Source organism: Raphanus sativus, chromosome 8 (assembly GCF_000801105.2).
Source record: "Raphanus sativus cultivar WK10039 chromosome 8, ASM80110v3, whole genome shotgun sequence".
In the NCBI taxonomy this organism is placed as follows: domain Eukaryota; kingdom Viridiplantae; phylum Streptophyta; class Magnoliopsida; order Brassicales; family Brassicaceae; genus Raphanus; species Raphanus sativus.
In genome coordinates, this window is record NC_079518.1 from 7,359,608 (window position 1) to 7,495,822 (window position 136,215).

Genomic DNA, 136,215 nt, shown 5'->3' on the forward strand with positions numbered 1-136,215 from the left:
TTCTTTGTTCGATAAGAAACCAATGTTTTCCTTTTCTCTTCATGTTTTTACTTTTCTTTAAGTTTCATTTTCCTAGTTAAGTTTAATTTCCTATTTCTTAGATTTTGCTTTCCTATAAATAGTGCTCTAAGGTTTGTAAGAGAGACACGATTGATTGAATGAACAAAGAGTTTTCTTTGCAACCGAGCTTTTGTTAAGAAGTGCATTCTTACAAATCTCAAAACTCTGTTTTACGTGCAGCAAAACAGAGCATCTCTTCTGATCTTCGTGGAGAAGATTAGAAACCAAACTTGTTTCTCTAGCTTCTCGGGAACTTGAGACTCAAGCTTTCTATCCATTACTTCCGCTCCATCACTTTTGGTATCAGAGCCTCGACGTTCCTACCGTTATCATGCCACCGAAACAAAACAAAGACAAAGACGTTCAACATGATGACTGGGGTGAACTACGAAGGACACTACAGGAGATGCAGGTTAACATGCATACCTCGATTCAGCAGTCTCATGAGTCTTTACAACAGACTCTACGAGAGGTTATGGCAGCAATAGGTCAACAGCAACCACACCACCAACCACGCCAGCAACAACACCAACGCCATCAACGCGACGAGCATGTTATTGGAGACGATGATGATATGATCGACGAGAATCCGTTCGCTCCTCTGCAAGCACAGATCAACCGGTATCAAAACTGGAATCATGGGCCAATTGTAGACAACCGACGTTGGGAAAACGGATTCAAATCCGACTTACCGGAATTTACGGGGAGTATACGTGGAGAAGAGCTGATCGACTGGATTGTGACAGTAGAAGAAATCATTGAATTTAAACAGGTGCCTGCTAATAGACAAGTTGCCCTTGTTGCAACAAAGTTTCGAGGCCAAGCAGCTTCATGGTGGTTACAATTGAAATCAACTCGTGCTCGTGAAGGGAAACCAAAGATCGCAACATGGGAAAAATTGAAGAAAAAGCTGCGTAAAACTTTTCTGCCATATAATTTTGATCGGACTATGTTTACAAGACTACAAAATTTACGACAAGGATCTCGCACGGTGGACGAATACGCCGAAGAATTCTATCTGCTAATGACACGCAATGAAATTCATGACAGTGAAATTCAGCTTGTGTCACGTTTTATTGGTGGTTTACGGTTTCAACTTCAGAATGCTTTGGAACAATTTGATCCAAACACAGTTGCAGAAGCCCATCGTCGTGCAGTTTCTTTTGAAAGACAAAGTAAATCATCATCTACTAACTGGAACTCATCTGCCAGATTACGTAACACTGCATCTCAAGATCAAACAACAAGTCAAGGATTGAACAATACAAATCCAGAAGCAGCGCGCACATCAGTTTCTAACCGTGCATCAACATCGACTGAAGAACAACCACTCCGCCGTTCTTCACGACCCAACGCATTACGCTGTTTTGGATGTGGTGAACTAGGTCATATACAAACAGCCTGTCCGAAGCAGTCAAAACGAGGTCTTTTAATTGAAGAGGTTGATCCCACTTATGATGAATATCATGATGATAATGAAGACGAGTTAGGTGACAACACAGAGCTGGAAGGCGACTCGGGTCCTCTGCTAGTAGCAAGACGAATCTGCCTCGCACCTCAAGTTTTAGAGGAACCATGGTTGCGTACCAATATTTTTCAGTCTACATGTACGGTTAAGGGAAAAATCTGCAGATTCATTATCGACTCGGGAAGTTGCCACAATATAGTTTCTGATTATGCAGTTCGCAAACTGGGTCTTGATAAAGAAGCTCATCCCCAACCATACAAGCTCACTTGGTTAAAAGAAGGAACAGAAGTACGAGTTACTCATCGTACACTGGTCTCATTCTCAATTGGAGCAATTTACAAAGACAAAATTTACTGTGATATTGTTCCAATGGATGTTGGTCATTTGATCTTTGGGAGACCATGGCAGTATGATCGAGAGACGACTCATGACGGCAAACGTAACTGTTACCGTTTTGTCTTTGATAATCGTACGATTACACTCTTGCCTAGAGACCCATCGATTCCAACATCAGTGACTCAAACTACTACGCCGGTTCCAACTCTACGTACTGAAGCTTTATCAAAACCATCTTTGATTTGCTCAGTTAGTACATTTGAAGAAGAGCTACGGCAAACAGGATTCGCATTGGCTTTGCTCTCAGTTTCAGACATGACCGCAAGTTCTAAGCCACATAACATGGCCTTTTGTCCACTCCTCGACGAATATAACGATGTGTTTCCAGATGACTTGCCAAAGGAGCTACCTCCATTAAGAGATATTCAACATCATATTGACTTGGTTCCAGGGGCATCACTTCCTAATAGACCACATTATAGGATGAGCCCACAAGAACACGACGAGTTACGACGACAAGTCGAGAGTTTATTGTCAAAAGGACATATTCGTGAGAGTCTCAGCCCTTGTGCAGTACCAGCTCTATTAATTCCAAAGAAGGATGGATCTTGGCGTATGTGTGTTGATAGTCGTGCTATCAATAAGATAACAGTGCGTTACCGTTTTCCTATTCCACGCCTCGATGATCTACTAGATCAAATTGGCGCAGCGACAATCTTCTCCAAAATTGTCTCAAGAGCGGCTACCACCAGATTCGAATTCGTCCTGGAGATGAATGGAAGACAGCTTTCAAAACTCGGGAAGGATTATTTGAATGGCTCGTTATGCCTTTTGGATTATCTAATGCACCAAGCACATTTATGCGGGTTATGAATCAAGCACTTCGTCCTTTCATTGGGAAATTTGTGGTGGTCTATTTTGATGATATTCTCATATTCAGCTCTTCCTTGGACGACCATCTTGATCATCTTCGACAAGTGTTAAGTGTCCTCCGGAAAGAAAAACTATTCGCCGCCAAACAGAAGTGTCAATTTGGTACAGACCATGTATTGTTCTTAGGATATGTGATCTCTAAAGATGGCTTGTCCGTGGATAGTTCGAAAGTAGAATCCATAAAGTCATGGCCGATTCCGCGTACACTTTCAGATGTTCGTAGTTTCCATGGGTTGGCATCGTTCTACAGACGGTTTGTTGCGAATTTTAGTACCATTATGGCGCCAATAACAGATTGTATGCGTGACGGGAAGTTTGATTGGACGTCTGCTGCGAATCAGGCTTTTGAGATCATTAAGGCAAAATTGACTACATCCCCAGTACTTGTCTTACCAGATTTCTCCTTAACTTTTGAGCTACATTGTGATGCTTCAAAGCTAGGCATCGGAGCTGTTTTGAGCCAACAGAACCGACCGGTAGCATATTTTAGTGAGAAGCTAACGGGAGCACGAAGTCGTTACAGCACTTATGATATGGAGTTTTATGCAATCATACAAGCTATTAAGCATTGGAAACATTACCTTTGCCATCGAGATTTTGTGTTATTCACCGATCATGATGCTCTTCGCCATCTTGATAGTCAAGCTAAAGTTTCTGCTCGACATGCAACATGGATTGCGTTTTTACAACAGTTCACATTCAGCATTAAGCATCAGTCAGGGAAGTTAAATCGTGTAGCTGATGCCTTAAGCCGTCGTCAATGCCTTCTCACAACCATGTTCAATTCGGTTCCAGGTTTTGGGTCTTTCAGTGACTTATATGAAACTGATCCATATTTTGCTCGTATCTGGCTAGACGCACAGAATGGTCTTCATAGAGACTTCATGCTCCAAGATGGGTTCTTGTTCAAGGGGAACCAGTTATGCATCCCAGACTGTAGCCTTCGTATACGCATCCTCGACGAGTTGCACTCTGAAGGACATGTGGGACGCGACAGGACTCTTCAGCTCGTTACGGACCGCTATTTTTGGCCTTCTCTTCGCCGAGATGTTGAGAGATATATTGAACGCTGCCGTGCTTGTCAACAAGCTAAAGGAAAGGCATCTAACGCAGGTTTATACCTCCCGTTACCAACGCCTACTCAGCCTTGGACCGACATTAGTATGGATTTTGTGTTAGGACTTCCGCGTACTCAAAGAGGCAATGATTCTATTTTTGTGGTAGTAGATCGGTTCTCCAAGATGTCTCATTTTATTCCATGCAAACGAACAACTGATGCGGTCTTGGTCGCACAAATGTTCTTTCGAGAAATCTACCGCCTTCATGGCCTTCCTACCTCCATCGTATCAGATCGAGACACACGTTTCTTAAGCCATTTTTGGCGATCTTTATGGAAGATGCTCAAAACAAGCTTAGATATGAGTTCTGCCTACCACCCTCAAACTGACGGTCAAACTGAAGTCACAAACCGAGCCTTAGGGAACATGCTACGAAGCCTGGTGGGTGATAACATTAAGTCATGGGAAACAAATTTGCCACATGCTGAGTTTGCTCATAATCATGCTAATAACAGAAGCTTGGGCTATAGTCCATTCTATGTGGTTTATGGCATTGTCCCTCGAGGTCCATTGGATTTGACGACCATGCCTGACAAATCTCGATTACATGGGCAAGCAATTGACTTTGTGGACAACTTACAACTTGTTCATCAGCAAGCTCAATCACATTTAGAGGCTACCAAAAGTTCTTACAAGAAAGCTGCAGATGAGCATCGTCGCGAGGTTAATTTTCAAGCTGGTGATCTCGTGTGGGTGGTTCTCACTAAAGAGAGATTTCCAGCACATGAGTATAATAAATTAAAGTCTCGTAAGATTGGGCCTGTGGAAGTCATTCACCGCATCAACGCAAATGCCTATAAGCTTCGTCTTCCTGATCACATTCGTACTTCAGATGTCTTCAATGTCAAGCACTTATTTCCATACCATGGTGAAAACAAGGTTCCAGATTCAGGGACGAATCTTTCTCTACCCGGGGAGACCTGATGCAGCGTATAATAACTTATCGAACACGTCTTCCTTTTCTTTGTTCGATAAGAAACCAATGTTTTCCTTTTCTCTTCATGTTTTTACTTTTCTTTAAGTTTCCTTTTCCTAGTTAAGTTTAATTTCCTATTTCTTAGATTTTGCTTTCCTATAAATAGTGCTCTGAGGTTTGTAAGAGAGACACGATTGATTGAATGAATAAAGAGTTTTCTTTGCAACCGAGCTTTTGTTAAGAAGTGCATTCTTACAAATCTCAAAACTCTGTTTTACGTGCAGCAAAACAGAGCATCTCTTCTGATCTTCGTGGAGAAGATTAGGAACCAAACTTGTTTCTCTAGCTTCTCGGGAACTTGAGACTCAAGCTTTCTATCCATTACTTCCGCTCCATCACAGAGGAATTACCCATTATCGACTTTGATTTCTTAGAAAGGTTATGAATGTGAAGAAAGAACTGATCCATTTCATGGGTTCAAGCATACGTTTTATAGTATAAGATTTCATGGGTTCAAGCCTAAACGTTTCTGGTTTATTGCAATCAGGAAGATGAACAGAGTAGGGTTTCGATAAATTAATAGTTCAGTTATGGAAGCCCAAATAGCAGCCGAAAGGAAACGATTGTAAATTGTTAATATCAGGACACGCGTCAAGCTTAGACTCTCTTAATTAGTGACGTGGCAACACCAGAGAAGAGAGTAGCTCTTCTTTATAGTATTAGATTATCTCTATATCTTCGAAATCTGCATTAACTGCCATTTGAAATGCTTCCTTGAGTGCCAAAGTTACAGCTATCAAGACTGAGCCTACAAAGGTTCCACTCGCAAAACCTTTACAATTGTTTGATTATCCAAACGAAGTAGTGTACCCAACCCAAACCACCACTCTTAGTAGAATCATTCCAAGCACCATCAACCAAAAGATCGGTTACTTAACACATCCCTTTCTACAGCATAATTTCAAGTTCACCTTACAACAATATATGGAAGATTAATATGATTTGTGATTTGGTACATACAACGTAGTTAAAAGAATTAGATACATATCAACAGTAAAGTAGACATGATAATATAAACTGTAAACTTGTATTTTATTGAATCTTTGTACAACAATATATATACTTGACCAATGACCGCTTCCTATATCTCTAGAGTTTATCTATAAGACAAGTATATCAACAATAGAATAGGGACTTCTCAATAGGTAATCCTAACTACACTAGGATTCCCTAATATCAACAGATTTACATTAATCGGACTTCAAATCCAAAGTTTAATATTAACCTAATACATAATTACTTCAAATTATGGAAAATAAGGAAAAACTGTTAACCAACAAAGCTTAAAGCTCTTTGAAAAACATAGCGTCATGTCCTCCAAGTTCAAACATCAAAACATATACTATTCCAGGAAGAGATAACAATGCCATTAGTCTCCAACACAAAAATGTGACTATGAAATTTGTTGTCTGTCTTATGTTCTTTACTACACAAGGTACTTAGATTTCGGTTCTAGGCATAACACTCAACCTACTGAAAAGCTTATCAAAAATACGCGAGTTAATCAAGAACAGATCATACTGCTATTACTTACTACCATCAATAAACCAAATGCGCAGTCTTATTGCTATAGTGATTGTATTTGATAATACTACATAATAACATATAGCTAGTGAATAGTGATTAACCGATCTATAAGAAGATTTAACATTTATATTGATAAAAAATGTAAAATTCAAATACAGCTGATGTTTTTTCGTTTTCTTTTAATATACTTTAAGGTTGAAGACATGGAACACGTTAGACCCGTGGAGCAATGGTCATGTGGTCCCCGGATGAGTCGATCAACACAAACATAACATATCAACACCAATAGAAATATACAAATACAAGGTTGGTCGAAAATATATAGTATACGGTGGAATATTTGTGGAAGCGACCAAGCAGAAAAATTAGCAGATGTTCTCTGTTTTCTTTTGCCATGTGAATCCCACATGCACATTGACATTTGCAACTATCCCCAAGACATCCATCCTTGTTAATTTCTTTTCATTTCGCATCTTTGCATTATTTACCGGTTAGTACTCCATCATGATTCGAATATATATAAAAAAAAACTCGCAATGTAAAAATTTCAATTTATGTCCTACTTTAGATTACTTCCAATTCCAAGTAATACTCTCTACATTGTATTTTAATAGTCTATGGAACAATTGGTCCTTTCTTACTTTTTAAAAATCAACAACCTGCTACTGAAATCGATCACTTCTAAACCAATTAAAGCGATTAGAGAACTGAATATTGAATGAAATAATATATCTTATAGTCAACTAGTAGAGTAATGAATAAATTCTCCTAGCTGTTCAAAAGGATAATAATGATTAACAATGTGAACATAGTCTACTACTATAGTGCTAAGAAGTAGGTTCAAATTAATTACATAATAATTAATGAGCGGATTTATTGGCCGGACCCAGATTACGGCTTCTCAACCAGAAATGTCGCCGGCAAATATTTAACACGTGACATTTTAACGTAATACTGAAGCAATTTTTGGCAATTTTTTTCTTTTCAAATCTCACTACAATGAGAAAATAAATTATACAAAAAGCCACACTGCATGAACTGTTCTCTATGAACTTTACAAAAGTATAGAATTCTGATTAAAAAAAATACATCTGACGAACAAATCACCAAAAAGAATGGAAAACAATCATATTTATTACATTTTTTATATTAAAAAAAAACAGACTATCGTTCCTCGGGTTCTCGGTCCTGAAATGATAGCCGGAAAACCCAATTAGAGACTTTCATCTTTCTTAAAGTCTTTAGTCTTTGATGTTCACTTTGACTTCTTGTAGTAGATGACGGTCCATCAACAAACATCTTCAATCTATTCAAAGCAACCTTTAGTGTTTCCTCGTTCATATTCGCGAAACAAACCCTAAACCAACCCGGTTCGTTGCAATGGCACGAAGAACCGGGAGAGATATTCAGCTTAACATCGTAAATGATATTTTTCCATAGCTCAATCTCGGCTTCAAACGTGTTAGATCTCAATAGGTGTCTCATGTCGACCCAGCAGAAGAGTCCAGCATTGCTCTTGAGGCACTCGATGCCTACAGCCTCTAGACCCGACACAAGCTTATCGTGTCGATTTTTGAGTCTGATTTGATTCTCTTTGAGGTAGTTCTTAGTGAAGTTTTTGTCGGATAACAATGCTGATAAGAGGTACTGCGTTTGAGAAGATATTAGACCGAAACTGGACATTTTTGTCGCTGCAGCCACAACAATATCATCGTTGGAGTAAATAACTCCAACACGAAAACCAGGTAGGCCTAGATCTTTAGACAAACTGTAAACGATGTGGACACGTTTAGAAACATCGGTGTTTTCGAATTTTTTTTCTTTGAGGACTTCCATCACGCTGATGAAACCAGGAGAAGTGAAAACGGTACCCGAGTAGATCTCGTCGCTTATCAAATGTATATTCTTACGTGACACGAAATCTAAGAGACGGTTTAGTTCGGTTCGGGTTGTTGTAGTACCCAACGGGTTAGATGGGTTGGTTATAAGAACTCCTTTAACTTTTAGGTTAAGCTTTTGAGCTTGCTTGTAGGCTTCTTCGAGTGCGGATTTGGTGATGCGGAATCCGTTTGCACTTGTGCATTGGATTGGTACAATCTCAACTCCGGTTCGCCATTTCAAATCCCTATCAAATCTGCAAATGATAAATGTAAATAGAAAAATGTTTTAGTTAGCGTAAGCTTTTATGTTACTTGTGAATGAAGCAATAATTTGACCCCCAGAAAAGGTAACTAACCCTGGATAATATGGAGTAGGGAGCAAGAAAGCCTCTCCAGGATCAGCGAGGCAGAACATTAGAGTTTCGTTAGCCGAAGTAGCACCCGCGGTGAGGACAAGTTTTTTGGGATCAAAAGAAACTCGGTTTCCTCTATTTTCCGACATGAAATCCGCCATAGCCTGAAACATTGTTATGAAAAAGACAAACCGATTTAGAAAATTGTGGTTTAATAGGATTGTAGTTAGTATTTATCCGATCATTTTAAATACTTATATAATCTTACATTTTTGAAGGAAGGAAGGCCGTGGTAATCTTGGAAGAGAGCTAGTTCCCGGAAAATAGATTGGCCTTCTCTTTCGAAATTTGCTGCTTCAGGGTTCTTGGCAAGCCATGACTCAGTAAGATCGAAAGATAACTACAAGAGCCAAACAAGATCATAAGATACATGCATACACGTACATAACATTTTGCTATTACATTAATTGTCAAATCTATTTTACGATAGTGTTAACTAGTTACCTGATTTTCTGCGAGGCCCATTTGGATAATGCCATCAGGGTTCTTGACCTCGTCGTAAGGGTTCTTCTCGTACTCTTCCCAACCCAGAAAATACGAAGAATCTTGGCCATGAGTGTTGCAAGTAGCTTTTCTTGATAATATACCCATTTTCTTTAGCTCTAGAGAGAGAGGGTAGGAGAATAAAGTGGAGAGAGAAACTAGATATGGAAATGAAGATTTGAGAGAGAATGAAAAGAGGTGTTTTGATTGGATTGTGAGAGATGTAGGTAAGCTACGATGGAGAGGGTCACTAGGCATGTGTGGATGTTTATATACAGTTTTCATGCTGCACCACGAAATTTGACCAATCAGATATTTAGATTTTTCAACAATTCGTATTAATTAATTAAGAGAATTATATGATTAATATTAATCAATTCACGCGTTTCCATCACCGTCCCTAATTACTCAAATTAGCTCAGCTTAAACTTAAAGAGTTATTATCACGCTTACCACAACGGTTTATACCTTTCTCTTGTAAAGGCGTTTTGGATTGTGTTTGTTTTAAGTTATTTACTGTCGGAGTAGAATTATTTTGGTTACTAAATAAAAAAGTTATGTAGAACAAAGAGAGAAACAGCAATGAGATGCCCATAACCACAGGAAATCAACATGTAAAATGGGATATATCATATATGCGACCCACATAGAAAGAAAACATATTCAAATCTATATAAAATATATTGGAAACAAATAATAATTTAAAAAAAGGAATGTGAAATTGTCATTGTTGCATTTAGGAACTCTTTGGACCATGTTAATGTAATGTTGGCCGTTGGCCTGGCCCACGCTGCTTCGTAATCTAATATATACATGCATGTTGTGAACGGTGTCGGCTGTATTTTTTATATATCCTTCAACAAATAGTTTATTTATTTATCTAAGAAGTATATTCATTTATGTAAACCTAAATTATATTTTCAAATATATATGTATATATATAAAAAATTTCACAATATTACAAGTGGAGGGCTTCAAAAATACGGGAATGATAATAAACATTCACGTTTAAGGTTCTAAAACTCATTAAAGGTGCTACTTAAGAACAAAAAGAAATCCTTACGTATAAAAAGAAACCTTACATCTTTAAATCCATATATATAATTAATTTATTTCCAAATTTGAGAATATAACAAAAGTATTAAAACACTAACTATATAGAAAACTATATAATTCTTTAATTTCTAAATCAAGTACTCAATTAACACAAACGGAATTTTAGAATATACTATATTTTTTAATATATAGAAAGAACTTGTGGATATTCTCTACACATCGGATAGAGAGTTTCCACGCATGAGATTGTGTTTTCTATTTAGTTAGTGTTTTTTTTAGTTTACAAAAAAAAGATTATGTTTATTGCATTACATAGTCTTACTTATTTTTAAACTTGATAAAACCGGAATAATATTGTATAGCCAAATCAGAATATGCTTGATGACGTATACAAACGAAATTAAAATATTTCAAAACCAATGAGAACACGATGAAATCTTTGAACGAATGATATAGTTAGTTCTCTCGCCGGAAGTGTGTCGGAACATACCAAGTTTAATTCGCGTTTTTCTTCTTCTTTTTGCATAATGATGACCACTAAATTAAATTAACAAATTAGTATATTGTTAATAATAAATGTATGTCTGTTTTCCGAAACTATTATCGTTGGATATCGAACCAGTAATTAATTAAGTACTCCCTATATTTCATACTAATTGTTGTTTTATACTTTTGCACATGGATTAAAAAATCATTTGATTTTATATATTTTCAATATAGAAACATGTTATCTACATACTTACTCATATTTTAATCAATAGAAAAATAAACAGAATAATAAAATTAATAACTTTTGTATTGAAATACTAAAAAAATTCTTATTTTGCAACAAAAATGTTTTTTACAACGACACTTAATATGAAACAGAAAAAGTAACTTTTTGAGGTGTGTAAAATTGTTGTACTTGTTTTTTAATTTCATATGTCATTCTCGATGTGTATTTCGGAAACTGAAAATTTAATCCATCATGTGATGCATAATCATATTATCTAAGGGTATTTTTAACCCAATTCTATATTTTTAGGATGGAGTAAAAGTGAAGGAAAGGAAAAATGTTCGCTCTATTATATTTTTTATTTTATAAAAGAATTTACTTCATAAATGGAATAATTTATTTTTATTTGTTTATTATTCTATTATGCTGTAAAAAAATTGAGTAGAATTAGAAAATTTTTATTCTATGATCATTTTTATTCTATTTTAAAAAAAATTACGTTGGAAATGCTCTAACAACGTGTTTATCAGTTCTAATAAACACGCTCTAATATAAAACCCATTATCCTAAGAACCTCGATAAATATGCTCTAATACAATAAAAATCAACTTGTTGGCCCATTTTTGCTTTAACTAGAATCAAAAACTAGTTTGGTCACGACTTGACCAATAGATCAACTTCATTGGTAAGTTTCTCAAACAGAGGTTTTTATCTAAAAAATATCATTATTTTAATTCTTAATTAAAAATTAATTACTTTTAATAAACTAAACCAATTAAAAAGAGACATGTGGTATCATAAACTTTTAAGGTTTAGCAAAAAAAAGAGAGACGTGTTTATCAGTTTAAAGTTTAAACAGATGTCGGCTAAAGGATCGCTTTTGCTTCTTTCTATTCAAAATATTATTACTTTAATTTGTTTTTTTTACAACCAACTACACTATTACGTTAGTTTTACTTTGTGTGTGTATGTTGTTTCAGCTGGTAAAAGGCTGAAAACGATAGTGAAATATTAATATAAATAAAAATGGGACAACAATAGTTATTTTTGTTCAACAACTTACTATACTGGTTGGTTGTTACCAAAAAGAAAAAGTTACTATACTGGCACAGTAAACGCGCTCATAGTTAATACTCCCTGATTAATCAGTGTCCTGTTGTAAAAGCGTAGATCACGACATCTTATAAACGGATCCCATATATTTTCGGTTCCGAAAGAAAGATTTTATGGAGTATTTATCTTTATTAAAATATAATGAATGCTAACAACTAAATTTATTATATATTTTAATAAGTATAAACCAATGATATTTAATCAATTCAAATAATTTCAACCATTTTTTAAAATTACACAAAATATAAAAAAAAAATTTTTTGTAGAACAAAAAAATATAAAATTTCACTTTCAAGAACAGAACGAGTACTAACATACCAATCACTTTTATTTTATAGCTTTTTGATCTATTACCCTTTTGTGATTCTATCTTAATAAAAACAATCGTACAAAAAGCTCATATGACTTGTACTCTATTTTCATCGGTATTAGTAGAAATACAATCTTTTCTTTTTTGTAAGGAGTAGAAAACTAGAAATACAATCTTTCTCACACATTTTTGACTTTCAGAGTTTACAGAGCATAAGTTATGTATCTCGCGAAAACTTTTGACTATTTGAACAATGCTCTTGGTACGATTTGCTCTTTTGAACGATCAGAATTGCCAAATATATGTATGTTTAGTTTGATAGTTCATCGTTGCATTGATTATAGGTCGATTTAGTCAAACCGTGTTCAAAATCAAAACATTTAATACATTGCCATTTAATTTATTCAGCTAGAGGTACACATGTATCATTTGTCAAAACACATTAATGTATTTTGCCAAATACATTAATGTATCATTTTGTCAAAATACATTAATGTAATACTGTATTTTTTTGTCATATGTTATATTATACTCCATATATATCATTTTTAAGTGGACTTTAAAGTTTTATTACAAAGATTAATAAAATGCAAAATTTTATGTAATTTATCTTCGTTATATAAAAATAGCACTAAATAAAACTAGTTTAACCATCAAAAAAATAGTTCATATAAGGATAAAACATATCCAAAATTAGCAAAAAGATCAAAAACCCTAATAAAACAAATAAAAGTTTTTAAGCAAACAAAAAAAAGTTGAGAGTGTTCCATTTTGCTAGGTCTCCTTGTTTTCCCTTCTTGACTATTTTAAAATATCTACTTTAAAATTAGCACCTTCTAACATGATGTCAAGCTATGCTATTTAGAATCAGAAACATGTACACAGAAACTAAATCATATATAGATGTAGTAGCGAGATTTTTACAAAAATTAGGAAATGGTTATGTGTTGAAAGTGTATATTCAAATATATATATATATATAATTTTATATAACTTATGAGTCAAAAATATGATCCAGATATGAAAATCAATTATCAATGTTTGGTAATTTTATTCTTTCTAGTTGATTTCATATTTTAATTATAAAAATACTAACAAATAAAATTTATGAAAAGTATTCTCAAATTAAAAAAAATATTTTTAATAACTTACAAATATTTGTCACAATATATATATATGAATATACAAGATCTCTTATAAAACATCATTGTGGACAAAAGAAATTATAGTATTTATTTTAATATCTGCATCTCTCTCTCTCTCTCTCTCTATTTTAATACTGTTAATTTAGGTTTTATATAAAATAAAAGCATATACAAAATAATATATTTTTATTTATTCATAACATTGAGTTTTTAAAATAGAAACGTAAGTTTCCAATATATTATGAAATAGATGTTTTTGAAAACGTTTTGAAAATAAAATTTCGAAATTATTACAAATTTTCGATTCCGATTCTGTAGTTTCCACGAGCTTTGGGAAGCTTTTGTGCTACCTAGCTGCCAAATTACAGTCAGGTTAAATATAAATTGTACTCTTAGCCGACTGAAATCTAGTATAACATAATGATTTAATTACATGTTTGTAAATATCTTAATTATCTACTTTTTTGTAATCACGACTAAAGAAGTACAATCTTATTAAATAGATAAAATGGTAATAATAATAATAATAACAATAATAATATAATAATAATAATAATAATAATAAATGAGAAACAAATAATAATCATATTTGAAATGTTTTATTACTCTTCCATATAGTAGTGCTATTTAGTTTTATAATATTTTTAAATGTATGGTAGATACTAATCAAGAGATGACTAAAGGATTAAATCATGATATGTAATATATTGGTTTTTATTAGTGTTGTTTTTTATTCTTTTACTTAAATACGGTTGAAACGTATGTTGTCGAAAGAACAAAAAAATACTAAGACCACTTTCAATGGTTTGATCTATTTTTTACTCTAAAATAAAGTGACTCTATAATAAAATTAGAGTTTGTTTCAATGGTATTCTATTTTAGTGTAAAAAATAGAATAATGAACAAAAAAACAATTTATTCTATATTTGGAGTAAACTTATTTTTTACTCTATTATAGAGCGAGAAATAAAATATTATTGGACTATTTTTACTCTAAATTCTATTTTATAATGAAAAATAAAATGGAGTTAAAGATGTCCTAAACAAACAAGGGACTAATGAAAATCTGACCAGGCTTAACAGGGTCCTCATATAATATTGAGATGCAGCAAAAATGGGTCCATATGTATTTCTTCCGACAAGGTCTTTGATAGTTTGATAGTTTGATGCGCTTCCGACAAGGTCGCTGATCCGATTCTTTGATAGTTTGATGCGCTTTGTGACCAAGTTGAACAACATTAAGTGGAGACAGGAGACATATTGTTGTATAATATCCAAAAGGAGTGCAAATCCCAAAATAAATTAATACTCTTCCTGATATAAATTTTAAAAAGTTTAGATATATTAATAAAATATAATAAATTTTAATTAAAAATTTATACCTTGTGAATAATTATTTTCCATAATTTATACCAATAAAAATTCAGTAAATACAATTAACTTTTAAGTTTATAATTAATAATTATTTCTACTTGATAAAAATGTATTAAAAATACAAAAATACATATTTTTAAACATGCATTTTAATAAAACAGAAGAGTATACTACTTAATTAATTGATCTCACAATATGTTTTATTGGTGCGTATAATTAACTTAAAAGTTTATACTAAAATAAATAAGCATGAAAATCTTTTTATTAAGATAAGAATATTTCGAACATAAGAATAATCAATATTAATTTTCGATGAATCTTCTCTCTAAAATATGAATTTATATCCGCGTGGTTGCATAGCATAGCACGGAGACATGACTTCCAAAAATAGCATATCAGTTTAATCTAAGGAAATGAGAAAATCAAACAAGTCAAGATACAATTGAACTGGGTTAGGTGACTCTGGGCAAACCATTTGAAAGCATTAGGTAACGGTAAATTCTAGATTTATGAAGAATTGTTTTACTTTTGTGCATGAATATTACTCAAACTAGAGTTTACTGCATTAATTTATTATTTTGTTGTATAAACGCTTTTTTTTTATAAAACAAAGGCATCCGTGTTGAACAATAATCCAAATTTATGAAATAATCATTTTGTTTCTAAAAGATAACTGGTTTCTTAAAAAAATTCTAAAAGATACTTATTTTAAGTTTTTAGATATTTTTATTAGTTAGTAATGATAAATTACAAACTTTTAAAAAGTTAGTTGTATTTAATAAAATACTATTGATATAAAATTATTGAAAATTGATACAAAATAAACATGTATTATCAAAATTATTAGGTTACTTAGGGCAACATTATTGGTAAAAATGTTCTTGGAATTTTTTTTTTAAAAAAATATTTTCTGATTTAAAAATAAAAATAAAAATAAAAATGAACTAATCGTGGACCACCACGCGTCAGTAGAATCCGCAAACAGTTTAAAAATGCAGTGGTGACATTTTTTATTTTGGGACATTTTGGCACAGTATTTGAGAAAATGTGGTGGGTCCACGCCTAAGAACCCTCCCCCACCACTGATAATGTTGCCACCGACGGTCTTTTTCTTCCTTTTAATCTCTTGTCTTCCTTTGCTTCTTTCCTCTTCCTTGGTCTCCCTCTGATATATCAAAATCCTAAATGTTTGTCGGTGGATCAAAGTTTCCAAATATGGGCCCAGATCTGTTTCTTCTTGAAGCCTCTTGTGTCCGGTTTCTAGATGAGGTGTGGAGAAGGACAGGTGGTTGGAGGTCGGCTTTTTGGGTGGTAAGAAGTGGGTCAAGATTTTCAGATCTAATTTTTGACTCTCCTCGATCTCGAACTGGCGGTGCATGGGTGTCTCTTGGCCTCTCCCGATGTGGCTTTGCTTGTCAGATCTCGCCAGTGTGGTGCGGTGGGTGCTGGCGGGTCTCCATCTGCCTTGGTTTCTTGGTGTTGGAGATGCTAGCCTCTTCTCACAAATCGGACCTCGGTGGTGTCTTTCTACCAGGACGTGCGACGGTTTCAAAAATTATGGCGGTGTCAAGAGGAGTTTTTTGGTGGCACGTGAAGCTCGAAGTCTCTGGTTTGGCATGTGGAGAAATCTGGTTCTCAGGCGCCGACTTCTCCGTTCCTTTGGTTACTAGCTTCCTTGGTTTCTCTTGGTGGTGGCTTTTTGTTGGATTTTTCCACTTTGGGATGGCTGGAGTTCAATTCATTATTGTTGTTGTCGACGAGCGCATGTTGACACTTTTTTATGTGAAAGAAATCTTTCTCTAGATCTTAGGGATAGTCTTGTGTGGAGCTCTTGGAGTTTTCATGAGTCATGGCAGCTCTGGGTCTTCGTTGTGATCGCGTGGTTGGAATTGATCATCCCAGCGTCGAGGATGGTCTCTCGGTCTCTTTGACGGATTGTTCCTTTTCTCTTCTTGTAGGTATCCTCAACACAACGAGTGGAACAGCTCCTTTTTCAGTCCGCTTTGTGTCAAGGTCTCGTGTACTCAGGTTGGTCAAGTCAGGGAGTACGGAGGCTACGACCCTTTTCTTCTCAGAACAACATCATGCACAGGTCGTCTCCAGACTTTAATAAATGCTCAGTTTGGTTAACGCGGGTATGCTTGGCCTCTTCCATTGCTTTCGGGAAGTTGCTATGAACCTCTGAACGAGCTGTTCTCAGACGGGCTTATTTTTAAGAACGGATTATCGGGAAAGTCAGAATTACCGGGTTCCGTCTCTTGTTTAAATTTGGCTCATTCTTTTGCGGCAAGTTGTTGATGCCGACTTGGTTAAGCTTTGGGATTGTGATTTTGGTTTGTAGTGTCTGTCCCTGTTAAGATCAGATTGAGTTTTTGTTTAGGATTCTTATTTTAGTTTATCTGTTTCTTGTTATCCTCTGTAGTTTTATCAAAAACAAAACAAAACTTGGTAATAATATCTTTACATTTTTACCAAATATATATATAATATAAACATATATATTTTTAGAATATCTACAACAGTCCATTATCCTCTCTTTTTGGGTTTTATATTCCAACCATCTTTTATCCTTTTAAATTTTAAAGAGATGAACAGTGCTTCTCAAATATAAATAAACACTGTTGTTGATCCCTCAAAATACTATTTTTTTACTTTAATCTCTATAACTATTTGTGTCTGACAAATGTATGAAAACTTTTTATATATCATATTTAATATTTATCGCTATATTTTTAAAAAATATCGATTTAAAATATTTTGTTAACACTTTTTATACTATTTATAGTTATATTTAAGTATATATTATTATATTTTTTAAAAAATAATTTATTTAATATTTTTAAATAGTATTTTATTAATTTTAAATACATTTAGTAACTATAATTAATTATTAATAATATTAAAGAATAAGATATAATATGCAAAAGTTTCCTAAAAAATATTTGAGGGCCAAAAAACAACCTCGTTGTCTTCTTATTTTTATGGGTGTTTATTGTTGGAGAACATGAAGTTCTGATCCCACTTTGTGTGGAGTTCGATGCTCGAGTCCCCTGTTCTTGAAACTATACAATGATTTATTCATGTTCATGACAAAAAAAAATCACAGTCTACTTTCGTACATCTACATCTGAGATGGATCCGGAATTTACGAAGTATCAGAAAACATCTCCGATATATTTTACAAGATCATTTATTCTTTCTCTCCCGATTAAAAAAGCATAGAGAATATACAAAATAATACAAGAGAAATATATGGATAAGAGATAAGCATAGAATTACAGATGCCATAAAAGTACTTTCCATTGAGATATCTGCCTCTCGGAAGGTTAACTTGGAAGTATTTGTCGTGATCTCTTGTTCTTTATATGTCAGCATTTAATCTAATTAGTTTCGTCCAATGTTTTAAAAATCTCTAGGCGGTGATTAGCCGTTTTATAGATGATTATTGTTTATGCGAGTATTTAGGCTGATTTTTCAGATACCTAGATCGATTTTTAAATAAATCGTTTTAAAAAATCGTTTTGCTCATATCCGATTTGCCGACTAGGCAGCCGATTTTTAAAACACTGGTTTCGTCAATTAGACCAGTAGATTGTCCGCGCATATATAAATCGGTCCAATCGTTAAAAATTCAATGGGCTTGACCAAAATTTCACATTTAAAATAAGTGGGATTTTGAAAATACTCTTAAGAATAGAAAAGATATGATAAGATATACAAGGGAGTAATGATCACGAGAAAGCTCAAACGCATATATGTCCCATAGTGAAAATGTCACATACTATCCGTGAATGAAGAATATATTTATACAAGAATACAAGATTAACCCTCTTTATAAATAAGAGAATACAAAATTAATAGTAACGATATAAATTTCCATGGAGTAGATTTTATTACTTTATAGTATTGCCAATGTACAAATAACTATCGTTATTTTTCAACTAATAGATTTGGATCCAATTCAAATTTGAGTGATGCAACTAACGCGACGTAACCAACGCAAGTTGGCCTAATGATTTTGAAGAAGTCAAAGGTTCAATTACGGATCCGGGTTCGATATGTGCTGGCCACGAAATGATTTAGGTCTCTTGAAGGTATAGATGCAGCCGGATCACCTGCTGATTATCAAAAAAAAAAAAAAAAACGCTACGTCCACGTTGATCCGATACTCAAGAGTTTCCTAGGAGAGACACTCTTCCACAACGTAGGACCCTTCTTCAACCCCTCCATATCGTCAATTTTACATCTCTTCTTTTGTCTCTTCTTCCTTTCTAAATAAAAACAAAAACAGCTCGATATTCTTTTCGTTTTGACAAGGAAAACATGTTTATCCAATTTTTTTGTCGTTCTTTTGACTCGGATGGCCATAGTGTTTGGTAGCGAGCAAAAAAAAAACCGACAATGTTATTCACTACCGTTGAATGAACTCGATCTTCTATTCACTGGTCCTTGTTTTGGTTGAAGTCAAATTGATTTCTATTATTTTACTTTCGTTAAACATGAGTACTATAAATGTATTCAATTCTACATAAGCATAACAATATTTGATTGCAGAGTACTTCGTAAAGATGATTCTAAACTTATATATATGGTGGTTAATCGTAGTTAGGTCCATAAAATCGATTATGTTGCACGAGCAGATTGATTAATACTTGTTACATCCATTCTTGAAATTGAGTGATTCTCATAACAAACATTAGGTCTCGAGATTTCTTTAAGATTGGGTTTACTGGATCTTATTACCCAAGAAAATGTGAAGATTCTTTTCAGTTGAATTAATTAATGTCCGTGCAAGTTGGAGGAAATTAAAAACACGCAACATGTACACGAAGTTATTCCAATTACTAAACGTGATTTCTTGGAAGCTTATATTTATGTAGCGTTTAGGATTTGATGTGTCCCTCTTGTGTGTCGTTAACAAGTTGCAGACTTGGTGGATATGTACTTACATTGTCCAAGTCAACGAAAACTATTAGACTTCGAGTCAAAATTGATATAAATCTGAATGATATTATCCATTTTGCTTATTACTATATTTTTTTGGGCAAACACTTACTATTATTATCTTTAACATTAAAATCTGTAAATATTAGCCCAAACTTAAAGAAAACAATCTAACTCGCACATAGGAAGGTTGAAAATGAAGGTTATAAAGTTACACAACCAACATATCTGACCAAAAAAAAAAATCAGTATCATAATGAATGGTAGGCTTAAATTGACAAAAAAAAAAGAGAAGATTGGTAGGTTTTAAGATGTGGCGTTTTGATTTGGGCTACTTCAACCCATTTTTCACTCCTTTCAATTGTTTCCATGTCATTCCACGCCATCCCCTCTTGTTTCTTAACTGAAGGTGATTGACACTTTATTCATCATTTGATTGTGCAGAAGTTTTTTTGTTAAAAATCAGAAATATAAAGAAGCAAAAAGAAAACTGAAATAATGGGAGAGTCCTGAAGACTACATGGCAATCTAAACCCATACTACAAGTTAAATGGCCCATTAAACTGTATACAGTATACACAATATAGCCCATTTTATGTGTTTTTGTGTTCTATATTTATGTCGACCGCAAATCAAACACACATGAAAAGTTTTCAAAGCGAGGCTTCTGATTCATTATGAAGGAGAAGGAGAAGGAGTAGGAGGAGCTTTGTAAATGGCAGGAATCGTTTGAGGGAAGAACATTTTCCTGATTGCCTCACACCTTCGGCTTTTATAATTGAAAATATAATCCTCAATCAAGAAATGAAGAACAATCTGTTTCAAATCAAGAAAACGATTCAAAATCCTTTTACCTTACCACAATATCAAAATTAGTAATTTCAAGAATATAAACCAAGAAAAGAGAATATTAAAATGAGTGCTTATTATTTAATGCTAAATAAGTTTTATAAGATTTCACGCAATTAATTCTCCAATGTGTATTTTTATTTATGGGTTAAATGTACTTTTAATTATTTTAAAGTTCCCTAAATATTATGGATGAGGGAATGTATTAATATTTTGGTGAAACATTAGGGAAAAGAGACAAAAGAGATCAAAGGAGGGATTTAGAAATGGGAGTGGTGAGGTATGTTGGATTGCTGTGGGACGATATGGTCAACAAAGCAAATCGCATTATTGGAGCCATTAGATATTTTACTCGCTTTCATGATTTCATCTTATTATTTCTGTGAACTAAAAAGAACAATATATCAACAACAACAAATTAAAGTGAGAAGAAACCTAATTATTAGATATGGGTCATTTCATCTCCATGCACATTCTCATATCATATTTACTTACCATATCTTTACATGAAACTTAACATCCTAATCAGTTACTAATCTTGTAGCGCTTCTGAATACTCAGTCATAATACTATTAATTAGAACAAAACTTAGGTTTACCCTTTAGGTTTTGTTCTATTAATAACCTGTTCGGGTTGATTGTATCGGCCATTTTCTATGATTTTACCAAATCCATTAACTATGTGAATCCAGTCCTCGGGTTTTCATCTCGTTAAACAAACCTCTAGCCTCGCTGAGCTTTCCTACTTTCAGCTGTCCCATGATCAAGCTGTTATAACTCGTCTTATCCAAATCGATTCCCTTCTCCATCATCTGGCTCTGTATTTTCAAAGCCTTATCCATTTCACATGACCACTATGGATAGGGATCAAGTACTCTTACATACATGTAACTTAGAGGGAAGTATTACTCTATTAAAAATGCGTTAAAACCATATGTTATAGAGAGATTCATTCTGTTTCACATGAATATTAATCAAAAGAAACATATACCGCTCCTAACCAAAATCTTTTTATAACCGAATCTTAATTCAAACCGGATAAAACCGTTGATAAACTGAAACACTTAAACCATGAAAACCATAGTCAGCCATTAGATTGGATTAAGAATCAGCCCAAGCTGCGAAAACCGGCATGTGAGGCAATGTAAGAGAAACGGCCTTGAGCTCAGCATTAGGGTTTGTAGTCCAAGAACTCATGTTTCCGACCACATTCGCTCCAAACATCTTCGGACCAACTTGAGGCAACGAGAAAATCGCAGGAAAACTCAAAACCCTCTCCGGACCACTCACTTCTTTATTCGAACCGCCGTCCACGACGGCGTTTAAAGTGGTTTCCTCGCCATTATTGTTGCGGACCACGATGCTGTTGTTGTTTCTTCGAGCCAACTCTCCAGACAAGAGTGTGTTACTAGACATTATTCGATCCACATCGTACCTTGTAATGTCAAAGTTAGTCACAGCGTTGGTGCCACGGAACTTGATAGCTGCTACATCATAGGCTTCTCCAGCTTCTTCTTGAGTTCCTAGTGGGGTTTAATATATTCCGTAAGGTACAAGCAAACCTAAAAGAGCTTTTAATAGATGACAATTTATCACTGGAAATTACCAAAAGTTCCGAGGTAGAGATCTTTGTTTCCAGCGACTCTACCAATCCGAGCTTGCCACCTTCCATGCTGGTGATGTCTATTACAAGAGAACCACAAAGTCAATATTCACATTTTCTTTGAAATGAAAACTATATACTATAAAGCTATATGCATGCACGTAAAAGGACCTTGTGACTCCTCTATAGATAGAAGCACCCCTAGAGAAACCACTGCTTTTCCTTCTTAAATGAGCAACATATTCTTGTCGAGTCATGTTCTTCATGTCCTCAATCTCTTTCTGATAAATCTCCACCTTTAAACCCACAAAGAAAACTCCATTAGCGTAATATAAAACATCAAAGGTCAAAGAGATATAAGGTTCAAAATAAAAATATAACGAAGGAAGAGAAAAATGGTTTACTGAGAAATTAGTGTGAGTAGAGGGACCCCAGTACTTGAGTGCAGCAAGATCATATGCACGGGCAGCTTTCTCCTCCATATCATAACCTCCTGTAAAAATTTAATCAAACAAAAAGCAGTCAAAACCCATCATTATTTTCCCTAGAAAGTATAGGGGGAAATCATGAATCCATGAAGATTGAAGTGTGTACTTACCCAGATAAACTGAGAAGAAGATCATCAAATCATAATCACACAGAGAAAAAAATAAACCCACAGTGTCAGTAAATGTCAAAAAAAAATATTTATCCTAATGAAAAGTAAATTATAAAACATAAAAATAAAAGCTTAAGACCTTGTCTTCCTTTTCTGCTATGACCTTCCTTCTTGAAACTATTGTCCCATAGATGAGCTTCATATCTACCAGTCCATCTATGTCTGTTTCAAATGATTAAACCAATAGAATAAGTACAAGAAACTTTAATAATCAAAGTCTTTTTTTTTTAACAGCACTAATCAAAGTCTAATAATATTTAAAAATATATATTTTTAAAACATAAAACCTTGTAACGCCTCGGTATTGGGAAGTTCGTTGTCCAAAAGTATCAATGGATTTTCTATGAGCAATCTGTTTCTGTCCAACAACCACCACGTCCTCTTTCCCACTCTTCTTCTTCTTAGCATCAGCCATTGTTGTCTCAAACCCAACACTTGTCTCAACCAAAGCTTCAGAGATCTGATGGTGGTTTTGAGTTTGGTGGTGGTGAGGGCCAGTGATGCAGCTAGATTGTGACCCAGGGCTCATGGATAAGCTCAGTGAGTGTTGAAATTCCCCATATACCCCTACATTTAAAGGGACTCCTTCATGTGTCAGACCAGGGACATTTTCGTAATTTCCTGATACTTCCTCATGGTGGTTTCTGGTTTGAGGGAAGCTAAAGAACTCTTGAAAGTTTGTGTTGTTGTTTGGCTCATGAGTGGTATTGTAGAATAAACTATCTAAGCTAAGATCCATGGCTTCTTTGTGATTTGTGTTGTTGTGATGGGTCCCAAAGAAGTCCTCCATCTTTGGAGATGAAACTAAAACAACCAAAAAACCAGAAAAAAACTTAATAATAAAAAAAATAAACAAAAATTCTTGAAAAGCAAATATGTTCTCACTAAACAAAACACAACGATAACAAGAAAAATATAAAGATTGCCAACCTTAAATTAATAAACATTGCTACTAACCTTGTGTATGGTGATGATGGTTTGAGTGAGAAGATCTGTTGAGAGCTTCCATTAAGCAAAGAGAACCATCAGATCTGAGTGGCATCACAGACATTTGAGAATAGATATCCCCAGCTGCCGAGTTTGATCCATAGCAAACTCCATAGTTGCTACTGTTGTCACTAACAACAAGTTGTGGTGGAACAGAAGAAGTTGCAACTGAAGAGGACGAAGATGAGTATAGAGCTTCTCCTTCACTTCCTCCCATTTTCATCATATTTGAAGACAACGAGAACCCTAACAAGTTAGTCGTGTTGGCATGATCATTATCATCATTATCACAGAAAGACTTCATTTTCTTTTCTTCTGCTTCTCGTCTTTCTATAATGTATCTTTTTTTTTTTTGATCTCTCGAAATGGTATTATTCTAAGAGGGAAGCACAAAGCACACACATTTGCTGTTTGAAGCCGTTGGGATCTGTGTTCTTATCGAGAAAGACGTTTCTTTATTTAATCACTTTTTCCAAAAAAAATACAGTATTTATTTTTATTTTGATTTTTAGCCCTACAAATACCCACCTTCCACGTTATTATATAGTAAAGCATTTATATACATTTCAAAGTTAATACATTGTTATGGGTTACGGCTTCGCTATGGGAACAAAACACACGGAACACTCGTAGGGTGTCTAATATTAGAGTTTTTCAAAATATATCAAAATACATTTTAAAGTTTACAACTATTTTTTTTTTAGGAACTCAAACGCACTCTCGAAACATTTCATAAGTTGTATTCCATTTGATTTTAACATTTTTATAACTCATTTCTTATTAAGATATTATATTCCACATCAAAAAATTTAAGAGACATTAAATAATACATAAAGGATTATGATCAATCTACTAATTTCCAATTGATTTTAAGTTAGAAGTTCATAATAAATTCAAGTCTAAAATGCTATCAGAATTCATATCCTAAATACTCTAAATTCTTAATTAATATAACTCTACCGACCGGATTTAAAGGTTATATTTAACTCTTCTCGACTCGTTCAACCAAATATAGCTATTCTAAAGTTCCAAAATTTCTGGATAATAAAAATCATCATCTCGAATATATATATTAGAAATATTACATTCTATATCGGGAATTTTAATAGATATTAAATAATAGAATTATAGGCTAAACCACTAATCACTAACTGGTTTTATGTTAGAAGCCATAATAAATCCAAATATAACATTTCTAAACACACAAAATGTTTTTTTTAACACACAAAATGTTAAAAAGTGAAATGAATCGTTTTACTTATCGTGAACATACGTATCATATTATTTTACAAACATACGAATACAGTCCTATAAACGGACAAAAGGGTGAAGAAAAGTCCATGTGCGACCGTAGAAAAAAATACGACGAACTTTTGGTCACGGCTCTAAATGACCCGACATATATAACTCTGCATCATTTGAGCTTCATCTTTTTATTTCGTTATCTTCCAAAATCCTCAACCAAGTGGGTCGCTACTAGTATTTATATTTGATTTTGCAATACATCAGACAATAATATGCGTACACAATGCTGTCTCTATATATGTGACATGTTTGTACCTTCAGCAACAGACTATATTAAGAGTTATTTAGTAAAAAAAAAACTATATTAAGAGTTTAATAACAAGTTCAGTTAAGGAGTTTTTTTTTTGGAAAAGGTCGAACTAGATCCCAATGCACGAAACGAATAAAGTGATTTCGAATAATATGTAATTAGAAAGAAATCAGTTGTTTGTAACATTTTTCGTAGATTAAATTTTTGGAAAACTAAATATACGTATTGTGCATGTGTGTGTATGTATATACACGTTACAAATTAGATTTTTCTGTGTACAGTGAGAACTAACTAGATATCTATAAAGTCTTACGTACAGTAAAGCTCAAACATACGTAGGCCCTATGATGTCTGCCACGACCAGCTGTAATGTAGGATAAGACATCTATACGGCGCCGTTTTGCTGAAGAACTGAACCACCCATCCATCTTTAATCACTTTGACTTATTATGTAACAGAGCTTTCAAATGAGAATATATGCAGTAAATATTATTTCTCGACTTAGAACCGTCCTTTTTAAAGACATAACAATCTCGATAGACTAACAAGATTTTTTTTTATTAAGATAAAATATTTGGTTAGCTGATAATCTGATATAGTAGCCCTCTCAGATTTTTTATTTATTTAAATGTTCGCAGTTTCTTTTGCGTAAAAAAGCTTTCTTTGAATAAAGACTTTTGATCAAAGTTGATATTCGCCTAATGATGGATTAAGCGGTGGTAACCTTTAAAAGAAAAGATGATTAAAGCGTTAAAATTAATTATCTTATTGAGTATATTAGGCTTTAGTTGATGTACATGATGATTAAAGGATTAGTTTCACCACACATATAGCGTCAAGGGACAAATACACTTTATATTACATACGATCAACTACAAATATGAATCAACTAAAAATATTGAATCAACATAACCATAAAATAAATTAAGAAATATCAGGTAAAGTTAAGGAAGAATATATTGATAAGATGTTTACCAGATAATAGTATCATCACCTGATAGACCGGAAAAGCAATAATTTTGAGATTACAAAAGAAATTACCTAAGATAATTATATTCTTTTGCATGAAAGTGATCACAAGAGACAGATTTTCTAGCGTGAATGATTTTGTTGGAAGGAAAAAAGGTAGTGGGAGCAGTTGTTTTGGAGGGAAATCGCATGCACGTAGAGGTCCCTCATTCATTCCTTTGATTTTGGTAATGATTAACAATTCCACCAAACATCAAAATTAATAGTGGCTTTGTACCCCAATTAGTTTTATTGGGTCTGATTGGTTTTTATGTCTTTTCCATGATACTTGTGTTTATTTCTCCTCAAACTGAATTTTGAAAGTTTTAATCAAGCCACGGATAGCTGACCAAAGAGAATCAAACCACGAGATAAACAAAATGGCAATAAACGCCTAAATCACGACTGCAAACACAAACGGAAAACGCCACATGAGATCTCTAATCATTCCATTATTTATGTTCACAAGCGAAGCAGCTCTAGTCATTGCAGATTTATGAAGACTCAATGAAATCTAATGAAATATTGAAGTATATTTAGATAGATACTAAGACCTACAGTTAGGCTAGAACTTAAAATTCGGAAGAACCTAACGAAGTATACAGTTAGATATATGCTTTTATGTCACTCGTGAAATTCTCGTGTTGTACCTTTTCTAAAAAAAGCAGAAAATATGTACTTTTATTTTATTTTATCAATCTTAGTAGAGAAGAAAAAAAAATATAAACTTTGTAACATACTAGTATACTTTGTAACAGTTGGATTAATTTTTACCTTTATATAGTTACAAATTTTAATAAATTTTTAAACTGAATTAAGGATAAAATAGATAAATTAATGTAAAATTTGCAACAATACTAATTTTGTAAAAAAGTTTTATCATACAATGAATTTAGTTATATATATATATATATATATATATATATATATATAACTGAATGTTTCATTAGATTCTTCAAATATCTTAACTTATAGTTACGCTGAGATTTTCACCTTATGATCAAGTAAGAAATACACCAGAATATAGGTGTGATTGGTAACATTTTATTCTATTTGAATAATTGTAATCAATTCATTTATTGTTTTGATTTAAATGTTTGATTACATATTTTACATTTTTTACTCTTCAAACTACTTCATTAATTATATTTACTATAATAATTTGATGACATTTATTTTACGTATTAATCATAATAATTTCACGTGTTTAAACGAAATTGTTCCACTAGTGACAAGAATTCAAACTGGTTAACAAAATTATTTTATTTTTATTTGTTTACATAATCGGTTAGACATAGCAATTTTTGAACTTTACCGGTATCGAGTTTTTGGACTTTAAAATTAAACTATATTTGAGTATTGAAAAAATTAGGACAGTATTCTATCTGAATTCTTCCAAATACGGATAAATTTACATAAACCTAAAAATATATAAACAATCTATATGTTTAAAAATGTTACTAAATAATTTTAAAAATGTCAAAACTAAATTCGCACGGATGTGCGTGTCAAGTTTTAGTTTCATGATTAAAAGTTGAATGTAAAAACTGAAACTAGGAGGAAAAAAAAAAGAGAAAAAGAAAAATATGGTGGTACTTTCATCAAATCTAGAATAATAATGAAAGTGTACTTTTTCAATTTAAACAATAATCAGAGACTGAGAGATATATCATTCCACTTGATTGAGAATTTTATAGAGTTAGTGATAGAAATAATTTTTCACCATAACTCACTTAAATGTTCCAATTCGAAATATATATCGTATCTCATATGAACACATGTACATAAAAATTGCTCGCACGGATCAATGTTTAAGCTTTTAGAAATTAGGACCGCTGTTTTTTGGGCAACAAAATTAGGACCACTGTTATTTACATAATTACCCGAGCAAGACAGAAATGCAGGAGATTTTGCATGTATGGTGAGAGAGAAAGGAAAAACACAATAATGGACAAATCATTAAAATCACGATATCTAATTAAATATTACACACACATATGTATGCAAATGTCTGTGTGAGAGAGAATAAAGAAATACTGTATTTATTAATGTTGACGTTTGATGGCAGGGGTAAATTGGAAAATATAATAAGGTATAGAGAATCCAACACGAAATCTAAAATTAGATTTTGCATGCAGAGAAATTCATCTGCCAAATACAGAGGATTAAGAGAGTGAAGACAGTGACCACTTAGCAGAGCATGACTTCTCATTTTTGATAGTTTTATTAAGCTTCGCATGCTTACAAGAAATAAATAGCCCATTGGGCCTTTTCCATTATGTAATTTAATTACTTATTACAGACAATACTACTGATGTTCTGGAAGGGACTGACTTAACTCTTTCTTATTTTTCTTTTTTTTTTTCTTGTTTTTGTTTCATGTATGCCATGTCTGATATAGCTTTAGGCCACTAACGACACTTTTTACTTAATTCAACTACAGTAAATCTACAGCTTTTGGTACAGCTCTAGTCTCAAAACCTGCAAGCTTGGTAGACTTTTACTTTTAACTTTAAAGTGCTAATAACTGGTGAAACCACTATAAAGAATTACAAAAATTGAGGTTATATAGGTTATTGTTTTTTTCTGCGCGTATATAGGTTGTTGTTACTATAAGAGTATTTAGAAGGTGTAAAATTGTTTTTATAGGTCTGAAATGTCACAGTCCAATATGTCACGTCACATCTGAATCCTTATGTCATTCTCTCTTTATTCTGCATAACCATGGATTGGATCCATCCTTTGGCGTCACCTTGACTGGTATAGCGAAACTATTCAATAAGTAATTAGATTCATTCACATTTACTATTAACGAAGACAAAATTGGAGTATTTTCTCGATACAGCCCACCTACGTGGTATACTAGTATACACTATACATGCAAGCAGGTCAAAGCTATATTACACTCCGTTGAAAAGATAAACTCTTTTTACTTTTTGTTTCGTTGAAAAGAAACTCTGTAATCAAAATTCTAATTTTGTTTTAAAAAATTACTGGTTAGATATTCTTTCGCAAAAATTGACAAAAAGACACTCAGGGTATGTAAAGCTAACTAAGTTGCACTCCTTTGTCCAAAGGGTAACAAAATTGTGATTTTTTTTTTTATCGCAAATCAAAGAATAGTATGTGGATAGTGATTTTCATATGTTTTCTGATGTTCATATCTCGCGCTTATCGTGATTGGTGATTATAACAACAAAATTAGTTCTAAAAAATATTCATTTTTTTTTGTAAACTAAAGAATATTCATATATCAAAGAAAACTCCAAAACCCTAATAAACTAGGAAGGTGCCTCTTTCACACTTATACATACATCTCATGAGCTCTGCAAGATCCCTTTTGAATTGTCTTCAAAATAATTTTGTATTCTTATATTTTATTGGGAAAATTGTAAATATGGAACAAAAGAATAAGTACATTGTCCCTATGCCATATATTGAACACAAAATTGTTCCTTTACCATAATTTTTTCTGTAATTCCCATTAAATCCCTAATATAAACACAATCCTATATTTTATTTAATTTGTTTCATAATTTTTTTAAATAAATAAAATAATTAAAAAACATATGAACCCTAAGCCGCAGCCATCGTCATCCCCAAGTCTGCACCACTGTCTCCAAGCCGCAACCATCGTCATCGCCAGCCGCGACCACAAACTCCAACGCAAAGCTTCTTCATCGCGTCTGTCATCGGCTTCTCTGACGCGGGATCTCTAGTCCAAGTCATCTCGAGCTCAAGCCTTCCTCTTCACGGATTCAAATCCAACTCGTGGTCTCCGCCATCACCATCGTCAGAATCAAGGCGCTTCAGTCGCAAGAGAAAGCTTCGATTCACTCCAATGGTGGAGTTCTAAATATTTGCAAGACAGGTCCTTGGACTTCTGGGACTTTACAAATGGCCTAAGACTTTGTGAATTGCAGAAATAACTTAGCGATTTGACCTAGAACTTTCAATTGTGCACTCCAACCCCTATGATATGCAAATGAGTATGCAAATGCAATATAATGACCTAAATGCTACCTAGAATGATCAAAATAAGCTAAAATATGAATCTAAAGCTCATTAAATCAAGACACATCAAAAATATATATTTCGACGTTGGTAGAAGATATATTCTACCTCAGTAGAATATGGATAAGATGGTAGATTATGCAACCTCACTATCGTAGGAAAAAGTATTTTTGGTAGATTTTTTAATTTCGTAGTCGTAGATATATTAGAAAATAGTAGTTAATGAAATCTATCATAATTCAGAGATTAAGTAAATGGCAGCTGGTTCATTCTACTAAGGTAGAATTATAACCACTCGTAGGTTATACGTTCTGCCAGCGGTAGATATTAATATAGTTAACCAAATATAGAATCTACAAGCTCGTAGACAGTAGATCATGTTTTCTGCCACCCTAGATCAAAATATGAAATTGTGTTTTACTAATATTTAGTCAAGATAAATATTTTTCATATGATGGTCTCTTGTTTTTTTACATTTTGTATATTTTTACATATTTTCTGATTCTTAAAATAATTGATATGTATTTTTAAAGTTAATCAGGGGTACCTAATTCCAAATCTGACCAAAATAATATTTATGGCAAAGGGATAACGTAGTTGAGTTTTTACTCCGTTTGGCAATTTTTTCTATTTTTTTTATTTACTCTGTTTATAGGCTTTGGCTTTTCATGAAAAATGCAATAAGAATGAGACCAAAGAGAGGGCTTTGTGTCTGGTTTTACCCTTTTTGTTTAGAACAATACTTAGATTCACTCTTGAGGTGAACTTATGAATTCACCTCTTTCCTTATTTCAATCAAATTGCCATAAATATTAATGTCACATAAATAAATAAATTATAAATTACAAAAAAGTAAACTTTAAATTCAAACTCTAAATCCAAATCTTAGATCTTAAATTTTAATCTAAACCTTAAATCCTAAACTCAAACCTATACCCTAAACCCAAACTATATACCCTAACTCCTAAACCCTAAACCCAAACTCTAAACCTAAACTCAAACTCTAAACCCTAAATCCTAAACCTTAAACCCAAACTGTAAACCATAAATCTGAACTCTATACTCTAAAATGTATTTGAAAATATATTTGATGATCATTAACCCAAAGGTATTTGAAAATCACGGGTTTATGATTTACAGTTTGGGTTTAAAGTTTAGGATTTAGGGTTTAGAGTTTGGTTTAAGGTTTAGAGTTTAGGTTTAGGGTTTAGGATTTATGGTTTGAGTTTAGGGTTTATGATTTATGGTATATAGTTTGGGTTTAGGGTATAAGTTTGGGTTTAGGGTATAGGTTTAGGGTTTGGTTTAAAATTTAAGATCTAAAATTTGGGTTTAGGGTTCAAATTTAGAATTTATGATTTAAAGTTTACTTCTTTTGTAATTTTATGATTTATTTATTTATATGACATTAATATTTATGGTAATATGATTGCAATAAGGAAAGAGGTGAATTCATAAGTTCACCCCAGGGATCATAATAAAAATAGCCAAGAGTTAGAATATAGAATGTACTGAATATGACAGCCATTCATTTTTTCTTTATTCCTTATCCTGCGTTATTGATATTTATAAAATTTTCAATCAATGTTTTAATTTATGGTGGACAGGTTGGGTCATTTGTTCAAATCTATCCACAAACGGACCTGGTCTTCAAATTCTGCAGTCCATATTTATAGTTCGTATATATAGAAAGTTTTGTTGCGTGTGGAGTTAAATAAATTAATTACAAAGATGAATATCCTTGAGAATTGTAATCTTACTAACTAAAATTACGGTAAGACACAGTCAATACTTGTTTTCATATCCATTTTGTTGTGTCATCTTTTCCGAACTGAATACAAGTTTGATAATATTATCTAATTGTTGTTCATATAGCCTTTTCTTCTGTGCACCGTTGTTGTTTAACGATGGTTTGTAAAATTTTTAATGAAATTTTGTTTTGAGGAAACGTCAAAAGATGTAATAGGTAGTGCTCGCTGTTTATATATGGTTGCTTAGCTCATTGTGGAACTTGGTTGTGAAAGATTCATCACCCTTTTAATTTATTGGATCTTGTCTCTCCTTTAACCGTTTAACGGGCTGTTTCTAATATCGAGAGGTATGCTTAAAAGGCCTTTAGTGGATCACTCTTGTATTTGTGAGTGTAATAATAAAAAACGAAAATAAAATTATAATATATGCATCTGTAATCTTTTCTATTTTTCATTTTGGTGTTCGGATATCCGGCGGCAGACCGAGACCGGCCAACAGACTAATATCTAAGTGTCTGGCCACTGCTTGTAAGGAGAGTTAGATACTCATGTTACCTGACCACATGTTAGAGTAATCTGAGGATAACAGATTCGAATCCACCATCCTTATAATCACTACGAGACGTTATGTACTATCCCACTATCCGACTACTAATTCGTGGTTTATGTAATATTTTCTTTTAAGTAGTACATTTTATAGTTTTTTTTTTTAAAGTTGTTTACTTCCAAATTTTCATTATTTTTTTTTGTAACTGATAAATTTTCATTACTTTCATTGTGTGAAGTTTGTTTTTCTAATATATAATATTTGATTTAGCCGTTCAAAAAGAAAAAAATATTTGATTTTTTATTTAAGCCTTTTTATTCGTTTATTGGTGCATTGCTCTTCTATTTGTTCTGTTGTGTTTCACTGGTCAGATCTAACTTAGATTTTCTTGGCTCTGTAATTGTGACTACAACTTAAATCAACGTGAGCTTTTCTTTTACATCAAGAAACCATATTTTTTGCTTAAATCATCAAGAAACCATTTAAAACCCTTAAACCTTCAAATAAGGTTAATCAAAGAGAATTTTAGCGCTTAGGTGCTCTTCAAACATGAAACATATATACTTGAGGATGGATCTAAGTTTTATCGGGCTTACAGGATTCACAAAGTTTTCTATGGGCTGAGAAGTGATGAACTAATTAACGATGGTTCGCAGATTTGATTTGCATGCATGCATGCAGTGTATAAAGTTAATATTGCGATAGCTTCTTTTTTTCTGAGAAGGGGCGTGCGATAGCTTGTTTTAGTTCAGTAAAAAGAAAAAGATAGCTTGTTTTTATTATTCGTTTTTCTTTTACCTCAGTGCCTCACGTAACATTTTTGATATTCCTTTTATACATGCTGGTAACAAAAAAAATAAGATAAGAAAGAAGAAGATATATATATATATATATATATATATATATATATATATAACGTGTTTGGGAGAAAGATAAGAACATTGAGAAGATAAGAATTCTTAACATTTTACCAAAAAAAAAAAAGATAAGAACAAACAGTCCATTTTTGTTCTTAAGATAAAGACTAGCTTCGACCACAAAAAAAAAGATAAAGACTAGCTAGATTAAAGAAACAGTTGACCAAGATTGACTCTAGTCTATATATAAAGGTATTTGGTGATTAATGTGTCAATATCCAACAATTAATTACAAAATGGAAAATATCTCTACTTTGCTCATAATAGCTCTGCTCCTTTGCACCGCCTCGTTAACGTGCATGGCCCGCCCTGAACCGGCCGACTTCGCCTCCATCACTATCTCTCCGGCCGACATACGTAGCCTGGTTAGTCATAAGTACCCATGCTATTAGTAGATTTTATACGCAATCATATAATTCTTCTTCAATTATAATTTATTTTGATTACATTCAGGAAATGATAGAATTAAAACTACATGAAGTGACCGATGAGAGCTGCGAGAAAGACGACAACGAAGATTGCTTGATGAAAAGGACATTGACGGCTCATCTTGATTATATCTATACACAGAAGAATAATAACCCTTAGGTTAGTTATCCTAGCTGTTGTTAATTTCGAACATGTTATATGTGTATCGTTAAATAATTCAATTAATTTTTCTAACGGAAGAGCTAGTTTATTGCTACATGTTATGTACAGGGTAAAGTCCCTATTTCAACATGTATTTTACTCTTTGTGCTTATTCATTCCCGAATAGTGTGTATTCTATACCGTACTATATAAAAGCTCTAAAATACTACATGAAATTTAAGCGTTATACATTTTTCATTCCAAACTAATTATAATAGTGCATATTCATACTGAACTAAGCAAAAAATTAAGAATACTACATGAATTCTTAAAATTGTATTTGTATATATTGACCGTAAAAGATATTAGTCATCTAATTTATCAAATGACATCATTTTGGATAATTTTTCTAAATTAATAATTACTTTTTGGAAAGATCGAACTCTCGTACTAATGGACAAGTAAGAGCATATTAACTGCTAGACTAAAGTATTTTTTTGTATAAATTTGTCAACATTAACTGATATTAAATCTTATTGTTAATCAAATAAATGTTACGCGGAATAGTATTTTAAAAATTAAAATACTGTTTTTGTACTTCTGATGGTCAATATATATATATACACACGATTCTGAGAATTATATAGTATTTTTAATTTTTAAATTTGAAATTTTATAGAATTTATCAAAGTAGCTTTGATCTAAAGGCAAAACAACACAAAAGTCTTAATTTTTACAATAAATTTCAGTTTTTAGTAATAGTATAAAGTAAATATTCAAATTAATAATAATTAGTTTAAATTCAAAAAATAATGATTTTTAAAGTTAATTTAAAAATAAATAATGATATATTTATTTGATAAAACTAAAACGATAAAGAATTGATATCATTTATTTGATTAACAATAAGACTTAAACAGACAAATTTATACAAAAAATACTTCAGTATAGCAATTAATATGCTCTTACTTTTCTATCAGTATGAGAGTTCGATCCTTCCAAAAATAATTATTAATTTTACAAAAATTATCCAAAATGATATCATTTGATAAATTAACATATGACTAACATTTTTTAAGGTGAATATATAAATATATAAATACGATTTTGAGAGTTTATTTAATATGTTTAAATTTTAGAAAATTTATCAAAGCAATGCTATTTGATAAATTAATGCTTAAATAACACATTTGACGATCAATATATATAAGCATAATTTTGAAAGTTCATGTAATATTTTTAAATTTTTACTTAATTCAGTATGAAATATGCATTATTATAAAGTTTGGGAAAAAATGTACAACACTTAAGTTCATGTTGTATTTTTGTAGTTCAGTATAGAAGTTGCACAAAAAAAAAAAAAGTAGTTCAGTATAGAAATATGGACGATGGATAAAGTACAGGTTGAAATAGGCATTTTACCTGTTATGTACACATATATTACTTATTAATATATGTATTACTAACTAGCAATTCAGGTGTGAACCAAGTTGAATCCAACGCTATGATCAGTTATGGTTTCACGGTTGGTTCCCTGCCTATTCGCTATCTTGGTCTCCCAGTCATGTCTAGGAAGCTGAAAATATCAGAATATGAACCCTTTATTGCTAGCTTGAAACAGCGCTTCACTTCGTGGGGTACTGAATTCCTTACTTTTGCTGGAAGAACTCAGTTGCTGGCCACTGTTATTGCAGGAAAAATAAAGTTCTGGTCATCTACCTTCTTTCTGCTCAAAGGTTGCATAAGACAAATTGAATCTCTTTGCTCTAGATTTTTGTGGTCCGGAAACATCACTCAAAGATGCTATGCGAAGGTTGCATGGTCATCTGTTTGTCTCCCTGAGGCGGAAGGGGGATTGGGTCTGAGGAGTATATTGATATGGAATAAAACTCTTTGCTTAGGATATATCTGGAATATTTTCTCTGACAGTGCTTCCATGTGGGCTAAATGAAAGCATCATCACAAACTGAGAAGACTAAGCTTATGGGCCGTTGAACCATTTCTAACTGATTCATGGGTCTGGAAATCGCTACTTAAGATCAGACCGTCGGGTTGCAGATTCATTATCACTGAGATATCTAATGTAAGGAGTACAAGCTTTTGGCATGATACATGGACTCCCCTTGGCCCATTGATAAACGCTCTGGGTAACGACGGTTGTCGAAGGCTGCGAGTTAATGAAACGCTTCTGTCGCCGATGCTTGCACAATGGTGGGATGGTCCCTGCCTCCTCCACGCTTTGACAACGAGGTAGCTCTCCACACTCACCTCACCTTAATACCTTTTGCCTTCCCTGAGTCATCTCGAAGACCGGAATCACTGGGTGGTTAACAATGATCCAAACAACCACTTCTCTTCAGCGAAAACATGGGATGCGTTGAGACTTTCTATCGCATCTTGGCACGATCTAATTTGGTTCAAGGGTAATGTCCCTAACTATGCTTTTAACATGTAGGTTGCTTACTTTGATAGGCTTCCCACTAGAACTAAGATCGCATATTGGGATTGCAAACAACAACTGCATGTACAACGTGCTTGTTTGGAGTTGAGACTAGAGAGCATCTATTGCTGTCTTTTGGATTTAGCGCAGAGATTTGGAGCTATGTCATGGAAAGACTAAGTCCTACACAGCCAGCTTTCATCAGCCAGTAGCACAAGTCACCATCTTTCACATTTTGCGGCAAAGAAACAACCTTCTAAATAATAACCACTTCTTTCTAGCATCTTCTATTTTCAGACTGATTGATCGAGACACACGTTGTATCATCCTCGGACGAAGGAATAAGAGGCTCTTCAAAAACCTCTTAGCTCTTTGGCTTCCCTAATCAGAAGATTCAACTCTATTTTGTAATCTCATAATGCTTCTTTGTTTTATTTATTTTCCCTGGATGCATTGACTTAGGATAACTATGTTGTAAAATCCTTTTTCATTTCCAATGATATTAACGTACTTAGCCAAAAAAAACTAAAAGACTATAATGATAACTTATATTTATTTTTTTACTTGAATTTTTTTACTTATTATAAATTTTAAAGCTTTTTGTATACTATATGCATCATTTGTAAATAAATCTTAGAAATCCCTCAATGTTATCTTTTCAATTAAATAAAATTAATAATTTTAGCTGATTACAGTTTAGTTATGTGTTTCTGTTTCCAATTTTTATTTTTTATTAAATATATTTTTGGATAAAACACTATATATATATATATATATATATGAATTATCTTTTTATTTTAAAATGTATTATTAGATTTTGGATAATTCTTATTATTATTAACTTTAATCACTTATATTATCAAAAAAAAAATTTGTTTTTCCTTTAGATCATTTATATATTTTATTCATTAAGAGCATAAATGAAATTAACCACTCTACTTTTAAAGTAAGAATTTAAATGCAAAAAATCACTTCGAAATAATAGGATATATATCGATTCGGTTCTATTTTCTTTAATAAGAAAGTTTAAAATTATTCCCACATATTTTTTTTTTATAAATACAGAAACTCTGATCAATATAAATGGAAGATGTCTTCTGAACATTAAAATGGTAGATATTTTAAATTCATTTCACCATTCTTCTACAAGTTGTTTGTTTTTTTGATAATTCAGAAGTAGATCACATGTTCAAACGGACCTAGATCAATTTTCTGAGGGTGCATGATCTATGGATAGGCTGGCTCACAAGGGCGTAACTAGCTATAAGACCTTGTAATCTTTTAAGTTTTAATTTGAAAACTCTTAGTAAAAAGAAAAACATATATTTTCTTTATTGATATTTTTTTGAACGATCATTTTTATTAATAATTTATAATTTTTCTATGTTGTTACATTACAATCAAAGGAAGCATCTGCAAGAGTAAAAAAATGTTTTTTTCTTCAGAGAAAAGAAAAAGAAATATAAGCTACCATCTGGAGATATTTGCAGGATTCCGAAGTGATAAATCTCCCCAAGATGACGATGATAGATCAAACGCGAATGATGGAGAACTCTCCTTTGCAGCAGCATCCAAACTCTTGAACGGGTTAGCCAAAGGCTCGTGCTCAGGTGCACCGGTCAGCCGTTGAACCAACTCTTTGAAGTTTACTGGCTCGACTCTGTAAACGTGTGGATGCATGGGATTCAAAGGCGATGATATAGGTCTCTTCAATGGCTTTGAAGGTTGCTTTCTGGTCGAATGAAGTGAAGCTAGATAATCTTTTGTTGTCTGTGCAGTGGTTTCTTGAGGATTAAGGTAACTCTGAGACATAAACGCCTGTGATGTATCTTCCATATAAGTGTGATTATTGTTTTTAAAAGCTTAGGAGATTAAGCAAAATTTCTGGATGTGAAGTTTGAGTGTTCTGGACACCATATATATCATGATTCATGTGCAACATTTTCAATGCGGGGTCAAGCCTTTGGTTTTTGACTCTTATTAACGTTTGACTTTTGAGAACATTGTTTTTTCGTGAGTTTTGTTTATTTCTAGTCATAAGCGAATAAAGTGGAAATTTTCAACGTATGTGTTCTCAATATTTAATTGATTTAGAGTTCTTAATGCGTTAAACAGAAATATTCTAGAATCAACTTGATCAATTTTATGCAGTATAACAAACAAGCCGTCCACGTGAAATATATTGTTATTTATGTGATATGAGATATCATTACTTACCAACCAATAGCAATTTCGGATTTGACTATGTGGAAAAAAATGCAACCATATTTAGATTAAAAAATTGCCTAGACCCTACAATTCTTCTTTTTCTTTGGTCAAAAACTTACAAATTAAAAATCTCAGTTACAAAAAAAACTTACCATATTTACAAATCTCAGTTACAAAAAAAAAAAAACTTACAAACTTAAAAAAACACTTTTATGTAACACAAAAATATACCTTGCCTCTAGTTTTGTCACGACGTTAGATTCTATACTAGAAGAGGAAAGGTGTATCATGTTTGAGTTGCAGGACGCGAGGCTGCATAGATGGGGCGTTAAAGAGTTAACGTATGCATCGTTTTTGCAGGCTTCTGGAGCTAGATCAGTGATTCTTGAGGTCAAAACATCTCCTGGACCTTCCGGTTTCAGTATCCGTAGGCATGGTGATGGTAGTCGCCTACATGATTGATGTAGGTGTAACTTCTTTGCCGCCAAAGTGAGGTTTACTTCTCCTAACGGGAGAACAGCATTTTGGGGAAACAGAAACCACACACTGATCTTTCAGATGGTGTCGGATTTGACATTGGATGTGGATTGTGGTCTGGTGAGCAAGGTTTTACTATTGGTGGTGAGGAAAGACTAAGCCGTTTAAACCGTTATCTTTCTTAACTGGCTGCTGCTGGGTCTGGAAACATTGGTCTTGATCCTGTTTATCACCATTTTAACTGACACTGTTTGTTTTGCTTTCCTTGAAGGCTTGAAGGTTAGAGTCAAAAGAGTTCACTTGTTGGTGAGACCTGTCTTCACAACAACAGGAGCTTTCTCAATAATCTTCTCAGCATCTTTCTTGATGAGACCTGTCTTCACAACAACAGGAGCTTTCTCAACAAGTTCCTTGGCTTTTTCCAAACCCAGCTGCGTGAACGCTCTGATCTCCGGTGTTACAGTTTTTTTTGTCCTTAAATTGAGTGGGCTGCTTGTGGCCCATTTAATGAGACCCATGGAGACGACAAAATCTGTCAAATAGAAAAAAAGAGCAGTAACGGAGCCAGCAAACCGAAACAATTTGAAAAGGCTGAAGAAAACTCTTGCAATTTGCAAACCTGAGAAGAAGAAGAAATAAAACTTCTTGTATGTTTTGCGCCATATATGAAGTCATATTGTGATAATTATTAATAATCAAAATGCTTTTCTTTTCTTTTTTGCTCAAAGTATATAATCAATATGTTTAACATGAAATTAATAATATATAATCAATATGTTTTACCAAAAAATGGTTTGACATGAAATTAATACGTGATGCATATGCATAGACAAGGACCCTTGATTTCAAACTTTCTTCTATAAGGGACAATGAGGTAACTAATCCTCACCTTATTATTTTATGGTGTGATTTAATTAGGCGTCAATATCAATATTGTTTATGCCATGTTGTTGTTACATCAAAATATGTTGTAGTCAAATTTAAAAGCTAATTATAACTTAACTTACAAACTGTTTTGTTGACGTATTTAACTGCATGTAATATATACTTTTTCTTATGGTTGTTTGATAATGTGTTATAGAACCACCAAAATTACATGCGACTGAAAATGACAGTAATTAAAACCATGTTGTCCCACAAACATGAAAGCTTAGAGGCTACTTATTTCTATCATGTTATCATAACACATTTCTCCCTTCGTTAACATTAAATTTCTATTTTTTACAAGACTCGACGTATCAGAGACTCATATAATACAAAAAGAAAAATGAAATACATTAAAATGACCTTCAAAATTAACCTTTACATAATGAGATTAATTATTGGGATATTCCCTATAACTTTAGATGTGTCATGTGTATGTGTCTAAGAGCAACTCCATCAATTGATACTCATTGAGTATCTTAACAATAAAAAAAATTAAGAGAAAGACAATGAAAAGTATTTTAAAAGTGATACTAGATGCCCTTAAAAATTTGTGATACCACATGTCTCTTTTCAATTGGTTTATTTTATTAAAAATAATTAAGTTAATGTTAAATAATGATATTTTTTAGTTAAAACTTCTATTTGAGAAACTTACCAATAAAGTGCATCTAATGGTCAAGTCGTGGAACAAAGGGACCCAACAAGTTTTTGATTCTAGTTAAAGCAAAAATGGCCCAACAAGTAGATTTTTATTGTATTAGTCTGCTTTTGCATGACTTTTTAAACACGAAAACAAACCAAAAGATGCTAGATTTTTAAAAGATTAGCTTAGAAAGCGAATCTAAAGAAATCGTACCAGACTACCAGTACTAACATGGGGGAGGCAAAAGCCTCATCAAAAGATGCAGGGGAGAGTTGTAGTAAAACTAGCCACATATCTCAAAAGCAGTACCCACACTACTTTTTCATATTTTTATTTTGTTCTCAAATTCAAAAGGCTATTAGGTAAAGGATTGGTATCAATGGATTAACTATTATTTCAATTATTTACTCTTTATGAGCTGTTTTCTAAATAAAAACATGATGGTAAGGGGTGCCACAGTCTTAGGTATATGCATGTGTAATCCATTGAAGACATAATATTAAATATTTTATATGAAATCAAATAAAAGACTGTTCCCTTTATCACTTCTACAAAGCAAGTCGAATGATGCATTATTAAAAAGCCAATGTAAATAAATGCTATACACTTCACAAGAACGACAAATGAATAACTTTGTGAGTAACTAATTGTCGTGTATAAGACGTTGATATTTTTATTTTGATCAATACACACCACGCATCAGAAATGTGAACCACTAGAACTGTAATATACCACTTTAACCATTAAGATACGCTCTAGTGTTTCCTAAACATAAACTTGTGCAAAAATATATTAGCCGGTTGCCACCAGTCTCAAAAACTTGTATTGCATGTAAACATATTAGCCGGTTACCACTAGTATCATAAAGTGATTGTTATTAAAATTCAAATGTTCTAAGTTTATCTATGTTTATGAATGTTCAAATATATGTTAAATGCATTTCAAGAAGGTGTGCAGACCACTAGAGCTGCATTCACGAAATTCAAAACGAGGAGATTCCTCAACCAGAGTAGCTGTCTCATGAAGTGAAGTGCTGAACCATCTCTCTTAATCAGCAAAGATTATGTATTAGAAACATTGAATAATGATATACCTCAATTCGTAATAATGTACTCTTGTATTGAATATGAAGAGATTAGTATACACCATTATGAGCTCGATCTGGTTAATCAATCTTTCAATGTAATAGTACTTAATTCATATCAAATGCTCACTTATCACAAATTTTAAACTCAGAAAGACAAGAAAAAGCATTAATAATCACGAATTTATAAACTCTCGACACCCTCCTCTCCAATGTTCACAATTTAATCAGTCCTATTCCAAAAAAGCAAAATTAAAATTATGAACGCATTATCACCGTACAGTAACTCTTAATCTCAAAACCCATCATCAATCATCACCACACGTGCCAATATATATAAAAAGAATCAATCATTTACGTTGGCCTCCACGCACTAGCCCAAACCACCGGCTGATCTCTCCAACAAAGAAATATTCCGGCAGCATCAGAACACTGTACCATCGACCAAACTCCTTCCTTATACCTCCTCAACAAAGCTCTGACGTCATCAGCCACCTCATCACTATACCCCACTGCATCAAACCCTCCATTCCTCATCCTCATCGACCACTTCTTCGCCGTCTCTCTCCTCTCCATGGAACCCGACGGCTCACAAGCCACCAAGTCCACTATCGCACGTCCCGTCGCACGCTCTAGCACCAACCTCCCAGTGCTCGTCCTCGGAAAACTCTCTTCCAACGACTCAAAGCAAACCCTAAACCAACGCAAACTTTCTCCAAACAATCTCAAGAACTCATCATCAAAGACTTCTTGTTCTCCGACAAGATCAGCTTCTTCTTCAACTACGGTCACAATCCTCGGCCTTAACCGTCGGAAGTTAGATATTACAGCGTCTCTAGGGTTTCCTCCAGGCGCAATCCCACGCATGGCACCTACACAGTTGACGGCCAAGACCTCGTCCGGTTTAATCTCGAGCCCGTTGAGATCAAACTTTGATAAATCTCCAATGTGATGAATAGTTTTGAATGTAAAAGGAACTCCCATGAGCCTAGCGAATTTCTCCATTCGGTTTCCTATCTCTTTCATCATCCGATGCGACGCCGTTTGATCGTTGACGTATTTGTTACCGACCACTATTGTGGTTAGTCTTAGGTGTGGGGTGTCGTCTGATCTTGTGGCTAAGGCTTCTAGAAGTGTCGGCCATTGAGTGCAAAACGTTGAGCTTATGTCAACGATGTGGATCTTTGCCTCTCCGTCTACTGCTTCCAAGATCGCTCCGTTTGCCGCCACGTGTCCAAACGTGGCCCACGGGCTAACTTCTTGGAACTTGAGCACGGTCTTGCGCATTGATTCGAAGGAGCATGTCTTCTCGGTGGCCGCGGCGGTTACCATGGTGCGGTAGCATAGTTCGCCTGAACTGGTCATGCGGTTGAAGAGAGCTTTGAGGAAGTAAGAAGCGAGTTTCTGCTCGGTGTCTCCGTATGGCGAAGAGAGCTCGTTGAGTGTCCAGAGGATTTGTTGCGCACGTGCGGTGTCTTTGTCGGAAAAGGCACGTGCGGCTTCGAGGAGGATCGAGTCTGCCCACTTGGCATTGGCTGAGAAGTCGAAGGAAGGAGTTGTTTGAGGGATGGAGAAATCAGAAGGATCAAGATGGTTGCCGGAGGAGTACGGTGAGGCTAAGGAGGCGGAAGCTGCTACGGCGGCCGTGTAGGAAGGAGTTGGTGATGTGGCGTGATGGTATTGGGTGGGAGTAGTGAAGGGAGAGTAGTAGCTACTAGGATTGTTGTTGAGGTGATGGTTGTGATGAGAGGAAGAAGAGGAGAGGTCTTCTTCATCCATGAAAGAGTTGAAGCATTCTTCGACGACGTCGCTTTGTGGGAACTTGTAGTGATAAGCCGTTTGTGGAGAGCCGGTAGTGGTGGAAGATTTATTTGTAATGATACTATCGGATTGTTGTTGTTGGAGACTGACCAATGTAAAGAGAGTGTCCATTTTTTTAAATATGAAATAACAAAATGAAGAGTACAGAGAAGAGGGATGGGAGACCCACAATATCTAAGATTAATACTTTGGTATGTATATTGCACCAGCATCGTGTGTTGTTGTGTATATATATATATATATATTTTTTTTTTCTTTCTCAGTGGGAGTGAGTGAATCTTCGATGAAGCTGAGTTGTGGGAACGGGTTCGGTGGTTTATGTGAGTTTTATAATTAGTATTAAAGAAATAATGGAGCATGAAAAGAGGATTTTTCTTGCATCAAATTTTTGTCTCATGTTTATCTTTTGGACTTAATATATTGTTTGAGTCTAAATTGGGTTTAGCAGAAACATAATTAGAGAGAGAAGAGACCGTTTTTTTTAACAACAATATGTTTTTTCTCTTTTTGGCTAATAAAAAATGTTTTTGTTTTTACTATAGCCCTAAGCCCTAAGAGCAGCTCCAAAACAAAATGTAAAAAGGTTCTTAAGAAAGAAGTGTAATAAAAATAAATGAAAAATAAAAATAAAGTAAGATCAATGCTTATAGAAAAGAGGTTTAGAACTCACTTAGAACTTAATGAAGATGACACATTTTATTTTATAATTTGCCAATATTAGTATTAACAAAATAAAAATACATACACTTTAAACTTCAATTATATACTTTTAAAAATATTTTTACAATCTCGTAACATTGTGTATCTCTTTCTTTTCATTATGGATATCTATTATTAGAGTTAACAAATTTAGTATAGTTTCCTAAATTTATGTAAATTAATAATATAATATTAATAAGATATTTAATGAGTATCCTATCATTAATATTATATTGCTCTAGAGTATCTCCAACCTAAACCTATTTTTTTCTTTATAATTCCCACTAAAATAAAGTAACTATAAATAAAGTGAAAAAATGAAATCTCTCTATTTTCTTATCTATAATAGAATTACTATATTTTAGAGGGAATTGTAAAGAAAAAGATTTAGGTCGGAGATAGTCCAATTGATGATCATTAAAATGATAGTTATTTTTAGTGGTTCTACGATTTAACACTTCCCCAATCATGTCATGATATATAAAGTATAGCTTAATTATTAACATGGGAATATTAAATGGATAAGTTAGATATTTTGGAGGTTTCACTAGAGAAAAAGCCATGACAAAAGAAAATGAGAAAATAAAAAGTTATAAAATGAAGAAGAAAAAGATAAGAAGGTCGATCTCATGCTTTAAATAGAAAATCTTTTATCAAAAAAAATAAATAAGAAGGTCGATATCATGTAATGGCTTATTATTAGTGGGTTTCGCTTTTCTTTCCTTTTCGTATCGATCCACCCGAGTAACCTTCCCTTTTATTTCTTCTTCTATATTTTTAATATATCTCTCATGCAATATTGTACTTACGAGGATCGCTCATCACGCGAATATGTTTATGAATATGTGATTTTAGACACCTAGATATTGAAAACGACATACATGTTATACAGTTAGCGTAAATTTCCCAAAAGGCCGTGTCTGTTACGATGTTTGTTTAAATATAGACCAAATACATGAAACAAAAGTTATTCAAGTACCATCCTAAGTGGTGTAAAATACAAATAAAAGGACTCCACACGCATCATAAATCAGCAGACGCAAAAAAGTTTGAAAGTGTCCTTACTTATCTCCAACTGATACCAAATCCAACCAATCAAGCGCACAAAAGGTTTCAAAATATTAGACGACCCGCGACTAAGTTAACCCATATGCAATGTACCAGATCACTAATTTATTACTGTTATATTTGTGTTTGATGTATATGCGCATCTGTTGTTCAAAAAAAAAAAAATGTATATGCGCATCTTGTTTGTTGATTAGTCAGGGTTTTATTTTGTTTTGCTTCATCTGTTTAAGTTTGTCTCTCATGTGCTAGGTTTAGGGATTGTAAAAGTTAATCCACCGGCTTGTGCTTTGGAGTTCTTAGGGCATTTTCATCACTACTCAATAGTTTATTCAATTTATAAAGTAAATGGAGTTAGAAAATGGAGTAGCAACCACAAAATAAAAACAGTATTCTATAAATGGACTAATGCTTTTATTTTTTGTTCACTGCTACATTTTTCGCTCCATTTACTCTATAAATAAAATAAACTATGGAGTAGATATAGAGATGCATTTAGACCGCCAGTTTTTGTTTATGGAATTGTGGTGGTCAGTTGCCGGCTTTGTGATCGATTAGACACTTTTAGTTTTCAGTTTATGAATAAATTAAAAGTATGTGCATACTACAAGTACTAATGTAGTCCGTAAATATTTTGAATCTGTGTCATCGATCCCAACACAAATTTTGATAGACCAACAAAACAATGGCATGAACTATCAATTCAATTTTTTTGGTCAACTATCAGTTTTATTATAAAGACGTATATAATTGTACATATATACATTGTTACAGAATTACATAGACATGCGAAAATGATTAGGAGCGGAGAGAGAATGTTTATAGGTGTGAGTGAGTGGGAGCAGGCGTGAAGAAAAGCTGACGGCGTGCACCAAAATCATCAAAGCTCAACATTTTCTCTCTTCTTCACTTATCGCTTCCTTACTATTTTAGATTTTCTCGTTTCATTCGTATCTATTTTAAACTTTTTTACATCTACCCTTAATTAAGAAACCAACTCATATGTCATGTTCTATTCCCTAATATAAACAACAAGAGGTGTAATCATTATCTTTTTTTTTTTGACTGAACAAGGTGTAATCATTATCTCCGACATCTATATAGCATGCTTCTTTGTTTTACAGCAACTTCTTCTTCAATCCTATTGCTATAAATAAAAACACTCTCCACTGAGTCATGCCATTTTCGTATAGACTCCATATATACCTTTCAATGTCTCCTCTTTGGATTTCCATCTGTGGATTTTCTGTTTTCTATAATAATTACACCTTGTTCAGATATTCTGTTTTTTGTTCATTTTTGTTGTGACAGACGTGAGAAAGAATATATGCGGAAACAGACGAATAAAACGATGTAACTACGACACATATATTTAACATGGTTTGTCCCTAAAACTATGTCTACGGGAAAGAGATATCTTATTATTGGAGATGATATTGAGCTTACAAAGTGCAAGTTTATAATTAATTCGAATACAATATATAATAACATTTCGTATCTAAAACCCTAGATTATACGGATTCATGGGCCTAAACCCACGATCAAGTGTAACATCCATAATAGCTTGATGCAATGCTCTTGATGCAACAGAATCAGTATAATGTACGTGATATAACATCTAAATTCAAGGCACGTCAAGAATTTTATCTATGCATATGCGAACCTCTTATTAACCAATGGCACTTAATGCATAGGTTAATCTCGATACAGAGCTTTCTTTTCTACCGAATCTCATGCCTTTTGTTAAATGACGTTAAATTCCTAAATCTCGACGTTAGATTTGTATCATTTGATTGACACATACCACTACGTACCACTAGTCCACTACTAGTTGAAGGAATCATCGAACCAAAAAATCGTGCATCACAAGATTATTTTTTGATGATGAATACCACATAGCTAATGATTAGTTAGTAAAAAACCGCATGCATACTCGCAAAAGAGAAATTTTTGGATTTACACCCTAAAGTGAACATGTAGGATTTAGTTGTTTTATATTCAATATATTAAAAAGGAAAAAAAATATTGTTAAGTTATATTATATTTTTAAAACTAAAAAAGAAAAATAAACAAAAAATAATAGTAATTGCGAACAAAAATATTTTTTAAAATATTTTAATACCGTCAACAAAATATGAAATCCTAAATCCTTGGGTAAACTTTAAATCTTGGATAAATCCTGAATCCTAAGATTTAGAATTTATGTAAGAATTTAAGATTTACCCAAAAATTTAAAGTTTAGTGTTTTGCTGATTGTGTTAAAAATATTTTTGTTTTAAATCCAAAAATTTATGGTCTATCCAAAGTTTAGGGTTTACCAAGAGTTTAGAATTTACCAAGGGTTTGGGTTTAGGATTTTAGATTTCGGATTCAATGTTTTGACAATCTTTTTTTTTGCAACTACTATTATTTTTTTAATTCTTTTTATTTTAAAAACATAATATAATTTTACAATATTTTGTTTTTTTAAGATACTGAATATGGAAAAAAAAAATTCTTATCGGTTAATGAACATATAAGTTCATCCTAGTAGGTGAATCCAAGAATTACTCTCGCGAAATGCTGATATTTTTCTGTATATTATAATGTTACCATGGCTATTTTTTGGTTAATGAATCATCTAAAATTTGTGACATTACCAGGTTATTTTTGTTTATATAACTTTCCAATTTTTGTTTATAAAAAAGAATCACCCATATATTTTTTCTTTGGGGGGGGGGGGGGGGGGGTCGGTGGTGGTGGGGGTCAAAAGTCTTCCATATTTTCTGACTAATTGGTCAGATTCGTCTTGTGGAAATACTAGACTGGTTTTACACAAAGATGCGATACAAAAAATTGATTATTGCCTACGCTACACACAATGTCGTAGATATACCTATCACGAGTCATCACCATCTCTCGTAGATCAAATTATCTTGAGTTTCTTCTACAATCATTAGAACTTTAGAAGGAGCCCCACGCTCTGCATCTCTGTCCCTTTCTTCACAACCTATCAAGTTTTTCAATTAAGTTTCCTATATCATTTCTAGAAATCTGTTCTTGCATTCTAGGAAAAGTCCCATCTTCATTCAGAAGATTCAGTTGATTTCATATCACATATATATAAAATAATTTCGGTTATGCGTATCTATACATTTGTTGTAAGTTTATACATGATGACACCAACCGACATGGCAAAACAAGTACATTGATGTATACCCTAATTCTGCTTGTCAACGTATATATAAATCATATCTATGCACGCACTAATAATTTGTTTGTTTAGCATATATGTTAAAATATAGTATCAAATATCAATACACATTTGTACAAAACATATTCATGATTATTACTTTTGGTTCAATGAGACGATTGTTTGTTGAACTATTTGATTATCGTCCAATTAGCCATAGTCGGAAAAAATCTAGGTCTCCCTCTCCCATCAATCATATAAAAGTAAAAAGGACTTATGGGGTAGTCCATTTCGTACCATATATGCAAAAGATGTGGAAAGATCACACATTATCAAGACCAACTCAATCAAGCTAACTCAATAATAATAATTTTGACATGACTGTTCCCACTAAAATGTACAGTATATAAGTGCCAGGTAAAGTTTTTCTAAAGATGCACCGCTTTCTATCTAACATACCAATTTGAGGCTGATAAGATTAATGTAATTTATTACGAATTTATACAATAGACATAAAAGTATGTGCTTAATTCCTTGAAAAATCAGTCTGTGTAAAAATTACACAACTTTATATCGTTAACATTTATAAATATGTATATGTACATGTTATTTAAAAATTCAAAAAATGTTAACTGGTTAATGGATTTTGTAAATTCGACTTTGCAATTCAAAACATTAGTTTCATTTTTACCAAAAAAACAAACAAGTATTAATTTCATTTTGAAAACCCCGACTTTCACGATATTTTGATAAAAATGCAATTAAAAAATATAAACATTTAATATAAATTAATAAAAGGCATTCTAGAGTTTATAAATATATATAATTTTATTATATTTTCTCTGAGAGGTAAAACAATGTTTGTTTAAAAGCATGTATATCATATTTGAAAGAAAAAATATGCTGGTAATTAGGAAAAATAATAAATATAGAATTTAACAATTTTCTCAAATAAAAACATTGATTCAGAATTTCTTTTCTCGAGCTCTTTGAACTTTTAACATTAAAATGAATGTATGTTTTTGAGTTGGTTTCACTAATAGGCAAAAATATGCACAAGATCCCGAAATTAGAAAGGCCCTTAAGCCCGATGAATAATTAGACCGTACGAGGAAAATCTCAATAACCAAAACAACTCCGTCAGGTTCAAAAATCCGTAAAATCTACTGTAAGAATACAAAGCCCACTTAAATCTCGCAAAATGCCTTCATTTGGAAGGCACGCCAATAAAAGCCCATCAATAGCCCAAATCTACATACCACATTCATTTTCATAAAAATACAAATTAGATGGCTCATCATCGAGGCAGGGGGAAAAACACCAACACATTATTCAACTGGGATGAGCAAAAGGAATCAATTGCTTTCCAAAACAAATATAATAATCAAATACATAACAAATCAATATTTTTTGACTGAAAGAACCAATGAAATTGGTCCAACGTGAGTTTTTGCCATTGTCTTGGTCATTGTTTAGAATAAGCACAAGCAGCCAAACAGTAAAACGAGGAAGTTACAGAATATATACATCCGAAAGTAATCTTATCTTTGGACATAGCGCAATCTTACTTTACTAGAAATTTAGACATGTGTTATAAAAATACTTAGCTAAATAAAATACTTTTAAGGCCTTTAGAACATTATTTTGCTTAAAATTTGGTACTTTACAAAAATCTTCCTCCAAAATCTTCCTCGCATCCAAACTCAAAACATCTCCCACCCAAGGCCTACTCTCAACAACAGACGCTTCCTCCCACTCACGGTTAACGTTGTTGCGCTGATTGTTAACTTCTCTTCAGCTTGCTTAACCGTGAGTGCTCCTTTACCTGCTGTTCAGTTGCTGTGGGTGAACATGATCATGGACACGCTTGGAGCTCTTGCTTTGGCTACGGAGCCGCCGAATAATGAGCTGATGAAACGGTTGCCCGTTGGAAGGAGAGGGAACTTTATCGCTAACGCCATGTGGAGGAACATTCTAGGACAGACTGTGTATCAGTTCGTAGTCATTTGGTTTCTCCAAGCCAAAGGGAAGTCTGTGTTTGGTCTCGACGGTCCTGACTCGACTCTCAAGTTAAACACTCTTATCTTCAACTGTTTCGTCTTCTGTCAGGTAAAAAGAAAAAAGAGAAAACCATAATCTTCCAATTCTTGATTGAATCTTGACATGTGACTTTTGGTCTGAAAACTTGCAGGTGTTTAACGAGATAAGCTCGAGGGGGATGGAAGAAATCGATGTGTTCAAGGGGATACTTGACAACTACGTCTTTGTGGTTGTGATCGGTGCAACGGTCTTCTTTCAGATCATAATCATTGAGTTCTTGGGGACATTTGCAAGCACAACACCACTTACATTAGTGCAATGGATCTTCAGTATCTTCATTGGTTTCTTGGGAATGCCAATAGCTGCAGGATTGAAGACCATCCCCGTCTGATCAAACCGCTCTTTAAAGATAGAGCTCTACTTATCTCTTAGAACAGTCTTCTTAAAAAAAAATTAGAACAGAAAAGTCTTCTGACCAAAGTATTTGCCTTTTGCAGTTACTCTGTTGTTCTTTGTTGACTTTAAGCTTATATTAAGGACAAACATCTGATTTCTGACTTCTGTATTTTTGTGAAATTTTATGTTTCTTAAAATTTCTGCTGAAGAATGTGTTGAGCACCGAGATAATTGGATGATCTCAACTCTTTTTGAAGGCAACTGATGTTACTCTGTGACACCATTCCATTTCAGTATAGAATCAGAGACTGCATATATACTATACATTTACATAGGTAGCAGATTCTCTGTAAAAAGAGAGAGCTCAAGAATCAAAATTCAGTGTCACAAGACACGGTTTCTCTGCAAAACTAATACAATTAGAGACCTATCACAAACAGGCCGGTCTATCCTGGTTTATAGAAAGTGAGTTGTTCAATGTTCTTCATCACCAGTAGGAACAATTGCTAAAGAAGAAGCTTCTTCAACTGTTTCTTTTCCTTCCAACACATTTAGATTTTTCTTCATTTCCTGCAAAACAAGGCCCTATTAGTAAAAGCAAGATCTCTCTTCATCGATAGTTCAGACAGTGTATCTCTTCAGGAAACAGAGCATACCTTATCATTTTTACGATGAGTAACCGTTATCTCATAGAGTTTATGCATCATCATCTGTTCTTCCACCTGAACAAAATAAAAACGAAAAAACCATCAGTTAAACGATATCCACTCTGTAATTACATCACAAGCTCTCGTTAACAAAAAAGAGTTTATTTAATCATAATACCATGAGTTTTTGGAGTTCTTGTGACATGGTTTTATGAGCTTCCTTGAGTAAATCATTCTGCTTCTCCAGATGCCTATTTTTGACAATCAAAGACAAATTAGTTTAACAACAGTTAATCAAATATACAGATTATGAGTAACAAAAGAAGCTTAGCATAATGAGAATTACTTGAACAAATCACCAGTATGTTGCGGGTCCATCCTCGCTTTCTTGAGCTCTGTCATGCTTTTCAAGTACTCTACAGAAGAAAAGAAAATTAACAGTAAGTAAATCTGATCAAGGACCACAATACTATAACCTCCCAAACATAATAAGAGTCCCATTCTACTCCACATGACAATGACCCTGCTTTCAAGAAACTCAAAAAGAGACTCTTTGACACACAAATAACGAATCTCAAATCAGAGGAAAAGGAGGGAAGGTTCCAAATAGGTATAGGACAAGAAGGACAAGGACACAGAGAGCTTTTTGTTTTGGATAAACACCACTGACTTGGACAATTCATCGAGCACTTTGTGCGCATAAAACCCTAATAACTTTCTTCAATCACAATCGACCAACACCAAAACGATACAAAAACAACAAACCCACCAAACATATCATCTCAATTCATGATTTTTCTTCCCCAATATTCGAAGACAGATCGATGTAGATCGCAGAACGAGAGCGAGATCACGCGAAGAAGATCGATTCGAAGATTTCAATTTTCTGATTTCTCTATTTTGGAGAAAAATAAAAGTTATCCCCTTTTTATACCTCTCGTTCGCTCTAGTTACCGCCCAATAATCAGAACCCTCTGGCTCGGTCAGAGGTTTTACTTATTTTGAGTCCTACGACTTTTTTTCTTATTAATATATTTGAATTGAGACTATAGGTTTTGAATTAATTTGGTGAATGAATGTTCAAATATTTAAGTTTCATCAACTCTCGAAAATGATTTGCATATACAAGATTCCATGGTTAGGAGCTTACAATCACGTTGATCCAGGACAATATTAATTAAAAATATGAAAAGGATTTAACCAGAGATGTGTAAAACAGAGGATATTTGGGGAAGGAAGAGATGCATGGACCACGTTTTGGTAGTTCCCATGATCACACGAGTACTTAAGTCGTCCATATTGTTATTATTAGGCTAACATGTAGCTTTCCACTTGATTTATAACGTTCAATGCTTTTTGGGAAAGAAAATTCAGATAAAATATTTGTTAGTTGGAAAATAAAATTCTGACAAAATGTTTTGTTGGTTCTGATCATCTCATTACTAAATTTTATAAGAAATTACATGAAACTCATCCTAGTTAAAAAAAAATGGAGGTGCTTGGTTAGAATGTAGCTGTAAACTTTTTATTGTAGAATTTAGTCTATAAATTTTTAATGTAGATATATATATATATTGTAGCTATATAAATTAAATGAAAAATAAATAAAGTTCATACGACAATATTTTTTATGGTTGGGATGAAAATTAAGATAAAATCACTTACTACAGCTCTACCAATCACCTCCACTAAAAAAGTAGAACAATTTCGGAAAAAAAATTCAAAATAGTAACCACTTAAAATGACATTTATATCTTAAAAGAACTCTAGTCTAACTAACATGTCCAAATTTTCATTTTCCATCACATAACTCTCGGTATCGCTACGAGCTATGAGTCTGAAAAGTTTTAGAATTTTCTCTGTAAGCAAAAATATTTAAATCGTTTCTTTTATTGTGGTAAACAATAAACTGAAATTTTCTTAAACAAATATGCATGTTCCTTATAAAGTATCTTTTCAAAAATTGTCCTTCTATTAGATGTGTTTCATAAATTCAACTAATAGATTTCTTTTAAAAATGAAAATATTGCGAGCTGTATAATTAAGTGAGTTTCATATCGATTATTCTTTTTCTGAAGCTTAAAAAATGCACAAAAGTGAAACTAGACAAAGAGGATCATCATTTTAGCTTTTGGTCCTAGTAGTGTTATTTATTAGCTGTATTTAGAAATTTATTCCAATTCTTTCGCAAATGGCAATTTTAGGCCATGTGCGTTGCCATAAATCACAAGCATTTATGTTTTAAAATATCTCATTAATTTAATATTACAAAAAATACAGATTACTGACTCTTACACAGAGGCTCAATGTCAAGAATTGGTCAATTGGTTTACAACTTTGCACAAAAGAAGAACTTCTATGATATATGAACCATTTTGAAATCCACACAAATCATATGCTTGTAGATTTTATATTAGATGCCTAGGTTTTTTGCACAGATCTGCTGTTTCCCCGGTGGTTTGGGAAAGCTCTTCCTCTTTTTTACCCACATCAATTTTGTTCTTTCATTGTGGCATTGTTCTCTATTTTCTTTGTTTCTTTCTTTTTACATGTTAGAGTTGGTTACTAAAATTTTGTCTCTTAGTTGTGAAGTTATCCTCATCTCTCTTACTATTAGCGGTAGTATATGGCGGTTTTGTTCACAATATCCGCTTGAACCCTTAAGTTATAAGGGTTATGATGCTGTTGCTCCTCGATTTATTAGATTGGTGATGTAGAAATGTCTACAATCAGCATGATCTCTCATCTTTTTTATGGCCTAGATCTAGTGCTCGATTTGTAACTCACATGATTCAAGAGAAGCATGTGTATTTCTGCTTTTGTTGAGATTGCTATGGTTGGTTATGCAATAAAATTTTGGCTTTTTACGGACTGGAAGTTCAACGGTCGGTTTCCGGATTAGAAGATCAACAGTGTGGTCTGGTTGTTGGAGACACAACAATGTCTCAATGTATTTATAGTTGTGCCTTTGGTTTTGATTAATTTCCAACTTGTGTTATTGGATATTGACTGATGCTTCTAGAAGTAGCTCTTTTAGTGTCATTGATCCAAATGGGTATAGAATTTGGATCACACTGTGGATAAAAGAAGAATTTGTAGTTCTGTGAGTTATAACTTATGGGTTTTTTATTCTTTAAGTTCATATTAGCTAGGCTATGGTGATCATGTCATCATCTTCAATTCTTAAATCCTTGTCTGAGATTATATTTGCATGAGCTAAATTACTTTAAGGATCATAGTTTAGAACATGTTTCTCTCTACAAGAATGGTGTCGCTATATGCATTGCTATCAGTGTTACGAGAGACCATCTCTACTAATCTTATCTAGCGATGGGTTGGTTCTTGCTGGTTAGAATCCACTATCTGAAACAAAGGCTGCCAATAAAGTATCCATATCAGGCTGATGTAGCTAACATGTTGGTTGTTAGCCTCTAGTATGTTTCATTGTTCATGCTCTATTTTTGTCACCTATTGATCTTCTTTCTTTTGTATTTAAGATACTTCTTTCTTTCTTTCTAATCTTTTTGGGGTGACGCAATATTTTTCTCAAAGAAATATCATATATCATCAGTTTCACACAAATTTTAAGTTTCATTCTATTTCCGCACAGAAAAAAGTTTGAATCTTGTTTTTCCTACTTACCGAAGTTTGAACTCTATTTCTTCATACTGCTGAAGTTATACACTGAAACACACTTACACTTGGGTTAAACTCGGTTTAATGTTTATCATTAAACCGAACCCATTGTTTCCCAACCAAAATCAAGATTAAACCAAAATTATTCATTTAAGATTCGATTAGAACACGATTTAAACCCGATTAGAACCCAAATGTTAAATGGTTTAATCCGAAAATAGAAAACCCCAAATCCCCAATTGCTTTTATCGACCATAAACTATTAAAATAGAGGCGACAAAAAAATTGAATACTTGGAGAGATATAGTTCGATTGTGGTCAAAATTAATATCAACGGTCAGTGACAACACGATTCCTTCTCTAAGGGATGAATCAGACTTCAAAAAGAAGATGGAGATAAACGCTTATTGGGTTCAAGAAGATGTAGCCGCATTCACCGCCGAACCTCCCATCCAGCACAACATTTACCTTGATAGTGAGACTGACACTGACCCACTTGAAACTCTAGAAACATCACTCATCTTTCAATTTCTCTTTTCTCTCCCACAAATCGATTTCCCCAGTTCGATTTTCTTAGGGTTTGTCGCAAAACAAGTTTTAGGCTATGGGACGGATTAATACAATGTTTTTGAGTCATAAATCGGATCTTCAACTGGGTTTAGTTATGTCTGAAATAGATTTATTTCGGTTTAATATTGGTTCACCCACATAAACCATTAAATTCAATGGTATAGAGAAATAGAGTTTGAACTTTGGTAACTGGGGGGAAACAAGATTCAAATTTTTTTTATGTGGGGAAATAAAATGAGGCTTAAATTCTGTGTGAAATTGGTGTATATATGATACTTTTTAGGGAGAAATAGAACATCATACCCAATCTTTTTTAAGAGGTGTGTGATGTTATGGAGGTATAGTTTTATACTTTAAAACATCTTTTCGTTGTGTTAAAAAAGTTCTTTTTTTTTGCTAAAATCTTAAATTACATTTAGAAAGTTTATCAGACCATCTGATATTTTAGATTAAGTATAACAGTCTGCAAATTTGTTAAGGGAAAATTACCAATGTCAGTAAACATGAGAATAATAACATGAATACATGCACAACTTCGGTAGGATTTGTCTTAGAAACAATAATTTATCTGATCTTATAATTTTCGTTTTTAATTAACACTACTCTGTGTTCAAAAAAAAAATACTACTCTTAAACATTTAGTGTCATCCATGACGTCGAAACATTTACTTGCTGATAGATGCAAATCTGATCAAAGGACAACAGAGAAATTAAAAAAAAAATTAAGAAGTCGAAGAGGGAAATCTATTGGATAATGTGAATAGATTCGTCAGATGTATAAACCATGTGAAGATGAAACAGCAATGAATCGACTTATAACTTCTTAACCTAACAACATGCATTGGATTCTTATTGGCTGCCACATGCATCGTACCATTTATCATATGATTAGTCTTCGAGGATCTATAACATTTAATATTACGTCATGAATCTAATCAAGAAGATTTTCTGCAGCAGCCGGTAATAAAATCTTTAGGTCCAAGTAGGTTTTTGAAACTCTTTGACCTTTAGTTTATAAATATATATACCTGTACGCTCACAGTTTCACTTTTTTTTTTTTTTTTTTTTTGCTAAAAATCACAGTTTCACGTTATACCAGGTTATTATAGAATCAAATCATAAAGGGCGGCGAACACACGTTATATTTGTTATATTGATTTGTTATATATTATACTATCTAAAATGAAAAATTTTACATAAATTTTTCAAAACTTTTGATATTTTAATTAAATATTGATATAATTTGTGATAAATATGCAATCATATAATAACAATAACTTAAAAAGTATTTCTTTCAAAAAAAAAAGAGAGATGATGAAAAGGAAAGAAGAAAACATAGCCTGAAAAGAAGGTAAGTTTGTCTGAAGAGAAGGGGGCACTCAAGTAAGTGGCCTTTGTCAGATTTCGCGTGCAATCCTACAGAGAAAGCTTTACTCTTTTCTCTCTCTCAATCTCTCTGGCCTCTTCTTCTTTCTCTCTTTCAGCTCTGTTTGGCTCTTTTCTCCTTTAATTTCAAAGAAAACTAGCATCCATTTTATCACGAGAGGTCACTGTTTGATCTCTTAAGAAGAATCTTTTAAAATCTGATCTGGGTCGTCCTCAACACAACGAAAGGCGTCTGCTTTGTTTCTCTTGGTTTGTAGCGTCATTTGTGTTCATGGGTTTAAAGTTGAAGAACATATGTCATTCATACTTTTGATGTTACCTAGTTGGTGGGGCTCATTATAGACAGAGAAGAGAAATCCACACGATTATAGAAGTAGATTTTCAGGACTAGTGGTGGCTTTTATCAAGAGACCTTGCAGAAAAAAAATAAGAAAGGTACTCTAACCTTTGGATTCTGATTTTTTTTTTGTGAAATTTATGAGTAACAATTTTGCTATAGTTTTTCTCAATTTTTGTTTGTGTATATATCTTAATCACAACTGTTTAATGAAAGTGAGGAATTAATTCCTGTTTTTTTAACATTTTTTTTTTCTTTACTTTTGTAGTCCTCTTGTACTGATATAAACGATATGTGCCACTAATGTTTTTTTGTTAGATTCGTTTCAGCAAACATCCAAAAAGATATGATTCATTTTGTCTACTGAATAAGTGGCAATCTTTAATTCTTTTTCTTCGTTTTCTGTTGATTCTTGTAGGTTTACTACTAAACGACATCGCCCATCAACCCACAAACACACAAAGGTTCACATGTTTCTGTGTTTGTGAATGTGTGAAGCACTTAGAAAAGAGAGAAGAATTTGATTATTTTAGAAAGAAAAAGTCTCTCTCAGTGGTGACTGTCAGTAAATTCGAGCTTTGAGTGGGTGTTTTGTGCATCTCTAGAGTTTTCTCTTTTATATATATTTTTCAGTGTTCTCTTTGAGACGTTAGTGAGACCCCATTAACCAAGGTTTCCTTAAGTGTGCGAGTGTGTGAGAGACCCTTTCTCTTCAATTATCCAGAGAAGCATTTTGAGAGAGCGAAAACACATTTTGAGTCTTCTGTTTGAGATCTCAAGACCATGAAGTTCATGAAACTTGGATCCAAACCTGACTCCTTTCAATCTGAAGGGGAAAATGTTAGGTATGTGTGAAAGACTTTTATTTTCTTCTTTTTAATTATTAGAAATAGATTTTAGAATAAAATTTATAGATACTAGATAATATCAAGAAACTTCAAGTTTCATAACGTTTGTTTAATTCTCTGTTCTTAAGGTATGTACCAAGTGAGTTAGCAACAGATGTTATTGTAATCATCGGTGATGTCAAGTTCTATCTCCACAAGGTAAACCCTAAATACTTAACATCTTGCCTTAAAGACCAAGATTCAACTTTATCACATGTCTTGTAATGTTATGTTTCAGTTTCCACTGCTGTCCAAAAGCGCGCGTTTGCAGAAACTAATCGCAACAACATCATCATCCAACGAAGACAATGAGATTCATCAAGAAGATGCGATTGAAATAGCAGAGATCCCTGGTGGTCCTGCTTCGTTTGAGATCTGTGCTAAGTTCTGTTACGGCATGACCGTTACTCTAAACGCTTACAACGTAGTCGCCGCTCGCTGCGCAGCCGAGTTTCTTGAGATGCACGAAACCGTCGAAAAGGGGAATCTTGTTTACAAGATCGAAGTGTTCTTGAACTCGAGCATACTCCAAACATGGAAAGATTCCATCATCGTCCTTCAGACCACGAGAGCTTTGTCTCCATACGCTGAAGAGTTGAAGCTGACAGGGCGTTGCCTAGACACCATAGCTTCTAAAGCTTCGATAGATACTTCGAAAGTGGACTGGTCTTATACTTACAGCAAGAAGAAGAACCTCGACAACGGGATGAGGAAGCCACATGCTGTTCCTAGAGACTGGTGGGTCGAGGATCTTTGTGATCTTCATATAAATTTGTATAAACGAGTGATCACTACGATAGAATCAAGAGGGAGAGTTTCAGCTGATGTTATCGGGGAAGCATTGCACGCTTATGCTATCAGAAGGGTTCCAGGTTTCAGTAAAAGTAGTAGCTCCGTACAGATCACTGACGTTGCCAAGTACAGAGCTTTGGTTGGTTCAATCATTGAGCTGATTCCTGATGAGAAACAAAGCGTTTCTTCGAGTTTCTTGACTAAGTTATTAGGAGCCTCCTTCTTTCTTGGCTGTGATGAAGAGACAGGGTTGATGAACAGAGTCGGTGAGCGTCTAGATGAGGCGAGTTTAGGTGATGTTATGCTCTGTGATGTTGACTTGATGCAGAGCTTAGTTGATGTTTTCTTGAAACGTCACTCGCAAGAAAATGATGTAGCCGCGAAAACATTGGTTGCTAAGCTTGTTGATGGCTATTTAGCTGAGAAGTCAAGGGATTCTGATAGTTTGACACTTCAGAAGTTCTTAGCACTTGCGGAAATGGTCTCAAGCTTTCCAAGACAGTCTCATGATGGAGTTTATCGCGCTATCGACATGTTTCTTAAGGTACAAGAAACCATTCATAAAAAGATCATTTTAGCAAACGCTGCCTAACCTAACCCTAAGTTTGTTTTTTTGGGTACGACCTAACCCTAACTTACTAATCAAGATTTTGTATATTTTTTTGTCTAATTAGTTACATCCTGAGATTAGCAAAAGCGAGAAGAAGAGGTTATGCAGGCTAATGGACTGTAGAAAGCTATCAGCAGAAGCTTGCGCACACGCTGTTCAAAACGAGAGGTTACCAATGCGAGTGGTGGTACAAGTGCTCTTCTTTGAACAGGTAAGAGCTAACAGCAACGGTTCATCATCAACCGGGGACAGCACTCCAGAGATCACTCCTGCGTCAAGATCAACAAACACTGAAGATGACAGAGAGAGTTGGGACACTGAAGATATAAAAGCATTGAAAGGTGAGTTAGCAGGTCTAAGACTGGCCAAGAATCAACAGCAGGAAAGTAATAAAGGGAAGCTGGTTAGAGGAGGAGGGTTGGGAGTTTCTAGAGTGTTCTCTAAGCTTTGGTCTGGTAAAGAGAGAGGTGGAGAGATGATGAGTAGCTCAGGGACTTCGAGTCCTGGTTCTGTTAATGATGACTCTAAGTCTTCTTCTTCCACAAGTAAGAAGCATTAGAGGAAGCAAAAAAAAAAGAAGAAGACAAGATTCTTAGGTTGCTAAAATGCTCATGCAATGACTAACTTTTTTCTCTTTATCAGATCCAATTTCTCATTTTGTTGTCTTTTGATTCTCTTTGTGGTTTTCTTCTTCCTTAATAGCGGTACTAGATTTTAATCCGCGCTTTAAAAGCGCGGGATTATTTCTTTTGTAATTTCTTAACTTTCTAATCTATGTTATTATTTGTAATTTTTTTTATTATTTTACATTTTCATTTTAAAAATATGATGGGCTTAGTGTATATTGAAAATAAATTTTATTTGTATTAGGTTCTACTATTGTGACATAAACGTAAGAGTGCTTAATATTTTTAATTTAGAATATATATAAACAACTAAAATAATATTATTAGATTTTTTTGAATCAACCAATCATTAAAATATTTTGTTGTCATAATGTTTGGTGTTTTTATCAAAATATTAATGATACAATGGGATAGGATATATTGTTAAAATCATTTAGAAATAAAACATATATTGGAAAAAGTAATAACACACATCAACAATGTAATAAATACAAAGTTCTATATAATTAATATAAATAGATGTCATTATATAGCTACATATATCTATACAGTTTAAAAATATATAAATACAATGGCTACTCCAAATACAAAAATATAAATACCTATTTGTTTGACAAAAGAAATAAATTCTCACATATTTTTTTTACCAAACACATTTTTGCATTACACATTTGTCTCCAACAAAGTTGTTTTTGCTAAATTTTTTGTTTAATCATGTTTGTGTTGTTAAATAATTGGTCCAGAGCGAAGTTCATTTTCTGTTTGCATCAACATAGTGCATGAAAATGATTTTTTCACGCTTTCTTCAAAATTTTGATCAACAAAAATCAATGGTAAAATAAAAATCGATGGTAAAATAAAAACGATAGTAAAAACAGTGGTAATTTACATTATATTCAATAGGCTTAGTTTTGTATAAAGTAGAATCAATGGGCTTCAATAATGCATTGGATTTATGATTTGCTTAAAAATAGGAAAATGTCATTGGTTTAAAAATATGTGGTGAGTAATTAAAAAAACTCCAGAAAAAGCAATGACATTTTTTTTGTAAATAACTTCAGAAAAGGCAATGTGCAGAATTAGTTTTTTTATAAGAATTTGAATTTTTAACATTTAGAAATAATTTTTATAGTTTCAAATTTTCATGCAAGAATGATATGATGTGTTTTGTGTTGATTTGTAGTAGTATTTTTAATTTATTCGAAAGATAATTCTTTGTATAAAATTATAATAAATGATATTTGTCTCTGGTTCAATATATTTATATCATAATGTAATCTTTTATATGATTGTAAAATTTATAATTTCTTTATTAGTATTATTTTTTTATTGTATAATGTAAGTCATATTTATATACACATGATTCCTCTATAGGAATTCAAAATTTCTGCAGATTATTTAATTTAAATATCGAAATTATTATCTATGAATGAGACTGCTTTAATAAATTTTTAACAATTATTATATTTAGTGTAAAGGTCAACTATACATTAATTATAACATAAAATTAGTGTGTTGTTTCCACGTGTGAAGCAACTTGATTTCCAAAGCTTCAAATCATTAATAGTCGTAATTTTCATTTTAGAAAACATAAAGTTTCTGATTTGCACATTAGAAGCCATAGATGATTTGATGGTAGTGGTTTTTTATAAAAAAATAGATGAATATGTATTTATACTGAATATTTTTTTCTAAAAAATGTTAAAAATTGTATTTATACTGAAATTAGGAAAACACGTTGATGTGTTAAAGTTTTTCCAAAACCTTATGGCATATTCAGGAATCGTATTTCACATAATACTTTCAAATGGAAATATAGTTACTATCCTAATAATTAGGCAAATTCAGTTACCATATTTTGCATAATCGTATTAACTATATTCCTATTACAATGTGATTGGTTTTTAAAAAAAAATATTTTCTATTGAATGAATTTATTGGCTAAAAATTAATTTCAAAAATTCAAATAAGGAAATGGCATAACAATGTAAATAACTTTAAAAATTAAGGGCAGAATCCTAAAAGGGATTCTGCTTTAATAGTATAGATGGTGTTTAGATCGGTTTTAAATGGAATTGTTAAAAATGGTTCTTAAATAATAATAATAAGATGGTAGTTTTACTTGTTTTTTTTTATATTTTCAAACAACATTTGACTGTCCATTAACAGAATATTTCAACAAATCTTGTCCAAAAATGTTTTGCAAGACGTTCATTTATCACGTTTAATGTAATTTTGTCGAGAACACACCAAATGTATATAATAAGTAGAAACATTTTATTTTAACAAATTGAAAAGACCAAACAGGCATGCTTGCAAGTCTTCCTAATGATATTCATTTTATTTTTTGCTTTGTTATGTTTTGGACTTGCGCACAGACAGTCTTGAGGCTCCAAATAAGACTGCACTATGGCCCAAGTCGATATTTCATCTCTCGAGTACTTTTCTCTTCGTCCAAATGTTTATAACCTAGTGGTTGCATCACGTCACATGTTATAATAATTACTAGATTTTAATCCGCGCTTTTGAAGCGCGGAATATTTTACGATGAAAAATTTCACTAATAATTTAACAAATATTTTGGTAATTTTTAAAGAGTGTGTATTTAAAATATTTTTGCATTTAAATCAGTATTTTTAAATTCAACCCGATTGTGATTATACCGGTTAATCCAGAGATTTGATAATTCAATTTATGTTTTTAAAATATTCATATTAAAAAATCACTAAAACCCGAGACTAACCGATTCAACTGATGGATGATCGATATGAAATCTAATTAGATTTAAATTGTAATAGTTTCATAATTTGTAATCTTATAATCAAAATTTTAAAGTTTACTATTTTGCAATTTATGAAATTATGACGTTTCTACAAAATTTTAAAGAAAAAATGATAGATATAAAATAACTAAGATTAATTATTGTATTATTTGGAAACATTGATAGTAGTATAAAAAATATATTGTTTGGAAACATTGATAGTACTATAAAGAAATAAGTATATTGTTTGGAAACATAGATAGTAGTATAAAGAAATGAACATTAGTGATTTAATGTATGTTTAGTGATTTAATGTATGTTTAACTATAAAGTATAAAGGTGTATTTAATTTAAAAACTTACAAAATAAATGTTAGGTCCAACAAAATGTTTCTGTTTTAATAAGATACATTAAACTGTTGCAATAAATTTGTATCGTGCTATTGATGCTTATCTTCTCTCTATGTATATTTTTTTTTTTGAAACTTTCTCTCTACGTATATTTGCTTTTTAATATTCTTAAGATTCACATGATCGTCTACTTGAGAACCTCGTGAAGAGTACTATATTAGTCCCCTTCATTATTTCTTTATTTAGCTACAAAAACTAAAAAAGAATTACAAAATAATCCCTTTATCTGGTTACAAAATCTTAAGATTCACATGATGTCTGGTTTCCAAAATTTATGCCCGAGGTAGCTCTAGTAATGTATTTATACATATGGTTAATCAAATTAAACCAATAAAAGTTCCGTATTCTATATACGATAAAGTATAATGGAGCTGATTTCAAATCCATGAAAATTGTAATTTTTTTTTCTTTTTGTGTAATGTATTTGTTTGCGAACCATATATATGTTTGCAAAACTGTGAATCATTGAGACTGAACTTCGAGAAAGAAATCATAATTTATCTGCATCTTTAGCCGCACACAAAAAACAATCTGTAATATGCATGGCTACATGTCCTGTTAGCACCAGGTCGATCAAATCCGATTAACCATCAAAACGTTCTTACATAAACTGCCAAGAAATACTATATGCAATAATCTCACAACAGCTAGAAACCAAACCTCCGGTCAACATACGAACGTATATGATATTGATTGATAATGTTTATAACTGAAATATAATCCACAAACACAAAGTGGTAAGTTATATCCACATGTCATATTATGCGATGAACGAGACCTTATAGTATAAACTTTCCCTGACTCGATCGGTTCTCACGACTCGACAATACCTCTTTTGAACAAGGACACGTCCTCGAACCTGATTCAAAGGTTTCAATCATGCTACTGCAAACCAACAAAAGAAACATATAAATATATCAGTTTAACATCTTTAGGACCATTAAATGGAAAAAAGTGTGGTCCATGACATTGATATTCATATCATTTACACGTAAGATGCCGATATCTAAAGGTGTTTTTATCCTCCAATATCCATCATTGATCAACCTCGAATTAGCAAAGTACTAAGAACCAAATCCCACCTAAAAAGAACAACTAAACTAATATACACCATACCGTAATTTATATATTTACTATGAAGAAAATGTGTATCTTGAAAGCCCTTTTTCAAAAACAAACGGGTAACTTAGTGGATATTCAAAAAGTTCATACAAATAGTGATTCTAATTGGAAATTTAAACAAACAACTAAACAAGGGATGGTAAGACTGGAAATTTGTGGCTTAAAATATTTTATTCGACGATGTTTTTTTAAAACGTGGAATTTACAACGAATAATTATACATCTACAGGTTATGGAACAATAGTGCTAAGGTTATTTGACGGTATAGTTAAACACATTCTGCGCATCCATCTTCTTCCACTCTCATAATTGTTATTTTGTCTGGAAGCTTATCATATTACATGATGATGATATAATCAGTCCCTCCTACGCATCAATGCGATCATTAAAGTTTTATGTATATACTCATTCAGTTTCGTAAAGAATGGCACTTAAACATATTAAAAATAATAAAATAAACTAATATACTTTCATTTATTATACAATTATTTAAATGAAAGTAATTTAACTAAATATCTATTGGTTATTTGAAAATATAATAAAGAAATTTAATAATAAAATTTACATTGAAATGTATATTAACACTTCTTTTTGAAACAAAATAAGTTCAAATTATATTCTCTATAAAACATAGAGAGTATAATTTTACTAACATGGCCCAGAGTAAAAGTATCTTAAGAAGCTAGTTCCATTTACAAGACAAGAACAAACAAACCCAAAAAGTAGGAGATGTTGTCTCTTACCCCTAATTATTAAACCCACAAAAAAAGATTACTTAAAAAGAAGATTACTAATTCTAAAACTGAACCCATCAAGAACTTAAAGAACAAAACAAGAGTTTACAAGAAACCCCCTAATATGTGACATGAAGGTTGTAATAAGTTTGTAACTTTAAAATTCTCTAGGATCCACAAAGATTGAAGTACCAGGTAGTGACTTAGTCCAGTCACCAACAACACCATCACTATAGTCTTCTCCAAGCCTTTTAATGCACCATAGATCTTCCTCACACGATAGTACTTTCCAGTGAGGTATCCCTTGCCGCAACGGCTCTTCTCCGGCAACTTCCGCCGCCACAACACCGCAGCCTCCTTTCTTCGCCATGTTATGTGCATGAGCGCACAGTGACTTCACTAACTTTGTTGCACGTGGGCCATCTCCGCCGATACCGTACATAAAGTGAAGACCAAAGGGTTTAAACAGCGACGGTATCGAAGGAAGTTTCAAAAACGGGAGCGTTTTATCAACCACACGAGTCGTTTTAGCCACTACGCGTCTCAACCGCGACGCGCCACGAACCTCTAACCGAAACGAGTCTTTGCAGTTCCAAACGCTCAAGACAGCCCATGACTCGGGTGGATACTGCAGGAACTTTGCCGAACCGGGCCATGATCCTGATCCGGACCCGTAACAGCTTCCACGTGGCACCGCGACAAAAGTCCCGAGAGACAGTTTGTTTTTTTTTTGATAAAGGGCTTTTATATATATATATGGTAAAGTTAGCCCACTAAGGCAAGATTTTGGCCTTTAAGCCCAATACAAAGAGATTAGCCCAATTTTTAGAGGAAAAAACGCAGAAGAAAATAGAAGTTGGAGAGAACGATGATGAAGAGTCACGACACACGATCAAGGGAGTTTCAATCCTGAAGCCAAGACTGCATCATCAAGGTAGTTAAGGTTGGCGATGGTTCTCTGAAGGATGATATTTTGTTCTTGATGAGCGCACTAGTTGAGGAGATCAGAGAGTCTGCGCCACGATAATGATTCCGATGGATTCGGGAATTCCGTTCCATCCAGAGACTAAATTTTTTTTTTTTTTTTTTTTGAGCGCGTTGTTATAATTTTATAATTTTAGAAAAAGTGAGAGAGAGAGATGAGTGCGAATGTGAACCCCTGGTTCTCGCCTGAGCGCGTCTCCGGCCTGATTCCTCCGCCTGTTACCTCTGGTAGCGCCCCTCTCCTCCCCCCTCCTGACCCCCCGACCCCCTCTCCCCCCTCTCCCCTTCCTTCGACTCCCTCTTCCCCACCCTTGCTGGTGGCTCTGTAGCAAAGAAGCAAACTTCTTCCCTTGTGGAGACTGCGTCCTCTGCTGCTGCTCACCCCATCCCCTCTACTTCTTCACCCCCTACTACTGGCCCTGAAGCCGGATCTGCATCATCTCAGACCGGATCTGAGGTTGAGGCAACTAGCACTGTTCTCATGAATAGTGAAGCAGAAAACTTTCAGGGATTTGCAATTCTCCCTCCTAAAAAAATCCCTTCCTATCCATACTGACTTCCACCCTGCAAACCAAAAGCAAAAACCACAATCTTTTCCCTCCCAACAAAAATCAGCCAGAAAAACAACTATCCCTCTACCCCCCGTTCGAACCTCAATCCTTCTGTCCCTATCACTACCAGTAACAACACCCCCTCTACCACACCAGAACCTACCCACTCAGCTACTTCCCCCCCTTCAAAAACTTGGGCTCAGAAAGTAAGCCACGTTGCAAATAAATCCCTTTCGCGCCTAGCTCCAAAAGAATACTCTGAAGCAGGAATCCCTCAAGTGACAGTTCCTGATGATGTGTTTCGAAGAGGAGCAGAGATGCATAAAGAGTTCATAGTTGGTTCCTTCTTGGCAAAAATGCCATCCTATCAAGCGATACAAAGTGTGCTCAACTTCCTTGGGGCAAGGGCCAGAAGCTAGATATCAGAACCAACCTGAAGGAAAGAACGATACTTGTGAGGATTCCAAATGAATTCATCAGGAAAAAAGTATTGGAGAAGAGGCTATGGTACGTAGGAACCGCAATGTTTCAAGTCTCCACGTGGACTTCGGATCAAGAAGCAGCTCCAATAGACCTTTCTGCCATTCCCCTCTGGGCTCATCTCACTGGGCTTCCACTAGACCTGCGTAGCCTGGAAGGATTGAGCTTTGCGGCAGGACTAATAGGTGAACCAAAAGAAACAGATGAATTCACAAGGAACCTTACCGACGTCAATCTTGCCCATGTAAAGGTTGATGCAGACTTGACTACTCCTCTTCCTGATATGATCGAACTCAAGAGAACAAGTGGAGAAATCTTTTCCGTTTTGGTCGACTATCCATGGATCCCTCCAACATGTTCCTTCTGCAACCAACTAGGGCATATACAGAAAGACTGTCTTACAGCCCCTGAAGATAAAACCCCCCCAGAAACCCAATCCAAAACTCAGCCCCAAAACGAATCTTTCACCCCCCATCAAACCCTATTCCTTCTCCTATTATTCCTCCCTTGAATCCCCTTCCTGTGATCCCCCCTGACCAGGACCCCACTACCCCTGAAGCCTCTGATCCTGACTTTGAATCAGACCTCATGGAGATCCTTTCCCCTGTCCAAACCACTCCCTCTGCTCCACTAGATCCTCCCATCACCCCTCCTCTTGCTCAAACTCCTCTCAGCCCCCTCCCTTTAGCTCCCCCTCTTCCCCTCTCTCCACTTCAACCATCAAACCTTGATGAACCCCAACCTATTATCTTCTCTTCCTCCCCTACTGACGCCCCTTTTGTTGTTGCCCTTTCTGCCCAAGAACCAAGAAGAGCTTCCCCTTTTAAACACAAAGTAACCCGCAACAAAACCCTTGCTTCCCAATCCCGTTATTTCACCACAACTAACCCTTTTGCCATTCTCGACCCCACACTTGTAAATGTCTCATCCTCATCCTCAAACTCACCTAAACCGCCATCTCCTTTAAACCCCTTCTCGCACCCTTTTCCTCCCTCCCCCCCCTCTCCTCCTCCTCCTCCACCCCCTGTCCCTATTCTTTCTGATGCTACCCTTTCCCTTCCTCCTTCTGATCATGATGGTTCTCCTCTACCTCAAGAGGAGAATTCAGCCATTCCCCAATGAGTCACAACACGTTTTTTTTGGAATGTCCGTGGCATTAACGACCCGGATAAGCACAAAACCATTTATAGATTGGTTGGCCAGTAGCAAGGCCACTTTTGGTGCTATTTTGGAGACTCATATAAAAGAGCCGCAGCTCAATCATGTCCTATCACAAATCTGCCGCAACTGGAGCTATTTAACCAACCATGATTCAGACCCTGATGGCAGAATAATCATCATTTGGAAGTCACCCGCTTCTGTTCGCTTCCTTCATCAATCGAGGCAATCCTTGACCTGTGAGATAAGTCTCGGGGGTGCTAATAAGTTCATCATGACAGCAATTTATGCTTCATGTCTTCACGCTGAACGAACTGAGCTCTGGGTGGACTTACTAAACATCCAGCAAACCCTTTCTCTTGACTCGTCGCCATGGATTGTTGGAGGAGATTTCAACCAGATTCTCCACCACTCAGAACACTCCAATCCCTCTGTCAACTGCTTCGATCCACCAATGGCTCTCTTCCGTGATACGCTCTCTGATCTTGGTCTCTTTGACCTGAGATATCATGGCCCCACCTTTACCTGGTCAAACAAAACGCCCACTGCCCCAATAGCCAAAAAACTAGACCGCTGCTTAGTAAACCAACCTTGGATCTCAGCCTTTCCCCACAGCCTAGCTACCTTCTCTGCCCCAGAAATCTCAGACCACTCCCCATCAACCATCAACCTCGCAGTACCCCTACCATCATCTGGAACCAGACCATTTAAATTCTTTAACTACCTAACCAAACATCACCTCTTCTACCAGACGGTATATCATGCTTGGAATCAGGCCGGAGACATCGCGATGGATCTTTCTCATCTGAGCGTTAAACTGAAAAAAATAAAGGGAGATTTAAAAAAAATGAATAGAGAGAACTTCTCTGATATTCAAACACGAGTGAGAGAGGCTAACAACTTACTTAAACTTGCGCAGGTACAGGTGTTGACGCAGCCCACAACTGAAAATATGCTTGAAGAAAAAAGACTCCTAGAAAGATGGGAGTTCCTGAGAATGATCGAAGAAAGCTACTTCAGACAGCGCTCACGGATAAACTGGCTTAGGGAAGGTGACCTAAACACTTCCTTCTTTCACAGGCTCACTCAAGTGCGTAATGCGGTCAACTCCATCCGCTCGTTCACTCTTGTGTCAGGAGAAACTATAACAGATCCTGTTCTGATGAGCTCCCTAGCCGTTGATCACTTCCAGCAACTCTTATCCCCCACCTCTCAGATAGCTTCGCCAATAACCACCACCTGGATCCAAAGCCTAACCTCTTTTAGATGCCCACATGAACTTCACAGTTCCATGATGAGCCCTCCGCAGCCAACGGAAATAGAGAAGACGATCCTCAAACTCAACCCCAATAAATCCCCCGGACCTGATGGACTGACCTCTGGCTTCTACAAGGCTGCTTGGCCAATTCTTGGGACTGAAGTAATCTCAGGGATCCGCTCCTTCTTCTTTAATGGCTTCCTACCCTACTCGTCGAACGCAACTATCCTTACACTGGTTCCCAAACACTCAGGCGCTTCCACATTATCTGACTACAGACCGATATCTTGCTGCAACACCCTGTACAAAGCTATCTCCAAGATCTTAGTCAAGCGCCTAAAGCCTCTTCTGCCTCCTCTTATCCTGCCAAATCAAACAGCCTTCATTAAGGGGAGATTACTGGTTGAAAACACCGTCCTGGCATCGGAAATAGTCCATGGTTATCATAAAGATAGAGGGCCTAAACGTGTGACACTGAAGATCGACATAGCAAAGGCTTTCGATACCTTGAATTGGGACTTCCTCTTTAACTGCCTCCAAGGACTAGACATCCCAATCTTATATCTGCGATGGCTCCATGCGTGTGTGACCTCCCCAAGCTTCATGATTGGTTTTAACGGTGAAGTACACGGGTACTTTAGGAGCACTCGAGGATTGAGGCAGGGAGACCCTCTATCTCCCTACCTATTTGTGATCGCCATGAACTGCCTCAGTCTGATGCTAGATAGAGCTGCCACAGAAGGGAAAATTGGTTATCATCACCACTGTAAAGATTCCAAGTTAACTCATTTATGCTTTGCTGATGACTTACTTGTTTTCTGTGATGGAAAATTAGAATCAGTCAAAGCAATCCTGGACGTCTTGAGGGAATTCGCAGCAGTCTCGGGGTTAAACGTGAGTATACCAAAGACATCCTTCTTTTCTTGCGGCCTGTCACAAGAGGAGATTAATCAGATAAGGACAGAGATAGGATTTGCGCATGACATACTGCCGATAAGATATCTTGGAGTCCCCTTGGTTACTAAGAAGCTATCCCTAGCTAACTGTGAGCCACTAATTCAACAAGTGAAGGGGAAAATTAACAGCTGGAGTGCCAAGACACTCTCTTTTGCGGGAAGGCTACTCCTAATTAACACGGTCTTGGCGGGCATCTCTAATTTCTGGTGCACTACCTTCACTATTCCCAAAAAGTGCATCAAGATCATCAACTCTATATGTGGGGCTTATCTCTGGAAGGGGTCTACTGAAGGTCATCATTCGGCTAGAGTGGCTTGGGAAACGGTAATCCTACCAAAGGAAGAAGGAGGATTGGGAATTAGAGACTTACATCATTGGAATAAAGCATGCTCTCTCAGGCTACTATGGCTTCTCTTCTTCCGCGCAGGATCGATCTGGGTCGCTTGGGTTGTCAAAAACATCCTGCAAAATGACAAGAGCAATCTCTGGATAATCAAGGAAAAACAATCGTACTCTCACTCTATCAAAAAGATCCTCAGAGTAAGAGATTTGGCTTATAACTGGATCAAAGTTGAGGTTGGGAATGGAAGAGACACTCGCTTCTGGACCGACAACTGGTCTCCTCTTGGTAACCTGACGACGTTTCTAAACCTGCGCTCCTCCACTTTGGGAACAAGACAATCGTCAACAATATCAGAGCTCTGCAACAATGGTGCCTGGTCGCTACCATCCCCTCGCTCTGAAGCTCAACTAGCTCTTCACACACACCTCACCACTGTTAATCTGTCGGAAGCGGACGACACCACAATCTGGTCACCTCTTGGAAAACGATCAGAGAAATTCACAACAGGTATGATCTACAATCTAATAAGAGAGCATAAACCTGTTGTTGCTTGGAACCGTGCAGTGTGGTCCTCTCGGGGCATTCCAAAGCATGACTTTCTCTCCTGGCTAGTAACTCTGAATCGGTGTCCCACGAAAGATCGGCTACTCGGCTGGGGGCTTCAAGTAAATCCACTTTGCGTGCTCTGCAATGCGGCTCCTGAGACAAGGGATCACTTGTACTTCGACTGCGCTTTTTCATTCTCGGTTTGGTCACCTCTCGCAAGGAAATCAAAATCGCCGGGAACCAGAAGCTGGAATCAACTTCTCACTAGCATGCAATCACTGACCTCCCCTAAGCACAACCGCCGAGAGACAGTTTGTTGTTCAACACCGAATCAATATCCCGCGGGAAAAACTCTGTTGTACTGAACCGGAGCCGGTACAGTGATTCTGCGTCAACCGGGTCCAGTTTGATGATGGTTACCTGACGCGAGACGTTAACCCGGTGGGCATAAACCGGATTAACCAATATGGACGGTTTACGGAACTTGGAGTAACCGCATTTTCCCGTGAAAAGATTAATGGAAGCTTGGTTATCGTTTTCAGTTGCAATATACGAATATTCTGCGCCGGTTTGCGTAAACCATTCTTCCATCATCTTCACGAGCTTGAACCCTATCCCTTCCCTCCTGCATAAAGTCATACTTAACGTGTAAATAATTATCAAATTTTTTCATATAATTGCGCGATTAGTGGGAGTAAGGGAAACCTATGAGAAGGAGAGACGCGAAGGCCCAAAACGTAGGCGAGTTTAGTGTAAACAGGTTTAACGGTGTCGTTTTGGGATTTGGGATTTAAATCGAGTTTTATGCCACATGTAACGGTTTTGATGCAACCTCTAATCATGCCCACTATCTCCTTCTTCTCCGTACCCATCTCAGCCACCTGTTACAACCATATTAAAATTTTCCGTTATTAAATTTGTTTTTTTTTTCTTAACCTTTATAGATAAATTGAAAAGTATCTAACTTTATGTTTATGGTTAAGATACACGATATATTTGGTTGAGAAAATATAAATGATGAGCCTTTTGATCCTATCAAGAGTAGGATAAATTAATTACTATGATGAAACAAAAAGTGAACTTAAATTATCTTTTTTAGTAAAATTCTATTGAAGGAAATTGGTTTCTGGATTAACCAATTGGTTATAAATCAAGAACCTCTTATCCTTAAGTTTCAGTAAATAGGAAAAATAAACAGGTTGGGAAGTTAAGTAATTACCAACATAAGAAAAGAAGGTGAATGTCGGATCCTACAAAGCGGGTCACCCAAAAGGTCGGTGAAGAGAGAAAGCTTGCCGCTTGGTCCGACCTCGCACCGTCGTTCTACATCCTCCACACCGTTTAAGTCTCTGCTAGGGTCGTACTCTCTAACCACTATCATAGTTGCTTTCTAGAGAGAGAGAGAGAGAGAGAGAGAGAGAGAGAGAGAGAGAAAGAACAGAGCAAAGAGAAGAAGGGAGAGTTGAGAGGAAGAGTGAAGTAGATAGGGTTTTATATAGCTAGGAAGGTGAGAGTAGATACAAGAGAAGTGAGGGAAGATAATTCGGGATATAAGTATTTATATAAGCGATATGTATTTAACGTGAGATATAAGTAAAGAACTGAGAAGCTACAATAGTTTAGAGGATTTGGATTTAAAAGAAAAGATAAAAATAGGAAATAAAAAATACTATTTTTTAAAAAAATAGATAAAAGACTTTGTTTCCGGCTACTTTTTATTTATGATGAGCTTTTTTTTGTCAAAAGTATATGATGAGCTTAAAAGGTTGGAGAAGGCGAGTAGTTCATGACTAATAGTAGGTTTAAAGATCTCAGATTCTCAATCCTATATAGTCTCTACAGTTTCCATTTCTTTTAAAATATATATATTTTTATTATAACATAATTTTTATATTATTAAATAAAAATAAATGAATTATATATAATTATTTTTAAAATTTTAGATATTGTAAATGCATCTAGCAAAAATTCCACATGAGAACACTGCACAAAGAAAATTTGGAGAGCGTTAGTATCTTGTAAATGCTAATCTAAATACTTTTGTAATAAATATTGATTGGATAATAAGGATCATAATGCTTATGCTAATGCCTTACCAATCAACCCTTATTTCTAAATAATAAGAAAAATCTAAACAGTATAATTACTAATGACTAAGGAATTCTAAAAATGTATTAAAAGGTTCGCAAAAATCATGAAAAATATGTAGTTTAATAATGCAAAAATACTTATCATAAGTTTGTATTATATGACACCATCTCAAATAAATTAAATTAGTATAGCTGAAATAGCACTATAGAGTTAAATAGTTAAAATATATATTATTAAATTTATCTTATAAAAAATAAAATAATAGATTTAAAATAGTTATAATATATATTAGTATTAGGGTTTGTCCAGGGTACACCTGAGATTTTTATTCTATTTTTTTATATTTTTAAGTTTTTATTGAAATTGGTTTTAAAATAAGTTAATATTAAATTTTAAAACTCTTTTATGAAGTGTTTTTCTGCCGAATAAAATTCAAAAGTTAGAAGTTTATTTGTTGTTGTTGTTGTGTGTATGTGTGTGTCTGTGTGTGTGTGTGTTTATATTTTTTTTTTTTTTTTTAGAACTTTTTATTTGTTTAAATTATGAATGAGATACTAGTATTAGTTAAAATTAATTATACGTATGTAATCTTGTGGATGGCACCCTGTATAAACCAAATTTCTATTTGGTTTATTTCGAATTAAATATATTGGTCTAGCTAAATTTATATAGCATGCAATCATCTTTATAAAACATATGCCTTTGATTAGAATAGGTTGTTCATATAAGGAAAGACAAAACATAGTATGTCTAAGGTAATAAAAAAACATATATGGTGATTAAAAAAGTGTTATTTTGATATTTTTCAAACAAATTAAGAAAGTAAAGGAAATATATGTAAGTTGTTATTAAATACATTTCTCTAGTCAATCATATTTGAGATAAATAAAAATTAGTTATAAAATTAATGCAGTTTGCAATTAATTTTCAGTTGAAAGTAAATATAATATGTATTAGAATTGTAAAGTGATATTTTTCGTGTAACAAAAAAAATGGTAGCATGATATTTATTATGAAACAGATGAGTATGTATAATGTAAATTATGATTAAGATACAACATTTGTCTAACAAAGAAAAAAAAATAGACAAATTTAAGTATTTAATTATTCTCCACGAAGTTGATATAGCATTATTTTGAAAAATAGTGGGCTTCAGTGTACCAATGATGAAAATTTAATGGTGATTAAGACGAGCCTTTGATGTGGAAAACTTGCCCAAAAGGAGGAGTTGTAAGTGGGAGTGAGAAGTGGAATGGCGGCTCTGTCTGCGTTAACTCATTATGGTTTCTCTCTCTTTTCGTTTTCCTTTTCCCATAAACTCACACATGTTAACTTCTACATCACCACTCCAAATTAATCATTTTCTCTCAACCCATCGTATACAAGTTATCTCTCTTTATTTTCCTTTTCAACATACAAATTATCTACTAACCGATTACAAATGTACGACGTTTAAAGTTTATCACACATGTTAACAAATAATACATATACATTAATTATATCAATTTTCACCACTCATAATTTTACTTTTAAATTTATGTTTTAGTTTTAAAGACAAATACATTAATTATATCATTAAACATCAAAAAAAATTGTATACAAGAAAAAAGCTAGAACATCATACTGTATACGGAAGGAGTATTCACTGACTTATTTTCCTTGTAACTATAAAATGTAAACAACAACTTTGTACCAAATTAGATTTTAAATCCCACAAAAGTAAATGGTTATAGTTTTGCCAGAAGAAATAAAAATATTCTATATTTTCCTAAAACTATAGAAGAATAAATTGCATTGAATAAATTCCAAATCAACCAAACAAAAAATTCATGCTTGATGTGTCATTTTGGAGAGAGTAAGCCTCAAATCGCCCTTTTTTACAATGCTTCAAATCACTGTTTACCGCCAGAATTGTTCTAGAAAAGTAGTTTTTTTGCTGATTTTTTTTTTCAAAAATAGTTCCAGATATATTTTCTTTTTCATACTAATTAATTTTTTCTTTAAAAGTAGATATTTTTTTATAGCTACAAACTAGAGAAGAAGGAGAATGTCTCCAAAAAAAAGAGAAGAGGGAAAACAGAAGAAAAAAAACTAGAGAAGAAACACCACACGCACGAATATTAAATAATAACATAAATATGTAACAAGAAAATAAACGGCACACTTGACGTGCCCCTAGAATTATATAACATATACTTCAGGTTGGTAGGTGATTAATATTGTCGAGCACTAACATATATTTTACAAGAATCAACCAATATCAAAACTAAAATTTCATCATGGCATTATCATATGCTTTAGTTGAGCCGTGTACAACACAATGGGTCATTATTCTAATTAGCAATTACGAACATACAAGGTGATTAAATCAATTCGTATCAAATTGAAATTATGTTTAGTGCAATCGGTTGAACTATCATCGATTGTAATCATTTGAATGAAATGTGTATTATATGTAAGTTTAAATCTAATAACCCGTGGTCCATAAAAACTTAAGTAGACACCAATATAGTGGTGATGATCTAGTTGGCTTTCTTCAATTATCAATGCGCTTAACAATAAATATACATTCAAAAAGAGTTTGGCCAAACAAGATTACTAAAGCTAAAGTAAAAAGAGGTATCTTTTGTTAACAACTGAAATAAGACATAAATGAAAAGCATGGTTTTTAATAGGAAATTTTCTCAAATAAGACTATTTTTAAGTTTGTATCACAAAAATAAATCTCCAAATAGAAAAAATGCCAAAATAGATTTCATTAAAGAGGCAAAAAATATTTATACCATAGATATGTATATAAATACAAATAAATTAATTAATTAAAAATAATAGTTTCGAACTATATGTTTTCAAATGCAATTTTTATGAAAATATTTTTAAGAAAAATTTCAAATTATTTGTTTATTTATTCAATTTTTATTTTTGAATTTGAAAATGCTTTTAAAATTATTTTTTAATATTTTTTAATTTTACTTTTAACTTTAAATCTCATTTTCAAAATTCCACTCATTAAACTCTAAATCTAAAGTTTATATTAGTTAATCATAGGGATATAAGTGTATATTTACTTTTTTATACAATATATTTTGGTCATTTTGATATTTGAAGACTATATTTATGACAAAAAAATTAGGATTGTTTCAAGGTATTTTTGTTTTTAATGAGCATTCATTTCAAGTTTGAGCGAAAGGTTAAATCCAACTATGCTTTAATCTAGTTTGTTAGTTTCCCAAAATTCAATATAATAAAAATAGCTAAAATGAGATAATTTATTTTCTCATGGTTTTCTAATTCAATACTCTATCCGTTTCTTAATATAAGTCATTTTAGAGAAGTTCATTTGTTCCAAATTATAAGTCGTTTTCGGTTTTCTATATAAAATTTATTTACACTTAATGAAGTATAACCAATGATAAAATATATTCTATTTTTGTATTGGTTGAATTGTGATTAGATAAACAATTAATAATGTTTTTGTTTAGAAAATCTAAAAAATTAATGATTTTCTTAATTCATGTAGATATATTCGTAATACCAATGATTTGTATGCTAATCTTCCTGTTTCCTTCCGCAAGTAGCTTTGATTATAGTATCATTTTTACGTTTTCGATGTTGACAAAAATGCTTACGTTATGACATAAATATTGACACTTACAAAGCATAATCGCGATTAGACAATTGTAAGGGTGCGTAATTTCAGGCGTTTGTTTCCGTCTCACTATACTAGACAATACAGTATGATAATAATATCGTAATACATATGTCATACATTCTGTCTGATTAGAAACTGAATATGTGATTTATTATCTTACATGAAAGACTTTTGTTAACTAACTGCGCGTATGGTTAATTAAACTATAATTAAAGAACGCCGTGGTTCGCTTAGTAGTGTTTTTTATATCATGGACCACATCGTTCGACTCAAAGTGTCGAGTAATTAGGAGACAAGTTATTGTCTTCTTGGTCAACAATAACTTGTCTACAATTCAACACGTATCGTATTATATATGCTTATTATGTGAATAAGATTAACTACGACAGTTGGAGAAATGGTAAGAATACATAAGTTTTAAGACAATTTCCTCGAAGATATCAAATGAGACGATCTTGATACATTATATCCCTGTCCATCTCTATGTATAATATTTTACAAGAAAAAATCTCTATGTATAATAAACACTTAACTTGATGTCCGTACCGGTTTATTCAAATTTTAACTCTGGTTTAATTGTAGCACATATACTTTTGTATTTGACAGAAGACAGCTATTATTGTAGGACCGGTGTAATACAATTCGCATTCACATATATTTTCATGTCGTTTTTGGACATTTCAAGATAACATGTTTAGTTGTTTGACAGTACGTATAATAGGTCCATCGAGCCTATCATTTTGAGTGGGCATTTTATGCAAGACGATTGCAAACTAGCTATAATATTTAACTATATATGTATCTGTAGGTTCTTCTTGGGCATCGTAACACATAATTATAGGAGTATAACGTAGTAAACTCATGGAGCGATGAACCGATAACACCCAATGGATCCGGAAAATTGAAGTATATATCGAAGCGGTGCGATTATTATATTGTGGTCACTAAGATACAACCATCACTACGAGCCAAAGTAGGTGAAATGTTGAATCTATCTTATTAAAACAGAAACATTCTGTTGGATCTAACATTTATTTTGTAAATTTTTAAATTAAATACATTTTTATATTTTATAGTTAAACATACATTAAGTCACTAATGTTCATTTCTTTATACTACTATCCATGTTTCCAAACAATATATTTATTTCTTTATACTACTATTAATGTTTCCAAACAATATATTTTTATACTACTATCAATATTTCCAAATAATACAATAATCAATTTTAGTTATTTTATATCTATTATTTTCTCTTTAAAATTTTGTAGAAACGTCATAATTTCATAAATTGCAAAATAGTGAACTTTAAAATTTTCGATTATAAGATTACAAATTATGAAAACTATTACAATTTAAATCCAATTAGATTACATATCGGTCATCTATCAGTTCAACCGGTTAGTCTCGGATTTTAGTGATTTTTTAATATGAATATTTAAAAACATTAATTGAATTGTCAGATCTCCGGATTAACCGGTATAATCACAATCGGGTTGAATTTAAAAATACTGATTCAAATGCAAAAATATTTTAAATACACACTCTTTAAAAATAACCAAAATATTTGTTAAATTATTAGTGAAATTTTTCATAGTAAAATATCCCGCGCTTCAAAAGCGCGGGTCAAAATCTAGCGATGAATTAAAATTGTTTCATGGAAAAGTTGGAAGAAAATTAATTGATAACTATACAAATTAGATGTCACCACCGTATGATCACATATATATCTTAATAAAATAGTATTATTATAAACATATTAAGTGGTATATTAATAACACTATCAACATCATTCAAATAATTAAAAAGTGTACGAAACTTGAAATTTAAAAACAGCTAATGAGAAATTTGTAAATCTATCTTTGAACAATTGACCATAACACACATATAATAAATTAAAAGCAAAAGTTAAATAGATTAAACTTTTAAATGTAATATTATACAATCAAGAACATTGTAGAATATGACTATATATTAGTTATTCTAGTATCATAACATTTAATATAGTTTATAGATGTTGTTATGTGAGCTATTTATTTTTATAATTTCTAATACATTATTTATACATAAGTGTGGTTATTTTGGCGTTTTATTTGTGTAATTAGAAATTATTATTCTAAATATTTTAATAATAAAATACATTGGATCAACTACTTATATTCTATCCATTGTAGCAGATATGATATAGTTAGGGTTATTCGGTTTTGGCTTTTGAATGGCAGTGCTTTTAATCAGTTGTTGCCTTTTCTTTTCAGTTTGGAGTTTTTAATTGTTGTTTTCTATTTCAGTTTTGTAAAGACCTCAATAGTAATCTGTTATTTTTTTATTTTGAAGTATATATCTGAGATAGTTTTCTTACTTAGTCTCTTTTTCTTATGTTAAAAATCTGAAATGATTACATAAAGTTTGATTAAAAACAAATGCAAATAACAAGTACTTCCACCGTTTAAAAAATAAATATATATTTTGGACTTTTTACATATATTAAAAAAATATATTAAATTTTGATTGTAAATGGATTATTTTTTTGTGAATAGCAATTTTCCTTAATTTTCAGTCAATAGAAATTCAATAAACACCATTAATTTTTTTGAAATTTTCAATTTTTTATTAATACATTGAAAAGACAAAAAATAGATTTTTTGAAACAATATATTTTCCTAAAATATGATTTTTTTCTAAAAAAGAGGAAGTAGGAAATAAGGTCTTTCTCAAAAGAAAAAACAAGTAGGAAATAAGGTGGCTAATATATTGCCATCTGTCTTGTGAATAGAAAAGTTGATGTTGGCTACTTGATTAGGGACAAAAATATTAAATAAATAAGTTATCAAATATATAAGGGGTGCGACTCCCATGCAAGTTGACCCACAGTCCCAAAGTATAACTAGAATCTAACTAATTGATAAGGCTAGATTTTAACTGGTGTATGGAGTGGCTCGAGGAGTGACGTGGGATTATAATTTATAACGAGATATCGGAATTATAATTATGAATATTATTATTACCACTTCCTCACGGACCTCCCCTAAATAATTATAAAATACTTTTTGTATTTAATAAATGACATTTTAGTGATGTTTTAATTACATATCGTTTTAAAAATATAAATTTTACTAATTTTTATGCTGCATAAACTTTATGTTATGCAACTTATTTTTATTGGTTAACTTTTGTGGTTAGTATGAAAATTATTAATGTTTTTGGAAATATATTAAATTAAATATTTTTAATCAATATGCACAAATGACAAACGTAAAATGTTAAATAATTTTTTTGGAAAGAGTATATAACTAGTGCAAACTTTATTTTATTTTACACATCAATTATCGGTAGAAAAAGTTTGATATGCGAAAAAGCTTGATAATCTGCCATGTCATCTCAATTATGATCTCTTCAATATCGAGAGTTCGAGACCTTCAAAAATCTGACTACAAGTCTACCTATGTGAACTTTTGATGATACAGTATACATAATCATTGATTTCGAAGACTAGTAAATAGCAATCATTTGATTATAACTGCATGATCATTCACGTGTATTATATTATTGATATGGTTTTTATATTTTATTACTGATACTTTTAGAAAGGTGATGTTGTATATATTGTTCTGTTTGAACGATAACTAATCGATATGTATATTATGCAGGCTGATATTATATGCTGTGCACCTTTGTTCCAGAAAATAAGTAACGAATGCTTTTTTAAGCGTAACATATACAGTTAGCTAGTAACTGTTGCTTACGAACTAATTACAAAATATAGTAATTTTGTCCTTTAAAATTATCGTTCAACGTTTATTGAGTTCGGCCTCTCTTCCGTCAATTATTCATTTGCATTTGCAATACATCGTTACTATTAATTTGGAGCCTCAATGGTAAAGCCAACGTACATATAAAGAGTGCATAGGGATCAAGGGCTAGAAAAACATCGATTAATTTTGATTCTATTAACTATCCGTTTTGATTCGAACAAAAAAAAACTGAATATCTGTAATTTTGCGAAGCAACACAAATAATAATTTGTAATATCTTTGAAAACAAAATAGATCACAAATACTAATATTTTTAAGAACAGATGTCTAATCCAATTCATTATATGCATATATATATACATATATTTAAAGAATTATAAATAAAAGTTATATAAATATTATATTGTATATAAGTTTTACAATTTTTTTATTTAATAAATTTATTAAATTATTTATTACAATTCTGAAAAGTAAATGAATTTTTATTTTGTAATAAATATTTTTTTGAATTTTTTTTCAAACTTTTATTTATTTTTACGAATCGAATATCCGGTCAATATCTAAAAAAATTGGATATCTAGAAATTATCTGAATGGCTATAGATCGAATCAAATTGTATAATCGATTATTTAGACCGAATGGACTAGATCACAAATATTTCAAAAATCTGAATATTCGTTTCGTGTCCATCCTATCTATTAACCATGTAATGGGTATACAGGCTAATGACTTAACAATCTAAACTGTTACACGGAAAAGCTACACATCCACTTAACTAAAGTAAGTCGATAAAACGATATACTAGTTGAGATCTGGGACTTAAGAGTTAAGTTTAGTCAAAGCCTACATAAGTCAGACCAAAATTTTGTTGTTTTCACCGACTTATGTCGAGTAAAATGACAATAAATCCAGCTGTGAATGTTGAGGGCACAAAGCGGCCGGGCAGAGGCACACACCAAGGAAGTGTCAACTCAAACATTTAATTTACACTAACTCAAATTCTCTTAGTTTTAGAAGTATTTTACTTTTATTATTGTTGTTTGTGCATGAAATATTTTTAAAATAATTTTTATCAGGTACGGGCCTTAGGCTTTGGGGAGATCACCAAGATTATCTGCATGTTGCCTACCAATATCCTGAAACAAACTTATGAATCGTTTCTATACGCCTAGGTTCATGCATTTATACCAAAACATGCCAATATACTTTTTCTCAAAAAAAAAAAATGCCAATATACTTTTTTAAAGAAAACACGCCAACGTACATAAGATGGATAATATATTTATGAGATTTTTTTGACGAATAATATATTTATGAGTTAATCTTAAATTTGATTTATATTGATGTTAACGGATACATAATGGTTGTGTTGTTAAGTGTTCTTACAAGTATTGCTTACAAAATTTCGAGTACAATTTTACCAAAAAAAAGTTTCGAGCAACATCATAAAAATTAAAAAGAAAACAAATGAACTAATCTCGTTTAACTTGCATGTATTAATATTGGGTTATAATTATAAACAGTTTTTCTAAAAGATTGATAGAAATAGTTTTCTTTATGTTTTGAACATGTGTTAATAATTCATAAAGTATAATACTCCCTCTGTTCCATGTTGTAATCAGTTTTAACAAAAATAATATTTCACAATATAGTTATAAGTTTGAACATTTCACAATATACAGTAACTTTACACATTACTCTATTTTAGAGTTTAACTTTATTTATTTATTTATTTATGAAATAGTCCTTTAAATCTTTAATATTATTATTTTTACTTAATTAATGTTTTAAAATGATATATAACATAAAAAATAAGATATTTCATTATTTAATAATACATAAAATACATAACATAATTAAAAAAACATAAATAATATAAAATAAAATAACATGAAATAAGTGATTTAATAATCTGGAAGATTTTACATAACATGATAATTAAGGATGGACGTGATCTCGATGCTCCAACTAAACTTAGAAGAAAAGCTCCACCTCCGGATATAGAAATTGCAGAAGATGAAAAAGTCCGATTTCAAAATTTTCTTGTCCGGTTTAGGAATATCAAAGATAAAAAACTCATTTTTCATTACGAAATGCATTAGTTGATCATTTGTGAGAAAAATATTATAATGCTCATTATTGAACCAACTTTTATATTCTGTTTTATTGTATGTTTATGATTTCTTGTATGTTTTAATAAAATTATTTTAATTTAAATAATTTAAATTTTTAAAAAAAATTGTAAACATAAAATAGTTGGGGTTAATTAGTAAAATTTTATAAGTATAAGGTATTATAACAATTATTAATTATTTTTGGAGTAAAAAATAGAATAATACATTGGAATAAAATCTTACTCTATTTTGGAATTGCACCATTTTAAAATAAAATATGGAGTAATACATTGGAAATGTTCTTAGTCAAAACTACCTACAATTTGAAACATATGGAATATTATGTTAGTGTTAGTTATAGTTATAGTAATAGGCTTATAGCTATTTGATCCAAAAAGAAGCTATTTGGTCATAAAATATATTATATCCGATGAGAACGAATGTTCCAAGAATTAGTACCAGCCTTCGTCAAAGACTTCTTAAGTATTAATTTTTAATTTACGAATTTATGTATAAAAGTGTAAATAAAGAAATATGAGAAAGATTGATGGATGATAATTAAGAGTGCTTGAAATGACGTTTCATACAGAATCACGATGTTTGTGGCAGGAACAATCAGAGATCTGCTATATAAGAAAATCAGAGATTTGTATAACCTTATCCCAATATACACTATAATATCTACGAGTGAGTAGTGACTATCTATTCAATTTATTTTATTTGGAAAACAAAGTTTGTCTATCAAATTGGCATGGGCTCCTGGTCCAGATTTGTCAATCTGTATAACAAGAAGCAGATTAAATTTGTCTACGGAACTATTGTGCCACTAGTTGTAGTCGCCTAGGTGAATTTTAATCAAATAGAAAGAAAATATGTGTGTTCAAAAAAAAAAGAAAGAAAATATGTGTATAATGTAAAGTGTGAATAATTGGACTTTGTTAAGGTTTTTCTTTATCTTATTTAAGTGAAAAAAAAAGTCAAAGGAACAAGATGGGACTTCTGCTCGCAGTTGCAGGTTTTTTTTGTTTCGGTGCTTCTTGGAGTAACTCGGAACTTCCCAAGTTTTCTTGTTCCATAATCATATCATTGTACTACAAACTACATTTGTCTAAATAGTAGGATAAAGCTAACCATTAGAGCTGTGACTGAATCATTGTTTTAGATTATTTTACTCCACATTTTAAACTACTCCAAGTTCAGCTACAATTTTGCCAATCAGGTAGAATATTATAATTTGCTAGTTACTCTTTTTTTTGCCAACTGATTTTTAATTTGTTAGTTACTCTAGTTACTGTACAGATGAAGAAAAAAAACACTCTTATCATTTACTCTAGATTTTTGTTAGCATAACTGATGTTACTCCACTTCTCTTTCTCTTTCCACTATTTCACATTTTCTAATTTCATCTGTTTTTCACCTTTACATTTACTCCAGTTACTCTTTTGTTTACCAATCAGACTAGATGTCAAAAAATTTAACCATTCTTAATTATGAAGAGACTACGTACTAGAGAAGCTACTAACAATTAAAAAAAAAGAATCAATAAATTATGTGAGCAAACAAGGTAATTGTCTTTTTTTTTCTGTGCAACAACAAGGTAATTGTCTACTTAGCCAAAAAAACTAGTGAACTATTTTTTTTTTTGGTCACAAAAAAAAAACTAGTGAACTATATATTGTACAAACACATGTATTGATACTTGGTTGTAGTTGACTTATACTGCAAATGCAGATCAATATGTTAAACAAAAACTGCTTATTTTCAGAATAATGCTTACACTAGTAATCGTGGAAATGCCAAGAAATAATTCTGTGGATTACGTTTAATATTTTTTTAAAAAAATTATAATAATTTAGATAAACACTTTTCTAGTAACTTTTTTTAAAAAATATAATAATTTAGGTAAACTTGTCTTTCCATACGAATGATAAAAGAGAAAGACATGGAGCGATGTCTACCGAGTACGGACGACAAGAAATGAAGTATATTATTACTTCAATCTCATCGTCCTCTTCGTGACTCTCGTCTTGTCAAATCAAAGCCCATTCCATCACCAATTATCGCGATAAACCATCATTATCATCATCCATCCAACATTTACGATTGCATGTGAGAATGAGCAGACGGCACAAGTATCATCAATATTCCGATTCTCTCGTGAACATGTTTGTTCTCTTCCTGTTACATTACATACATGTCTTAGCCATGTTTTGTATCAAAAGTTGGAGAGACTTATACGGAAAATCTTGATTACCAATAAATTACCGTTAATAAATCTTGATCTTCATGACAAAAAAAATCTTGATCTAGGGTAAGATTCCTAGCACGGCTATAGCAACGTCAATTATTTAAAATAAACCTGTCTTTAAATTAGCATCTAGAAGTTGATAAAGAAAAATAGAAGTTCAACAACTACGTTTTATATTTTAAACAAAATTTATTTCCTCCTTTCACTTTAAATGTCGTTTTAGATTGTGTATACATATTAAAAATAGAAAAATCGCATAAAAATCTTCAAAGTGTCATTTTATCATAAAAAACTTCCAAAGCAAAAAGTTGACCGGTTCAGCAGTAATTTTACAAAATAATTATTTAATTAATAAAATAAATAAAATAAATAAATAAAAATCCAAAAATAAATAAAAATCAAAAACTTTTAATAAAATTTATAAAAATGAAAAAATTAAAAAAATCAAATTAAATTTTTAGAAAATAAATAAATATTTTTAAAATTAAATAATTTTCTAAAGTATTAATAAATTTAAAAATAACTAAAAAATTAATAATAAATAAGATTAAATTTAAATAGAGAAGAACTATAAAAAGTTCACAAATTTTTTAAAAAAAAAAAAAAAAAAAAAAAAAAAAAAAATGACAAGAAGTTGTAGCCCAATGGTTAGGACGGGTCCCCGCCTGCACCCAGGTAGGGGGTTCGATCCACGCCGGAGGGAACTACCTTGCAACGCTCTTGTCACCCACACGGATATGGGCCATGCTTTCGGCCCATTTGAAAAACTGGGAGGGGCGTCTATCCGTGGGCATTCCTTCCCCTTGGGGATTAGTCTGGGCCTTCTGGGCCTGGGATACCCCCAGGTTAAACAAAAAAAAAAAAAAAAAAAAATTTTTTAAAAAATGGAAAATAGAAAATCAAAATTCAAAATTCACTAGTAACAATGATGGTTTCTCACATAACCATTAACAATGACGATAATTACCATATCTCCAATGATAGTTTCCAACATCATCGTTGAAAATCACAAAAAAAGTATTTTTCAAACTTTTGAATTTTTTTTTTTGAAATATATGAATTTTTTATTTTTCTGTTTTTAATTTTATCTCAATTATTTTTGAATTTTAATTTTCTAAATATTAATTAATTTTCTGATTTTTATATAATTTATGATTTTTTATTAAATTTTACGAATTTGTTTAATTTTCTGATTTTTATTTAATTTTTTATTATTTTACTAATTAAATAATATTTTAAATAATACTATTTAATAAGTAAAATAAACAAAAAAATAAAAAAATCAGAAAAGTAAAAAAGTAAAAAAAATCGTAAAATTTAATAAAAACTCATAAATTAAATAAAAATCAGAAACCATCATTTTCACTAGTGATATATTTGAAATTGTTATTGTCAATGATAATATAATATATTTTTTTTTTGAAAAATATTATAATTAAAAGAAACTATTTTGAATTTTGAATTTTCTATTTTTCTAAAAAAATGAACTTTTTATTTAGTTCTTCTCTATTTAAATTTAATCTTATTTGTTATTAAAATTTTAATTTTTTTTATTTTGTTAAAATTTTAGAAAATTATTTAATTTTATAAAATTTTAATTTATTTTTTTATTATGTTTTCATTTTGTGAATTTTATTAAAAGTTTTGATTTTTATTTATTATTTGAATTTATTTATTTATTTTGTTTATGAAATATTAATTAAATAATTATTTATGAAAAATTACCTGCTGAATAGGTCAGTTTTTTTATTTTGAAAGTTTTTTATAATACAAAAGTCACTTTGAATGTTAAAAGTATTAGTGAAAAAACTTCAAGATTTAAAATGGTAGTAACTGACACTTTGAAAAAATTTTATGCATTTTCCCTATTAAAAATAATTTAATTATATATATTTTTATATAAAAATATCACTATTCATACATCTACTCATATTTTAACCAATATAATAATAAATGAAATTCTAAAACAATGTTTATTTTGAAAAGTCAACGATAAACAAATGGAGTATATTATCACACTAATAGTAGCTACATTACAATCACGCATATTCCCTTATATATTCATCAGAAATTAAACTCACACATTTAGTTTATGTAGTTAAAACACAAGTACTGAACAAGTTTATTAATGTTACTAACATCAGATCACAAATTAAACTCACACATTTAACAGAGCTAAACTTGAGAATCTACTAGCTTCATGAGATCTGAAGTATTGTACAAGACTCATGAGTCACTTTGAAAACACAACTCTCTATCAAATCCAACTTCTTCTTAGTACAAATCATTCCATATATTTCTCCTCTTGCCTCTTGTCCCAGCCAGTCCCACCCATTCTGGGCCACTGGCCATTGATCAGGAAAACACTGCAACATTTGGTGTAAAAATGAAGACACGGCTCTGTTGGTCTTATGGCAGGAGAGAGAACCCACCCCCACACATGTTATCTTCTTGTTAAGTTAAGCTTAGGATTCTGCGAGTGCGCCATGTAGCCAACCAACCAACCAACCTTTGGAGAAGCTTTAGTTCGCTACTGGCTTTTGTATCCATGTGAATTAAAATCATTTTGGATCTTCACTCGGACCTTCTCCTAAAAAATTTCTTACACCAATCCAACGTCTTAGATAGCCTCGCCTCGATGATCCCCACTATTGAACGTTTCCTTCTCCTTTCATCTTCAAGATCAAGAGTTCGGTAGGCTAGTGTAAGCAAGTATATACCAGGGTGCAGTCTCCTGGAGAAGGCAAAAGTCATGAATAAATAAGTCAAAGACTACTTTTACCATACAAACACTTAAACCTCTTCACCATCTAAGTCAAGTAAATACATTTTACCCAGATGAAATGACCTTACCCATCCAATGTAGCGCCTACTTCAAGTCCATCCCAGAATCTTTGTGCGTGGACTGTTCTCCCCTTTTTATCTTTACCATAAGTTTCAATATACCAACCTCCAACATCATGCAACCCACAACGTGGCTCAAACAACCAGAACCTGTTTCCATATAGAATCTTCAATAGCAAGAACACTAGCGCATTTCATTTAAAAAAAAAACTATTTTACATACTTGCTTGGTGGTAGTTTTGCTCTACTGCATCTACACTCGCAAATAGAAACCTTCTCCCCAATCTTGTACCAGTGCAAGTGTCTCACCTGTAGAGTGTGAACAACACATTCTAAGAGTAACAGGGTATGAACCACAGAACAATGTTTCCAAAATATACATAAAAGCTATAATAGATCATATGAGTCACAAACCAGAAATGTCCTGTGTTTCATAATCACATGAGTCTTGACACCATTCCCATCATAGACATAACATGAGCCTTCATCTGGACTTGTCCCAAGACCACTTACAGTTCCAACAAGAAGCTTGGCTCCACTTTCATTTTCAGTGCCGTGACTAGTTCCTTCATCCGAATTGAGGAAAACGTGTATCTGATCCTGATCATCACCTTCATTTTGTTTTGGAGGAACTCGGATGGCTGTAGCAGCAACTCTTCCTGATACATGAAGCTGAACATCTTTGTACGCATCCGAAACATGGTTTTGCTTTCTGGAGGATTGTATATGAGACATCTGAAGACCAATCATTTCATCATGGTCTCCTTTCTCAACAGCTTGACCAATCTCTGAACCCATAAACGACGACGACGACAAAGCCAGTTTCTTGGAGCAGGCAGAAGACAGCTCAAGAAAGTTATCCACCAAGCAGACCATACCGAAAAGATCCCGTCCCGACACCAAGTGCAAGACCTCTCGGGTGTCGTACACAGACCTTTCCTCGGCTTCGAAACAATCAGGAAGAAGCTCCACAGACTCCACGTCAGGCCCGAAGTACGCCGCTCGGACAGCTGAGTAAAAATCTTCTTCCAGTTCATCTAAGTATTCTCCTGTACCGCTTGCAACTCTCTTCTCCATTACTATGTCATGTATTGCTTCTCTGTACCACTTTAGCCACTCAACCACTTCCATCTCCTCGCTCAGTGTCAACCCCGCTTTATACCTGTAAAGCGTATACCCTCCTTGTCTAGATTGCTTCGTCACTACCGTTCTCCGGGATAAGAGATACCTATCGTAGTGTGCTCTCCTTTCACAATCTGAAAGAATCTGCATCATCACCATGAAATCATATCATACATCAGACCCATCACAAAAGCCTGAACCTTTACATAGATACCATTCACTAGAACCTTCCCTCAAGCTATAACTATCACAAAAGCTTGAACCTTTACAATCATATCACTCATCAGAACCCTTTCCTCAAGCTATAAGCCTATAGCTATCACAAAAGCCTAAACCTTTACAACCATATCATTCAACAGACCCTTCACTCAAGTTATAACTTATAACAATCACAAAAGCTTGAACCTTTACAAACATATCATTCATTAGACCCTTCACTCAAGCTATAGTTATCACAAAAGCTTGAACCTTGATCCTTTCCTCAAGCTATAAGCCTATAACTATCACAAAAGCTTGAACCTTTACAACTATATCATTCATTAGACTACTTCAGTATCATTCACCGAAGCTTCCACGTGTACCTCATAAGCAGCGAGAATCTGAACGAAACGTAGCGAAGTAGATGAATCTTTCTTCGAATTGATCAGGTCCGGATGAGTCTCCTTGGCGAGTCTGCGAAACGACGCCTTGATCTCCGCGATCGAGCTGGTCTCGGAGACGCTCAAGATATCGTAGGCGTTCTCCACCGGAAACTCGGACCGATTCGACTCGGCCTCGCCGCCGAGAAACCGAGTTCTCCCTTGACTCGGGTTCAAGAGATAACGCGACGGTTCGCGGCCGTAATTCAGGTGAACTGGGAAACGCCGTCGTATCAGACCGGCGAGAGTCGTCATCTCCGTTCTCGTTAGGACAGAACACTACTCAGGTCGGAACGATAATGGTATGCCGAGGACACGTGGGATGTTTCCCGCCACGTCATCATGTGCTTATACAACAGTAAAAACGACAGCGTCTTTAATGAGATGAGATGAGCCTAATTAAATTAAATGGGCCTTCGGTTAATAATGGGCCTGGTCCCTCACGGATATCGACACCACTTAAATGATGAGGCAGTGGGTGTTATACGTGGTCGCATACTCACCATTACCTTCCACGGTTCCACCTAACGAGAACCATGCATTTTTTTTTATTCTTAATTAACCTAATCATTATTTAGTAATATAAACAATCCAATTTTTTTATCGTTTAAATGGTCATTTTACTATAAGAATATAAGAAGGACTGCATCCATCTATTTCCTTAATTGTTGTAATTACCCCATTGAGATTATTTTATTTTGAAATAATTTTGTTTCAACATAGCACAAATTTACATGGGAACATTTCTTTTTCTTTTCACATTCGTGTCCACACGTATCCAAAACCGTCATTTTGGATTATACGCGACTGATATTTATAACGTATTTGAAAACAAAATAATCAATGTCTTTATGAAATTGAGTTGATACTTGAACTTCTTTTTAACCAATTAATTTGGTACTTTGCAAACATACAAACAAATATCTTCTTTTTGTCAAAACTCAAAAGCAAAGTTAGTAGTATATGTCAATTTAGCTGAGCAGAAAAATAAAATATGTGGTTTTTCTATACGTTACATTTATTGCAGCCTCTATACATGCCAAATTAATATTTGACTATTCAACAATCTGAGAAGAATTATAATTTTTTTTACTTGTTTTTTAAACAACATTTTAAATTACCGAAACTAAAATTTTTACATGTATTCTGGCCGTTACAATCTATTTATATAATCTTTTTCTTTAAACCAAAAAAATAAGATAGCCACCAACAGAGAGGCATCTTTAATAGAAGGAAACGAGAGAAGGTCTCTTGTACCTAGAGAGCGAGAAAGATGGGTGTTGTAGAGGAAGCTCACAACGTGAAAGTGATCGGCACAGGAACTCAAGCTACGATCGTATTAGGTCACGGGTTCGGCACGGACCAGTCAGTGTGGAAACACCTGGTCCCACATCTGCTGGAAGATTACCGCATCGTTCTCTACGACAACATGGGAGCCGGTACGACTAACCCAGACTACTTTGACTTCGATCGTTACTCAACTCTAGAAGGTTTCTCCTTTGATTTGATCGCAATCTTGGAAGATCTTCAAATCGAGTCTTGTATCTTTGTTGGTCACTCTGTTTCCGCCATGGTTGGTCTCTTGGCTTCTCTTAACCGACCTGACCTCTTCTCCAAAATCGTCATGATCTCTGCTTCCCCAAGGTATGATTATTACAGATTTGTCATCTAATGTTTCAAGTTCTTTTGTTTCTACGTCTCCGACCAAAGTACATATTGTTCCTTCTCTTGTCTGAAATTTCATATAATATTTCTGAAATAGTATTTAATTCAAAGATTTACCCTCAAAAAAAAAAATTAAAAAAATTGAAGTTTTGTACATTGTATGAACATATATGTTCCTTCTCTTGTCTGAATTATCATATTTCGTCTGAAATAAAGTATTTAATTTAAAGATTTATCCTCAAAAAAAAAATTGTTTTCTTTTGTGTGTAAATTGTATGGACATAGATGCTCCTTCTCTTGTCTGAATTATCATATTTCTAAAATAAATATTTAATTTAAAGATTTATCCTAAAAATGATTTTTTTGTAAACTGTATGAACATATCTGTTCCTTCTCTTGTCTAAATTATCATATATTTTCTATGTAAATTCTGAATCATCATATTTCTCAAAAATAAATATTTATTGTTAAACTAAAAATTGAAATTTTAAAATGTTTTAAAGGTACGTGAACGATGTTGATTACCAAGGTGGATTCGAGCAAGATGACTTAAACCAACTCTTCGAAGCGATGCGAAGCAACTACAAAGCGTGGTGCTTAGGTTTCGCACCACTAGCGGTAGGCGGCGACTTAGACTCAGTCGCGGTTCAAGAATTCAGCAGAACGCTCTTCAACATGCGTCCAGACATAGCTCTCTCCGTGGCTCAGACCATTTTCCAAAGTGACATGAGACAGATCTTACCTTTTGTAGCTGTCCCTTGTCACATCCTCCAAAGCGTTAAGGACTTAGCCGTACCAGTGGCAGTCTCTGAGTATCTTCACACCAATCTCGGATGTGAATCTGTTGTTGAGGTTATTCCTTCAGATGGTCATCTTCCTCAGCTTAGCTCGCCGGACTCTGTTATTCCTGTGCTCCTCCGTCACATTCGTAATGACATCGCTGTCTGATTGGTGGGGAAGTGCATTTTTAATTAAATTAATGGAAAATTAAATATTTGATGTGATATGTCTGTCTATTGAGAATATACGGTCTCGGTGTCGTTTAGTTCTTGGATTATATTTGCTCGTTGTCGTTGTTGATCTTATCTTTGTTTAAGGAAAAGACTTTTGTCTTTTGTGTTTAAGGAAAAGTCTTCGTTGTCAGCTCTGCTGCTCGACCTCACTATCGCTGTTCTTGTATAATGTCCATGTAAAAGTTTTATTCTTATAGACGATGAGAACATGATTACCAGCGATTAGCATTGAGTTTTTCTCATTGAGTTTGTAATTACACAATAAGGCACTTTTAAACATGGATAGTATGTCCAACGGTTTGGAATCTCATCTAAGGTTTTCAGCAATATGAAATAATAATTTTAAGCTAATTACATAATTTAGTTTAATTTTAATATTTTACAGAAAATATCAATAATATTATGGCATCTGTCCACATAGGTTTTATTTGGATAAAACATTCCCACAGAAGGTTGCTGCTTGGGATAAGAAATGTTTCCAGTGTTGTCGACTTAGACACCCATACTTTTGATGAAGAATTTTTATCTTTAACTACTATTTCAGTATTGAAGAACATGTGCATATCTCCAACAATTGTTTGTATCAATGAGGAGCCAGATACTCCTCCCTTGGAATCAGCCTCAACATTGCAGGGTACAATTTCTACAGCCAAGGAATCATCGAGTATGGTTCTAAGGGATTGTGGCAGCAACGACTTGTGTCATTTGGTTTCAAATCAGTTTGTCTTTTTAGCATCTTTGGAAGGAGAAGAGGATGATCAATTGGATATGGACAGTTGTACATATTCAATAGATCTCATGACTCCCTCAAGAAAAAGAATGCTGTGGGAAAGACCGGTAAAACCAACAGCTAAAGCTAGGGAGTCACAAATGCAATCAACATCACATGGATGAGGTAACAGAGGAAGAGGTAGCCAGGAAGATACTAGCACTATCCGTCTTTCTAAAAGTCAATCAATGCAAGTGCAAAGATTTTTTTATGGATCATGTAATGATCATTTCACTATGTACCATTTCCTAAACTCTATGACTTCGGTCATACCAAGTTGTAACCCATATTTTCAAATAAAAGCTCTCTGTTAAAAAAAAATTATATGTAAATATATAGATATTTTTTTGTTATACATAACTCAAAAAGTGTTGGTGAATGTAATTTTCTCTTAGAATCAGATTATATAACATGCTATTAATTTTTAATGAAGACGCGATGAGTGAATTGACGGTCCCACTGAAATTTTGAAACCAGCTTGTTATCGTCTTTGAAAACTAATCCCAAATGTGAAGACGACCAGAAGACATCTTAAAGAAAATGCATTGAGGTAACAAAAGAGGGAGTATATAATCATTATAAATAAGCAGAACGTAGATTCCAATTTATTCGAGGTACATTTCATATATGGCTTTCACACACCATCTCAATGAGCCTGAAGTTTATTCATAATAGGCCGAGAACGACATAAGACTCGTAAAGGCTTTTTCTTACGCATCGCCATCCCCGTACTCTCTGTCATGTCTATCTCTTCTCCGTTGACTTTTTCCCAGTCAAAGCATTGTATTAATGACCCTAATGCCAATGTCACTATCCTCTGCGCTAAACCGGCTCCGGGACACGCTCTCCGTCCATTCCCAAACGGCATCAGCTTATGAACGTCTTCTTCTCCTTCTCCAACATTAAACCTTTCCGGTTTGAACTTCTCCGGCTCATTCCAGAGATTTGGATCTCTGTGTATAGCCCACGCGTTCACCATGACCATCGTGCCACGTGGAATGTCGTACCCTCCGACTTTGATATCTTCATTCGTCAATCTTGGCACTAAAAGCGGCGCTGTAGGGTATAGCCGGAATGTTTCGGACACGATATTTTGAAGGTAAGGTAGGTTTGGTAAGTCTGGTTCATCGATCAAACGGTCTTGCCCGATTTTCTCGTCGATCTCTAGTCTTGCTTTTTCTAGTGTATCTGGATGGTTTAGCAAACACGCCATCGCCCATTCTAGAGTTACGGCAGAGGTTTCTGTTCCAGCAATCATCATGCCCTATTTCACACATAATTAACAAAGTTTAATATAAATAGCTGTTTATTTAATTTTGATGTACCTGAACAAGATTAAATTTAAAATTACAGAATTGGAACTGTGCCATTTATTAATTTACATATTTGCTAATTTAAAAATTGTTTTCTAGATTTATACATACTTTTAAATGTTTTTAATAAATAAATAAATAATTTTTTTTGCATCATAATTCTTTTCTCTTTTTTTTTGAACACCCTTTTCTATTTCTTGTTAATTAATTGTTTAGCGTATTAATGCACTAAAGATATATTCCAGAATATAAATGTACTATTTATTGTGTTTATTAATTCATGAAATTTTAGGGTATACCACATACCAAAAATTCGGTTTGAAAATAGATTCCTTACCATTTTAAAAAATCCAAGTAGTAACACACAAATAATAAGCGAAATCAATGTAATATGCTGGCTCTTGTATAGAATGAGTGTTCAAGAGATGCGTTAGCACTTACCAGCATCAAGCCTTTGATAGTGACGTCAGTGTAATACTCTGGCTCTTGTTGTTGTAAAGAGAGCAAGTGATTAACCATTGTGTTACCGTCTTTGTCTCTTCTACACTCATCAAGCAAACGCTGCAAGATCTCATCCATGGCTTCTCCAACAGCTTTCACTTTCTTCTCAAAGCTCCCTCCGAAAATCTTGAGGAAAGGCAAGTAATCTCCGGGGTGCCTCGCGCCGCTGCTGTCGTTAACATCACCTACAAGTTTCTTAAAAAGATTCGCTTCTTCCTCATTATGGACTTCGTCTCCGTAATATCTCTTCCCTGTGACCATCCTCACGATGTTGTTGAACGTTAGGTCAGACAACAGAGGCTCTAGGTCGAACTCTTTGTTGACGACCTCACGTGAGAGTCTCGTGAGCATACGTTGGATTTCGTCTTTGCGTATATAGAGGAAGTTGGTGAGACGGTTGGAGGAGAGGATTTCTAAGGAGCAGATACGGCGGAGGTTACGCCAGTGGTCGCCGTAAGGAGCAGTTCCAACGGTTGTGTAGTTGTATGCGACGTGTTTTGCGGTTAAGAAACAAGGCCGGTTTGATAAGAGGATGTCGTTTTGGCCCGTGAAGCATTCTGTTGCGAGTGAGGAGGAGGATATCACGACTGTGCGGCGGTAGCCAACTCGGAGGGAGAAGATTGGGCCGTAGGTACTTGAGAGGCGGTTGAAGAGACGGTGTACCGGCGGTTTGATGAGGAGGTGGTGGCCGATGATGGGGAGAGCGTAAGGCGGAGATGGAGGGAGGTTGAGACGTTGCTTTTTGGACGTGAAGATGAATTTGTAAGCTACTAGAAAGAGAGCTAAAGAGAGAAGAATAAACACATAGTAAAACATATTTGATTATTTGTTTTGTTTTCCTCTAAGGAGTTTGTTGGTGATATATGTCGTGGAAATAATCAGACTGGTACACTTTATATAGAATAAGACTGGATCTGGTTAATGTATTTGTATTTTCCACGCTATAATTATTTATTCTAATAATGGGAATATTACACGTGTTTTGTTTCATTTTAAACTCGAAAAGGTGTTAAATCAGATATAGACAAAATAACTACCACGATTTAATAATGAAGATATTGGTTTTACTCCTTCCGAAACAAAAATATTGGTTGTATACTCTTTTTTGTTCTTGGTCCGGTATGAAAAGTTAAGTATCTTAGACCATCACTATTGGTCATCCCTTAAGGGATGCCTTAAGGAGGGGAGGGACCACAAATCACTAAGACCAAGGGGAATAAAAGGGAAAAAGCCCCTAAACAAGGGATGTCCCTTGTATTAATCTGACCACAAAAAAAAAAAAAAAAAAAAAAACAAAGTTAAGGGATTTGCTCTTGGGGATGACCAATAATGATGCTCTTATGTCTTAAGTCCGTTCCTTAAGCATTTTTGGGCCTGAAAATAAATAAAAAATGGTAAGAAATTTTGAGAACGTGGTTTAGCTAAGGATCTTTTATCTCGTTCTTTACTTGCCAGCTGTCACGACGATTGCGCGTCTAGGGCGAAGACCACCATTTGGTTTATAAATCGAATTCATCTTCTCCCCTTTGCTCTCTCGACGGCGAAACAATATGCGACCATAACTCAGACGATTTCATCTCGAAGGTCGATATCCTCGCCGTGAATTTGCTCACTCGAGGCCGATCTCTTCTCTCCAGCCTCGACTTCTTCCTCTTTGCTCTCTCGACGGCGAAACAATAGGCGACCATAACTCGGACGATTTCATCTCGAAGGTCGATATCCTCGCCGTGATTTTGCTCACTCGAGGCCGATCTCTTCTCTCCAGCCTCGACTTGTTTGGATTATCCGCAATTTCAATCTAAAAGGTAAGCCTCTACTTCTTTCGATTTTGTTATTGTCGTTTTATATTTCCTCTGCATGTCGTTGTATTCCTTTTGTTTTAGTGGAACCAATGATAGTTTGATTCGCAGTTTATAGGTAGTGGTATCTTGTGATTCGCAGTTGGATTCGCAGTTTATCTTGTGATTGTTTGATTCGCAGTTTATTTTAGTTGGATTCGCAGTTTATATGATTCTCGTTTGTTGTTAATTTTGATCTACGGTGTACCCATTTCACATTCAATATAGCTCGAGTTGTAGGTTGTGTTTATTTGATTCTGATAAGATCCACAAACGGTTATTGCTAAAACGATACTTCATAGGTTTGTAATTGATACTTCATACTTGATTCTGGTCACTTGATAATTGATACTTTAAGTTGTTTTATGGTTACTTGATATTCAATTCTGTAATTGATAGTATTGTGGTTACTTGATAGTTCAGTTGATAGTTTTGTAGTAACCTGATAGTTGCCAAATTGATAGTAGCATTCATGGAAACGAAATGTAGTTATTGCGTAGACATTAAATGGTTTTTGTACTTCTGCTTTCAAGTAAAAGCATGTTCTATCAACTCTAAAAATTGTAGTTAAAATTAAACTAAATCTCCTTTAAATTGAATGACATTGTTAATGAAGTCTCATAGGTTTGTAGTTGTGGAAGATGTAATAAGTTCTGATTAGACATTGGTAGATAATTGTTAGGTGGTTAGTTATTACTTGTTAAATCCCCATATCGTCTTTCTCCTATTAAATCCCATCCTTTATTCATTCTTTCACATTATCTCCACATCGTCTTTCTCTCCTCTTTTCTAAAATCTTTTCTCTGTTCTTTGTGCTATGGATTCAAGGAATCAATGTAACCAGTACTCTGGTTATGTTAACCTTCTTAGCAGTCAAGAACAGAATGTGGGTGAGAGAAACTCTCCTTATGAAAGTTTGCCTTCTAGTGTAGGCTTTGAAGCCTCTGAAATCCCTCTGTTCAGTTCCCAACAAAGTGAGGCTCCATCCCAACCTGATGACATAGCAGTGGAGCGTCGGGAGAGAAGGAAATGAACCTCTTGTAGCGACATCCTACACACCAACTGATCATGGGAGAAGGTTCTACACATGTGACAACCGAGATGACGGAGACTGCCATGTTTGGAAGTGGTGGGATGTGGCAGTTATGGAGGAGATGAGAGACATGGGTACACAGTATCGCCAACTCTCTGAAAAGGTGGATTCTCTATCATGTGTGACTGAGTACGAGACATGCCTCAACCAGGTAAAGGATCTCCATTATGAAACTGAGCAGAAGGTGCTAAGGCTTGAGAAGATTGTCTCTGAGTTAGGTAAAAAGAATGGATTTGAATTCATTGTGGGTGTGATGGTTTTTGTAGTGCTGATAATCGCCATGGTCGTCATGTATAAGTAGAGGAGATGGTTGTTGTTTATGAACTCTTGTAGAGGCATGGTCCTCATTTTTAAGTAGAGGCATGGTCCTCATGTATAATCGGCATGCTCCGCATTTTTAAGTAGAGGAGATGGTTGTGTAAACTCTTGCAATCGGCATGTTTCATATTTTTAACTCTTGTTTCATATTATGAACTATGTTATGAACTATGTTTCATATTTTTAACTCTTGTCTTTTGTCTATGAACTATGTATCATATTTGTAACTCTTGTCTTGTAATCGGCATGTAGAGGAGATGGTTGTTGTTTATGAACTATGTTTCTGAACTCTTGTAAACTCATTTTTAGGTATACCAATATTGTTGGTGCACATGTGTTTTCCAAAGGGTAGCCAAAAGAGCACATGTCTTTTCCAATTTGTAACCAAAAGACCACATGCATTTGTTTGTTTCTTCACCAACAAAACAAATGGGTGTCACAAGATGCAACAAGCATCACGGACAAGCATCACGGGTGTTTTTTGACACACCTTCTAAAGCTATAAATAAGAGATCTCTCTTCATTACAAATGCACAACTCCTCACTTCTCTATTCTTTTGCTAAGTAATTGCTTCTTTTTTTTAAAACAATTCCCCTTTTTAAATTCATATGACATCTTCTTCCCATTATCATTACCACAATCATGGTGATGATGATGAATTAGATTCCCCATTTGAAGAATGGTTTGAAAAAAATCCTATTCCAAAACTAAAAGAGAGAAAAAAACGTATTTTTATCGAGAGAATGCGGGAAGAAGGCCATAATAAATTGTGGAATGATTATTTTAGTGAAAATCCAACATACGGAGACAATTTATTTAGGCGACGGTTTCGAATGAACAAACCATTGTTCTTGCGTATTGTGCATCGTCTCTCTACGGAAGTAAAGTATTTTCAACCAACAGAAGATGCAGTCGGCCGGACCGGTCTATCTCCACTCCAAAGGTGTACTGCAGCAATTCGTCAATTGGCATATGGTAGTGGAGCTGATATAGTTGACGAATATTGCTGACTTGCTTACTGCTCGTAAATGTCTCCACCAGTTTACTGCTGGGATAATCCACTTGTTTGACGATCAATATCTAAGACGTCCCACACCAGAGGATCTTGAAAGACTACTCCATGTCGGAGAAGAACGAGGATTTCCAGGGATGGTTGGAAGCATCGACAACATGCATTGGGAGTGGAAGAATTGCCCCGGTGCTTGGAAAGGAATGTATTCACGAGGAACCGAAAAACCAACAATTGTGCTGGAGGGCGTTGCTTCATATGATCTCTGGATATGACACGCGTTTTTTGGAGCACCAGGTACTATGAACGACATTAATATTCTTGATAGATCACATGTTTTTGATGACATTATTAACGGAATAGCTCCGCAAGTCACCTTCTACGTCAACGGAACAGAGTATAATTTGGCTTACTATCCGAAATGGGCTATTTGCCAAAAATGGGCTACTTTATTTCAATTTGTCCGACTACCACAGGGTCCGAAAAAGGCTATTTGCCAAAAAACAAGAATCTTGTGCGAAAAGATGTTGAGCGTGCCTTTGGCGTCCTGCAAGCTAGATTCGCCGTTGTTAAAAATCCTTCTAAATTATGGGATAAAGAAAAAATAGGAAATATTATGAAAGCATGCATCATACTCCACAATATGATTGTCGAAAATGAACGAGGTTCATACACTCTGCGTAACATTTCTGAATTTAATCAAGGTGTGGAGCGTTCATATTCCGTCGGACCAGCTTCAAATCTCGGCAATACAAACACTCGGGAAATGAAGGACAAACAAACCCATCAACGATTAAAAAATGATTTGATTGAAAATATATGGGCTAAATTTGGACATCTTGAAAATAATATATAATCTGATGTTTGTATCTTCTTTTTTTAATGTCTTCAATGTTTTTATTTTCTTTTTAATGTTATAATTTCTAGTTTTTGTAATTTATTTTAATTTAAATGTTATAATTTCTAGTTTTTGTAATTTTTTTTAACTCTATAATTTTCTTATGTTTTTTATTAAAATTATTTATGTCTTATTTTAAACACTTCTTCATATCTTTTTACTTAATAATATTAATAATTAATTAACTAAGAACCAACCTAAAAGTACCAGCAATAATCTTCCATTTTCTTAATGTTCCTTAACATTGTTCCTTAGCTCAAAAATATCAATAAACAATGCTAAGACACCTTTAGCAATAATGTTGCTCTTAGACCATCATTATTGGAGTCTTCTCTCTCTGTCCTTTAACTTAGGACTTTTCTTTTGTTCGGTAGAGAGTAAGGGCTGACCCTTAAATAAGGGCTTTCATATTCTCTTTCCTCTCGGTCCCCGCGTTTTCCCCATTAAAAGCTTTGCTAAGGACTTTCCAATAATGATGCTCTTAGAAAAAGGTTGGGTACGATAAATGATGTGCGTTTCTAGAGGTTAAAAGCTATACTCCATGGAAACGGAAGCATGTATGTAGAAGTGGAAACGCAAAAAAATGCAGAAACGAAATTGTTAAAAAAATTAATAAGTGGATATGTGTTGGAAGCGTATATCCACATATATATATATATATACACTAAAATATAAAATAAATTTATAAAATTTAGGGCTAAAAATTATATGATTTAAAATAAATCATTTATTCATTTATAATAATTTTGAAATGATTTCATGTCAAAATTGTGAAAATACAAATAAATTAATTTTAAAAGAAATTATTATATTAATTACTTTTTGTACTTCATAAATAATTTACACAATATATTTGAATATATGATATATCTTTTAATAAAAATTTCAATGCATAAAGGTAATTTATAGTATTACTTTTCATATTTGTATATTTCTATTTTCTCTGTTTTATTAATATTAAAATTTGGATTTTATATAAACTAAACTATGATTTTATATTTTTATTGATTTATGACATTGTGTTTTTTTTAAAGAAACGGAAGCGTGATTCCAAAATTGGATCGTAAATTTCCAACCTATTTAAAAAAAAAGTTTAGAAACATTTTGGAAAGAGATTTGTAAGATTCTACGAGATTTCAATTCCGGTTCCGAAGCGAGAAGTGAATGTACGATGACCCTTCCATGCAACCTAGGTTAAAAGGAGAATAACCACATAGTAAACATCTTATTCTTTTTTAAATAATTTGACTGATGGCGTTGAGGAGATATTATCTGATCATAGGAAACAAACATATACACTGAAGCACAATATTCTAGTGGTCAAGGTTTCAAAGTTTTCCGTTTATATTTAGAGGTCGATTTACATAGGATTCAAATATATCAGAATATTATATTTTTTGAGAAAGGGTTTGCTATTAAAAATATATGAGAAATTCCAAAATGCTATATGTAATGCCGTTTGTTTGCGGCTGTGTATTTTAGAGAGAACAGTATCCATTAAAGATACCGTATATGCAAAAAATTATCTATCAATCTAAATGTTATGAGAGAGTTATATTATAGAATAATTGTTTGTGAAATTATTCTTCATGATCACATTTGCAAGTAGTTAATCATTATATGTAACAAAAATACATATTATGATGTAATGGATAATTTGACAAATGTTAAAAACAAACAAACACAAACTATATATATATATGATAACATCAAATTAAGTTTTATGTACAAACACTACATAAACACAGAAAAATATCATATATGACATTTATTTGGATTGTAAAAAAAAAATATTTCTAAATTTTATCTAGAATTTTTTTAAAAAAATAACTCTCTCTGTTTTGAATTAGATGTCGTTCTAGAGCAAAATTTTTGTTTCAAAATAAGTGTCGTTTTATCATTTCAATGTAAAATTTATTGACTTTTTATTCTAAATTATTTTTCTATTGGTTGAAATTTGGTTATGTATATTGATAATAATGTTTTTATCTAGAAAATATACAAACTTAAAAGTTTTATTAATCTGTGTGTCGAAATCTAAAACGACAAGTAAAATGAAACGGAGGGAGTATATAACAATATAAACATCTAGAAAGTATTTATAAATATGTTGGAGTAGGAGTATTAAAGATTGAATAAATTTTGTAACATGTAAGAACATAATTTCAACAATTTCCGAAGGGTGTTAAAGAAAAAACAATTTACGAAAGATTAACTAAACTTTAGAAACTATTTTTTTTGTCAACTTTAGAAACTATTTAGTTTTACGAAAAGACTCCTACAATTATAAGAAAATATTCCTTCTTTTGTGCAGCAAGAAAAGATTCCTAAAATTTTAATAAGAGGTGAAAGCTGTATACCACTAGTCACTTGCTTCCCATGTTATTTTTTAATTGCAACGGGGGCTTTTTTAAAGGATACTTTTGTTTAAAATTTTAGTTTACAATGTTAAACTCAGACGCACAAAATAACTCTTTTGTTTTTGTCTGTTCAAGCTACTCTCTTGTTTTTTCTTTAATCAATAAGCTACTCTCTTGTAATTGTCCCAAAAAAAAAAAACTACTCTCTTGTTTTCTTCCTTTAATGTAAGTTAAGAAAGATGGGTACCCGTGTACGAACAAAAAGAAAAGGTTGGGCTATGTTCAGAAAACCAAAATGTTCGATGATATAATTAAGTATTCTTTATTGGACATGCAAACGCGAACGAAGAAGACTATGGTAGTGAACTGTAAGGTTAGGATGGATCCGGATATCGGAAAATTTTGAGGATATCTGGATCAAGATTCGGATTTATCGGATTCGTAGAATTAGTATTCAGATCTGAATTCGAGATTTCTGGAGCTATATATCATATTATCCGTGGATATCCGGATTCAGATCTAGATTAATAAAAATAATTAATAAAATAAAAAATGAATGGGAAGACACATCGAGAGGGAGAGAGGAGATGTTGGAGTCGACCCGGGCGTCTACTCCTGTTGCTGTTGTCAGTCGTCTCCGGAGACGTCTTTTAAGACTCACCACTATCACCAGAGTCATTCCTGAGATTTTGGAGGTTTGTGGCAATATCTATGGAATTTTTTTTCTTTTGTAAATTTGGCGGCCTAAAATTTTTTTGGAGATTTATACCTAAGTATTTTTTAAAAAAAATTTCGACGGCCTATTGCAAATATTTCACTTCGCATGATTCAGGGCCGGCCATAGCCGTCATCTTTTGGTGGCTAGCTTATTCATCAATTCCAACAGTTCATGTTTTGCCAAAACTTTTTCCACCGACTAGTCACCACCTTTTTCTCCTAGACCCCCAAAACTTAAAAAATCACGTCGACGCATAAGAAAAGCACAACCAAGAGAAAGCACGAAAATGGATTTCGTCCTATGAAGAACCAGAGATGCACTGCCACTGCATCCAGAACTCTTGCCAGACGAAACCCGGAATGCAGGAAAATTAAATACTATCAAAACTAGTAACAAGCTACTAGGACAAAGATGAAAAGCTGACCAAGATATAAAAAGTATGAGATCCTTACAGCATCGGTGAGAATCAGAAACCTGAATAACTGAACGCAGTAGTTAGGAATTTTTTTTTAAAAGATAAGTTAGAGAGGAGAGATGTTTAAATTCAAAACTCTTCTTGTGATAAAAAAGGAGAGAAAGAAGTTTAATTTCGAAGATCTAAATATTATTTATAAAGTATTAGAAAAAATGTTTGCAAAAAAGTACTCAAAATATTGTTTATTTTTTAAACGGTTAATCAAATTTGGGAAAACATTTTCTAAAATTTAATAGACAATTTAATAAACCTTTAAAATAGTTTTAGCATACATACATTTGATTTAAATTCTGAAAAATTCATCTTTCCTTTTATTTCTTCAAAACTACACCTTCTCTTATGTAATAAGACATTTTATCCTATTTTTATTTAAGATTATAAACTTTAGTAATTAATTTATAACTTTGATTACCATCTTATAAATTTATAGTTTTCGATAATTTTCCACATTTATTCTTTTGCAAAGATTTTACGTAGTCATTGTTAATATTCTTATTATTAAAGTTGTTAATATTTGGTGTTTCCGCGGAATAGCAGAAAAATAGATTGAATCTCTATGTTTTAGAAGTTCATAATTTTTCACATCATCAAAAAGCAAAAAAGAACTCAAACATTTTCAGAATGGTGAAAATAGGCCAAATCATTTGCACGAGTTTTTCTCTGTACTTCGGTGTACAAACTTAAAATTATATCATATCCTCTTTCGAAGAAAATTTCAGTGAAAAAAGAATTGAAATAAAGAGAGGAGAAAACACTAGCACACTATCTGATTCTCAAAAAAAGTTGTTTGGATTGACATTTTGTTAACTAATAAATAGCAATTTTTCTAGATTGTTTCATGTGTGTCGTAATTGAAAACAAGAAAAAAAAATCTCAGGTTAGATAGGAAATAGTTAAGTTATTTGATAAAATCGTCAATTATTTTCTATGAATAAAGATATGGCTCAGGAAGAAGTTAATGGATCCAATCTATTGTTGGTAAATTTGTTTTAGTTTCTTTGAAAATACATGTTTTTATTTTAATTAAAATAACAAATTAAATCTTGCATAATATAAACATTAAATTTGGTCAATTTACTCATTTCACTTATGAATAAGCATATTTTTGAAAAGATTAAGAAAATAGTGTAAATTTTAAAATATAATCTCATGTAAAGATAATTCTTCAAATTTTTCCACTAGACGCTCGAAAATACCTCAAATAGGAAAGAAACTAAACGTGGCGCATGAATAGTTTGGGTGTGAACATGTGCATGGATGATGGATCTACATGCGTAGATTTCGGCATCAAATGGATCGGAGATGCAGGCCAAAAAAGCAGAATAGATGCATTTGCTTGCCATTCAACATTTTAATTACAGATCAAAATTAAATAACAAAAAAAATCTGCATGCAGTTTAGGAATAGTGTAAAATTTTGATCTGCATAGCCAAGAAGAAAACGAGCTGGAAGTTTGCAGATAAAAAATGCAAGTAGGTCTATTTTTTTATATATTAATTTACTTATAAATAATTTCATCTTATTAATTCATTTAATTCATTTTGAAACCAAATACAATTGATTTTAAAATAAAACTTAATTCTTTTAAAATTTTGGGTAATATTTTACATTTAGAAATATTTATTTACTAAAATAACATGTAAACATATATATTTTTATTATCTTCTATAAATATATATAGTAAATTATCTGTATTTAGTTTTCATATTCATATTTTATATAAGTTCTTTACAATAAGTAGTACATGTTGTTTTCTTCTAAATTGTATTGTTCTAATGTATGCAATAAATAGTCATGCATATATAATTTTTGAAGATGAAAATATACTTTTTAATTTGTCATGTTTAATGAATTATTAAAAATTTATATATTATAAAGAACTTAATTTTAAATTCAATATAAATTTTTATTTGTTATAGGCAAACATATTATGACATATATATATATATATAACTTTTATCTTATACTTAATTAATTTTTTATAATTTAGTTTACAACATTTAAAATTTTTAACATTCAATTAAAAAGATGATTTGATAAATTTGTTTGATCTGCATTTCTTCTGTATTTATTTTGCATATTTCACTTGATCTGTATTTGTTATGTATGATATATAATTTCTTTTTGATCAAAGATAATTTTTGGATTTACAATCAGTATCCTCTTTCCAAATGATTGTTTTATCAGTCAGAATGATTTTGATTGGTCTTATTTTTAGTTTGACTAAGGTTTATTGGTCTTTCATTTTTTACCAAAAAAGAAATAAAAAAAAAGAAAAAAAAAGACCAATCAACCTCAGTCAAACTAAAAATAAGACCACTTAAAAGCATTTCCATCCATTAAAAATTAGGTGGGACTCTAAAAAAATAATATATATTTTAATAAAATAACTAAATTTTCTGATTGTTAATCCTAAAATGCTAGCTAAATAACATGTGGAAAGTAAAAGTTTAGAGGTTGTTCAAAAAACCCTAGTTTTAGAACTTCTTTTCACTTTCTCTCCTATTTTCTTCTTTTATTTCTTTATTTTTTATAATGAGATTCTAATCAAAGGAACCTTCATTACCTCCAATGGAGGTGGTAAGTATCTGGTAAGTATCTGTTTTTTTTTTTTTTTTTATTTGCTCCGGTTGTGAGAAGGAAAGAAAAACCAGGCCTTTTCTCTCTCCTTATCCTCTCGTCTGTAAAAAAAAGAAAACTAAATCTGAGTCGAGCTCCGGTCCGGTGAGCGCGTGAGCGCGACGACCGGCACCGGAGGCACCCCTTCTTCTTCTTTTCTCTTCGTCTCTTGCTGCTCTTCTTCTTCTTCCTTCGTTTCCGACATATTGCAGGTCCTGGTGTAGGGTTTCTAACCGGTGGTGCTCCCTGCGCAAGAGCTTCTTCCCGGTGATGTTCCTGCTGCTACTGGTTCCGCAGTGAGGTTGTCGAGGTGTAGATTAGCGGAGTAGTCGGCTTTTTTGAGTTGGGAGAGGATCGATTTTCAATCTCTAGATCTTCTTCGCTTCATTTCACCATCGTTGTTGATGAGGTTCGGTTTGATTCCGACTGCGGTGGTTCTCTGCCGGTTTCTGGTCGGGAAGAAATCTTCTACATGGTTAAGGTTCTTCGGGCTCCTTCGGTGTCGCAGCGGTCCAGGCCTTCTTTCTGGTAGTTAGGTGAGCTCTGATGGTCTCTTTGGCCAACAGAGGCGAGTCGTGAGCTTCAGTGTGCAGGAGGAGATGGCGCTCAGCTCTGTTCAGATTCGTGTGGGTGTGGCTAGCTGTTGTATTCACTTTTCTGGTGGATTTCGGTTGTCGTCTATGGCTGTCGAAGGCATCTTTCCACGCAACATCACCTCGGTCCTATTCAATACGGCTGCCTATCAGTTCATCCAAATGTTTAAGGCGGCAGCTTTCATTTTGGATTCGAGTCTCTATGCTTTTTGGTTTATCCTAGTTCTCATTGACACGGGTCTAGGTTCTAACGTCAGAGTAATCGACTTCCGGTTCTCGGCGGTCACAAATGTGGAATCGATTCTCGGGGGTCATTGATCGTTTCTGTGTCAAACATTTGGTCATACTCATTTCCCGGTGCCGTAATGTTCACTTGATCCCTTGCGGTAGTGTGTTATGACTTACTTTGCAGGTGATTGGAGATAACCTGATTTGGTGGTGATGGTGAGATCAACTCGCTTTTTGCATGGTCCGTGGCGAAATATAGGTGTGTAAAGCTTGGTTTCTCGGAGCTCTTTTGGTAAGAGTAACTTGAAACCTTCACTTCTATTTTTGTCAAGCGCTTCATCGACGGTGACGGTTATAAGTTTTGAGGAGTTCATTGGAAGCTAGCTACACCGAAGACGACTTGAGAAATCCCGGCATCCTAGGAAACTAGGAGAACCTCACTTTCTCGAGGCTGTCGTCGATGGTGAGAACGGCAACTGATTTCTAAGGATGTTAAAAACTGATTAGTGGAATGTGCCGGGTTTAGTGGGTGGGCGAAGCTAGGATGTAATACACTGATATGGGAAATTTTGTTCAAATCATGCTTGTAACCGGATCTAAATTCCCGTATTTCGGGTTGAATAAAATTTAAATTTTCAAAAAAAAAAAAAAAAAAAAAAAAAAAGTATCTGTTTTTTTCAAAATTCCAGAGTAACAGGTTTCAGGGTTTGTTAGTTTCAGCCACTTATCTAACTAACACTTGTCCATCCTTTATATTTTTCTCAGCTTTTTTTACTTCTTTAAATCAATAACCTTATAAGTATTTTTCATGTCCTATTCGTTTGCATGTTGTGACCAATCCCATGTTGATGTTTTATTTGTTGTTCGTTTTCTACCAGACAATTACTTTCATTTAAACAATAACTTTAATGATTTAAAATTACTTTTTTTTAACTGTAAAATTACCTTTTTGTGACCTACGACTGACACAACAACTAAAATCATTCGACATGGAAACAAATAACATTTGATTATAAACTGTTTGTTTTAGATGACATCAACATGCAGACGAACATGATCATAGATAGATATATGCACGCTCAGAAACATAGTTCATACTCACTTGACTTTCTTTATCTTATCTTCTTCCTTAGAAATTCTGAATGATCACTTACGATTGATTATTTATTAATCAATACTTCAGAAGATTGGTTAAGAAGAATAATTGTTTTGAATTTTGGAGGTTGAATATGGCTAGGAATTTTATGTTGTGAAGTTCCACATCATCTATAGCTCATGATTCTCGTGGTTGTGTTTGATTATGAAACTCGTGCATACTTATTTTAATTTCAGTGTAACTAACGCATAATATTATTATATAGAAAAGCAAGATATATACGATCAAAAAAAAAAAAAAAAAAGATATATATCTCGTGATAAGACAAAAGAAATCCAATTATTCTTCACACTATCAAACCTAGCAAAAAGCTATAATTAAAGATATATTCCGAACAAAGATAGTTAAGCTTTGAACCAAATAATTTATACGATGGATCGTAATAGATGCGGTTCACCCCCTGGCTTTAATAATTTATGTTAGTATCTTGGCTCAATCTCTCTCTCTTGGTAGTTAAGTAGGTAATCCAATAACACAACCTAACCCCCTTTAACACATGGGTTGGAAGATGATTTGAAGTCGTTACTCTTCCAATTATGCTTTTTACCATTGACTGTTAACTTTGAGTTATTTCATTTGTCTTTAAATTTGACATGACTTTAAGTTCCACGGTTTTTGAGATCTGTGAATAAGATATATTCTAGTGATAACACCACTTTAAACCCGAATATATATACACACAATATAGTAGTAGTCTTTATGTTACTTAATCATTTTGTTTTGTTTCAGATGCTGGCGAAGATAGAGCTACGTTAATCATCGTGTAAAACTTGTTGAATAAATGAAGTTGTGAAATAAAAAATATAAACTTTTAAGAATATAACAAATTTTGAGATTTTAATAGCATATTCATTCATGGGTGAATTTGCTGAATAACCAAAATCATAAGTCAAATTAAATGTATGATATTGATGTTGATATAATTAAGAAACTATAATTTGTGTATCATATCCCAGTTATATCTTTTATAATTTGTGCAAGTTGTCGGTACCAAAGGAAGAAGGAAATGACACGATGATTTATGAAGTCAACCCCTATTTTTTTTTGTTTAAAATTATTTGTGTTGTTGAAAATGATGTGACCAAAATAAAATATTGTAAATTAAGCACCTACGTATAATGTTAACAAAATGAAATGTGGCTAAGAACATCTCCAACTCATATCTATAATAGAGATCTATAAAATAAAAAGAAAAAATAGAGATGGATTTTAATGTGTTCCTCTATTTTAGAAGAACACATTGGAGCAAAAACTTCATCTCTATTTTTTTCTCTATCTCTATTATAGAAATTGTGAAGATGAAACTGATGTCATGAAAGAGTACCGTGAACTGTATGATCAATGCATGAAACTTAGTCGTGAAAATATTCAGCTGATAAAGGACGTGACAATGATGAGAGCTCAGGTCAATATTCTGACTATTGATTCAAGCTGTCCAGAAAAAAAGAGAACATGATACCGAAAGCGGAAAACATTGTGAGAAACGTGAAAGACATCGAGATCGATGAAAAGTAGAAGAACTGGTGTCAGAAGATCGTGTAGCTAATATGTAGCAAGCTTTTACTGAAGAGTAAGCCAAAGCATATGAATTGGAGTATAATTTAACTGAAGATCACAGAAAGATTCGCATGCTGAGTCGAGGAAGCAAGAATCTCGATCAGCTCTTTACCATGGGGCAACCTCGGAAAGCAAACTGGGGCTTAGATACAATGGGAAGGAATCCAACTCAACTATATTCATGCATGTGACAAACCATTGGAGGAGCATGTAACATTAACTGAGAATAACACATGTTTTGGATCAAAGAATCAAAAGAAAAAGCAAGTCAGTTAGAAATGTGAAAGTCAAATCAGCTGACAACGGAAAGTAGTGATGGATGTTGATATGAAAAGAGAAGAGACATTTGTAAGTCCACCAATCACCAAATACAGAGGATGCTTTGCATGCTGAAGAATAGACATAAAAGGGCATTTTGTTATCGATTATTCTGTTTTTATTTACTTTTAGTTTAATAACAAAATTATGTTATATTGATTTTATAATGGTTAGATACACTCTTGAGGATATATAACACTAATGTTCTAAGGTCATTCACATGAAAAACTTTCGAATGAGTTTCCATTAAATGTAAATATATGTTTTTAGTTAAGAAACTCTTATTAATAACACACCCTAACAACTTACGATTTTATTATATCATTCTATTTTAAAACTTTCCTTTTATTTACTAGAAAAGATTAAAGATTAAAGATTAATGGTATATTTGGTGTTAGGGTATCACCGACCTAGATGATGTATATGGTAATGGGTTCACTCTATAAAACATTCCACCAATCAAGTTATCAACAACTTCGCAATCTCCATATTGCTGTTTTATACATCTTTTGTAGACATCGAGTCTACACCTACAATATTTGAAAAAATGATGAGAGAAATATTTAGATGCCTGCAGAATGTATATACATACACTCACAGAAATATCTAAGGCAAAGCAAATCTCCAAAGTTGATTTAGTTATAGTCATATATAGATACATAAAACAACATCATGAGTTTGAATAGATTTGGTGATGAGCTTTTTAACACACAAGAATCAACACACATATTATATCTGTACTTTAAAGGCTTAAGAGGATGTTTTTAGGATCTTCTTCTTAACCCAGCAGAGCCTCCTCCTGCCCTTCTTTTCCCTCCCTTTCTCTTCCTGCTAGGAAGCTTAAGCCTAGAAGCCATTGTAACATTTGTCTTTGGCTTCTCTCTTGAAACTCTACGTTTCTTTGGGTTGCTAGTCCCTTCCTTTACCTCCACGTCAAGATTGCGCGGTTTTCTTTTCCTGACCTGCATTGAGTTTTAAAAGAGCACATGAGACCAAAAGATATAGCGAGTTCTATGTTCCGCTGAGAAAAACTTACAGGTCTTGATGGACCTTCCTCAACAGAAGCTTGTTCTGTCTTCTCCACTTTCTTATCAGGAACAATAGCTTTCCCTCCTCTTTTCCTTGAAGCAATCATTTCCGACAGCAAAATATCTGTGTTCCCGTCGTCTTCTTCAGGTGCTTTGTCGTGATGAGATGAAACCGAAGCAGACTTAGCTGGTTCTTCTTCTTCTTCAGAAATGACCGGGTTCTCATCTTCGTTTTTGATAACCGGTTCAGGATTTTGCTGCTCCGAGCCGGTGACTACATCAGCAGATCCAAGCATAATCACTGTGTCGTCCAAAGAGAACCTACTTGGATTCTCATTCATCACTTTGTCTACTCGGTTCTTCAAGTTACGCACTTCTAGCTTTGCTGCTTCGATCTTCAGAAGTATCTGTTCCAAGAATGCATCACCTTCTCTAAACTCGAGAGGTGGCGTATCTTCGGAGAACACTGCATCCTCCTTAGAGCTCTTAGTCTTTTTATCTGATGACATAACCAAATGATTAAGATCAAAGCTTTTCTAAAGATTTAAGATCACACCAAAAAGCTGAGGTTACCTAGCTTGCGGGAGTTGTCATTGAGAGCAGTATCAGCATTAAATTTCCGGTATGCTATAAAGAGAAACATAAACAGTGAAACAAAAGGAGTTATAAGATGAAACACTAAATATGGCAGATGAACCAAGTAACAAAAAACTTGCACCATACCGTGATAAGAGAAGAGATTATGGTTTAATGCATTGGAAGGAGCATCCGAAGCTTCTTCAACTCGCTTCCTCTTGTGCCTCTTCTTGAGTTGAGTTTTCTGAGTATGACATGGAAGACGAGGCAATGCCTTCACTCCAACAACCTCTTCTGATTTGAGATTTTCCAACTCCAGTTGCTTTGCTTGGCTAGTTTCTTTGACTTCCTTGTCATACATCTGTGCTTGGTTCTGAAGTTCTTTGATTTTGAGTTCAACCCATTTGCACCGCCACATTATAGGCTGTATGAACTTCCTCCAGTGATCAGTCAGCTTCTTCTTCCTGCCACCACAAAAAAAGGAATAAAATAAACAATCACAAGCAAACCTTGTCTTAAGTTCCTTAAAAGGAGATAACATCAGAGACGCAGCAGTAAAGTAACTCATCAATCTCAATCCTTTCTCAAGCACACATAAATGGAAATGAAATTAAAGCTACCATATCCTTACCTCATATAGAATGGGATAGAAGTATCAGTACACATCATGGAATCAGCTTCCTGATCATTAAAACCTGATTTATCACTCTCATGTTCAGACACCGTTCCACTAAACGAGCTCGAGTACTCATCAGTCCCATTCCCATCATCACACTCCGAGACATCAACCCTATTGTTACCATTCACAACAGAGCATTCCACAACATCAACCTCCTCCTCCTCCCCCTCCTTGATCTCATCACCTTCACCACCACCACAATGATCCTCTACATTATCGAAGCTATGATCCTCGAAATTACTACTACACCGCATAGATCTCTCCTCGATATCCTTCGGTAACGCCTCAATCTCCTCCTTGACTGAAACATCACCCTTCGACTCCATCATAAAACCCTAAAAAGTCAGACACCACCATTTTCACAAATTGTCAATCGGAAGGTGCAATTAACATCATGGGTACGTCTAATAACACAAATTGAGACGAAACCCTAGAGAAAGTTCGAAGCTTTATCCTCAAACGAGACAGCAATTTCGAATATCCAAAAAGTAACAAAGGAGAATTACCGATCGGACTATCTAGCTAGCGGGGAGATTCACCGATTCAGTGAAGGAGAAGCGGTGAGGAAGAATTTTCAAGGCCGGCGGTGGAGAAACGACGGAGATCCCATAGACGGTGGTTGAAATGGGTTACTCGTGATGAGCAAGGAGAGTCTTTTTTGCTCTTTTTATCCTACAAAAATCACGAGTGGGGTCCACTTCACTCTGGTCATTTTGACTTTTTCTTCGGATATCTTTCTCTCTTTTGATAATCAATGTTGGTGTGTATCATCGTACAAATATAGAATTAAGATTCTTTGATACTACATTATACTACAATTTTGTAATCTTTTTATACAAGATATGATCTTAATTTGTGTCCGAATATTCTCTTTCTTAAAAAAGATGGCATATTTTAGACAAGATATCTTTGTTTATTTCATCCACACTAAATTCTGTTTCTTTAAACAAAAAGATAGGGATGTGTAAGTATGACATCCAAAATCCGGATTAAGACTTATTTTCGATTAACCTTATCTTTATTTACAAAGAAAGTAATATATTCTATACTTCTATTCTTGAGTCAAAATCACTTGGACCATATTTTTTTACTTGTTTTCGATTAACCTTATCTTTATTTACAACGAAAGTAATATATTCTATACTTCTATTCTTGAGTCAAAATCACTTGGACCATATTTTTTTACTTAATTCTGAAGTAGTTTGATGAAATGAGTTATACTTGTAAACAGATAGGAAGAGTTGATTAGGGGTGAGCGGAGGAAAGAAAAGTATGAAAAAAAAATCATTAGAATATAGCCTAGTTTATTTCCGATTTTAAAAGTCTAAAGAGAAAAGGATGAATGATATAAGTATATGAAATTAACAATGATCTAATTTTAAATGGGACTACCAGATTTGTTTTTTTTTTACTTAAAGAAGCCAATTATAGTGTGAAGTAGTTTAGTTTCAGTATTTTTACCCAATCAAAAAGTTTCAATCCATTTCAGTAAAAAAAAAAGTTTCAACCCTGTTTACATAAATAAATACTGTCACCAAACTACTATACTATGTTACTAACACAACATCCATCGTTCATCTTTGCCACACCATTCTATACCCTTTTTCGTTGGATATGTAAACCATTTCTTGATTAACTTCTTTAATCTTAGGTATATGATTTCACATAGTTGATGGGCCTATCCTTGCAGCTCGATAGGCCTTAAGCCTAGTCCATGAGTCCTATAACCATTGGCTTTGAAACTCTGGTCCAGTTCACCATGTAGGCCGATATATATATGCCGGTTGAACTCGGACTTGAACTCCCGCCAAGCCTGGTACTTGCAGTGGCCGATTTTTTTTTTTTTGTCAAGTGGCCGATATTTAATCATCTTCAATTGTTCTTACGTAATATTCGATTCCAAGATGAGTAATCTACCTCGTTTTTCCTTATTGAGCCTCCATTCTTTATTTACATCTCGTCTCCAAATGTTACATGTTACATAAATATAAACCATTTAATTTGATAAGAAGAGATTTTGAAGAAGAAGAAAGGAAGAAGATCGATGAATAAAAAAATTGAATTCAACGAAATTTAATGTAACTCAGCTTACAGAATAAGATAACTTGAATAAAATTAGTTAGGATTACTTTTTAATTTTTTCAGATTTTGAAAATTAATATACGAAAATATTGAATACATATTCTAAAATAAATAAAATACAGACAAAACGTAAGAAAAATGGTATAACTAGGATATAACATAGTGAAGATATTATAATTTAAATTCTACTATATTTAGAATGTAGCATGCAGATAGAACACTTATTAACGTTTTCTAAAAAAATTATACAATGAACTACAAAACCTAACAATATATATTGTATAAATAACAAAGATATTTGATTAGAATTGAAGCAGACATATTTTATATTTGGATAGATCATAGAGAAGATGTTACAATATGAATTGCAACCTTTAGAAAACATATAAGATAACTTATATTTTATCCTTGTAAAAAGAATTACAATATACATTCTAACAAATTTACATCAACATTTAGAAAATTGTTTTTGGATTTCAATTTTGATAATATATCAAAATACAATACGTAAAATGTTCTCATGATGATATTGTTTTTTCTATTTGTAATAATTTTTCATAATAATTTTTTAGGAAGATAATTATGTCCAAAACTAACCAATTAATGCATATAGAAAGACAAATTTATTTCATTATGGCCTATTTTGCCAATTTACCCTAAAAAAACACATACACATCAAGGAGAAAATTTTGATTTCAGTCGAGCAGCAATTATCAGGGCTAATAACGAAATTTCCTTTAAAACCTAAAACACAAATGTTTAATATTCACTACCATCACCTAAACCCCCATTATCAACATTCAACACTTTTCTCCATGTAGCCTATATAATTTAAATATATTTTGTGAACCATCTTTAATTGTTTGTTTATTGTAGTATTACCTAACTTCACGTAAATTATGCATGTGTTTCTATAAACGAGGCTTGACAGAATTTGAGTAACTCTCGATAAATTAAAAAATATTATTTTATTTTTAAAACATTTAGTTTTACATATTTAAAAAATATATTAGTATTTATACATCTTTTCATATTTTAAAAATAAAATAGAATATAAAATTAATAAATTTACGTTAAAATTAGAAAACGACATTTGGTTTATCATGAAAAGTTTATGATACAATGATAACTAAATTAAAAAAATAAATATTTATATTTTATTATTTTTTTATTTATTCTTACGATCTAAATCATCGCATGCAGAAAATATTTTTTTTTACAAATTTCAAAACTGTTCTTTTTTTCTAACTACACCAAGCCAGCAAAGATAATAAGCCTTTCCGGAGCCAACAGCCAGCATAATACATATTACTATTTGAATTCAAGGAAGAGGAACATAAAGGGAAATAACAAACCTAAGATAATACATGAACAAAGACCACAAAAAAACTTCAAGAGCTGAGAAATATTATCACGAAAGTGAAGCAAATCGGTAAGAAAAGCCGGGTTGAACAAGAAAGCATTGAAGTCTAGATTATTGGGGTGATAGAAAAGCTCCAAGAGAAGTTCCTCAAAAGGAACCATGAGCACCGGTAACTCAAGAACAAGCTTTAACTATAGGAAGCCACGAGAACAAGGATCTCCACCCGAACAGTCGACGAAGAACACAGTTGACAATCAAACTACTCAAAAACTGAACGCGATTGAGTTAAAACTCCACAGTCCCTTACCAAGAAATCCGGAGAAACCCGTAGGTTAAAAACTAAGGAATGGCACAACTTCACAACACCAATGCTTCACACTGAATAATAGACAAGAACAACAATCCTCATCAGAGACTAAGCCTGACAAGTGAGAAGACGCCATAGAGGACAACAGACGGCAGAACCAAAGACCACAGCAGGGAGACCCTAACTGTTAAGCTAGATGGGCTTCACAGTTAAAACCAATTGGTAATAAGAGGAGTGACCCACCTATCTTATATATTGCTAAGGATCCCTTCAAATACCCGATGTGGGACAACTATGTGTCTAATACGCCCCCTCGAGATGATGGCTCTCTGAACGTCAATCTCGGAATGCTCGGGCAAAGATCGATGGGCCAGGGCCAGATCGATGTGGATCGGGTTGGACTGCATGGATCGGGCTCTGATACCATGTTAAGCTAGATGAGCTTCACAGTTAAAACCAATTGGTAATAAGAGGAGTGCCCCACCTATCTTATATATTGTTAAGGATCTCTTCCAATACCCGATGTGGGACAACTATGTGTCTAATACTAACCAAAGTACTAATAAGTCCCCAACCAAAACCGACTCAAGACCATCACACTCCATAAAGCTAACAAGATCTTGTTCACAATCCGTGGTTAAAACACAAGGCATAGCTTAAAGAATCTTTGGCAGAGACGACCATGGGACACAGAGAGAACAGCCGAGAACGTTACACCACCGCAAACCCACCTGAAGACCACCTCACCAAGTTCGATTGAAGAAGTAGAAACCTACATCAGAGCCGGTTTAAATCATGCACCGCGCACCAGAAAAACAGTTTCAAAAGAGGAGAAGAATCTCAAGCAAAGCGATTAGGTGATTAGGAAACCGACAACCTCTCCGAACAGTCCCAAGCCAAGCTAACCTCATATCCAAAGAGTAACCACTACAAAGACTAAGGACGAAAACTGTTCTCAACCAATAATATTTTTTCCTTTTTCTTATTTTGTATTTATTTTTTGTATTTGTATTTTAAGAGCACATGCGAATGCTCTCGCTCTCAGTCGAGGTGTGTTTTTCTTTGTCATAAATCGTAACGTGCTTCAACTTTTTTGATTGTAACTGGCAAAAAAATATGGAATTGGTGAAATTAAAATAAATGGAATGATAAGAATGGAATACATTAAAAAATAGAAAGAAATTCATTTCATTCATTCATAATCAAACTTGTTGTGGAATCATTCCTCTTGGGACTATTATTTGAAAAGGTATATGAATACTGGATTTTGTGTGTGTGTAATGAGAGATTAAGATGGAAATTTTGAATATTTTGTTTAAAAATACTAAATGAGAACGTTTTAGGTCCCGGCATATAGCAATAGCTGCGAGTAAGCTGTTGTTAATTCTTTTATGTATAACAAGTAACTAAAATTTTATGTATCTAAAAAATTTCAGATATTTGGAACACTAGTACAATTGATTATTCGAACCAAACGAATCGGAATCACGAATATCTTCAGAAAAGTTCCGATATTGGATATGTGTCCACCTTTGTGTACATTTACGTCGATACGTGCCTGATCTGATAGATCAATATTGCTATATTTTCTTATCAAGGAGACGATGACACTCACGGACTCACGTGCACATCGGTCCATAGACAAAGTTGACCAAGAAAATTGCGGTTTTTAAAATAATAACACGTCATGATAATAGATTCTAGTGAAAAAGGTCAGAGGTAAAATCTGAAGAGAAATTTGGTCTCAATTGGTAGATGGATTGTTTCATGCTTGATTAGGGAAATAGTTCTAGTTTGATTATGTAATGGTCAAATAAAAGCTAAAATTCAAACTCATCCACAAAAAAAATAATTACTTTGCTTTTGTTTTTTTTGTAAAATACATTTCTCTGTCGTTATCGTACTTTTGAACAAATTTATATCTGACTCTTTTATATATAATATATATCTGACTCTTATTGTCCAATGGATCTGATAAAGTTCCAAAATACTCAAACTCCTTCCACTCCTGACCGACATGTGTGCACCAGTACTTAATTTTAAATATAACCTCTATTATATGATTTTTTGTATAACAAGATATTGCAAGGAAATTCAAATAATAATTTGCCAGGTGCAGCAAGTAGTCATTAGTCATCATTCATTACTTAGTAAAAGAGCCAAAACCATGCAAAAGTAGATTACAGATAACTTTTATAATATATCTATTTCGAATACATAATTGGATTATATCGCTATAGATGGACATTTAGATCAAAGTTGTATTTCTCTCTCCGTGCTCCCCTGATGGCGATAGTACGGACAATGTGTACGGCTCCGCCGCGCCGAGTCCCCTTGGTCTAAAATCAACAGATCCGGGTAGCCTCTGACCTACTGATTCCTCCACACCATACTTTGCGTCCAGTTGCTGAAGAGTTTGGCGAAGATCTGTGAAGTTTTGCTTTCAAAACCCTCGACAGCTTTCTTCATTTTCTGTTGTTTCTATGGCAAAGCAGTGGCCCTGACCCTTCTCAAGCTTCTCCCACTCTCGACTATGCAAAATCCATCTATTGAGAAGACATGGAAAGCTCCAACAATGCAAACAAGGGATGTCTCGTTTTTACAGCCGGCTGGCACTACTAGTAGTGTTTTGGTCCCTGTTTTAAACTGAGATTCAACTAAAGCTCTCCCTTCTCCTTTGTTAGGTCCTAGCTCCTACAAAGGAAGACCTTAAGGCGTTCTCAAAGTACACAAGTGGTGGCTTTCCTGTTTTCTTTCAAGTTCTACTGAGATCTACAGTCCCGTACCATTAAGTTCACCAGAAAAGTTTGGAAATGTCTCAGTCACTAACCAGCTCAAACAAAAACAAGACAATAGTTCAAGAGGAGGAAGATGACGACCTTGTTATCCTTCCGGATGTAGACAACTCTGAGCTTATAGCTCGCTACAGACTCAGCTTGGTAGGAAGGCTTTTCAACAGAGAAAGACGTAATGTTGAAGCTCTCATCGCTCTACTGCCTAGGCCAAGCATCTGGGACGTTGAAGGTCGAGTCCGTGGCGTAGATTTGGGTAACCACCGTTTCCAGTTTGACTTCGACTCAGAAGATGATCTCCAGAAGGTACTGAGTAAAAGACCTTGCCATTTCAACAAATGGTCCTTCGCCCTCGAGAGATGGGCGCCTCACATTGGAGACTCTTTTCCTAACACTATGACCTTCTGGGTTTCTGCAATGGGGATCCCAACGCACTTTTGGCTTGACCCAGTCTTCAGGGCCCTTGGAAAGAGGCTTGGTCATGTCGGTTTGGTGGAAGCAAAAACAGCAAAATTTCAGGTTGAGTTGAACGCTGATCTTCCCATCAAATTCGCTCTCCGGGCGCAACTACCAACCGGGGAAATTGTTCCTGTTTCCCTTGAATATTGTAACTTACATCGATGGTGCCACTCATGTCATCTCCTCTCCCATGAAGATGAAAACTGCCCCCAATTATCTGAAGAAGAAAGGGAACAACACAGATTGGCAAAGGAAGCAAACAAAGATCAAGGGCCCCAAACAAGAAACGATAACAACAAAAGAGGTGACCTTTCTAAGAGACTCAGTGCAACTGATCAGAAATCTTCAAGCCATCATGAGAGACACTCGGGTGAAGGTACTCAAAGAGATAACCGGGATAGCGTCTGGAAACGCATTGACTCCCGGTATGCTCCTAGAGATGACCACCGTGGGGACAACCGTCATGCTCATAGGGACCGCGAGAAACCTTCCTACACCATAGAGACATACAACAAGAGAAGGTATGATGACTCTTTTGCATCAAGTAGACAAAGAGAGGAAGCTAAGAAAGTGGAAAAGAAACTTGCCTCTGATAGGCATGATTCTAAAGGATTACCTGAGGCCCCTCGTGACCTTCAAATGAGTCGTCCTGCTGGTACTCTTAGATCAACGTCTGATCAGCCCCAACTGGCTCGACGCAGCATCTCTTCCCCAGATCATGTCAGGGATAGACCCTTTATGCTCTCGCTGCAAAAAAGAACTTCAGGGGATCCGAAATTGAAGGGAAAAGTAGGAGACTTGGGAGATTCTTCTGACACTGGAAGCTCGGCAAAAAAAAGTCTCAAATTCGCTGTTGAGACTAAACTTTCTTCACCAAAAGCCCAACGCTCTTTGCCGCTTGCGCTCACTGAGAAAAAAACAGAGAAGAGTTGGTATGAGCAAACACTAGAGGAAGAGGAAACATTTGATCATGCTGTGGATACCACTGGGATTACAGAGCCAGGAGAAAAAAGTAACGTAATTGAAGACCCTAATGCTGAAAGAATTTTAGAGGATGAAGATTGGTTAAATCAGGATGCTACCTTTGATATGGATGATGACGATCTGATGGATGAGGATGAGCTCCTCTGTGACGAAACACACCAGCAAGAAGATACAGGTCTCTCTACCGATCAAGCATCTCTGCCCCTGATGGTTGAGGGTTCTACAGACTCGGAGAAGAAAAGGATGGAGATATCGATAGAGGGCTTTCAGAACCAACCTGTTTCGAAGACGGCAGGGGTTGGAAGCGGTCGTGCTCAAGCTACGCCAAGCCGTTCATCGCGAACTCCGACACAGAAAAAGAAAGGCTCCCCTATACCTTCGACAATGGGCTTCTCTTCAAAAAAGAGAAACATATTGCTGGGCCGGGCTTCACCTAAAGAGACAAAAATTGGGCTGCAGGTTGCTTCTTCTCCTATGGCTCAAGCACATGATGTTTCTTTTGAAGACAAGGATGCTACACTCGTGAAGAACAAAACCAAATCAGCAAAAGTGGGAACTAAACCACCGAAGATCCCCAAATGAACACAGTAGCGTGGAACTGTCGAGGCGCGGGTGCCGACCTTACAAAGGAGCATCTGAATGAACTTTATCACTGTTTTTTACCTAAATTTCTATTTCTTTCGGAGACAAAAAACAATCGGAATTTTTTGCAAGATGTGCAAGTTTCTTTTGGATATGACCAGGTTTGTACCGTTGATCCGGTTGGTCGAAGCGGAGGTTTAGCCCTTTTTTATATGGATGATCCGACTGTTACTATCTTATATGCGGATAAACATATGATTGATATTGAAACTCGATTTGAGGGACATGATATTTTTATGACATTCGTGTATGGTGATCCTGTTGTTAGACATCGGGACTTAGTTTGGGAACGATTGTCACGCATGAGCACAACACGAAGTAAAGCTTGGTTTATGATTGGAGATTTTAATGAGATCACCGGAAACCATGAAAAGAGGGGAGGAAGACGTCGTTTAGAGAACTCTTTTCTCCCTTTCCGTACCATGCTAGAAAATTGTGGAATGTTAGACTTCCCTTATAAAGGAAATTCTTTCTCGTGGGTGGGAAGAAGATGCACCGGAAAAGTTAAATGCAAACTTGATAGAGCAGTGGCAAATGAAGAATGGCACGCTTTATTTGGCCATTCAGTCGTAGAATTCTTAAGATTATGGGGCTCAGATCATAGACCGGTCCTAGCACGCATTCAATCTACCTCTCGGAGAACAAGGAAAAAATTCAGATTTGACAAGAGGTGGATTGGCAAACCAGGCTTTAAAGAAGCAGTAACCTCGGGGTGGGGACAATTTGATGCAACTCTAATTCGGAGTTTTCATCGAAAAGTTACCTCATGCCGAAATAAAATCAGTTCTTGGAAAAAGAATAATCCTACAAACTCTGCCGTCTTGATTGAAGAATTAAAAATTAAAATAGATCTTGCCGAAGATGATGAAAACTCTACAACAGAAGAGTTGGAAGATCTAAGAAGACAATTAATTATGGCCTTTAGAGAAGAGAACTCTTATTGGGAACAAAAGAGTAGGGACCAATGGCACAAATATGGGGATAGAAACACAAAATTCCACCATGGCATTACAAAACAAAGGAGAGCTCAGAATCGGATCATCAGCATAAAAGACAAGCATGGCAAGTTAGTCGAGAAGGAAACCGAGGTGGAGAACGTGGCTGTTCAATACTTTCGGGATCTTTTCTCTACTTCTTCCCCAACAGAGCTAGATAATTCCCTACGCTTTGTTTCCGAGAAGGTATCCCTGGCCGACAATAGGCTTCTCTTAGAGAATCCGTCGGAACAAGAGATTAAGAAAGCTCTTTTCGATATTAACCCAGATAAAGCACCGGGACCGGACGGCATGACTAGTAAATTGTTCCAGAGATTCTGGCGGGAGATGCGCCAAGATATTATCAAACTTGTACAAGATTTCTTTGCGTCAGGCAGCTTCGATCCTGCCTTGAACCAAACGAATATCTGTCTCATCCCGAAAAAGAAGAAACCTCGAGATATGACTGAGTTTCGACCCATTATTCTTTGCAACGTCAGCTATAAGATTATATCTAAGCTACTATGCAAGAGATTGAAGAGAGTGATTCCGCGCTTGATCTCAGAGACACAATCGGCCTTTGTAGCCAAACGATTGATTACTGACAACATCCTGATAGCACAAGAAAGCTTTCATGCCTTGAGGACAAACCAGAGATGCCGAGAAGATTTCATGGCTATTAAAACAGACATGAGCAAAGCATATGATAGAGTGGAATGGAGCTTCATAGCTGCTCTATTGCTGAAGATGGGCTTTGATGAAAGACTAGTTGACCTCATTATGTGTTGTGTCACGTCGGTCTCGTATCAAGTCTTAGTCAACGGGCAACCGAGAGGACGAATCGTTCCGAGGAGGGGCTTGAGACAAGGAGACCCTCTTTCCCCCTTCCTGTTTATACTATGTACGGAGTCGCTGATTTCGCTCCTTAACGGAGCAGAGATGGAGAAGAAGATTGTGGGACTCCGAGTCGCTAGGGCAAGCCCAAGGATCTCTCATCTTCTTTTTGCCGACGATAGCCTTTTCTTTTGCAAGGCAGAGTTAAGCCAATGCAGAGAGATTATGGACATATTAGACATATATGGTAAGGCCTCAGGACAAAGACTTAATGCATCAAAATCCTCGATGTTTTTTGGAAACAAAGTGGAATCTTCCCGGAAGAAAGATATAAAAGAAATACTAGGATTCTCTTCGGAAGGAGGCATGGGGATGTACCTTGGACTACCGGAACAAATATGTGGTTCGAAGATGAAAGTGTTCTCCTTCGTACAAGACCGTTTCAATGGTCGAGTCAACAATTGGTCATCGAGACTCCTTTCCAAAGGAGGAAAAGAAGTTTAGATTAAATCGGTGGCTCAAGCAGTTCCGACTTATGTTATGTCAAGCTTTTTGCTCCCACAAGGCATTATTGATAAACTAAGGAGTACGACTTCAAATTTCTGGTGGAGCTCATCGCAAAACAGCAGAGGTTTGCATTGGATTTCATGGGACGAGATCTGTACCCCCAAAGATTTAGGGGGACTAGGTTTTCGAGATCTCCATGACTTCAACATAGCGCTTCTTGCAAAACAATTATGGAGATTAATTCATTACCCGGATTCTTTATTAGCGCGTGTCTTAAAAGGAAGGTATTGTAACAATACCTCCCCCTTAGAAGACCGGAAAATATACTCACCATCTTATGGGTGGCGTAGTATCATGGCAGCTAGACCGCTACTTCTCTCGGGCCTACGGAAAACTATTGGCTCGGGTAGAGAGACGAGAGTTTGGACTGAGCATTGGATTCCAGATTCATTGGCACGACCACCTCGACCAGCCGACCATATTGTTTACCGGCTTCCCCAACTTCTTGTTCAGTCTTTTATTAAGGATGATACCAAGGAGTGGGATATACAACTTTTACGAGATTTCTTTCATCCAGATGATATTCCCTTGATACTTGGGCTCAAACCTTCTAGGTCCTTGGCTCCGGATGGATATGTTTGGAACCACACAAAATCAGGAGTATATTCAGTCAAAACCGGTTATGATCTACTACGATCGACTAAACGGAGTCTTACACATACAGGAGTTAAGGAACCGAGCTTCACATGCCTACAACGACAGGCTTGGAAGATTAAGGCTCCGAGCAAGATGAAGCATTTTCTATGGCAGGCTATCTCGGGTTGCGTGGCAACGGCGGAGAGACTTACTTATAGACACCTGGGTACCGATAGGAGTTGTCCTAGATGTGCTGGTCCAGTGGAGTCGATTAATCATCTTCTTTTTGAATGCCCTCCTGCCCTTCAGGTTTGGGCTTTATCGGACTATCCGTCCCTTCCGGGTTACTTCCCGAGTACATCTATATACCAAAACATGAACTTTCTGTTTTGGAGGAGAAAAGAAGTGGCTCCCATGAGTCCACAATTCGACACCTTCCCATGGATCTGTTGGTACATTTGGAAGGCGAGGAACGACAAGCTCTTTAATGGGAAAGTCGTATCCCCGATGGATACTCTTCAACACGCCTCACTGGAGGCAGAGTGTTGGAGGAAGGCTAACGAAGAGGAGGAAGTAGAGGAGGAACTCGTTGACTCCCTCAATATGGAGATGGAAACAGCGCCCCCTTGGACATCCCGAATCCCGACCTGCCAAATCGATGCTTCATGGATCGCCAATGGCAGCGTCAGTGGCTTAGGGTGGAGTTTTAAGGATCACATGGGCTCTGAATTATTTGGATTGCGAGCGTGTAGGAGGACCCTCTCAGCTTTACATGCTGAGATGGAAGGTCTACTCTGGGCAGCTTCATGTATTAGGAACATGAGGATAACCACGATGAGGTTCGAGACAGATTGTACGGACCTAGTAGATATGGTCACAAACCCGGAAGATTGGCCTGCTTTTGTGAGAGAGACCGACTTGTTTCGGAGCCTCCAGGAAGGTTTTGAGGATGTGAGAGTTTCTCATATTCCACGGGATCGGAATGGACGTGCAGACGCTTTAGCTAAGGAGGCAAGAAATAGAAGTTATACCTTTATCCACATAGATCAGACCCGGTCAGACGGAGGGGATCCTCGGAGAACCGACTCGTCTAACCACCACTTGATCTAATGAAGATGGACAGCCGACAAAAAAAAAAAAAAAAAAAAATTGGATTATATCGCTTAGTACCAACCGACATACAAGCTACGATTTGCAGATCACACTTCAAATTAATAGAATGTACTTTTCATTTAATATTTTGTCAAAACATTAAAAAATATAAAGTATATATATAACTTGAAAATAAATAACATATCTTCTTAATTAGCATACGTATATATACTAAGAAAAAAGTACCGGGTATGTTGAATCTTTCTTTATGGTCAAGTTCATTTTAGTTTAGTTCGAAATAAGCTCAAAAACAAATCTAAAAACATGGCAATATATATATATATATATATATATATATATGCATGTGTGAAATATATGTGAAAAGCTAGTGTGACACATATTGCGGAGTGAAGATAATGTGACACATATTGCGTTTGATTTATCCTATTAAAGTGCCGACTGGTTTTCCCGCTACCACCCGCAAACGCAGCTTTTGCGGTTTATAGCGGTTGTTGGTGTTTCGAAACAATCACAGAAAACGCTACAAATCGCTTCAAACCGCTCCGAACCTCTTAAAATCAAAAGCTGGTTCCAGCTAGCGTTTGCGGTTGCGGGCGGTTGCGGGAGGGTAATTTTTTTTTCTTTAAAAACAGAATAAATAAAAATAATACTAAAAATATCCAATAAAAATTTTCAATTGAAATAATAGAAATTGTAAAATGTATTCATATTATATTTCAATTTATATTATAAAATTCAAAACTAAAATATTTTCTATAAATTTTTAAAATTGAATAATATGATTTTATAAATATAAATTTTATATTTATCATATTATTATGATTTTTAATATTTTTATAATTACATAAAATGTAAATATTGTTAAATTATTATTTAACAGATGTTGCGTTTTGTAGTTTACCAGTCATAAAAGTCCCGCAAACGCAACAATTTCTAACAGCTATACCAGTCGTACAAATCTCTAAAAAACGCTTAAAACCGCAACCACTCGCACCCGCAAACTCCCGCAACCGCAACCGCAACCGCTGCGGTTACACCAGTCAGGCCCTCGTAGGACATTATTATGTTTCAATTACGATGAAGTTGTTTGAAAAAAGGAAAAAAGGCTAGGGTTTTCAATTTATTCGAATTCATATAGTCTTGGTTACAGAGAAGCACCGGAGTGTAACTACACAATTTATTCGCATAACAGATTTTTCAATAGAAACACAGAAGCAGAACTAAACCTTTGACTCGGTAAGTAGTTTATCCATAACGGGTCGAAGCTGACACACGGCTCGTAACGGCACCACCTTACGCATCGCCATCTCTGGACCCTCAGTCATATCAACCATTTGGCCATCGACTCTCCCCCATTCAAAACATTGAATCAAAGATCCTAACGCCAACGTCACAATCTTGTTCGCTAATCCTGCGCCGGGACACATTCTCCGTCCACTTCCAAAGGTTATCAGCATACGAACATCATCCTTTTCTCCTTTTCCTACACCGTTAAACCTATCTGGATTAAACCTCTCTGGTTCAGTCCAAAGTTCTGGATCCCTGTGTATACTCCACGCGTTCACCATGACCATCGTTTCACGTGGCACGTCGTATCCTCCGATCTTGATGTCCTCTACCGTTAATCTTGGCACAAGAAGCGGTGCCGCTGGGTATAGCCTGAGTGTCTCCGACACTACGTTTTGGAGGTAAGGCAGGTTTGGAATGTCTGTTTCATCGATCAAACGGTCTTGTCCGATTTTCTCATCAATCTCTAGCTTCAGTTTTTCCAATAACTCTGGGTGATTCAGTAAACTCGCCATCGCCCACTCTATTGTCACGGCCGATGTCTCTGATGCGGCAAACATGATACCCTGTTTTGCACACAGTCATTAGCTCATTTGTTATAATATATTAATGTCGTTATATATACTAGTGCTCATGATTCATGAAAATATATAAATATTTATAAAATAAATAAATAGTAATAATTAGTTAATAATCAATTGATTTATTTATACATATATCGTTTTTCTAATACTGTATATATATGAAAATAAATAAATTTGTTAACAGTAAGTTGTCGTTCTGACAAAATGACTGTGTTTGGTTGTTACCAGCATTAGGCCTTTGATGATGACTTCACTGTAATACTCTGGGTCTTGTTGTTGCAAAGAGAGCAAGTGATTAACCATTGTGTTACCGTCTTTGTTTCCCCTACACTCATCAAGCAGACGCTGCAAGATCGCATCCATGGATTCTCCAACAGCTTTCACTTTCTTCTCAAAACTCCTTCCGAATATTTTCAAGAATGGCAAGTACTCACCAGGGTGCCTCGCGCCACTAGTACTGGTAATATAAGCAATGAGTTTCTTGAACGTATCTGCTTCTGCTTTGTCACTAGCATCTTCTCCGTAATAGATCTTCCCCGTAACCATCCTCACGATGTTGTTGAACGTTAGATCGTAAAGCAAGGACTCGAGCTCGACCTCTTTGCTGATGAGTGCGTCACGTGAGAGTCTCGTGAGCATGCGGTGGATTTCCTCTTTACGGATGTGGAGAAAGTTGGCGAGACGTTTTGAAGAGACTATTTCGAGGGAGCATATTTTGCGGAGGTTACGCCAGTGGTCACCGTAAGGTGTGGTTGCAATGGTTGTGTAGTTGTAAGCGATGTATTTGGAAGTTAAAAAACGAGGGCGGTTTGATACAACTACGTCATTATGACCCGTGAAGCATTCTCTTGCGAGTGCGGAGGAACAGATGACAACCGCACGGCGGGTACCTAGTCGGAGGTAGAAGATTGGGCCGTGTATTTTGGCGAGTCCATGGAAGAGACGGTGGACGGGAGGTTTAATGAGGCGGTGGTGGCCGATAATGGGGAGAGAGTTAGGCGGAGAGGGAGGGAGTTTGAAACGCTGCGTTCTATAGCTGAAGATGAATTTGTAAGCGATGACAAGAAGAGCTAAAGCGAAAATCACGTAGTAAAACATATTTGTCACCTTCTAATGATATGGTAATTTTTATATTGTAGGAAAAGCGGGTCTTAGGGTTGGAGGAGGATTTGCAAGCACAGAGAAGAAGCTATGAGAAGATTAAAATATTAAAACATCTTTTAGTGTTGGTTCTTTTTGGTTATGTCGCTAATCAACTCTATTGGCAATCTATATATATAGTGAAAAAGAGGGTCTAAAGGGTCATTCTCTCATAGCATTATTATATAAAAAAGTAAATCGACCCAACTAGGCATGGACATTTTACCAGAGGATCCAATCCGGAACCAACCCGAAAATTTACAAGTACCTTTTGGTTTTTAAACTCTTTTTACCCGAAAGAATTGGAACCAAAAAGAACCGACATGAATAGACCCGGACCCAAAAAGAAACGACCCGAATATATCCGAATCCCAAAAGAACCGATTTGAATAGATCCGATCCGATAAGAACCGATCTGTATCCGACTTAAAAACATGTATATCCAAAACTATGATTTTTGTGTTCTATTTTATATATATTATTTTATGATTTAGTTGAAATATCTTTTGTTAACAATATTTTTTATTTAAAGTTTAAAAATATTTTATTTTAATTATTAATAGTTAAATCTAAGTTATTTTATAAAATTTTAGATATATGACAAATATTAACTAAATATAGTATGTCATGTTTTTTTCAGATCCTAAATACCTGAACCTGATTCGGATCTGATATTGACCCAATTTTTTTTGGATATTTTACAGGTATTAGAACTGAAGACCCGAACCGATCCGGACTCGATAAGACCTGGACCCGAGAAAATCCGAACCCGATCCGAGGATCCGGATGTCCAACCCTAGATCCAACGATGATAATAGTTGCTTCATTTTTAAATGACGGCTTCACATTTTTGGCAAAGACATGCGATAATTTTATACCAGCGCGACAAAATAGCATTTACCTAATTCTAAATAGTTTTTTTAACGTGTGGATCGATTATTATCGATTAATTATGCTATTACAACGATGAGAATATTACAAAGACGATTCCACAACCGACAATTCTACCATCCTGTAAGAATACACGCCTGACTGCACCACTCTGAGCCGTCCTATGAGATCCATGTTCGATGGTACGCCATGCACCAAGCTGAAGATCTCTTGTAACATGTTTCTCCATGATCTGCATAATTTGGTATTTTCTGGGGTTTGAAACCTAGACCTCCGGATGTAGAAGCAATTGAACCTTTAATCAAACCACTAGACCAATAGCGCTTCCACAATTCTAAATAGTTTATTGGTTGGATAATTCGTCGTGGATAAAAAAGACTAGTGAAGAAGTCGTCTCATTGTAATTCTACAACATTATTTGTTCTTTGAAACATACTTGATGAGATATAATTTATTATTTTAATAATAAACAATTAAACTCTATTCTATTATTTGTAAAGTGATTTTTCGCGACGGAGTTCTCATGTTAAAAATTAGAGTGGCTAATATTGATACCATCTTTAATGAATTTGTATATATAATTAAAAATAAATTTATATTGATCAAATTATTATTTTCTAAATAAGATAATTCTTATATTGTGTTGTTATCTTAAAATAATTATTTCTGTTATAATAGTTAAAAATAAGATATAGAATAATTTATCTATATCAATACTATTATTTGTGAATTTATTATATAGTTAAAAACGAATTTACATTAATAATATTAATTATTTTAAAATATTAACATTGTGAATAAATACTAATGTATCAAATATAAGTATTAACAAAATTAAAAAGTTTTAATATATTCTATAAATACATATCCGGATCCATTTATTCGGACCTAAAAATAATGATATCCGGATACGGATTCGGTTTTGACGGATCTTTAATTTTATTATCTGAATTTGGATTCGACTATTTTTGGAGCAGATCCGAAGCAGATCTCGAAACGAATCTGGATCCCGGATAATAAATCTCATTCCTAGTTTCAATTTAAATACACTCCATTGATCGATGAAAAAAAAATACACTCCATTGATTAGTTGATAATTATCGTTTCTTACTATTACGTTTCTATATATATAAGATCGTAAAATTTGTTTAATTTTATTAACCAAAAAATATTTATAGTTATGTTCAAAATATTTTATAATTTCTTTTATATTTGAACGCTATGAGAATTTAATTGTAGTTTTAAAACGTTATTTTTTTTCTTGGATATCAATTTTTTTTTTCTTGTTTACTTGTCAGTCAAATTAGTACTCCCCAAGATATAACTGTAGTAACCTGATAACAGTAAAGAAAAGTCTATTTAGTACTATATCATTATTGAAGCGAATAAATTATGATACACGTTTATTTGATGCGTCGTTTGTATGAACTAACAATTTCAGACTAAAATGTCTTAAATACCAACACAAACGTAGCTTCATCTTTACATACTCATGCCCAAGCCAATGTAAGTTTTTATAAACAAAAAGTGTTACCAAAAAAAAAATCAGTGCAATTTAATAAGCACATTTTTAAATGCAATTGTTAGAGTATCTTCAATTGCAGTTTCTCATGAAGTCTGTTAACGAATCGGACATAAAAGCTAATTTTCAGGTCACACGTCAAAATGAAGACTATAATATTATATATATATATATAAAGCTGGAAATAAAAAATATGTATCTTCTTAACATAGTTATATATATATATATACCGTATATATACGTACACTCACATTTTTAACGCAATTTTCTCAGATGACTCTAAAATTAAGTTTTTTCACCAAAAGATTTCACAGAGAAAAAATGGGAAGAAAATGATCAAAAGATGTTTCACTAAAAAGATAAAAGACCAATCTTTCTTTACTTTATAGATATTTAATTATACATAATTATTTGAATAAGAAAATAAAAAATGTTTATTATTTTCGAGTAATACCTTTTTATCTTTTTACATTTTCAATTTTTCAAATATTTAAAATTTTTATTTTGAATCCAAAAATTCTTGTTAAAAATATTTTAGAAAATTTTATTTAAACTTTTATTATATATTTTTATATCCTAAACTCTACCCAAAACTCCGCATTTCAAATCTAAATCATAAGTTTATATTAGTTTATTCTATAAATATATGTATATATTTACCTAATCTAAGCACTTCCTAAACTCCGGTTTCGTCTTTGGGTCCTTAGCCGCTTTCCCCTGTGGTCGACAGAGACTCGATCTGGGTCAGATCGAGTTCCAAGAGTTCGCTGGTGAGCTGTAGCGTCGCTGCCTCCTGCTTTCCAGTTTCTCCTCTTCTCCTGTTGGCGCTCAGCATGGCGGGTCCGTGGTTAAGGTCTTTAGAGCTTCTCCATTCTGTTACAGAGTAAGGCGTTTTTTGAGGCAAAACGTTGAGAACCTCTTCTTCTAGTTTCAAGCATCAGTAGGCGTGGAAGTCCTTTTCGGTGGGTAGCTGGCTCGTCTCTAATGGGTGAGCTCTAGACACCGTGGTCCTTCCTGTTTTGAGGAGTCGCCCTACTCCTCCTGCATCTCACCTCCGATCGAAGCTTCCGGTGAGTTCTTTGAGACCTATGTGGACGTATGTGCTTATCCGTGGCCGGTTTGGGGAGGATATTGTACCGCCTGCGCTTGATTAGAATTGTGCTTCAAGCAAGTGTGTGCGTCTGTTTGTTTGGTCATGAAGTCCTATCTCCGAGTGGTCGCCAGGCGATTGTTTTCAACGCGGTCCTCCTCGACTAGCACCGGAGTGTGTCTTGCCAGCCGTCCGTTGTCGCTTAACGAGAGACCTCCGGGTTAACCGCGGTAAATCAAAGCCCTTTGGACCTTCTCCTCTATCCTTCTTGGGTGTAGGAAGTGCTTAGATTAGGACCAATATTGCTGATGTTTGTTGCTGATTTGTGTTTCATGCTTGGCTTTGTCTGACAAGCATTGAACTTGTGATGCTTAGAGTTCTTTTTAAATTTTTTTGCGGCTCTAAGCATCGGTTTGGCTCTCGAGCAAACTGGATTGCAGGATTAAACTTGTAATCAAACCATCATTATTTACTTAATGACATTTACAATTTAGCAAAAAAAAATAAAAATTACCTCATTAATAAAATATTTTGTTTTGATCATTTTGATTTTAGTGAATGTATTTAACTCTTGGTGACTGTATATGATGATCCTGTAAATATTTTTATCCAGTCTAATTTTTTCTAATTTATACCAGCTATAATCAACAATCCTAGCACCAACGTCACAATCTTGTTCGCTAATCTTGCACCAGGACATATACTCCATCCACTTCCAAAGTTATCAGCATACAAAACATTGTTCAAAAAAAAAAAACATTGTTTTCTTCTCCTTCTTCTCCACCTTTAAATTTAGAGAGGTGGAGATTCTCGAGCCTAGCCTAATTAAACTTCAAATCTTTGTTTGAAAAATGAAAACACCTTAGAAGATCTATCATTTAATATGTCGAATGATAACATAACATGTGACAGTATCTAGAAATCTGACATTGTGCAATATGAGATGTGATAATTACTGTCCAAAATATGAATAATCAAAGGAAACAGTTGCTTATACCATATTCGAATACCCCTCTCCTTTCTCTCAGTTTTACAAGTTTAGTCCTTATCAGTAACACCAACCAGTCTAAATATTATCCTGCGAGTAAACAAATACACTAGCATCGACTACTTCTTCTAGAGAAAGAACAATATTGTTAAACCAGATAGGTCTGGATATCCAGATCATCGGGTTCATGTCGGGTCTTATCGCATTCGGGTCGGGTTTTATCGCATTCGGATCAGTCTTATCAAGTCGGGTCTCAGCGAGAAAATGTCCCAACCTTCATTCAAATTACCAAATAAGTATAAGGAAAGAAAATATTTAAAGTACATAAATTAACAAAAACGTGGCTATATGTAAAGGACTAAATTTCTAACCATTTCATTAGGATCATCTAGCCTCCAACCAGCACTTAGCTATGTCAAGTCTCAAAATTCTAATGTTCAAATAAGTCTCAAGATTTTAAAATATTCTCGAAAATCTTTAAATTATGCTATTACCTACCTAACAACACGTTAATCACGTTTTCCCAAAACTGAAGCTTAGCCAGAGGCGGATCAGAAGCACACAAGGTAGCAAGGTCACTTGGCCCATTGAGATTGTAATTTCTGTAGCAGTCAAGGCATGAAAAACTTGCGCAATAAGAGAGTTAATTTTTGAATTTTCTCCTTATATGGCTCGTGAAGCTTTCATGAATTAAGCAAAATGTTTTAATCTTGTGCATCATTTAGATTTTTGGAGCCTGGATCATGCATGTATCGTCTATGGGAAACAAAGATGCTGAGTCAATAACTGTCAGTGTTATGCGGGACCAAAGATACCAATCATAAATTAAGCTACTGCAACGTAACTTTGAAGCCTTCCTATTTTCGATACCTACCCGTGTGTCTATAGTTTCTTAAGATATTTTTTTTCTTTATTTTAATCTCTCTTTTCTTCTATTATTGGATGAATGAACTGTGTCAAAAAAATAATAAGACATTTACTTAATAATTATCCACAATACTATTTCCTTTGACAACTGGAAGTACCATAATATTTCCACAATAATATTTGTATGACAATGCAGGGGTCGCAAATGATTTTTAGTTTATAGGGTCTCTAGTTTATATGAATATACTGGATTTTCATCTTGTTCCAAAAAAGAATACTGGATTTTCATCTTTCTTGTCTTGTGTGTGGAGGCCCTCGTTAAAACGATTTATGACAGGAAGGACGAAAGTGATACAAACTCATACGTGATCGATTATTCTTGATATGACTTTTAAGAAAAAAAGAAAGTAATATATATCTAAATAGTATACTTGACTTTTATGAAGAATAGATTACAGTATGCATAAACTTCTATGGATATAAATAAATATAATTTTCTAAACTAATAAGTAAATAGTATATTATAGATAACTATGAATTTCAAATTCTAAGATATTGATGTGTATCAAATATTTTCTAGACTTATTGATTATATCGTTGTTTTAACAGTTATATCACTATCAATTTTATAAGTGCATTAGGTGAATATCCGCACCTTGCGCGTACTAATATATATACATGCAAAATATTAATATTTTACTAAAATCTAAATTAGAAAAATAAACTAATATTAAAAGAAGTTTATTTCCATATAAATTTTAACAGTTGATGTGTTAATCTTTTTGTTTCGTTTTTTGATTAAGAAAAATAATTAACCATCATTAGACCCTCATGTAGTCATGTGCACTACTTACCGCGACTACTACAACTTTTTGTACCAGTTTAACCAAGAACCAAAAAAATTATGGTTCATGTAAAAATGTTGTTCATTAGGGGTTTCACTCGTTAAAATGTAACGGTTGTGAGAGTTTGTGGAAGCAGGTGGTTGTGGTTCTTAATGTTATTAAGCTATTTAAACGACTGGTTCGACAGTTAGAAAGTTATGCATTTACGGTATATTTGTGATTTATTGATTATGATAAAATATAATAATTATTAATTTAATAATAATAATATTACATTTAATTATTTAGTTATTTTAAATGAATTATAATTTCAATCAAATTTGTTTTGAATATATATATATATATCAGTTTTTGAAAGAATATTTTTCTGTTTTATATATGTATATATTAATGTTTAAAATAGTAGTGAATATTCTTGATTTAAAGTTTTTTATAAAATAAATTGTTATATGGTTAGTGAATTTAAATTTAAATATATATATATATATAATTTTATTTTATTTTTTTAAAACAGTATTTTTTATTTATTTATCCACATAAAGCCGCAAATGCCAACTTTTAATATTAAGAGGCTTAGATTTATAACGTTATTTGCGATTGTTTCAAAACGCCAACAACTGCTACCAACCGCAAAGTTATGTTTGCAGGTGATAACGAGAAAATCAGTTGGGTCCTAGATTTTTTGCGTCCAAATGTAAATGTCTATGGACCCTTATTGTTTGAAGACATTATTATTTTAAGACTACTGGATAATATTTTTCTTCACATTCATTTTATTCAATAAACATACATTTAGATATTTATATTACTAAAATAATATTATATTATTTTGGATAATAATGAATTTGTTTTTGTCAAAAAAGTTTTTTTGAATATTTTTATTATAACTAATTCATGTTTAATGGTTAGTAATAAAACTATATACATCTTTAACTAGATATGAGCTCGTTGCGTTGCAACGGTTTTGTTTGATGTTTTAATTTGCATGAAATATTTGAAGTTATTTTTGATTTATATTTTTTTTTAAACAAAATTATTAAAAAATG

At 33.9% G+C, this 136,215-nt stretch overlaps 16 protein-coding genes and 1 long non-coding RNA gene across 18 annotated transcripts; 6 read left to right on the plus strand and 11 right to left on the minus strand.

Annotated features, from left to right (window-relative positions):
• Positions 1 to 7,504: 7,504 nt before the first annotated feature.
• LOC130498480 (1-aminocyclopropane-1-carboxylate synthase 8-like) lies at positions 7,505 to 9,408 on the minus strand. Its single transcript, XM_056991876.1, has 4 exons — positions 9,156 to 9,408; positions 8,920 to 9,051; positions 8,655 to 8,815; positions 7,505 to 8,552 (listed from the first exon to the last, which is right to left on the minus strand). Exons 1-4 carry the CDS (start codon positions 9,300 to 9,302, stop codon positions 7,583 to 7,585), a joined length of 1,410 nt encoding a protein of 469 aa, XP_056847856.1. The 5' UTR covers positions 9,303 to 9,408; the 3' UTR covers positions 7,505 to 7,582.
• A 12,211-nt stretch (positions 9,409 to 21,619) lies between these two features.
• On the minus strand, positions 21,620 to 24,347 carry LOC108819025 (AP2-like ethylene-responsive transcription factor ANT). Its single transcript, XM_018592008.2, has 8 exons — positions 23,918 to 24,347; positions 23,248 to 23,764; positions 23,040 to 23,122; positions 22,901 to 22,909; positions 22,707 to 22,795; positions 22,474 to 22,598; positions 22,306 to 22,382; positions 21,620 to 22,222 (listed from the first exon to the last, which is right to left on the minus strand). Exons 1-8 carry the CDS (start codon positions 24,249 to 24,251, stop codon positions 21,801 to 21,803), a joined length of 1,656 nt encoding a protein of 551 aa, XP_018447510.1. The 5' UTR covers positions 24,252 to 24,347; the 3' UTR covers positions 21,620 to 21,800.
• Positions 24,348 to 33,867: 9,520 nt separating this feature from the next.
• On the plus strand, positions 33,868 to 37,126 carry LOC108819849 (putative phytosulfokines 4). The gene is made up of 3 exons (XM_018592872.2): positions 33,868 to 34,104; positions 34,193 to 34,327; positions 36,004 to 37,126. The coding sequence occupies exons 1-2, from the start codon at positions 33,946 to 33,948 to the stop codon at positions 34,325 to 34,327; spliced, it is 294 nt and encodes a 97-aa protein (XP_018448374.2). The 5' UTR covers positions 33,868 to 33,945; the 3' UTR covers positions 36,004 to 37,126.
• Positions 37,127 to 38,056: 930 nt separating this feature from the next.
• Positions 38,057 to 38,651, minus strand: LOC108821314 (VQ motif-containing protein 29). The gene has a single exon (XM_018594357.2). It carries the CDS (start codon positions 38,583 to 38,585, stop codon positions 38,217 to 38,219), a length of 369 nt encoding a protein of 122 aa, XP_018449859.1. The 5' UTR covers positions 38,586 to 38,651; the 3' UTR covers positions 38,057 to 38,216.
• Positions 38,652 to 42,257: 3,606 nt separating this feature from the next.
• Positions 42,258 to 44,205, minus strand: LOC108822030 (protein SHORT-ROOT). Its single transcript, XM_018595041.2, has one exon. The coding sequence runs from the start codon at positions 44,018 to 44,020 to the stop codon at positions 42,443 to 42,445; it is 1,578 nt and encodes a 525-aa protein (XP_018450543.1). The 5' UTR covers positions 44,021 to 44,205; the 3' UTR covers positions 42,258 to 42,442.
• A 6,066-nt stretch (positions 44,206 to 50,271) lies between these two features.
• On the plus strand, positions 50,272 to 51,459 carry LOC108819850 (calcium-transporting ATPase 2, plasma membrane-type-like). The gene is made up of 3 exons (XM_018592873.2): positions 50,272 to 50,343; positions 50,481 to 50,954; positions 51,037 to 51,459. The coding sequence occupies exons 1-3, from the start codon at positions 50,272 to 50,274 to the stop codon at positions 51,274 to 51,276; spliced, it is 786 nt and encodes a 261-aa protein (XP_018448375.1). The 3' UTR covers positions 51,277 to 51,459.
• A 110-nt stretch (positions 51,460 to 51,569) lies between these two features.
• On the minus strand, positions 51,570 to 52,850 carry LOC108821299 (uncharacterized). Of its 2 annotated transcripts, XM_056991532.1 has the most exons (5): positions 52,698 to 52,850; positions 52,275 to 52,344; positions 52,107 to 52,179; positions 51,938 to 52,003; positions 51,570 to 51,851 (listed from the first exon to the last, which is right to left on the minus strand). In XM_056991532.1, the coding sequence occupies exons 1-5, from the start codon at positions 52,702 to 52,704 to the stop codon at positions 51,756 to 51,758; spliced, it is 312 nt and encodes a 103-aa protein (XP_056847512.1). In that variant the 5' UTR covers positions 52,705 to 52,850; the 3' UTR covers positions 51,570 to 51,755. The 2 variants fall into 2 exon arrangements, with proteins under 2 accessions (XP_056847512.1, XP_018449847.2); XM_018594345.2 differs by having other exon boundaries at positions 52,275 to 52,831.
• Positions 52,851 to 57,445: 4,595 nt separating this feature from the next.
• Positions 57,446 to 60,941, plus strand: LOC130499148 (BTB/POZ domain-containing protein NPY5). The gene is made up of 5 exons (XM_056993082.1): positions 57,446 to 57,955; positions 58,276 to 58,702; positions 58,834 to 58,903; positions 58,983 to 60,080; positions 60,211 to 60,941. Exons 2-5 carry the CDS (start codon positions 58,641 to 58,643, stop codon positions 60,703 to 60,705), a joined length of 1,725 nt encoding a protein of 574 aa, XP_056849062.1. The 5' UTR covers positions 57,446 to 57,955; positions 58,276 to 58,640; the 3' UTR covers positions 60,706 to 60,941.
• Positions 60,942 to 67,104: 6,163 nt separating this feature from the next.
• On the minus strand, positions 67,105 to 68,178 carry LOC108819134 (uncharacterized). The gene is made up of 3 exons (XR_001944201.2): positions 68,040 to 68,178; positions 67,846 to 67,956; positions 67,105 to 67,767 (listed from the first exon to the last, which is right to left on the minus strand). It is a non-coding gene; the product is annotated as an uncharacterized LOC108819134 (long non-coding RNA).
• Positions 68,179 to 68,402: 224 nt separating this feature from the next.
• On the plus strand, positions 68,403 to 68,936 carry LOC130498940 (proline-rich receptor-like protein kinase PERK2). Its single transcript, XM_056992807.1, has one exon. It carries the CDS (start codon positions 68,403 to 68,405, stop codon positions 68,934 to 68,936), a length of 534 nt encoding a protein of 177 aa, XP_056848787.1.
• Positions 68,937 to 72,364: 3,428 nt separating this feature from the next.
• LOC108819132 (probable N-acetyltransferase HLS1) lies at positions 72,365 to 73,457 on the minus strand. The gene is made up of 3 exons (XM_056992808.1): positions 73,296 to 73,457; positions 72,782 to 72,957; positions 72,365 to 72,701 (listed from the first exon to the last, which is right to left on the minus strand). Exons 1-3 carry the CDS (start codon positions 73,455 to 73,457, stop codon positions 72,365 to 72,367), a joined length of 675 nt encoding a protein of 224 aa, XP_056848788.1.
• Positions 73,458 to 87,966: 14,509 nt separating this feature from the next.
• LOC108818814 (uncharacterized) lies at positions 87,967 to 90,867 on the minus strand. The gene is made up of 5 exons (XM_018591749.2): positions 90,481 to 90,867; positions 89,192 to 90,043; positions 89,001 to 89,086; positions 88,787 to 88,927; positions 87,967 to 88,667 (listed from the first exon to the last, which is right to left on the minus strand). The coding sequence occupies exons 1-5, from the start codon at positions 90,790 to 90,792 to the stop codon at positions 88,508 to 88,510; spliced, it is 1,551 nt and encodes a 516-aa protein (XP_018447251.1). The 5' UTR covers positions 90,793 to 90,867; the 3' UTR covers positions 87,967 to 88,507.
• An 855-nt stretch (positions 90,868 to 91,722) lies between these two features.
• LOC108819177 (probable esterase KAI2) lies at positions 91,723 to 93,367 on the plus strand. The gene is made up of 2 exons (XM_018592173.2): positions 91,723 to 92,181; positions 92,706 to 93,367. The coding sequence occupies exons 1-2, from the start codon at positions 91,811 to 91,813 to the stop codon at positions 93,148 to 93,150; spliced, it is 816 nt and encodes a 271-aa protein (XP_018447675.2). The 5' UTR covers positions 91,723 to 91,810; the 3' UTR covers positions 93,151 to 93,367.
• A 1,177-nt stretch (positions 93,368 to 94,544) lies between these two features.
• LOC108820841 (cytochrome P450 81F3-like) lies at positions 94,545 to 96,644 on the minus strand. Its single transcript, XM_018593862.2, has 2 exons — positions 95,739 to 96,644; positions 94,545 to 95,248 (listed from the first exon to the last, which is right to left on the minus strand). Exons 1-2 carry the CDS (start codon positions 96,612 to 96,614, stop codon positions 94,631 to 94,633), a joined length of 1,494 nt encoding a protein of 497 aa, XP_018449364.2. The 5' UTR covers positions 96,615 to 96,644; the 3' UTR covers positions 94,545 to 94,630.
• A 14,956-nt stretch (positions 96,645 to 111,600) lies between these two features.
• On the minus strand, positions 111,601 to 113,919 carry LOC108820549 (uncharacterized). Its single transcript, XM_018593509.2, has 6 exons — positions 113,769 to 113,919; positions 113,215 to 113,597; positions 112,731 to 113,047; positions 112,581 to 112,634; positions 112,016 to 112,506; positions 111,601 to 111,941 (listed from the first exon to the last, which is right to left on the minus strand). Exons 2-6 carry the CDS (start codon positions 113,589 to 113,591, stop codon positions 111,744 to 111,746), a joined length of 1,437 nt encoding a protein of 478 aa, XP_018449011.2. The 5' UTR covers positions 113,592 to 113,597; positions 113,769 to 113,919; the 3' UTR covers positions 111,601 to 111,743.
• A 5,355-nt stretch (positions 113,920 to 119,274) lies between these two features.
• On the plus strand, positions 119,275 to 122,106 carry LOC130498414 (uncharacterized). The gene has a single exon (XM_056991765.1). The coding sequence runs from the start codon at positions 119,828 to 119,830 to the stop codon at positions 121,829 to 121,831; it is 2,004 nt and encodes a 667-aa protein (XP_056847745.1). The 5' UTR covers positions 119,275 to 119,827; the 3' UTR covers positions 121,832 to 122,106.
• A 4,999-nt stretch (positions 122,107 to 127,105) lies between these two features.
• Positions 127,106 to 129,057, minus strand: LOC108821037 (cytochrome P450 81F4-like). The gene is made up of 2 exons (XM_018594085.2): positions 128,052 to 129,057; positions 127,106 to 127,808 (listed from the first exon to the last, which is right to left on the minus strand). The coding sequence occupies exons 1-2, from the start codon at positions 128,922 to 128,924 to the stop codon at positions 127,176 to 127,178; spliced, it is 1,506 nt and encodes a 501-aa protein (XP_018449587.1). The 5' UTR covers positions 128,925 to 129,057; the 3' UTR covers positions 127,106 to 127,175.
• Positions 129,058 to 136,215: the final 7,158 nt, after the last annotated feature.

What these genes read in the sequence shown, in the direction of transcription:
- LOC108821299 (XM_018594345.2), bottom strand. Translation starts at nt 52,441, where the DNA reads ATGTGGAGTAGAATGGGACTCTTATTATGTTTGGGAGGTTATAGTATT. An exon ending in CATACTGGTGATTTGTTCAA is followed by an intron (nt 52,180 to 52,274) that starts GTAATTCTCATT and finishes TGTCAAAAATAG; the next exon opens with GCATCTGGAGAAGCAGAATG. An exon ending in AAGAACTCCAAAAACTCATG is followed by an intron (nt 52,004 to 52,106) that starts GTATTATGATTA and finishes TATTTTGTTCAG; the next exon opens with GTGGAAGAACAGATGATGAT.
- LOC108820841 (XM_018593862.2), bottom strand. Translation starts at nt 96,614, where the DNA reads ATGTTTTACTATGTGTTTATTCTTCTCTCTTTAGCTCTCTTTCTAGTA. An exon ending in CTATCAAAGGCTTGATGCTG is followed by an intron (nt 95,249 to 95,738) that starts GTAAGTGCTAAC and finishes TGTGTGAAATAG; the next exon opens with GGCATGATGATTGCTGGAAC.
- LOC108818814 (XM_018591749.2), bottom strand. Translation starts at nt 90,792, where the DNA reads ATGACGACTCTCGCCGGTCTGATACGACGGCGTTTCCCAGTTCACCTG. An exon ending in AGATTCTCGCTGCTTATGAG is followed by an intron (nt 90,044 to 90,480) that starts GTACACGTGGAA and finishes GTGATGATGCAG; the next exon opens with ATTCTTTCAGATTGTGAAAG. An exon ending in GCAAAACTACCACCAAGCAA is followed by an intron (nt 88,928 to 89,000) that starts GTATGTAAAATA and finishes ATATGGAAACAG; the next exon opens with GTTCTGGTTGTTTGAGCCAC.
- LOC108819850 (XM_018592873.2), top strand. Translation starts at nt 50,272, where the DNA reads ATGAAATTGGTCCAACGTGAGTTTTTGCCATTGTCTTGGTCATTGTTT. An exon ending in TAAGCACAAGCAGCCAAACA is followed by an intron (nt 50,344 to 50,480) that starts GTAAAACGAGGA and finishes TAAGGCCTTTAG; the next exon opens with AACATTATTTTGCTTAAAAT. An exon ending in ACTGTTTCGTCTTCTGTCAG is followed by an intron (nt 50,955 to 51,036) that starts GTAAAAAGAAAA and finishes GAAAACTTGCAG; the next exon opens with GTGTTTAACGAGATAAGCTC.
- LOC130498414 (XM_056991765.1), top strand. Translation starts at nt 119,828, where the DNA reads ATGTCTCAGTCACTAACCAGCTCAAACAAAAACAAGACAATAGTTCAA.
- LOC108821037 (XM_018594085.2), bottom strand. Translation starts at nt 128,924, where the DNA reads ATGTTTTACTACGTGATTTTCGCTTTAGCTCTTCTTGTCATCGCTTAC. An exon ending in TCATCAAAGGCCTAATGCTG is followed by an intron (nt 127,809 to 128,051) that starts GTAACAACCAAA and finishes TGTGCAAAACAG; the next exon opens with GGTATCATGTTTGCCGCATC.
- LOC108819849 (XM_018592872.2), top strand. Translation starts at nt 33,946, where the DNA reads ATGTGTCAATATCCAACAATTAATTACAAAATGGAAAATATCTCTACT. An exon ending in CGGCCGACATACGTAGCCTG is followed by an intron (nt 34,105 to 34,192) that starts GTTAGTCATAAG and finishes GATTACATTCAG; the next exon opens with GAAATGATAGAATTAAAACT.
- LOC108819132 (XM_056992808.1), bottom strand. Translation starts at nt 73,457, where the DNA reads ATGATAGTGGTTAGAGAGTACGACCCTAGCAGAGACTTAAACGGTGTG. An exon ending in CACCTTCTTTTCTTATGTTG is followed by an intron (nt 72,958 to 73,295) that starts GTAATTACTTAA and finishes TGGTTGTAACAG; the next exon opens with GTGGCTGAGATGGGTACGGA. An exon ending in CGCGTCTCTCCTTCTCATAG is followed by an intron (nt 72,702 to 72,781) that starts GTTTCCCTTACT and finishes GACTTTATGCAG; the next exon opens with GAGGGAAGGGATAGGGTTCA.
- LOC108820549 (XM_018593509.2), bottom strand. Translation starts at nt 113,591, where the DNA reads ATGATGGAGTCGAAGGGTGATGTTTCAGTCAAGGAGGAGATTGAGGCG. An exon ending in TGACAACTCCCGCAAGCTAG is followed by an intron (nt 112,507 to 112,580) that starts GTAACCTCAGCT and finishes TTATGTCATCAG; the next exon opens with ATAAAAAGACTAAGAGCTCT. An exon ending in AGGAAGGTCCATCAAGACCT is followed by an intron (nt 111,942 to 112,015) that starts GTAAGTTTTTCT and finishes AACTCAATGCAG; the next exon opens with GTCAGGAAAAGAAAACCGCG.
- LOC108819025 (XM_018592008.2), bottom strand. Translation starts at nt 24,251, where the DNA reads ATGAAGTCTTTCTGTGATAATGATGATAATGATCATGCCAACACGACT. An exon ending in CCATCATCACCATACACAAG is followed by an intron (nt 23,765 to 23,917) that starts GTTAGTAGCAAT and finishes TGGTTGTTTTAG; the next exon opens with TTTCATCTCCAAAGATGGAG. An exon ending in CAATACCGAGGCGTTACAAG is followed by an intron (nt 23,123 to 23,247) that starts GTTTTATGTTTT and finishes CATTTGAAACAG; the next exon opens with ACATAGATGGACTGGTAGAT.
- LOC108822030 (XM_018595041.2), bottom strand. Translation starts at nt 44,020, where the DNA reads ATGGACACTCTCTTTACATTGGTCAGTCTCCAACAACAACAATCCGAT.
- LOC130498480 (XM_056991876.1), bottom strand. Translation starts at nt 9,302, where the DNA reads ATGGGTATATTATCAAGAAAAGCTACTTGCAACACTCATGGCCAAGAT. An exon ending in GCCTTCCTTCCTTCAAAAAT is followed by an intron (nt 8,816 to 8,919) that starts GTAAGATTATAT and finishes ACAATGTTTCAG; the next exon opens with GCTATGGCGGATTTCATGTC. An exon ending in CCTACTCCATATTATCCAGG is followed by an intron (nt 8,553 to 8,654) that starts GTTAGTTACCTT and finishes TATCATTTGCAG; the next exon opens with ATTTGATAGGGATTTGAAAT.
- LOC108819177 (XM_018592173.2), top strand. Translation starts at nt 91,811, where the DNA reads ATGGGTGTTGTAGAGGAAGCTCACAACGTGAAAGTGATCGGCACAGGA. An exon ending in ATGATCTCTGCTTCCCCAAG is followed by an intron (nt 92,182 to 92,705) that starts GTATGATTATTA and finishes AATGTTTTAAAG; the next exon opens with GTACGTGAACGATGTTGATT.
- LOC130498940 (XM_056992807.1), top strand. Translation starts at nt 68,403, where the DNA reads ATGGAGATCCTTTCCCCTGTCCAAACCACTCCCTCTGCTCCACTAGAT.
- LOC108821314 (XM_018594357.2), bottom strand. Translation starts at nt 38,585, where the DNA reads ATGGAAGATACATCACAGGCGTTTATGTCTCAGAGTTACCTTAATCCT.
- LOC130499148 (XM_056993082.1), top strand. Translation starts at nt 58,641, where the DNA reads ATGAAGTTCATGAAACTTGGATCCAAACCTGACTCCTTTCAATCTGAA. An exon ending in TCAAGTTCTATCTCCACAAG is followed by an intron (nt 58,904 to 58,982) that starts GTAAACCCTAAA and finishes GTTATGTTTCAG; the next exon opens with TTTCCACTGCTGTCCAAAAG. An exon ending in CTATCGACATGTTTCTTAAG is followed by an intron (nt 60,081 to 60,210) that starts GTACAAGAAACC and finishes TTGTCTAATTAG; the next exon opens with TTACATCCTGAGATTAGCAA.